Source organism: Macrosteles quadrilineatus, unplaced genomic scaffold (genome assembly GCF_028750875.1).
Source record: "Macrosteles quadrilineatus isolate MER2022 unplaced genomic scaffold, UCM_ALF_1.0 Scaffold_55__1_contigs__length_795759, whole genome shotgun sequence".
In the NCBI taxonomy this organism is placed as follows: domain Eukaryota; kingdom Metazoa; phylum Arthropoda; class Insecta; order Hemiptera; family Cicadellidae; genus Macrosteles; species Macrosteles quadrilineatus.
The window spans coordinates 669,377-795,760 of NW_026542648.1; the positions used below are offsets into that span (position 1 = coordinate 669,377).

A 126,384-nucleotide genomic window follows, 5' to 3' on the forward strand; every position below is an offset into this window, starting at 1 on the left:
CTACGCTCTCCTTTACTCGTATTCAGGGACAAGAACATGATGAGAAGTATACGTACTTTGGTGTCCACGTCTCGACATGGCGATAATGATAAACTACTATACATGTGATTTTCCTATGAGTAAAAGATGGAAATATATTTTAACTGGCAATGAGTAAAAGTAAGTACCTTCAGAACTTGGCACTCGATGACAAATATTTTGAAACAACAAACCTCAGTTTAAATGTGTTTTCCAATTAAACGCATAATTAAATAACTGCCGGGAAGTATACTGACTTATTAATTAGTCAAATTAAATATGATGAATTATTTTGATTAGTTACAGTATCATTATAAAGGAAAGAAAAAATCGTTGTTGATAATATCCTTAATTGAACGACTGTAAATCCTCATTAACTTATTAATGCCTACTTGGTGCTGGTTAATTGGTCGATGGAATATTATTTTTTAGGTTTTCCTGGAGCCTGGAGGATTGACTGGTCTGTGTATTCAAGTTGACCAATGTGAGGTAGGTATTTAATTACTCAATGATTGAACGTATTAAGAGTCAGAAGGACCGCGGCCATCTTGGAATTTCTGCCCATAACGGCAATTTTAATGGTTTAAGCATATTACGGCATTATGTATTAAGATAAAAAGTTGCAAAATATCCCATTTAAAATTTATTGAAACCATGGATGTAATTTGCTATCTACTTTTTTATTTTAATTGTTATTATTTTTCCTAACTACATAAATATATTGACTTAAAACTGTGTTTTATTTTACCTTTAAAACAAAAGTTTTAAAAATCCCAAAAGTAATTCACACGGAAAATATATTTAAGAAGCACAAAGCATTTTCTGCTCGGTAATTAAGCTTACGGTGCATGGTTAAATGCTTCAACGTGATGTTGTTGCTGATCGGCGCGACTCTCGGACAAAATAATAATGTAGTTTGACAAAAAAATAATAAAAATTAGATACCGGTAACGAATCACATTCACGGTTACAATATCTTAAAATGAGATATTTTGCAACTTTATATCATAATAAACAATGCCGTAATATGCTTCAACTATTTTATATTGCCGTTATGTGCAGACAATCCAGCCAGTGGTCCTGCCGACTCTTAAAATTTTGTATTGAGTTAAGAGTTGTGTTTAAGTTTTTGTTTAACTGACGAGATTATCTGTGTGAGTCTAACTTCCGTAGAAGAGGTTTCTTTTCACGCCAATGGCATTTTTTGCTAGAAGTCACCGTGATCATAAACGCTTTTAAGAGGAAGCGGTCTAAACCCATGTTGAAGTTTTGTGAATTTGCTGGTAATTGGACCTGTCCCTCACGCGCCCAAGTCCGAGACGCTAACCACTAGGCTGGCAATAAACCAAAACTGGTTTTTTTGTGATTTTATAGTATGTTAAAAATCTATCCCCGTGACGTACATTGTACGTGGTCCGGGATCCACCCGAATCACTATACTACTCCCGCCGTCGCACCGCGCCGTCTCGCCTCCCGCGACCGCCCGCGACACACTCAATGTGTACAGCTTTTGTGACCGTGCTTTGCAACGGGAAGAGGACACGAAATAGAAAATTTTGTATCTTTACATCTGTTGTAAAACACTTACACATACCCCAACGCTTTTAGAAACAAAATTCAACCTAAATGACCTTTACAAAAACGCCTGTGGCTTATAGATCTGGCAAGTAGTTGAAACCATGGTGGAAGTAAATATATAATATAGTAAATATATATAATATATATATTATATAAATATATAATAATATGGCAGTTTTAGTGATACGTGACCGCCGGATATTAGTTGCAGCGCATGCTGAAAGCGGTCACGTATCACTAAAACTGCCATATCTCAGTTAATACTCGTCCGATCTTAAAGATTAAGGTGTCGATCGATTTGTAATAAAATTGCCTTTAAAGTTATTCTTGTAAAATTTTTGTAACATCAACGGTTTTCGAGTAATTTAAGAAACAAAATTTTAAACAGCCGCCATTTTGTTTTATGAATTTGAAAAATCATCAATTTTTTTTTAGCTTTGTCTAGTTGTCATAAATGTTTGTGCAAAGTTTGAACTTCGTATGTTTAATCAATTTTCAGAAAAAAATTAATAAGTGAAAAAAACAAAATGGCGGCTATCTGAGTAACTAAGGACTTCCGGACAATTTAAATATGATATTTAGATATGTTTCTTACCCAGGAACAATGCCCTAAAATATTGGTAGAGAGTTCCGGGACACCCTGTATAAATAAAATTAGGTTCAACAGGTACCTAACTAGGTTTGCTGCTACAGGTAGGTTATTATAGTGTGTTTTTTTAGTAAAATGTCAATGACTTAGTATCAAATAACTAATTTTCCAAGTTTGATCATAATAAAGCTATAAACAAGCAAACTACAACAGTTAACGTATTCATAAGAATATCATGGGAGTTTTGGAGTTTTAAATTTACGATTTACAGATTTGAATATACAAATTTTGGTTGTGTTTACTAAAAAGATGGCGATTATTTGTCACGATTCGAATATTAACCGAAGGGATTTTCAAAAGGAGTTGGAGCAAGTTATTTAAGTAATATTAATTCGTACCAAGGATCGGAAATATTAAATGCAGTGAGGTAATGAACCATATTTTGTAAAGTACCGTACGTAATATTCATATTAATATTTTATCCTAATTTTTTACCTATTTAATAATTAACATTTTAATACTTTGATGTCACCACCACACTAACTAACTAGACTTGACATCCCATTGTAAATTTGGAAGATTGTTTTTCGTGTCTAGTTCATGTTGGTGACTAATTAAGTCCTATAGTTTGAAAACTAAGTATAGTTAGTTTTATTTATCAAAAATCGGTGAAACCGATTGCAATCGACGGTTGCTTTCAAGGTTTACGACAATTATTCATCCCACTTAGTTGATATCAGAGTGATACTAGCTGGTAGTGCCATCAAAATATTAAAATGTTAATTATTAAATGGGTAAAAATGAGTATAAAATATTAATATGACTATTGCGTACTTTACAAAATATGGTTGATTACCTCACTGCATTCAATATTTCCGATACTTGGTCGAATTAATATTACTTAAATAACTTGCTCCATCTCCTTTTGAAAACCCCTTTGGTTAATATTCGAATCGTGACAAATAATCGTTATCTTTTTAGTTAACACAACCAAAATTTGTATATTCAAATTTGTAAATCGTAAATTTAAAACTGCCATGCTATTATTATGAATAAGTTAACTGTTGTAGTTTGCTCGTTTATAGCTTTATTATGATCAAACTTGGAAAATTAGTTATTTGATACTAAGTCATTGATATTTTAGTAAAAAAAACACTATAATAACCTACCTGTAGCAGCAAACCTAGTTACCTGTTGAACCTAATTTTATTTATATACATTTAATAAAACATCCAATCAAATGGAAAATTGCTGAGTCTGCAGGTTTGCTGTGGCGGAGTTGTTTTACTCAATTACTCATAAGATAAAGTTAAATATTAAGATTTTATAGTATCCACTATTTAACTAAATGGGATAAATTATCCTAAATCTTGAAAGTAGCCGTCAATTTCAATGTGTTTAACCTATTTTTGATAAGTAGTAAAACTAAATATACTTAATCACAAATAACTCAAAAACCGTTGGGTTTAGAGAAAGATGATAAATACAAAAAATGTGTATTTCTAGATGGACTACATTTTGTATATTTAGCTTTTTCCTGTATCTCTAATAATAAAGTCACTATAGCGAAAAATACAGAAATTTGCCGCCATTTTCCAATATGGCGGCCGTAGCACAGCTTCAATTTTAGGGGACTTAAAGTATGTTTAAAAGGAAGGTACACCCAACATCTGTACCAAATTCCCCGGTTGTGCTAATTTTTTTTTAGGTTTATGGAATTTTTCTCTTATTTTTACTGCACTAAATATAAAGCATTACAACATCATATGGAGACCTGAATAAATGTAGTAAAAGAAAATTCACACACTGATAAATGTAAAAAAAATATAAAATGTAAAAGTTACTTAGCCAAAACAAAGTATAGTATATAAAGGCCAATTTATATTTAAGTAATATAAACATAAATTTAAAGGCGGGTTTCAATAAAAAAATGTTCCAATATGCCAAAACTTTATCCTAAATTGTAATGACATAAGAAAAAAAAACTATCAATATCGAACCAAAAATATGACAAAACCTATTTATAATGTCATATTATTTATAAAAATGCATAAACGCAATTAAAGTTAAGTTTCTGGAGGATTTTATTGTTAATTTATTATTTATGGATAGATATATTTGGAACGCTGAGCTGCATGGTGTTACATTTGAGTAACGCACTTTGAAAAATCAAAATACATTCTAGTTTACTGATTTTATGACTCTAAATTCTAAACTATTACAACGGACGCTATTATAACAGTACATTACCTAACAGCATAGGAATCATATAATCAATAACAACATATCTTTCATTTGCATAAAAATAAAGACGGGATCTTGGGCACGAGTCTTTCACCAGGAACAGCTGTTTTCTAGGAGTTATTTTGTAAGAGTGTTAACAATAAACAAATGGATGGTGCTGCCACCTAGCAAAGGTCAATAGTACTAACATTTAAAGTTTCCAGATGCATAGCGCTAGTAGTATTGTTTACAAAAAATAAAATGTCTCGCGTTACAAAGATGTAACCAGTGTTGCCGTTTTGCGCGTAATTACGCTTTTTGCGCGGATTTTGGGGGGCTGCGCGGATTTTTGTGCGGATTAGGCTCGTGAGCGGATTTTGCGCGGATTTCACCCAATTGTAAAGTATTTTAAAATATATGGGAATTTCAACGGCAAATCGGGACACTTTGTACTAGTGACTCAAGAGGAGCACTTACTGTATATGAACTAAGGATTATATTATAGTGCATTCAAGAATGATCGATGATGTTTTTTTTGTGTACATTTATTGTTCTCTTCACTCCCTTTACTTCTACGTCTACGTCTCTAGGTTGTCGTTGTCACTTCTAGAGATTCAGTCGTTTTCTAGGGAATAGGGATATTTTACTACTCGTTCTAGTGATATTCCTCTAAACGTTGGTTTGTGGAAACACTGCTAAAGCCCCCCACACACTACCAGACCAGACCTCCAGACCAGACCGTCTGGCTGCAGCCAGACCGTCTTGGACGGCTCTACACACTCCCAGACCAGACGGTCTAACATTCGTAATTGAGAGACCGTGGTGAGAACTCCAACAAATGGATGAAGACTGTCACGATGGTCGGCCGTCTGACAGACAGCGCTACACACTCACAGACCAGACAAAAATAGTGGTGGGGGAACCTCAGACCGTCTGTGGTCTGAGGGTTCGACCATCAGACACGCAGACCGTCTGGTCCGAGAAAATCGGTCTGCAGACAGCCCCACACACGATAAGACAAGTGCCAGACGCCAGACCAGACGGTCTGGTCTGTAGGTCTGGTCTGGTAGTGTGTGGGGGGCTTAACTTTACCAAACAGGCAAACAAAACAAAGTACCAACCAAACCAACAGAAACAAAACAAACTATCCAACTTTATAATATTTGATGCTATTACAATTAATGTATTAGGTTAGTTTTGAAAAGAATTGACATACAATTAATGCACTTTCTTTCTCAAAGGTATCATCGTCCATCAGGCTAAGGCTAGTTTGAAAACAAAAAAGTAATAGGTCTATTTTTTATTTGTGGTTTAGGTTTTGTGTGCATTTTGTTTTCCAATTTCGTTTGTTTGTATGGTTCACAGATAAGAGAAAACCAACAACTCCTGTCTTAATTTATTGATACCTCTAACCCCATATTTTAGGAGATATAATATTGCATGTTATTGATTTCTAAAATTGTTAACTGCTATAGGTAAAGTTTGTTCAGAACAATAAGTATAGTTTAATTGAACATATAATTTTTAAATTTTCGTATTAATGCAATAGCATTTTATTTTTTCACTGAATATTTTTTTTGTATCTGTTATTGAAAGCAAATACATAGTACGGTAAGTGTAAACATCCTGTAACATATTTTGAGTGTAACATTTCGTTATAGGTGAAAAAATTAATGGAAAATTTGTTTTGTAGCACTATATTATTAGACTCAGGTTAATTTACAGAGTGCGCGGATTGTGCACGTATTTTTAACGTATTGTGCGCGGATTAGAGAGGAAAAAGCGGGATTTTTATGCTTGTGAGGACGGATTTCTTCCGGAGCTGTGTGGCAACACTGGATGTAACACCGTGCAGCAAAAAAGTCAAAAAGTCCGTTACATAAATGTAACACTGTGCTTGAAAGAGTTAAATTTGTATTCAGCCTTTTTATCAAAATTGTTGTAGTTGATGTGAGCCACCTACAAATTGTGCTGATCTTACTAAATTCTGTCACTGTCGCATACACAAACTTTTTTACAAAGACCAAGTCAACCCAACCTTAGGAAATGACGGTACTTTCCTGTTAAAGGGAACATTCATTATTATCGATGATTTATTTTCGATATATTGATATTTTTGTTTTCCATCCGATATATTGATACTGTAGTAACAAATTGAATCATATCAGCTGACAAGTACGATATAGGATAGAGTAAATAAACATTGTTCAGTATCAACAAACAATTAAAAAAATATTACATTGAAATGAAACTGTTCTAAACTAACCTAACCAACCAAACTTGCTGTAATATTTCCAAATTCCGTTTGATAGCCTATTCCCCATATGCATTTTCTATTATCAAATGGAATTTTGAAACGGTAACTTAGCCTATACCGCAAGTTTGGTTAGTTATATTCGGTTAGTTTAGAATAGTTTCATGATGGTGAGCTATAACAACTGTTATGACCCATCAACCTTGTCAGCATCCAAAAATAAGGTATAAAATAGAAATTCATACACTTGCGCATTCTGTGACTGGCTCACACAACAGCGTTCTTTTTAAAGAATACATAAAGCATACATAGATGGGATGTTTAAAAGACTACAAGATCGCGCCTACACTCATCTCCATTCATTATACTTGGCTTAAAATACGTACCCTTGTACAGTCGCCATTTCAGTTTAAGATTAAAGTACCGGCATAGACTAACCAACACAAGTAGACTTCTCATCCCATTGTAAATTTTGAAGCTCGTATTTCATGTCTAGTTCATGTACGCCACACTGGGCGCTAGTGTCGACGAAATTTTGTTTCTATTATTTTAGGGTTAATTTCTTGATTTGTGCTTTACTGTTTGGTTATATAACTAGGGGACAAGTTATTGTTTATGATTAGATCGTATTATTTGGTTAAACGAGGTTTTAAATGGCTGTAATAACGGGAAACAAATTGTAAACAAAACACGACATCTGCAGAAAACCGTACAGAACTAACAATAAAATTGGCTTCAGCTGTTCCATAAGGATGATAAATCTACTAAGGGAGTATGTTTTGTATGTTTTATCTATGGTACCGGTATATATTTTTGTAAAATTTAAGCCCAGTCGGTTCAGTGACTTCAGTCAGTAGTTTTTGCGCCTATTAGTAATACACGTGCAAACAGACATCATGGTGGAAGAAAACCATTAGATTTTTATATACTAGTGTAGAGTAGATGAACGTTGTAGCTGAATAGCAGAGAATAGAGTTGGCTGAAAAATTGCAGGAGGCGGGAACTTTAAAACTTCTGGTAAATAATCAAACAAACCCAAGTCAAACCATCATCAAACATAACCTCAATCTTCGAATACCAATACGTAAGTTTACTATTCACTATTCAGGCCTAGCAGTGATTTAACTTAGTATAAACAATACAAAAAATTGCTAAATAATTTATTGGCTTTTTAATAGTCAGCTACTATAAACTATGTTTTGAGTTTCTGATTGAGTGAAAACTACATAATCGTCATAGCCTTATCAAGAGTTTGATTTAGCCCTATCTTCATTCAGCCAAAACACAAGTCAAAAGAAGGTAACTTAAGGTTACTATATTAGACACTTATGGGTAAACTAGTTCCTAGCCCAACAATGGTGAACGTTTTATTTTCATAGCTTTACGAATACAATACTCCTAAATTTAAATTTGGACCTAGGTACCAATATGTAAGTGAATCGGAGATGGCAATTCGTTACAAGAGGCCTAGTTTACACAAATCCAGTCGAAGAAGGTGAATCATACATTTTCCAAGTTGATCCCGGAAACTCTGGTAACTTACTGGTGGAAGAAAATTAGGAGAGTTAATTTGATATGCTTGCAATATTACTACATACTAAACTTACAGTAGGCTGTAATTACCCTTAACACACAACACCCACCCTAATACACAAACTTAGGCTAATTCAAAATTGGAGGCCGAGCAAAAATAAATTTCAATTATCAAGAGTTTTGGATCACCATGAGGTTTGATTCATCGGGTTAACCATATTACTGTTCGATACAAAGAGTTCATTTTTTAAATATGTTACTTTACAGAATTATTCTTAAATACAGTAGGTATGCTATTATTTATCATTTATAAATAATACTAAAACAGTTTAACGGAATTACATAACGGTAGGGCCTACAACTAAACAGCTTATAAATATTTTAGTTATGTAGTTACAAACAAATTGTTATTTTTGTTTATTTTTTCCTATACCCTAAGTTAGATTCTTGTGTCATCAAATTACTAAAAGACAAACTACTGGTGCTAACATTATGTAGGTTAACATTATATAGTTTCCTGTTTTGACAGGAAGAAATCCCATCCTTCAAATTATAGAATATTTTGCTGACGAAACTTTGAATTACTGCGAGCTACTAATCCCTCTGATTGGACTTCAAGATACCAAGTGTAACAAAATGAATGGTAAACTTTGAAATATTAACAAACTCTATGGACTGAGCTTTTATTTTGAATTAGGTTTATAGAATGAGTTTTGATTTATCGAGTGTGAATTACCAAGTGAATAATGTAGTACCGGTACTATCGTTTCCACTGGGACTCGCCCTTCATTCCATTATTTGTCGGTGCATTTAGGCTGTGAAACTTAAAGTATCATTTCTAGCTTGCTCTTGACATATTTAAAGCAAACTCTTTGCTAGCATACTCAGGTGAGATTGACTTTGTTCTGTCTAGGGCAATGTAGTCCAAAGGGATTTTATAAAATATCTTTAATTAAGTTTGAACCACATTTAATGCTTTAGGTAAGCTAAAAAAATATGTTCTGCACTTTAACTACTTACCCTCAACAAAATGTTTTTGTATTAGCTGGACTAAATTTAACATGCTGACCAAACTCTCAAATTAATAAGATTTTGAGATCACTTTTCATAGTCTCTATCAAAGTATTTAATTCCCATCTTACCAACAAGTAATTATTTTTGTTGGATTCTAGGAAACTATGAATGCATCATCGAGAAACATTGAAATTAAAGCAAAAGTGAGAAATGTTGAGGATCTGATCGCCAAGGCAAAGCAGTTGAGTGCCAGTGAAGGCACTATCCTTAACCAACATGACATCTTCTTCCACACCACAAACCCTCTTAACCGTCTTAAACTCAGAGAAGAGGTAAGTCTGTTTTAAACCTAATTATGGCTGTTCGTCCAGTAGTGATGTGTCTAAGGCTATTTGCACACACACCGATTTTGGACGGTCGGTAATAAGTCGGTCGATATTTTATCGGTTCATGTTACTTGTACACATACCGGATTTTTAACAGGAAAACGATTAGTCTTTGTTGTTGTGTCGAGGACTGGACGAGATTATTGAATAGGTACATAATCCTAAAAGTGTTGTTGCTATGTGGTTTTTGTATCAACGTTTTAAGCTCCGTAGGATTAAACGTATATTCTAGATTTATCCAATTAATCAAAGCAGAGAAAAAAACGGGAACATTCCACACACTTTTTGAAGAACCAACTAAGGCTTGATAGCAGTAAAATTTTAAACTGTATCAGAATGTCAATAGCATCCTTATCTATAAAGTCACCCATTTAAAATGTTATAAACATGCACTACCAAAACAAATTCAAAATGTCAGAAGAGCAGTCACCTAAAATGGATAATGGTGTAGTGAGAACTGCCGATACGATCGGTAAAAAATCGCTGAGTGTGCAAGCTTTTATTTAGTTACATACACCACTGCGTCGCCGGCACATCCCCGCCATCGGCGGTATGCAGTGGCAGTGGCCGGCTGCTCATTGGCATTTTACCGGCGCCGATCAGCGGTCGGCAAGTGTGCAAGGTCCCGTTCCCGGCTGTGGTTCACCATTGGAATTTGGACGGTCGGTAAAAAATCGGTCATCCAAAATCGGTGTGAGTGCAACGATCCTTATTTGTGGCTTAAAAATAGGTTGGTCAGGCCTATTTACAAACTTGCAGTCTAATTTCAGTATTTTGTGACTTAAATGTGTTTAAATATGATTGCAATATTTATAAATTGGAAGCAGGTACTGGCATTGTCAAGTATGGGTAGGATGTTTTCCTTTAAACATTTTCCCTCCTAACAAGAATAAAAGTTAGATAGGTAGTCTTTACTTTGATCATCCATAGGCTTTTAATAAATGATCTCGGACAAAGAAACAGCTGATATTTTTAGTAACACAGTCACTTTACATAAGGAATTAATATCATTTCTGCCGTACTCGTAATCTAATTATATTTTACTTGAAATACACCTCAAGCCTGGTTTACATCCTTTCATTTTGTTTGCGCTCACCTTTTGATGTGGGCAGATAAATGTGTGAATGTGGACCACTGATTGGAACAAATCTGAGAACTGTGCACATGCGCAGTGGGTGTGCTATGACATATGAGGTATGAGCAAAAGCATCAAATGTCTGCAACAACCGCACACAAGTTGAAACGTGTGGATGCTCTTTTGAAATGTGCACAAATCTGTGTTCACATTGTCAGCTATTTTACTTGCAAAGAAGTCCGTCTGACGTTTCTTCAGTGCATGTAAGAGCTGTTGATTATATGGTGGATACTCGTCACACAGACTTTCTCACAGAATCAACTGAACTTAAGAGAAATTTTCTGTGTTTGTATCTGGTGAAGTCAAAAGAATATGGTGAGCGTGATCATAAAAATTTGGCCTATGACATAATATATAGGACCTAAAAGTACAAAGAGAAATCAAGTGGCTACAAGAGACACGGTAGGCTAAATACAGTACACTCCCTCTTATCTGGATACCTTTTAACCAGAAATCAGTTTAACTGGACAGGATTGGCTGGAAGTGTAAGGTACTGAAACAAATTTTCTCATGGGAAAGATTTAAGACCAGTGATCACATGACTAGTTTTACTATTTTTATGTAATAATCATGTTTGACTTATATAGTCACATTAGACGTTCCTATTTTAACAAGTTTTAGGAGACGTTGGTTTATCCGGAAAACCTGCTAACCAGACTGGCCTCGGTCCCAAGGAGTCCGGATAAGAGGATTTTTTTTGTTTAGGAAAATTAACTCAATCAGGACTGTTAAAACTCTTAAATTCAAGAAGTCGCGTAGGTGCCGGAGGACAATAAATACAAACTAGTGCACCTGTTGCTCGAATTCGAGCAATTGCAAAGTATTACAGGCGTATTTTCAAAACGAATAACAGTCATAATTTCCGATGACTTAAAAAGAGTCAACTCAAAGATAATGTAATCAATTACTCCACTCCAGTTATCGAAACTGAAAACGAATGTATCATGTATTTACTATGAACAGCTGTATTAGTAAGCAACTAATACAAATGATTCATCCACAAAATCTTTTCTTCATAAGAAATACATTGGGATTTTGATGACCTGTGGGGCAAAGTCCGAGGACTTATTAGGAATTGGTGAAAGGGTGCGTGTTGTAAAAACTGGTCCATTATTAACGGAGGAGTAGTGTTTCATAGAAATTGCCTTCACGTATTATATATAAGGATACTCCTCTTGGAGACATTGGACAAATGAATGACTTTTTTCCAATTTGGCTTATCAGATGTGAGGCTAGAAATTGTGCATGTGGACAGTCTCGGGATGCACACATCAGGTGTCATACGCATTTGAATTCAAACAAACGAGCGCATGTATACTGGCTTTAATTGCATCCCAATATTATAAAAGTATCTTTATATTATTATCTGTCATATGGCCGGTGTTGCTGATGCTTGTAGTGCTGCATGTAGCATAGACTTGTACCTTTAACTATTAATAGAACTAGACATTTCATCCCCATGTTAACACTGTGAAAGTCGTCACCAGTTTTTTTATAAAAATGGACTTAAGTGATAGAAATGGAGTTAATAGAAATGGAGTTAAGTGAGCCACCGACAGATTTCGCTGGTGTTAACTTCTGATTTCTGTTGAACGTGCGGAGTTTACTTATAAACTTAAAGTTTACTTACTTAAAGTTAAACTGATAGGAGGTCTCTTTAGGAGATCTTATTAGCTATAGCATCTTTAATGTTACGTCAACTATCTCTGTAAGAAAAAATAAGGTGAGAAATAGAATTGTAGGCAGGAGACACTTAAGACACAACAAACAATCTGTGACTGATTCACTGAACTACCTACGTTCTTTTAAAATAAAAAAATGGGCGACAGCTGGTCCATATAGTTGGGATGTCTACTTCAGTCAATACTTGTTCCCAGTAGGCCTATAAAAAAGGCGACATACTGACATAAGTAATATATGATAAGTAATATTTACAATAATTTTTTCAAACTGTGTTTTAGTATGCTAACTACGGTACTGGGAAATTTGTTACAGAACGGAACTGGAACATTAATATCCTATAGTCGCCCAGACGTGGAAGGGCCAAAGTTGAGCGAGTACGTCAAGTGCAACGTTAGTGATGTTCCAGGGCTAACTTCAGTGCTGGCAGATGCTCTTGGGAAAAAAGGATCAGTAAAAAAACAACGGTTTTTATACCTTGTTGGTCAAACACGAATTCACATAGACAGAGTTGAAGAATTGGGTGATTTTATGGAACTAGAGGTAGGTAAGATATAAGTAGTACATACTTGTCTGGGTAGCTGAGTGGTTATAGTGCTCGCCTCCAAATCTGAAGGTCGCTGGTTAAAATCCAAGCAAGATCGTTTCCAGACCCAGATACCATTCATTGGGCTATAAATTAATGATGCTCTCTAACAAATAGGTCGACGTTAGATAGTAAGAAGACTAGGGTTTGGACTGTTCCCTTTCAAAACGTAAAAAATGCCACTGGCGTAAAACATACAAAAATAAAGTTTTGTGCTTTTGGCTATGATATCTTCCTATAGTTGTCTTCAATTTATATTGTATCCTTGATTCATAGGAAAAAGATACAAACAGGTTGAATAAAACTTGACTAAAAGTTTTTTTTATAACTAGTGGTCATTGCAATATAACTTTCTAAAATAAAATCTCAAGTATAGCTGAGATACGTTGCATATGCATTAAAAGTTGGATTTTTTTCCAACAGTTACCAAATAAAGGTTTTGGTAGTCATATAACCTTCTTCAGGCCTACTGTTGTAGGTAGGCCTACCTAGAAGACAGTTGACACATAGACATGGCTAGAGATAGCATTGTTAGTCAGCTTGCAAGTTCATCTGTTGCTAATATAGATATGGTGTCTCTAGCCAGAGATAACTTTGTTAGTCTGCTAGCAAGTTCATGTTGTTGTACAGGTGATGTTGAAGGAAGGTCAGAGTGCAAAGGAGGGAGAGGCCATTGCTGCTAATCTGATGACACAACTTGGAGTCTCTGAGTGTGACTTGTTGTCTGGTGTTAATATACATATGGTGTCTCTAGCTAGAGATAACTTTGTTAGTCAGCTTGCAAGTTCATGTTGTTGTACAGGTGATGTTGAAGGAAGGTCAGAGTGCAAAGGAGGGAGAGGCCATTGCTGCTAATCTGATGACACAACTTGGAGTCTCTGAGTGTGACTTGTTGTCTGGTGTTAATATACATATGGTGTCTCTAGCTAGAGATAACTTTGTTAGTCAGCTTGCAAGTTCATGTTGTTGTACAGGTGATGTTGAAGGAAGGTCAGAGTGCAAAGGAGGGAGAGGCCATTGCTGCTAATCTGATGACACAACTTGGAGTCTCTGAGTGTGACTTGTTGTCTGGTGTTAATATACATATGGTGTCTCTAGCTAGAGATAACTTTGTTAGTCAGCTTGCAAGTTCATGTTGTTGTACAGGTGATGTTGAAGGAAGGTCAGAGTGCAAAGGAGGGAGAGGCCATTGCTGCTAATCTGATGACACAACTTGGAGTCTCTGAGTGTGACTTGTTGTCTGGTGTTAATATACATATGGTGTCTCTAGCTAGAGATAACTTTGTTAGTCAGCTTGCAAGTTCATGTTGTTGTACAGGTGATGTTAAAAGAAGGTCAGAGTGCAGAGGAGGGAGAGGCCATTGCTGCTAATCTGATGACACAACTTGGAGTCTCTGAGAGTGACTTGCTGTCTGGAGCTTACATGGATATTTTGCCTAAATCCTCATAGCAAAAGGTAAACACATATACTTATCCTATCTATCTATATATTAATAGGCAAGCATGTTTCTTTAAAACCTTTTTTCTCAGCTCGTGTGAATCGTAGGGAAAATCTACGCATACCGTTGGAAAGCTATTTTCCTGTAGGTGTGCAGAATCCCTTTATAAATTTAAATAGGCTCAAAGATAAGCACAAAAAATGAGTTTAAAAATTTGAAAAAATTAACATGGATCTTATGCGTTGCTATGCTGGTTACGAAATAACAACGAAATATAAACAGAAAATCAAAACAAATGGAGGAAACTCCAATCACATGTTTTATTTACAGTGTGGGGTGAAAATAGATAAGTGAGTACATTACATATTTTTGGTCGAGTTTCGACCACTGGACGACCTCTCGTAATTAATAATTTGGCAAACATGTATAATTGACTCTTTGAACACCTTCCTTCAGTGATATAATTATGCCTATTAAGATTATGTTTTTCCTCATCCCATGAACTGAAAATCCCATAAGAATTGTCAGTGGTGTGGACACACACAGGAAGGAAATGCAAAAGTTGTAAAATACATGATTTGTGGTGCAGATTTTTAAACTCCTCTTGAATTGCTCACCAAAGGTGCTCATCAAAGGAAACAGGGTTCAATCTCCCGGCCACGGAGACAACTCATTTTAGATCTTAAATGGTCCTCTCATTGTACAGACCTGTCTCCCGTTGAACTACACAGATAAAAAAAAAAAACCCAACCATAGAAGTTCTAAACTTGACCCTGATGCAGCTTAAGGCTTGCAGCTATTGTTTTAAAGATTCACTTACAAAAGAGAGCTGTGAGTGAAAGTGTGGTTATACTTTTCTACCCGAAGAACAAAAAAATGTGGTCTTTAGCAAAAAATCAACAAAATATTTTCACTTTTTGGAAGCACTTTTGGCCTTAATGCAAAGAGGCCGTCTTAAAAGTAACTTGATTTCCGTACAGTATATGTAACAAGTCTTCAGAAAATGTCAAGAAACACTTAAAGTGGTTCATTTAAAACAACTGTTTAAAGACCTGCACACACCGAGCGATACTTTATCGCTGAAACGACACTAGAATTTTATCTGCGATAAGTGGGTGATAATATTGCAGCGAAAAGAGATGCTTCCACACCAGAGAGGGAAAAGAAACGTGCGGGAAAGTTAGTACACCTCAAGGGAACGTAGAGTGCGAGGGTTTGATCACTCTATAGACGTAAAAGTGTTGTGTTATAGCATAAACAATAGAATTAAATTAGACCGACAGCAGTGCTGCGGTTAGCATATATTCTGGCGTCCACCGCTAGGAGTGCAGTGTAGTATCGGTGCACACTGCTGCAGCGTCAAGCTCTAGCGAGCGTTGCCATGACAAGTTGGTAGTTGGAGCCAGGGTTGCCAACATCTGGAGAATTTTCCGGAATCCGGGAAGTAAGAGTTTTTCCTTTATTTTCCCATGTTTGAACATTTTTTGGGGATTTAAAAAAAAGACTTTACTGATAAAATTACGGGATCTCAGTATTTTTTACCCATATTAAAAAGTGGGTCTGATACGTTGGTAGCATTGGTTTGCAAGGGTGGTAGTGCTGGTAGCAGACGGTGAGTCGACGACGGCAGCAAGTCGACAAACACTGAGCATGCTCTAGCGGCACATCGTGGAACCTTCCTTTGACAGTCAAATTTATTCTATTTGTTTATGGTTATAGTTTTGTGTTTGTATACCGTACTGTGGCCTACTGTGTGTTTTACCATGACATCGTCTGATGAAGAAGAAGCGTTGCTGTAAGTGTTGAGTGCACAAATAGCCTGTTTAAATCCAGCTGGACAATGGTTTGTTTAAAATAGTATAAATTTGTTTTTTGTTTATTCTAATAAGTTTCAATAGTTACCTAAGAGTTCACTCCTAGTTTTTGTACATTATAAACTTATGTTTTTTTTTTCATTCCAATTCAATTATATTTTCTGTCAGTTTCCATTTTATCCAAAAAGTAACAAACATAATTAAAGATAAACATACTTCTTCAGTGGTGACCCCGACGTAAAAATTTCTTACCAAAATTTAGCAAAATTACAATACAATGTCTACTACTCAAGAAGGTAACTCCCTAGAACAAATTACTGTCAAGATTCCACAATTTTGGCCAGCAGATCCTGAGCTGTGGTTTGAGCAGGTTGAGACCCAATTCTGCTTGGCTCGGATCACATCTGATTAGTGATGTAAAATTCCCGGGAATTAATTATCGAGGAAATATTCCCAGGGAATATTGCCGGCAATATTCCCAAAATTCATAAATTCCCGGGAATTTATTTTTAATTACTAAGGTAGGTTTAAAAACTGTTACCTAATAGTTAAAAGCCATACTTATAAGGTTAAATCAACCACAAAAACTGAAATATATTATAATACAAAGTTTTAATTGAAATAAATAACTGGGAATTTATAATTTTATAAGCTAAATTGCTCAAATCGGTCACTGTGGTAGTTATCTGTTCAAAAAATGTTGATTTGATACAAGTAGTATAACTTACCTGTCGCTCGAATTCGAGGAATTGCTAAGTATTACAGGCGTTATTTTAAAACAAATAACAGTCATAATTTCTGATGACTAGATTCGACTCAAAGATTATGGAAATACTCAAGATCTACATAACAGATCGATATAATAAACATTTCTTGTAAATATCTTATAATTTTTCTGCTGATCTTGTTTTTTAGTTTTTTCTACAACTAGCCTTACTCATAGCCACATTAGGTTGTCCATAATAACGGTTATAAATTCTTCACAAAAGGATTATTTCTATAGTTCTTATCCTTGGTGGTGTTTTATGACTTTCCTATGTTTCCATAGTTTGCAATTTGGCTCTTTCAATTATTACTAAGAAATGCAGAACAGTGTTAATTCAGTTTTCTTTTAGCGAATTTCCCTATAGGGAAGTAGCTATTACCGTAGGTGGCACGGTGAAACCTGGAGCCGGGACCGATATACTTTTTCATTTTGATGTCCCTAGAGGCCAAAAACACTATTCGTTCAATTTTATATATATATATATATATATATATAGGCCTATATATATATGTCCGTAAATGGCATATATCCATGGCGTATATATGGCAGACATATATATATATATATATACACACAGACATATATATAGGTCCGTGAACGCGATAACTTTGAGTAATTTTTTCCCGATTTAAATGAAATTTGGTTTGAAGATGTATGGCGGGATAAACTTGAATGAGTTCGCGAACCAACATGATCGGACCACGGGAACAGGGTTTTACGGGGGTAAAATGGTTTTTCTCATTTTTGACCCTCAAAACACAACATTTCCCAATTTACCTCTAGACCATTTTAAAGAGCTTAAAAAAAAAAAATTATTTAGTATACCAAAGTATTTTTGCACGGTTATTGGTTACGGAGAAAATTTAAAAAATTGTAAATTTTAAATCCATGTTATTCTTATGGAGAATATTGTAAAATGTTGTAACTTGATTTTATAATATACTACCTACTAATCTTTTACTAAAACCCACACTTTATTAGCCTCCCTGTAGCAGCAAACCTAGGTACTCGTTAAACCTAATGTTATTTAAATTACTAGTAAATATCCAGGAAATAAAAATATTATTTGAAATTTTTTTTTTTTATTTAACATATTAAACCAAGACTACATATTAAAAACAAAAAGGTTTGATAGGAAATACTTAAATGGCATATTTTCTTTCCGTATTATTTTTTTTTTAGTTTCCTAGTCACTGTCACTTTCTATGTCCATTAATTTCCTTCGTCCATCTCGTCATCTACATCTCCAAATCCACAAAAATTGTCTTCATTGTTACTTGACAAGTCAATCTCATCTTCTTCCCCTTCTTCGATCTCAAGGAAGTCTTCATTTCCTTCCTGTCCTCCTATTTCCTCTGGGTTGCCTTCTGCTTGCTTACTCTCTCTTGGAGGTTGAGCATTCATGAGTTTTTAGATGTAAGAAAGAAATGTCAGTTTTGCTACTCGCTCAGATGAAAGTCTGTTTCTTTTCTTTGGATACAATAATCCATTCAGTTTCGTAAATTCCAACTTGTTTTTACAAGAAATTCATGCATGGAATGACAACTCTTAAATTTAAATGTATGAATTTACTAAATGTAACATAGTTTTAAGGTTCTTTAACCGTAAATTAGTGTTAAAACGTTCAGAATTATAAAATTTATGATAAATTCCCAATTTTTGGGAATATTCCCAGTTCTGGGCCAAAGAAATATTCCCGGCAATATTCCCATTTTATAAGTTCCCTCCCACTGGGAATATTCCCTCCCCACATCACTACATCTGATGGAACAAAATTGTTTATGTTTGTGGAAACCTGGTGCTAAATACGCTGCTGAAGTGAGAGACATCCTCACAAGACCACCAACCGAGGGAAAATACGAAAAACTAAAAGCAGAATTGATACAACGCCTAAGCTCTTCACAGGAACAGAAGACCAGACGTCTCCTAGAACATGAAGAGATGGGAGATCGAAAGCCCTCACAGTTCCTCAGACATCTTCACGCTTTGGCTGGTACCATTGTGCTTGACACTGTGCTGAAGAAACCTCTGTGGTTGAGTCGGCTCCCCTCATCCACTCAAGCCATTTTAGCAACACAAAAGTCATCTGAGCTTGATGCACTTGCCGAGTTGGCTGACACCGTGCTTGAAATTAGCCCGCGTCATCAAGTTATAGAAGCAGCTGTCCCTTCTAACACTTCCAACTCTATGGAAGCAATGATGGTTTGACTGACGATCCTGATTACATCTAAAAAGATCACACTCCAAGAGGACGATGGATGTGCATCAAATAAGACAGGAAGCAAAAAATCTAGCACATAACACGTAACACTGTGGTGAGTGCACAAATAGTCTGTTTTTGTTTTTGTAAGGCACTTGATACACTGTGTTATTAGCCATGGTAGAAGACGAATGAGCAAGTAAAATGTGGGTACAAATGGGGTATGCAATTTGGTGAGTGCCACACGCTAAGAAAAGATGACCCAGTTGCCCCAATTTAGAAAACATAAAAAACTATTCTACATATATTTTTGAATAAATCAGGAATGTTTTTACGAGTTGCTGAGTTCGTTTGCTGACTGTTGACGTTGCTCCTAGCACAGGACAGACAAAACTGAGTAGTTCATGGTTTGGCCGCATGGTATTGCCGCGATAAAGCGCTGCGAACAGTGCATGCATCATTACAGCGATAATATCGCTACAGCATCGCATTAGTCTTAAGCTCGGGTCACACTAGCCTGCTTGTCAGCCGCTGATGATCAGCGTCCGTGGGACCTCGTAACGAGTTCTTAAGCGATTATTGAGGTTGTGTAAGAAAGATCACCTTTAGTTTTGCAACAACTCACTGTAAACTGCTTCTTTGGCATTCCTAAATACTTCTTTGAAGAAACGTCCCACAAGCACGCATAGTTCGGAATAAATTCAAAAAAATCAATAACCTGCTTCAGCAACCACATAAAGGTCAGTCAGTTCTGTGCTATAAAATATTACTTTTACTCACTTAGTTTAAAGCTCAGTTCTAGTCGCCATGTCGTCCTTGGGTCCTCATAAACCTGTACTCAATCATTATTGAATGTGTGTGAAAGAGAAAGAACTTTATTTTAAGATGCTTAATGGCAATAAGAGGCCTCGCTTAGTGGACCAGGCCTTGGATATAAAAAAGGAACATTTAGGAGCTTCTTCAAGCTGGTTGCAAAAATCAAAAGGAGAAAACTCAGAAACACACAGGAATTTTTTATGAATGTCCACATAAATTCCAAGAATTGCTAGAATTAGTTGAACCTCTCATTGAAAAAATGAGACACGCTTTTGTTTAAAACCAAGTTGAAAATTACCTTTGGTAGCCTAGCCGCTGGCACGCTTCTAGAGGTGGTAAGGGCTGCTAATTTTTTGGTCACATTAACACGTTCACTGCAAGGGGCGGGAATTCCTCACCCCGCTGTACCGGCGCCGCTGGCGCGGGGCGGGAAATGTCATCCTTAAGCAATGCAAACAACCTTGTTGCAATGTGAGCTCAGCCATTGCCGGGGAACGTTGTAATCGTTACCAGCCTGTAGCTTAGAATGTGAGCTTTATTCTGATGTAGATTGGTACTAAAATTGCCTGTAAAATCCCGTCTGGCAATGCTTTTGTCCCGTTTTCGGAGACTTTCTCCATTCGAGCCATATTACAAAGACTCTGGTTATTGATCCAGGCAGTGCTGCTACCTTTGGGTGTTTCAGTGAACTACGTCCACTATCGGGGTAACGCAGAACAATCACCACTGCTCTTTTGTGATTCGTCTTACTGAGATATTTCAATACCAATAGCGATCGCAGATTCAGTTAGCGCGTCAGGGCTCCGCCCGGGCCTCGCCGCCATTGGCGAGCACTTGTTTAAAGGTTTTCAGCAGCGAACGTGTTAAGCTTACAGTAGCGGCTTCCTTTAATTTGCAGTTGATGCCAGCCGCTAGTGACCAGCGGCTGATACCAGCACCATCAAGCAGCATCTAAAGTATCGCGTATCGCAGTTTGCTCTGGAGTGCACGGCTCCATAAGCCACTGTGGTGTCGCACGGACCACTAGTATCGCAAGAGATTTTCCAAGAAAAAGTATCGCGTCCACTCTGTATCACACAGAGTATCGCTTCGGTGTGTGCATTTAACAAATGGATATGAGCATTTTTCTAATATGTGCTAATATTGTTATTAAATTGATCTTGTTAGATTTTTTTATGAAATCTAAGTTCCACTGTACTAAATTTAATCTACTGGACCAAATTGTACAACAAATTTAAATAAACATTCTCTTCTTAACTCGCTTCCTTAGCTGTGTGTAAAAATATTTTCAAGATAAACAACCTATATTTCATGAGCTATGAAATTGAGAGAATTAAATGAATACCTAGTTAGTAAGTCAAAGTCAGTAAGCAAGCAGGTTGTGGTGATATTGTGACAGTTATGGCAACATTTTAAGATATTTAAATTATCTACGATTTATTTTTTCCGGTAATTACAGATTTTTTGTAGAATATATCTATTTTTTTTTTATGTAATACTAAGTTTTAATGTTCAAAAGGCCAATACATAATAATTTTTATTTTATTAATATTGGTATTTTAACATTAAAACTTTTGTTTACATTACATTATTTGCCAACAATCCCAATAGATATAAGCTTTTTAATCATACAATACGTAGCAACAAAAACTACTATGTAGCAACTGTACATGCTACCATAGTACCCAATAACATTGGTAAAACCACCTACTAATTTATTATTATTTAAGTACACCTAAGTTACTGATATGATGTCTTAAGTTAGGGACTTGAAAGAATTGTTAAATTTTAAGGGTTAAATAGTTCATCTCAGTAAAAAATCAACAGGATATTACACATCTGTTTATTTCTGGCCTGATTGTAAACACAACATAACCTTAAGTTTAGTTTATGAAAGAGATAAAAAATACTGTTATTTTTTTTGTGGTAATAGCCAGGAACATTCCTTTCCTTTTCGGTAATAGGTGAAATACTACTATTATTTTTGTAACCTATTACTTCCCCATACAGTATGTTTTAGACTGGTCGTTCTCTGCTATCACAAGGTTATCTGTTGTTATTTTACTTCCTTTTACAAGCTTATTTATTACACCTTGATTATTGTCACATTATCTGTGCATCATGGGAACGATAATAGAATACAATTAATAACTGTGACACTGTTAGGAAAGTTTTTCAGCAATAAGTTATCTTTTTCTGTAACGTATTACTATTTATTCTAAACCGATCCTTAATAAATTAGGAATATAAATTTAATAAAACCTTAGGTGGTTTAGAACGTATCTACAATAATTTGTTATAACTAAATAGCTTTTTATAAAATTAAATGATTAAATAAAAACAGTTTTTGTCATACTGCAGCAAAAACAGCCATTTTAAATACACGCATTGCGGATCTAAAATAGCTCTTTTACTCTCTCGGAAGTAAAAATCTTTTTAGTCCCTAGGTAGTAAAAGTAAGTTGTTGTAAACAGTTGTAAGCTTTTGATTGTTAGCAATCGCATGTATCAAAATTATTTATCGATTGATCTAGTCGATTGTAGCTTAATGTTGCATTCTTGTCCATAGTTTGACATATCGATATTGTAATGTACACTTATAGAATTGGAATAGACAAAGATTGAATCACTTACTAAAGAGCTGTTTTTTTGCATTACAAGAATCAGAAACAAGTTCAACGTTGTTATTAGTGGTTATCTTTACATGATAAGTATTTTTATTATCTAACCTTCTTTGTTAATTAATCTTGAAATACGACAAAAAATATAGTTCAACACTCAGCCTAAAAGTGTCCTTTCAACCCTTGCTCATTTTCCTGAGATCGTGAAACTTGATTGGTTCGTAAAGAGTCACTTTACGCCCTAGTAATGAAATATACTATTTTCACATTTTAGAATTTTTTATAAGGGGGAAAATAGCATAGTAAATATTTTGAAACAAATTAAGTGTTAGCATTCAAGAATAACAGCTCTGTACTGTTTTTTTAGGCTCTAGTCTTGAAGGACATTAGCAAACATTATCTAGGAGGCCAGTAATACACTGTTTACTTTCAATTAATGCAATCAGGAGCGTATCGGTCTAAATTTGTTACTTGTTTATACCAAATGGCAGATTGATTGATTGGTTTACTGAATCAGGGCGAACCTAGTCCCAGTTTGCGGCAGTTACAAATGGGCTTTTTGCACTCCCCACTTGGTGCATCAGAGGCCGTCAAACCTGAGTTGCTTAGTGAACTGCAGCATCCTATCTATGAGCTCTTCTAGATGAAAGTGTCTGCCCCTTGTCATGGTTCCATTACCTGTGCAGTCATAGAGTAGATGATCTGCAGTCTCCTCGGACTGCCCACATTTCCTACATGCAGTGTCCCCAATGTAGATCCTCAAGCGATGTAGGTGCAATCTCAGGAAGCTGTGATCTGTCTGAGGCTGACGCCACATTTTCCAACTTATCGGCCACCTAGTTATCTTTTATCCCTGAGTGTCCAAGGTCCCAGCAGAGCGTCACTGTAGTGCTTCTGCCCAGGACAGATACTGTTGTGAGGTAGTCCCAGACCACCCTGGACTTGAACTCGCAGGAGTCGCGTGCCTTGAGCTCTGCCTGGCTGTCTGAGAAAAATGGATTCAATACAAACTTGGCACCATCCCTAACTAAAGACTTTTATTCAGTTGGTTTATTTGTAGTGGTCTATTTTATGGTATCAAATATTACTAATTTACTCAATTTTACAAAACTACTCCTCGACACCTTAAAACACGTTACCATCCAGCCGTCAAAGCTCCTCGGTATAAGTTGCCTTGTATCACCTGGTAGTGAATGTGGTTATGTCTCTCATTTCCTGATTTTTGTTTTTAATTTAAGTTGTTGTATAATTTAATTCATCTTTTCTTGGCCCCTTTTAGATTTCATTGTGCGGTACAGGATTGAAAACTACACAAAAGTCTACTTCTGTTGTGTACAAGAATAAATTAGTGATAAAGACCAACTCAGCAATAGTTAACATTCATCAAGATAAAGAGTTTCATGTGCTACAAAAAGTGGAGGAAATGTGTGTATTGTGATACTGGTTATAGACCTAATTACTTCTCATAGACATTTTGCCATCATATTTTCATGAATAAACCAAATATGGCTGGCCCTTAAATGCTTCTTAGTAATCACTCAGAAACAAAAGTTTAAACATGTTGCTTTTGCAAACGATAGGTTGATTGCCAAATAAAGTTACATATTTCATTTCCAGAAACTTAACCTGCCATCTCCTACAAAGTGTTATTAAACTCAAAAAAGAAATCAAATAAAATTGTATCCTAAGAAAGATTAATTTATTTTAATCCTTTCTGAATCCATTTCAAGCAAAGATATAATTTTAACAGTTATTATGTATCTGGGCTTTTGGCTTTATTCATAACACATTCAGGGGGTGGCGGCTTGGTGGTAGTCCTGTAAATAACTGACTCATTAGCTGTTCAAAGGTTATTCAGTGACGAACAACGTTGCATATAAACGTTACTACCTATGTAACATTTAGAACTAAAACACGTTGTATCGTTTGTTGCCAACGAAGCTGCACGACTGTTTAAACGTAGCACCCACCATTTCAACATTCATTTTCAGGTTCAGGTACACTACAAGTATAGTCCATTCCTCCCATATATACCAAATAGAGATTATATGCACATTACACAACCTTATGTAATCCATATACATTAGTCCAACCCACGTCAAGGAATTAAGGAATTAAGGAACTTTAACAGCAACTTAACGGCCAAACGTCGCAAAGTTATGCTAGAGGTTAATCCATTAGCACAGAAGTACACAATGATGACAGAAGTGGAGAGGAAAGGAATCGAACTAGCACAGTTTGAGGGGACACCTCTCTTTGAAGTAAGAACGTTCCTACTTTCTGAATGGACAGAAAATTTTGATCAAATAAAAAAAGGATTTACTCAGCCTACCGCTGATAAAATTGAAATTGTGTTTACCATCAAAAAAGGCTATCCCCACGATGATTTGAATACTATCTGAAGGGTTTTCAAAAAGGAGAAGGGCACAGTTGTGTTATAGTCTGATTTTTACCGGAGTGCGGCTGGAGCTCAGCCCTACCTGCGAGGGACCCGACTCACGCACGCACACTCACCACCGTCCTAATTGCCTGAAAGCCCCGATCCCCTATTCATTAAAGAAATATAACATCTGTTGTATGATACCTCAAAATTGCAATTCATTTGATGTTAGATATACAGTAAAATGGTTAGTGTTAATGAATTTGTTGTTTAATTCAATGAAAAATGAGTCCAAACACGAAATGATTGTGACAAGTAGCTAGCTAATAAAAACGTGTTAAAATATTCGTAGCTTTTACACTTTGTAAGCAAAATATATATTGTTTGGTATCATTTTACTAAGCATTTTGAGCTGAAGTCAAAAGCGTTACCAGATTTTATAACAAACGTAAAATTAAAAAAAATTGATAGTTTAATTTCCGTGAGCCACCGATGACTCGAGTGGCAGGACAATGGTCCGTCCCACGTCCGTCCTAATCCCTTGCGTCTGTGTGTGTGAGGCCTGCGTGTGTGTGAGTAGGGTCGACCCTTCAGCCAGCCGCTTTCCGTCAACAATCACACTATAGTATAGTATTAATGCTGATGAAGAACTGGAAATATTCTATGCAATGAGGTAATCAACCAATTTTGTAACGTATGCAATAGTCATTATTGTTTTCCCTCACTTAAGATTTTTATAATTTTTATAATTTACTATTTATCTGAGTTATATATATGAATTGTAAACCATGAAACTAACTCGATTTTTACGGGTTTTAAATACTCTAACAAGTCAAACCCTATATTATTTTTAAATCTTTTGTATTCTCACGTAGATGAGAAAAGATAGAAAAGTACCACAACAAATCTGTACCATCCATGTACCAACATTGATGTTTAAGACTTTTTCTCCGATTGGGCCTGAATGGTGAATGTTTGAAATGAATTGCGAATGTAACATATTTTAATACATATTTAACACTTTGTAAATTACAACGAGTGAAAGAGCAGTTCAAACAGTGTGATGGCACTAGTCCCAAATATTATGAGAGATTGTTTGAACTATACCATTACATGTTGAATTACAAACAAAGGATTTATAAGATATTGTATTTGCAGTATTGGAGCACCTGTCTCAATATTTATTTAAGAGACACTATAATTTACAAATATTTCACTTAACATTTTTATTTGTTCCTTCTGGAAAGGATTACTATTTGTAGTAATCATCAGGCTATAAGTTTAATGTACCGATAAAGTCCTACAAAACCAATTTTTACTTTGAAACACTGAAAATGGTTTATAAAACAATCATTATTCATTACTTAGGAAGGAATGTGAAACACTTATCATTCCACAAAATGAATGTAAACTGATCATATTAATTCGAATCAGTTAGTGTTATGGTTGTCATGGAGACCAATCAATAAAATCTCTTGAATCCTTACCTTACATAATTATGTACTTTGTAGGCCTCTAACAAATATACCTCGTAAAAATATTGAAAATGAGTTCACATATTACACTAGTTATAGTCCATCCTTGTGCTAAGTTTAAGATCAATATTGGTTCAGTATATGTATTTAAAATACCCCCACCGCAGCAAACCTGCTGACTAAGCAAATATCCATTTGTCTGAATTGAGTTTCAATTAAATCTATTTAAATAACATTAGGTTTAATGATTACCTATGTTTGCTGCTACACTATTGCCTGAAGATGGAAACCTAGTTTCTGAAAGCGCTAGTAAATAAAATAAAATTATTATATACAGTATTGGCCTTGTTGAACTTGTATATTTTATTATAGATTTCATTATTAATTTCCAATATCTCCAATATAAGTTAAATCACAAAATATTTTAATCCTCGAAGGTTCTTGCCATACAGCATATGTAGGTCCCAGCTGATCGCAAAGAACTGGAAAGGTTTCTTGGCGTGACTTTCTAAATTCATCCCTAACTATTCAACAATAACAACACCTTTAAGAGAGTTATTTCGAAAGGATGTTCTTTTATGTTGGGATCAGCTACAAGATATCGTGTTCCGGAAATTAAAAGAGATTTAGATCAGCCCCCCAGTCTTGTGTTATTTTTATCCTACAAAAGAGGTGACATTGTCTGTTGATAGTAGCTCTATAGGTCTAGGAGCTGTGTTATTGTGTGGATATGCATCAAGGTCATTGACTCGGAATCAGGTAAATTATAGCCAAATAGAGAAAGAAATGCTAGCTATAGCATTTGGTTGTCTCATCAGTACATATTTTCTAAGAAAATAACTGTAGAGACAGACCATAAGCCCCGAGTAAGCTTATTCAAGAAGCCTTTGTCACAAGCCCCTTTGAGATTACAAACTATGTTGTTAAAAGTGCAAAGATTTGATCTTGACGTGATCTATAAGCCTGGTAAACTTCTGTATATTGCAGACACCTTATCAAGGTCATCCTTACCCTTTCAAACTAAAGAGAAAATAAATTGATCATACAGATGAATTTGTTCAATAATAGTTAACCTATTTCTTAAGACAAATTTAGCTTGTTTGTTTCTAAGACAGATGAGGACAGTACTTTAGTTCAAGTAAGAGAATTTGTTAAATCTGGGTGGCCTGAAAACAAAAATAATCTTGACAATTCTGTAAAACCGTTTTGGAACTTAAGAGATAGTCTCCATCTCCATGTAATTGAGTAACTTGTGTTTAAAAATGATAGATTAATAGTTCCTCACAGTTTGCATAAAGATATGTTAACAAGCTGCACGAAGGTCATGTTGGTGTAAGTAGTAAGTACATATGAAATGAGAGCAAAAAATGTTTTGTATTGGCTTAGTATAAAGTCAGACATACAGGAGTTTGTAAATAGTTGTATGACATGTGCTTTACATTCCTCCGATAACTGTAAAGAACAAATCCTGTTTCATGAAATACCATCCCTGCCATGGTCTAAAGTTTCAGCAGACCTCTTCGAATTAAAATCTGTGCACTAATTAGTTATAATGTATTATTATTCTTAATACCTTGAATTAGTGTCTCTAAATAATATTAGCTCTAAAAGTTATATTAACAAAATAAAGTCCATGTTTGCAAGACATGGAATCCCCCAAATAGGCTACTAGTAACTAATCCAGGTACTCAGTTCACTAGTCATGAGTTTCAAAACTGTGTAACTTAAATAGCTATGAACTCCGTGTCTTATCTTCGCCAAAGCGTTCCCAGTCCAATGGACAGATTGAGTCAGGAGTAAAAATAGCCAAAGGTATACTGAAAAAATGTGAACATTCAAACACCCCCACCCCTACATCCCCCTACACCCTACATCCCCCCCTACATCCCCCCTACATCCCTCTACACCCTACATCACCCCCACATCACCCCTACATCGGTTTACTAACTTACAGGAACACTCCTAAAGGTAAATTACATTCACCTGCACAATTATTGTTTTCAAGAAACTTAAATTCATTATTACCATATTAAGCAGTTCCTGGAGCTAAAGGTCACATAACCAAACCCCACACCTGACATCATGTTTATGGGTCAATTAATTAATAATAAGTGTAATTAGTAGCACAAAATTAATAATAAAGCCACATTGAATTTACAACAGACGAGCTGGTGGCCCGTCCTACGTACGGGAATCAAGTTGTCAACTAAAACGGAATAATTCAGAACATCTAGTTTACACGCATAGACACAAATTCTGGCAGTTTTAATGGGGATGATCACCTTATAAACAAATGTAACGTGACCACCTATTTATTCCATTCGAATATAGACCTAAAATATGGCGATATGCATTTTAAATCCGATAATTTTACCGGAGTAGAGTAGCTGCATCCCACCTCTAATTGCATACTGTACTACTTATGTACTTACCGTACCTTATCTTACCTCCGTGACCACTGAAACTTTTATGAGGATTCTCTTCTATCACCTACCTCTTCAAACTTTAGATCCCAGTCTGAGGACGCATTTCATAACTTGATATTTCCCGTCTATCGTGTGGTACTCCTTGGAATATACTTTTTAAAAGTTTATGCAGAGCCTGTCCATCCAAGCTTTACCTACTTCTGGAAAGCATCCCTATATTTGGGTGTTAACACATTTCTCTTAGCTCTCTGTTCTTTTTTATTTCGACCTCCGGGCCGTAATCTTGAACTGGTCTGTATGTTTTCTCTGCACTTTATAATCTAACCCAGCATTAAGGTTTTTCGGTTCTTTGGTCAGTGCTGAGTCGACTTTGGTTTCTGCTGCAGTTTATTTGACAGTTTTATAGAGACCTACTACACCGATTGACGCTTTCAAAATTTTAGTATGCCGACATACTCACATTCAAACCTAAAGAAAAAGAAGTATCGACACTTAAACCACTTATATCTTAAACAATTAAGCGATAAACTGCTGAAAAAATACTTCCCAAACATGAGTTGAAATTTGCAATGCATAAACTAAATACTTACACTACGACAAAACTTGATTAAACGCAAGTGTTTGAGATGTTTAGTTAAAAATAACACATTTCCTGATAACGCAGATCCTTCACGGTTGGGGAAAACTACCTACATTTTAAAGTGAAATAGTATGTAGGCAAACACCAACGAACAATATTTTTGTATCTCGTAACATAAACATTTCAATGACAGTTATAAACCAGCTGTTAGTTAAACCAGCATTGAAAATACTTTAAATTGCTAGCGGCTGCTAGACTTTTTTAAATTAAAACTTAAAAAAACTGAAACCCTAAACTAAAATTATGGCTTCGATATTCCCTAGTTCTCAAAATTATCTTTCTTTCAACAGAAAAATCATGAAAATCCGTCAAGTGGTTGATTCAGAATCGTGAAATAAAAAAACCCTGTTTCGTTTTAATATTACAGATAGAAGATAGATATACACCGGGTCACATGTTGAGGTTGTGGATTCGGATATGCCAATTGGAGTGGGACTTGGGATTGAAACCGAAGGGAGAATCGAGAGGCATAGAGGAATAAAAAACATACACATAACAATACTGTATCAACACTTAGTGTAAGGAAGAGATATTATTCGATTTTGACATCTTGAAGTAATTTTTCCAGGTTATTTCTTCACAACTTTAACCCCTATTTGCAGTTATTAGAGCTAAGTGACACATACCAGTATAAAGAACAACTCTTTCTAAAACTTTTAGACTAGTTCGCTTACATACTTGTACAAAGTTCTGAAGTGGAATTAGGGTTAGTTTTTCTGATCAAACAGACATGGGCCACAATGAAACACTTGATATTGGGCCACAGTGGAACACCTACATAGGTTTTGTAAAACAGATCAGAAAAATCTGTTTTCATTTCATTATCAATTTTAAAATATATGGTACATAATTTGATGTATGCGTGAAAGGTTGTTCTATAAGTACATTTATCTTCTGAAGCTGTTAAGCAAACAAATAAAAAAACAAAAAATTGTTTTGTAATTTTTTTTCCATTTTGGCCCACCCTCCCTATAAATTGATGCCATAACTCTTAACTCATACTGTAATAACTTGCCTGGCAGCAGATTCCCAAATTAGGTACCTGTAAATATCCCTATTCAACTTATGTATATTGGTATGCATTTATCATTTACTAGTTTGGAATAATATGAAAATATCCATAGGCACAACAAATGCAATAATTTATTACTTTTGTAAAAATATATCAGAAACTGATAACTGAAAATCATATTTTTATTTCATATTCCTTAACAACATTACCGGTATATCAAATCGTCATTTTGTTAAAGTTAGTTGCAAAAGTGGTGATCTATTTTAAGCCCGGTTAATTACACATACAAATGTACACTGTCGCCAATTGCTTGATTGGAATAAACAGTCGGCATTTAGCATGAGCACAGTCGAATCTATGTTAGGCCTACTAGCAGTACAAATGGTAAGTTGTCGTCTGCTAAACAAGTGCCGGTGTGTTAAGTGTCATCTAGTGTCTGTGTTAAAATGTATAATCTTTTAGTACCGTTAAATGTTTTAAATTCTTTCAATGGTTAAAGCAAAAATCAAATCTCACCTCGAAGTTATAGCCTAGGTTTTCGAAGCTAAACACTGTTTTATATAGCAAGTTTTTAAAGTTTCTTTGATGAAAACTGAAAATACTTAGGCCTATGTTTTGCAATAGCAAGATTGTCAGTGGAGTCTCCTCAATCCCTTTTGTTTAACACCAAAATTAATCAAGGTTCAGAGAAATCGTAAATCCCTGTGATGTTGCTTGCGTTTGCTTTGTTATTATAACCAACCCTGTAATGATGTGGTTACGGGTCGAGCTTTGAACTGTGCGTGACGTTTTTCATGGCCAGTGGAATATCACTTCACCAGTTCACCGTACTGTGCGTGTGCGTGTGCGTGCGCCACGCAGGCGCAACATTGTAGCCTGTAGCGCCGCAGGTAAGTGAGCTGTTTACAGCTAGTTCAATCCACGTCTCTGCTGCTAACAATGGTCGACTGTCAAGTAGGAAAGTAATCAGTAACGTTTGTTGGAAATTAGATAACGTCTTGAATTGCTTGTAATTTATTCGTGTTCCCGGATCCATCGGCCAACCTGAGCATGACAAAGTGTAGGCCTATTTTAGTATAAATTTGAAATAAAAACTTCACCAATATTTTCATAATTTTTAATTTCATGAGGTCTTTCGTCAGCTATGCTGGCATCATCAGACAGCATAGGCCTCATGAAATTAAAAATTCTGAAAATATTGGTGATTTTTTTTTATTTCAAATTTATATTCATTCCAATATTACCAGTTTTTCTTGAAGACTATTTTAGTATGGGTACTATTTGCATGTGGTCATAACAGACGAGTACGGTAGTTTGGTTTTGTGTATTACGGCGAAAAGATTTCCAATGGGATCCTGATAGCATTAAGTTATTTTTGTGTAAGTGGGCAAAGGCAGTTTGCACTCGTGTTACACATTATATGTTTCCTACGGTTACTATATATAATAATCAATATATAAATAATTAGTCTTTCAAACACTGTACAACACGTTTTTAGGTTAGGTTAAAATCGGACCTTGATACAACCCGATAGATGGTTTACAAAAATTCCTGAACTATTATCATTGTTTAGTACAGGATTGTTTACGCAAGCCAAATTAGAAGTATATAAGTTAGAGCCACTGTTTACAGACTAAAGAAGTTCATAAGTTGGCAGTCCTTCTTCCTCTACCGGTACTTACTACAGTAGTTAGATTATACAGTTTAGGGTCTACGCGGTTTAGTGTAAAATTGTGAATTACATTCAATGTGTTTTTCTCTCAAACGCAAACGCAACCCATGCATGCCATGCTTTTGTTGAGATTGCAAAAGTCATTATGGAAAATATGTATTATTGTAATATCGATCTTTCAGTTTTATACAACCTGTAGTTGTTCGGTATTATTTATTAGGCATGGTACTGGAAGCAAACCTAAAAACTTAATAGCAAACATTTCCGGCATAAAATCGATGATTTACCGTTTATGTATTCGTATTCTTCCACAATACATTATCTTTAAGCCAGTGAAAACACCATGTTGAGTTTAATTCGCAATAAATTCCCAGTTTATAACACTAAACTGTGTCTATGCCAATGGTAAAATGCATACCAGTTGATCGACAATGAAGTGAAGGAAGGCCTGCCAAAATATGAGCTTCTATTGTCCCTAAACAGTGAATATCTGTACTTCTAATTTGGGTTGAGTTGAGTTGCGTTTAGAAACACCTTTAGATTAATTTGGAAAAGCCGGGGATATTAATTTTCATAGAAAATATTTTCATATAAGCATCGTCACAACGAATCAGGACAAATTGGACCTTTTACCGTTTCCTATTCACGCTTTGAGAGCGTGAATAACAAGGTACCATGTAAATATGTAGGTGTGTGCACCGAGCGAAAACGCAGCGTCAACATAGTAATATGACGAGGTAGACAGAAGTTGCTCAAATACTTACTAAGAACACAGACGGATCAATAGTTCAATAGTTGTGCAGGCGGACAATGGATATATGTTGTCAATTTACCAAGAATTTAGTCCGCAATGGATCAAATCGCTTTGATTTCAATTTGTTAAACTTGCGTTGTAACTCAAATACTCAATTGTTGTTTCGAAGTTACGTTATATTTTAAATTATTTACTTATGTAAATGTCACACGGAAGGTGCGATTTACATCTAAATCTGGTTCGAAATGATACATATTTTATACCAGCTGTCCTTGAGGATCGCCGGTTCGATCCCGATAGAATTCAGTAACTTTTCGGTGGTTTAAAACTGGGCCCTAGCTGTACTTGGCCGCGGAACTTTTAAATTGCCCTGGCTAAAGAATACAGGGGATCTTAATCAGTAAAAACTACTCACATGGCACATGCAACGATATAAAGAACTACGGCACATGTCATCTCACTTTAGGACTACACTACACGACTCGCCTTTGGCTCGCTGGAGGCTCCGCCCCCCAGGCCCCTTAGCTGTTAGTCGTCATTTGGAAATTTAGGAAGGGGTGAGAGGCCATCACCAAGAAGCCGGGGAAATTTCAAGTCCGTAGCACACCTAGAAGTGGTCTAGATAGCACTCTCAGCATTTCTCAAGTCTCTGTCATATTTTAAGTGAACGGTCCTGATACCAAAGTCAGAAACTTTCAATGTTATTTCCCATGGGAATAACATAATGGGGGGGGGGAGATATTGTTAAATCGACCCATCCTCCTCCTTTTGATTAACAATACACTCAGTTGCATCCCAATGTCAGTGTCGGGATGATATCAGCTCGTGTTCACCCTTAGATAACAAAATTAGAAGAGACAAGTATTTGTTCGTTGTACAGTATGATTAAATTATTGGAGCTTCGTATTTATTTACCTCTACTCTTGTAAAATATTGATACCCTAGGCTGAAGATGGTATATTTTGACCCTGTTTAAAAAGACTTCCGATCATAGTAAGAAAACCACACGTATAATCTCACTCCATTCCAAACTCACCCTGTTTTTACAAATTTTTATTAGTCATGCAATTTTCTTTATGTCTAAAATTAAAAATAAAATAACGGCAGGCCAGAACTAAATTACTCTATCCAAACTCAATTAACAACAAACCTTCAAACTAACTAACTAGACCAAGACCCTCCAGCGGTACAATGACCGAATCAGGTCGCTGTGTCAGTGGTGTGACAGCCACGTGCTCTACATACCCACTTGGGAGATGAGATCGATGTTGGAAGTGGGCGTGAGCACGGGCAGGGGGTGGGTTTACGGTTATTGATGTTTGGCCGGAGATGATGATACATAACGTCTAGACTTACGAGAAACTGAAAATTAAAAATGTATTCATAATGTTTGTATTTAGAAAATTTAATTTTACGTTACTCTACAGATTAAATTAAATTGTGTAAAATTATTTTCACCTACTTGAAATCGTCCGTTGTAAATGATTTACCTCCGCCTCGAGTTTATTAGCTATTTTGTTATTGGCGTTTCCTATATCAGTGACCTTGGCCCCGCGGCGACATGCGCGTGGAGATTTATTTATTTTAGGCACTCGAGTGCCAGAGAGATGGGCAGTAATTATTGGGACCGGGGGGCGAATACGCATGTACATTTTGTATCGAGCGGTGAACGGCTCTATCACCTGTTGACCCGGGCCGTAACCACGTGAACGCGCCAGGATAGTTATTTCGGGAATGGCCTACCAGCGCCAGCCACCACCACTACCGCGCTACAGCTGTGCTGTACAGCCGACAGCGGTAGCGGAGGCGGCAGTCTCTACTCTCTAGATTGTTATTGTGCGGTTAGAGAGTTAAGACGGAGGAGTGTATACTGTATTTCGCGGTTATAGCGACGGTTGACGGGTGGTTAACCTGGCTGCTGGCTGAATCTTAGCTCAGCTGACTCTATAACCTTGATGATCAGCTGTGAGTTTTGTCGCTGTCGCTGTGTCTGTGTGTTAGTGTGCTGTGCGGTGCGATTGCGAGATACTACCGAGCTTCCGTCACGAACGTGTTACGTGTAAACTCTAACATCTGCCATTTTGATTTATATAGCTATCAAGTGCGCGTTCCGTTTTCAGGGTATTTTGTTCTCGCCTTGTCGATAAAATCCACCAACGGATGGCAACACAAACGTGAGTTGGTGACCTGTCTTGAAATTTATGTTTTATTACGCTGTCATTAAATTAGTGTAATTTGAGTGTGGTAATTGATAAGAAATATTAATTATACTAGAGTTGGAGGTAAACTAATCAATAGTGCCATTGATTGTTATGTATTTATTATGAACGAAGAAAATAGGTCCACAAAATACAACAATGATGTGTTAGTGTGTGTAATGAGTTATCCACTTGACCTATTCAAATTCAAGGCCTCGATATCAAAGGTTTCTCTCTAAACACTGTGACGTCACTCAGGTTTAATTTGGCCGACCATTTAAGATATGCGTTTTCCCTGTTGAATAACACAATGTTGTGGTTATATCTGGCTATTGAAAAAAAATATTTGGTACTAATTGATGGTTGATCGGCAAACCTGTTAGTGGATAATGGATAGGTGAAATCGGCTTGTGGCGATTGCTAGTTCCAGTTTGGCCGGTTTAGTTGAGGGTTCCAATATCTTGGAAAGCTTGTCCTTGATAAAATGATACATTGCCCAACACTAAGATTACGAGTATTTTTAAAGTAGTTTATTCTTTATTAACAAAATTGTTAATTTGAGAACCACACCGTATATTCCACACAATTAGTAATGGTTGGTAAAGTACTATTCAAAAGTCAATGGTGAAATGATAAATAATCTGGCATTGTCATACATTCCTGTTTACATGCACTAATTATGACAAATGTCATTTGATTTTATAAAAATATTGAAAATATTGATATATTATTATTATTATAAACCAAAATATAATACTGTTCTCTAACAGTGATGTCAAAACGACTGCTCACAAGATTTATAGTTTATAATTATTTAAATATACCTACTACTATTCCTGCCTCAAAAAATTTTTTTTGTATTATACAGAGGCCACATATTTTACAGCTTGCTGCGGCGGTTATGTTAGGTTGGGTTATCTATCATAAATATGTTTGTAGGACTTTCCTTGTTTTGTTATGAATCAAACGATACCTTAATCCTTCTTTTTTTACCAAAGTACCTATTTTTTTTGAGTTCGTAGGTACCGTAGTTAATTAATGTACAAAGTATGTAACTATTGTGTGTATAATAATTTCCTAACTTAATACCTTAAACGAACATATATATAGCCTGATATTTTAAGTTATATTATATACATTTTTGAAACATGTAATATCGATCTGAATGAACTCTCATTGTAGCCAAAATTTGTAAATAATGACCTCATGCCTCGCCTAAAGAGGCCCTAATTATTTTCTCTAACTTAAAAATATACGGGACACCTTTATTATACATACACAGGACGGTTGTCTTTCTTCTTCAGTTTATTTTATGTCAATTGATAAAATGTATCTTGTTATTGTCAGCCTGGTGAGAAAAACAGATTTATGTTTAATTTCAACTTTATTTTGTTAGCGAATTTCCCTATAGGGAAGTAGCTATTACCGTAGGTCTCATGGTAAGACTTAGGCCCGGGACCGATTTACTTTTTCATTTTTATGTCCCCAGAGGCCAAAAACACCACTCGTTCAAATTTTTATATATGTATATATATATATATATATATGTGTCCGTGAACACGATAACTTGAGTAATTTTTATCCGATTTTGATGAAATTTGGTTTGAAGGTGTAAGGCGGGATAAACTTGAATGAGTTCGCGATCCAGCATGATCGGACCATAGGAACAGGGTTTTATGGGGGGTTTTATGGGGTAAAAATTGGTTTTTCTCACTTTTGACCCTCAAAACACAAAATTTCCCAATTTTTCTCTAAACCTTCTTAAAGAGCTTAAAAAAACAAACAATTCAGTATATCAAAGTGTTTTTGTACGGTTATTGGTTACGGAGAAAACTAAAAAAATGGTAAATTTAAAATTCCCATGTTATTCTTATGGAGAATATTGTAAAATGTTGTAGTTTGCTTCTTTATGGATATCTTTTGATCAAACTTGGCAAATATATTCATTTTATACTAAGCAATAATTATTTTACTTAAAACACACACTTTATTAGTTTCCTTGTAGCAGCAAACCTAGGTACTCGTTAAACCTAATGTTATTTAAATAGATCAATTGAAAATCAATTCAGCCAAATGGAAATTCGCTTAGGCGTCAGGTTTGCTGCGGCGGGGGTATTTTGGGTTTTCTTTATTGCCAGTTTTTAATGTAGGTCTACAATAATTGTGAACCATGTACAATGTATTGTAAGTCATTTGAATTGAGAAAATGAACATAATATTTTATTCTATTCTAAATGAAAACATTGGATTGTTTGTTCATTGACACTGGTTTTGAATAAAAACAAAAGTATAACAGTAGTATCTATTATTATAGCTCTACGTTTATGGTTTAAGTAATAAGATACTGTAATAGATTGATTGATTGTAACAGGGGAGGACTCATGGTCCAAGCACGTCAACCGAAGCTTATTGTGCATTCTACTGTAATAAGTGGACCAATCTCTTTTAAAATCTTTAAACAGATTTTTATGCACCTATGGAGCCTGTACTCTGTAAAACCACTGACAAGTATTCTTTGGCTTCTCTCCCTCACATTTGTAAGGCAGCCCATTTATATAATTTATTTGAGTGGTTAAAGTGCTAACACAATCCAACATCAAGTGATCAAGTGCCTAACAATCAAAACGTCACTGGTTCGATCCTCAGAAAATCCAGTAGCTTATGATAGTTTTCAAGACCCAGCTGTTCCTGATCAATGGGCTTTAAACAAATCATCCTGGCTAATGGCACAGCTGATCTTAGTATAGTCAACAACAAAGCTCTAAAAGTCATCTCATGCCATTCTAAACTCATCCTTCACTCATATATTTTGGTTAAAATACACACCTAGGTCTCGTCCCCAACTCAATTGATAATTGATAGTTAATTAACTAAAAATAATTAATAATCAATTAATGATTATGTATCACAAGAATTATAGAAGATAAATATTTTTATCCTAATGTTAAATTAAATATGGGAAGCAGGATCAATAACAACTCTTGGTGCCATGATAGAAAAATAACACTCCTTTTGACAACTAATGATACATAAAGAGTTAAGTACAATATTGAATACCCATTGTTGCATAACATAGATGATAAAAATGAAATATATAAAATTATATACATCGGTAAAACAGTATGTTTTGCTGTCTTACAAGAATCACCTCTGTAAGTAAATATTTATCAATAATTTATTTAGAATTTTCAAATAGGAATTTTAGATTGGCCTAAATGAAATTCAATTGGTTTTGGTTTTGTTTGTTTGTTGTTTTTTCCTGCTAAATGTTGCATCAATTTAAATGGAGACAGTGAAAGGAACTGGAGAATCTAATTTATGTTTTTACATGGACGTTGGCTCACCATTTTCATGTCCCAAAAAATTGTTCCACAATCAAAAGTACCCTAATGTAATTAAATAATTACAATCGTCTCTAAATCTGAAGGTCCCTGGTTCAGTTCCATCGAGATTTATTCTGGACCCAGATTTGTGATTGGGCTAGTAATTAATGTTGCTATCAAACTAAAGGTCCACAGATGGTAATAAGACCAGGGGTTCTCTTAGAAATAAAAAAACGTAAACTGCCAGTGGTGTAGATAAATACAAAGTAGTAAATAAACTAACAACTGATTAGCCATTATTTACACAAAAAGCGAAAATACACAGTTTTTACTTGGTTAGCTGACTCAGATGTAAAAAATATAATCAACGATCCTGAGACTTACCATAACTCTTAATAAGCGACAGAAAATACCCTCTGACAGGTAGGGTTTACCAATATTGTCAGTGCAGTATTCTCTTAGGTCTGATTCTGTCAGGCATTGTCTCTCCAGACAGGAGATACCTTTGTGGATCAATGGTTTTAATCCCATCTTTGTTGGGACTGGCATGCGACTTGTGCAAATTACTGAGGTAAAATTGGGTATTGGGTTCATCAATATTGTTAGTGCAGTAGACTGTTAGGTCTGATCAATGTATTCTAAGGTGTTGTCCAATTGGCCAGGAGATACCTATGTATGATGAAACTCAAATCCCATCTTGGTTAGGACTGGTGTGCAACCCATGAGAAGGTTACTGGGGTACACTTGGGTTTAAAGTATACCAGTATTGTCTTTGGATCATCTTCAAATGGTCCAAAGTCGTTTGGTCCACAGTTTATATTGCCGTTCGTTTGGTCCAAAATCGTTTGGTCCAACAGTTAAAAACTCGTTCGTTTGGTCCAAAATCGTTTGGTCCAACAGTTAAAAACACGTTCGTTTGGTCCAAAATCGTTTGGTCCAAAAGTACAGGCCAAACTAGAAGTAAAATGTTGCATTGTAGAGTAAACTTATGAAATATACTGTACGTTTATATTGCCGTTCATTTGGTCCAAAATCGTTTGGTCCAACACATTAATACGAGTTCGTTTGGTCCAAAGTATAAACTATTGCGTCCCTCACATTGAAGGCGTTCAAATATCCGCCGTCGTATACAATCTATATAATTAATACGCTACATGAAACTTTGTCGGTTGAACTCCTTCGCCATTTCTTAACCGATTTTATCCATTGACGTCTCATTGGAAAGAGCGTGTCGCGTAGATTTGCAAACTGGCCTTACATTTTCGAAAAAGCCCCTTGCGCTCTGCCCCAGTGGCTTTGAAAGTGCCCATGTTATCCTTATGAAGAACATAATTGTTTACATTTTGATCAGCTGTATAATTTAATTGCTGTTATTTATTTTCCAATTCAACGAAACGCATAGGTTACATTTACTGATTTGGTTGAAATTAAATATTTGCTACTTTAATTTACATTCGTACTTTATTCCAATGTAAAAAATCGAGAAAGCCTGGGCAATTTGATATATTTTACCAAAAAAGAAAAATGAATTGACAGGGTACTGTCAGAATAAACTGAAAAGAACAGAAAAAACTGTATTTCTTGAGCAATAATTGAAAGAACCGATTTTTTACCATGGAAACATAGGACACCACATAGTCATAGAACACCACCAAGTAGAAAAAATAGAGATTAAAAAAAACTATTTACTATCGTTATCATCTATATAAACTAGGGTTGCTTTCAGAGAGGTGAAAGCCAGTTGAGCGGAACAAACGTGATTTTATATTTGTATAAGTAACTAAATGTAAAAAAAGTCAATAGATGCTGGTTTTATTGATTAAAATTATAATAATTCATATTTCTTTTTACTACATCTTGTTATTCAGATACCTCTTCCAAAAGTGCATTATGGTAGTTTTGACCAGGAAAATATTATCAGTTTATTTGGTGCAACACAAATAAACAACCCGATCACCTACCTATAATCTACACTTTACCTTCCTAATCTAACCTTACTTCAAAACACTTAAGTCACGAATACTCATAAACCCCGACCTACCTTCCCCACATACCTAAATTAGATCAGTGTTCAATCTGCGTTTTATTAATAAGTGTAATAACTTACTGAACCGTCGATGTAATTCAACATAATATAACCTGTGATGTATTATCGGATTAAATATCGATTTCGATTCGGTTCAACATATCGCTTATTAAATCCTGATTTCTAACATTGGCTGTTTCTAATCAGCTGGCAACACAAATAGGTTCCCAAGAAAGTAGTCACTGGTCCTCCACTTATGGTTCTCTTGTTTACATTTTTCTTGTAAACATAAAACTGTCATATGGCTACTTTAGTCCCATAAGCCTAATGTTAAAATTTGGAAATTATAAGTTCGTTTTAAATTTCATTAGCATTATCTAATTGAAATTTGTTTGTTTATTAACCATCTCACTATTAGTCTAAGTAATCTTGTTAAGTTTAGCTGAAATGTGTTCTGCCGTTATTGAGTGATGTTGCTTTATTTGTTGCATTGAAGTTGATCCCAAAGAGCTACGCTCGCTTCGCTCGCTCCGCTCAATAATCCTAAATAATGAAGAGCACTTACAATATGAAGATTCCCACAAACAATGAACAGGGATGTTAGCCAAAGTGTTACTATTTTTTAAGTTTACTACAATAGTGAATCGAGTAGTCAATATAAATCACAACAGGTAGCCTAGTAAACACAAAGACACAAAAATTTCGTAGTAAATATAATTTACTGACATCTTCAATAATTGAACAATGTTTTACAGAAATGAAATGTTCTAACATGACTTAACATTTGATGGCAAAACATAAACTTAAAATGATTGTATGTACTGTGAAACTCAACTATACGCAAGTGTTTTCTATGTATAGTAGTAAATTGCAAATTTAGTGATAACGCACATCCTTTATGGTAAGGGAAAACTACATTTTAAAGTTAAATATTATGTCTGCGAACAACGACAAACACAACATTTGTGTAAACAAAACATTATTAACATAAACATTTACATGTAATTTAATTTGAAACCACCTTTTCACTTTTTAGAAAAAACAACATGGAACTACTTTGAACTGTTTAGTACGCAATTTACACTCATTTTTATAACACAGTGAAGTTAGCCTTAAGTACGGTTATGACCTCGACATCCCCTTCATTTCTTAATTATCTATCATTCTATTTAAATTCGTTAATATCCGTAAAGTGGTTCAAAATATCAAAATAAAAAACGCGTTTATATATATATATATATATATATATATATATATATATATATATATATATATATATACAGTATCAGACTAGTATTTATCCGGCACGCGTTGCAGTACTAAAAACTAACTATTAAATGTATACAAACAAATATAATAAAATTTAAAAATATAAAATATAAAAATATATAAAAACTAGCAGAGTACCCGTCCTTCGTACGGGGTTGGAATATAAGTATAAAATGCTTATTGCAGTTATACTCAAGCTTTGCGATTGCAATGGGTGGAGGACACAGTTTAAATTTTTTAAATTTACAGTATTCTATAGTATTACACATCTACCATAGCCATAATGTTCTACCATTTTACCTAAACAATAGAGAAAAATAAATTATCAATTCGCAAAATATCACAAATTATTCATGAAATGAAAAACATATACATAACTGTAAACAATCCTACTTTGACAGTTCTCATTGCGAATCACAGTTTTTTGTTGCTGCTTAGTTCAAATTAGCTGTTTTCATAAATGGAAAAAAATATAGTGCTGCACCCTGTTGGTAAATCTTATAACTTTTTAATGCTTTTCTATATCATAGAACCAACTTTTTTAGTTGAAACAGCTGACTAAATTCTTTAATTCCCTTTAAATATGAATACTCATAAGGTTAACATGGGGAATTACAGAGCCACTGGGGCGGAGCCCGAAAAGATTTTTGAGATAAGAATATGCCTATATGTTAATCGGGAATGTAAGCTATCATCATGCCAAATTTCAGCCCAATCCGTCCAGTGGTTTATGCGTGATTGAACTTCAAACAAACAAACAAACACACAAACTTTCACATTTATAATATTATATATATAGTAAGATAAGTCAAGATAAGATATAAATATTTAAAAATATAATATAATTTTTATAAAGGTACAACAATTACAAACCCTTTTCTTTTCAATAATTTATTCACGGTTCTCATGGGGAGTAAACATAACATTTTGGGAAGTTTTACAAATAGGATATATCTTCGAAGAGAAATTAACTTTATATATTTGTATTATTAACTACATAATTGTTACAAATACCACGACAAACAAACAACAAACACAGATTGACTTTTAATATATAGATAAATTAAATAAACCATCTGTTTAACATTAAATGCAAACTCAAAGCAAAGTTAATATTTATCCACAGTTGTTTTAAGATTGACTGGGGATAAAAAGTAAACATTACACAAACACATTATATATAAATAAATATATGTATATGTACGTGTATATAAATGCAAACATATCAATTATTTAGAAACGTAACACAAAACAACAAATAGGCCTCGGAAGGCAGGCGGTTCGGCTGACGACGTGACGGCGATTATTTGAACGCCTTCTATGTGAGGGACGCAATAGTTCATACTTTTGGACCAAACGAACTCGTATTAGAGTTTTGGATAAAACGACCCGATCGAATGGTCCACAGTGAAACGTACAGTCTATTTCATAAGTTTACTCCACAATGCACAATTGTAATTCTGGTTTTGCCTGTACTTTTGGACCAAACGATTTTGGACCAAACGAACTGTTTTACAACTTGTGGACCAAACGATTTTGGACCAAACGAACTGTTTTACAACTTGTGGACCAAACGATTTTGGACCAAACGAACTGTTTTACAACTTGTGGACCAAACGATTTTGGACCAAATGAAATACTCCCTTGTCTTTGCAGTGTTTGTTATCACTGATCAATGCCTGAGCTGTCTGAGATGTCGTTGTTCTGGCTAGGACACCTTTGCAGATCCATGGTTTAAATCCCGTCTTGATTAGGACTGGTGTGCAACCCATGAGAAGGTTACTGGGGTACACTTGGGTATAAAGTATACCAGTATTGTCTTTGCAGTGTTTGTTATCACTGATCAATGCCTGAGCTGTCTTATGATGTCGTTGTTCTGGCTAGGACACCTTTGCAGATCCATGGTTTGAATCCCGTCTTGATTAGGACTGGTGTTCAACCCATGAGAAGGTTACTGGGGTACACTTGGGTATAGAGTATACCAGTATTGCCTTTGCAGTGTTTGTTATCACTGATCAGTGCCTGAGCAGTCTTATGATGTTGTTCTGGCTAGGAGACACATTTCCATGGTTTAAATCCCGTCTTGATTAGGTCTGGTGTTCACCCATGAGAAGGTTACTGCAGTACACTTGGGTACAGTATTGTCTTTGAAGTGTTTGTTATCACTGATCAATGCCTGAGCTGTCTAAGATGTTGTTGTTCTGGCTAGGACACCTTTGCAGATCCATGGTTTGAATCCCGTCTTGATTAGGACTGGTGTTCAACCCATGAGAAGGTTACTGGGGTACACTTGGGTATAGAGTATACCAGTATTGCCTTTGCAGTGTTTGTTATCACTGATCAATGCCTGAGCTGTCTAAGATGTTGTTGTTCTGGCTAGGAGACACCTTTGCAGATCCATGGTTTAAATCCCGTCTTGATTAGGACTGGTGTGCAACCCATGAGAAGGTTACTGGGGTACACTTGGGTATAGAGTATACCAGTATTGCCTTTGCAGTGTTTGTTATCACTGATCAATGCCTGAGCTGTCTAAGATGTTGTTGTTCTGGCTAGGAGACACCTTTTTAGATCCATGGTTTGAATCCCGTCTTGATTAGGACTGGTGTTCAACCCATGAGAAGGTTACTGGGGTACACTTGGGTATAGAGTATACCAGTATTGCCTTTGCAGTGTTTGTTATCACTGATCAGTGCCTGAGCAGTCTTATGATGTTGTTCTGGCTAGGAGACACATTTCCATGGTTTAAATCCCGTCTTGATTAGGTCTGGTGTTCAACCCATGAGAAGGTTACTGCAGTACACTTGGGTACAGTATTGTCTTTGAAGTGTTTGTTATCACTGATCAATGCCTGAGCTGTCTAAGATGTTGTTGTTCTGGCTAGGATACCTTTGCAGATCCATGGTTTGAATCCTGTCTTGGTTACGACTGGTGTGCAAACCATGAGAAGGTTACTGGGGTACACTTGGGTATAGAGTATACCAGTATTGTCTTTGCAGTGTTTGTTATCACTGATCAATGCCTGAGCTGTCTAAGATGTTGTTGTTCTGGCTAGGAGAGACCTTTGCATGGTTCGGTTCAAATCCTGTCTTGGTTAGGACTGGTGTGCAACCCATGAGAAGGTTACTGGGGTACACTTGGGTATAGAGTATACCAGTATTGTCTTTGCAGTGTTTGTTATCACTGATCAATGCCTGAGCTGTCTAAGATGTTGTTGTTCTGGCTAGGAGAGACCTTTGCATGGTTCGGTTCAAATCCTGTCTTGGTTAGGACTGGTGTGCAACCCATGAGAAGGTTACTGGGGTACACTTGGGTATAGAGTATACCAGTATTGTCTTTGCAGTGTTTGTTATCACTGATCAATGCCTGAGCTGTCTAAGATGTTGTTGTTCTGGCTAGGACACCTTTGCAGATCCATGGTTCAAATCCCTTCTTGGTTAGGACTGGTGTGCAACCCATGAGAAGGTTACTGGGGTACACTTGGGTATAGAGTATACCAAAGTATTGTCTTTGCAGTGTTTTTTATTTCTGATCAATTCCTGAGCTGAATTCAAAAAATATAGGTAATATTACTTTTGCATAGTAAACAATGTAATGATGAATTTTCACTGGTGATAAACATGTAACGAAAACAGATCATTTCACAGTAGTGTAGCGAAAAATAGCGTTTATGACTCACATATTAATTGAATATGTTTTCCTTACTTTAGTGAGTAATGGCTTCATGTAGAGTTTGCCACGGTAGAATTTCAGCTGTTCAAACACTGACTATATTTGGACTGCTGTACTAATATCTTTCAGACAAATATTTTTAAGATGGAATAGGTTTTAAGGATAGTCTACAAGGTATAATCTATTTATTTATATAAAAAATAAATAAATATCTATTTATATTAAATAAAATATATAACAGTTCCAACAAAAAAAATAAATACATGTTATGTACGTACACAAAGTCAAAATAATTAAAATTTCGGTGATTATTAATTCATGACATCAACAAATTACACTTCACATTTTTCTGAGAAAATTACTGTCACTTATAGATAAGACTAATGTATAAAACTCTTAAACGTATCTCATTCATTTAAATTCTCAGAAAACCAATTGAACATTGTATCTAGTCTTTATTTAGATAATTCGGAGTAGGCTGTCTAAATATTAGCGAATTTCCCTATATGGAAGAAAGAGGCACAGAAAGACCTAGATTGTCCTTTTTCATTTTGATATCCCCAGAGGCCAAAAACTATTTGCTCAAATTTGTAATTATGTATGTGTGTTTGTGTATGAACAAAATAACTATTTTGGCTAAATTTTGATGAAATTTGGCATGAATGGCGTGGATGGATAAACTTGATTGAGTTTGCGAACCATTAAGATTCCAGGTCAGAAGATCAATGTGTGGTTATAGGGTTATGAAATTGTTTAAAAAATAGTTTTTCTTTTATTCAACCCTTAAACAATGGAATTGCCCAATTTCAATTGCAGCTATCGTGTAGAGCTTAAAAAAGAAACAGTTTAGTCATTGAGTATAATACTCAATGGTTTAGTATATTGAAGCATTGTTATACAATTAAAGGTCGCAACTTAGTATATTAAAGGATTGCTGTATATTTAAAGGTCGCAGAGAAAATAAAAGAAACTGTACTTTTCAAATTCTTATGTTATTCTTATGGAAAAAAAGAAAACTGTTGGTGTTTGCTTGTTTATGGATAAATTTTGATCATTTGTCATATTTATTTATTTTATCACTATTTACATTTGATCAAAACACACTTTTTACCTTCCCTATATCAGCAAACCCTAAGAACTTGTTGAATCCAATGATTTTTGAAAGAGGGAATAAGTACGACTTGTTTATGGGAATAATTTAGTCAAAATCTAATCAGGCTGAAAGGTTTGCGGAGGCGGGGGTATTTTTTGTAAGAGCAAACCAGAGTTACTCTGCATAACTCCGTTAAAAATATAAAATGTATAATAAAATTTTACTTAAAAATTATTCAACACATAGTTATAAACATTTTGTTGCTAAACCAGCTCTAAAATTTAGTTAAGCAAAAGATTGTCACCAATAATTTTCTGTTTTGGGTATAGAAAATATCATTTTATTAGTGGCTTGAGTCGTAGAAAAAGGCAATTTGCTGATAATCCGCTTAGCCCCCAATATACCACTTCCTTCACATGCAAACAGATCTGTAGTAAATCCGGTACGACCTGCTGATATAGCAAGCAACTACAGCATAGATTTACCTAGTAACTAGACCAGGGATTCGGCCTTTATCTTATAAGTTGAATTGTCTTTTGTGTAGAAACGCAAATAACACTTTTGTGATAATGAGTATACTAAGTACATTCTTAACATTTAGAGTACATTTTCTGAAAGACTTAGTTCGCGTTAGTTGCTTCTACGTCATCTATTACCGGATACGGCATATTTACTATCTCATTTGATAGTAAGTGGAGTACTTGTGAAAGTGCTCAGAAGTTTTCCTCATGCTATCTGTTCAATTGTATTCATTCTATCATATCTATATGTCATGCAAAGCTTCTATCACCTACTGAGAATTTTGCTCAAGTAATAATAGTAGTAGTGAAATGTTATTGCTCAAGTTGTGTTATCCCATTAATTTTGGACACTGAAGACCTCTCATCCATATATGTCTGCTATACTCGAGGTTCCGAATGAAAACATAGTTGAATATACTTCTCATATTGTGTTATTGTTGAATATCTATTTTCTCATTCAATTTTTTACAATGTGATAGTTTGTAGAAACATAAATAATCCTATAGTATGCAATAAGCTGCTTTTGCAGTTTTCCATGATTAAAACATTGGTGCATAGGCCTAAGACGAATAGGTTTAGCACTTTAACATTAATATATTGAGAGCAGCGTTTGATTTGAGCAACAAGCAAAAGACAGCGTTTTCTACCAAAAATTAATCTACGAAGTTGAATAGATATTTATCACAAACCAAATATGAAGTAAAAGTTTGACATGTTGTACATTGACACACCACACAACACTAGTAGCAGTTCAAGGTTTTAATTGAAGAAGGAGTGTAGAATAAATTACTTGAAACCTTGTGTACGGACTAAGATGAGCTGAATAACATAATGATGCATAATCCCAGTTTTAAATCTCCAACAAATCACTTCCTGGTGAGGAATTCACCAACAACATATCTAGCGTTGTTTGTTTTTAGTAAATATTTGAAACTTAATCTCTCAAAAACATTACTCATCTATGGTTTTGTTTGCAGCACTCAGATTGGAGGTTTACAATAGAGGAGTTGATAACGCTCTGGTGGCCCTCCATGGCGTATCACTTCTCTAACCATAGCTTTTCCCCACCTAATCCCCGAGAAGGTAATTACCTTGTAATATTACACTACATTTTATTTTGTTTTAAATGTTATATTTATCAAATTTTGTGACTAGGCTTACTTTTGATCAGTTAGCTGTTGTTTTGATGTTTTTGCTAGTCTAGTGACACATCTGGACTTCAGTCCAAGAGGGACGAGTTCGGTCCCTGACAAATACACTATAATTAGAAAGGTTTGGGCTGCTTTCCTTAAAAGAGTTTTTGTTCTTAATTACAAAATGCCACTGTAAAGTAACTGAGTGTAATATAGCTGCTATTAACTTTTCAACTTATGTGGCCCTAGCCTGAATATTCTTGGAGGAAAGGCTATACCAGCATAATAGCTATCCCAATTTCTCATTTTACTGACAATTTTAACTGTTATCTCGTAAAATAAACATTTTCTTACATCATCTTAATTTTTCAATAAAAAAAACTGGTCATAATTTTGTGAGTGTATGAAAACTGTTTATGCCAAACCAATCTTGAGCCTCCTTTGGCCGCATGTGTTTTCCAGTCATTTTTGACAGCAGTATGTATCCACAGCTGCATAACTAGCTTATAATGTGTCCCCAATTATATTCACATCAAACTAGGCTTTACTAGAGGTAAAAAAATAATAATAAAAAACCAAATACCTAATGATATTTCTAAAAGAGTAGTAAAAGTGGGTTCATCCACCTTCCAAATACCAAATTTGATTACCGATCAATAGGATAGAAAGTTAACCTATGTTTTTTTTATTTGCTTTGATGCCAGTGACATTTTTACTTGAAGAGTTGCACGGTAGAAGCAATTAAAAGCTTTTAAGGAATGTGGTCCAAACCCACATATGTGTTGTGGATGTGCTGGGAATTGAACCAATTAAAAATATGTTTGCCAACTAATTATCCATCAGCCAAATAACTTTAGCTAACATTTTAATGGTTTATAGTAAGAACTTTATCATGCTACTTTACGCATTAACAGGTCAATGTTAGGTCCAACGTATAAAACTTAAGCTTGCACAAATAACTATCCGACCATTATTAGAATAGCCAATATTATAAAAATTATCAAAAGACTTATGAATGTTTATTATCTGGTTTGGTTATACATTATCATAAAGTAGAAACGCTATCTCATCAAGTAAAAATATCCAATAATGTAATATCATTGATATGCAAGGCTTAGCTGTATAAAACAGGACAGCAATAGCACAGAATATTGACCAATTTGGTTCTTAAACTTTTATAGTAACTAGTGATTTAAGTTTACTCCTATTACGTTCTATGAAAAAGGTAATATCTACAGTGTAACAGAAAACGCAATTATTAAGGTAATTTTATCAATTCTATTAGTTTAAACGAAGGCTCAATGAGTTGCACAGTAAGGAATACAATATTGAGGAAAACTTGCTGTTGAATTCAAGTTAATTGAAGTAAGATTATCTGAGTTCTCTGAATTCAAGTTAATTGCAATACGATTATTAGAGTTGTCTGAAAACTTGATAGAAATTGAGTTTAAATATCTATAATTGCGTTGTGAAGGTTCACGTTCATTTCTGTTCTCAGTGTTGCTTCTAATGAATGCTAAACGTTCTCCTTAATTCAACACATGTCTGTGATATGTTGCAACAAAGCTTTTACATTATGAAGAACTGAAGACAATTTGTTGCCTTTCCGATAATCTGTGTGAAGCAAGTTGAAGTTGGTCACTTTACTTCTTTAAACAGGAGCACTTTCTTCGATTTGACACATCCCCCTAAACAAACTCTTTTCCCCACACAGGAAAAGTAAATAATAGGCCATCGGATCCAATCGTGAACAAGGGGGTGCTATCAACCATTTCAGGAGCTATTTTTTTTAGGCATACCACAAACTCTGGGTTACCAACTGAGCAGCTAACATCTGTTTTATCATTTGAAGCAATATCATTGGAAGTTGGTCAATTGTAACGTCTTTTTTCTTGTTGTCTGTCAGAGTATATGCCCAGCATCCAGCATCCGTATATTCTCACTTGTTCATGTGGATTTTTGCTTAATACCTGTCCCAATGTTTTGAAAGTATGGATCTCTATTTGTTTCATAGGTTAAATAACTCTTGCATTAGATTTGGATAACAATTTTCATTTTCTCTTATTGAACAGAGTATATTATTATTTGCCTCTTCTCAGGGGTGCCCATCCCCCCCAAAGCTCACGTCGCAGAATCCCCCCCAAATTCGTTGTTAACCCATGCCGGAAGGTCTGGGGGCTTACCCATAGTTATGTTTATAATGCGGGGAGGGAAGGGGTGCCCCCGACACTTCTTTAAATTTATGGGAATTTAAGCGTTTGAATCAAACTTTTAACCCAATTTAAATGGACAATTTTCCTTTAAAACTCTAGTAGCAAACTATTTGTTAGTTTAGTTTTCATTTAAATGAGTTAGATTTTTAACATGCACACAATTTGAATCAAAATTGGCCATGTAGTTTTTTTTAATCCGATTTTTCATGAGTTAATAGGTTTTAAAAGGGAAAATCACAAAAGTTGCAATAACTTTTGAACCATAATTTTTACGGCATAGAGGGTTTATACAATTTTTGTCATAGTCAAAAAGTATAACATGTTAATTTTAAATCAAAATCGTTCAGGCCAATTCTGAGAAAATTTTATTCATCCATTATTTTATAAGGTTTTATGGAATATCACTACTAAAAATCCAAAATGAAAAAAAAATCTGGAGAGACCATGGATTGGTACCTAAAATACCAAATTTCATCAAAATCGGACTCGGACCACAGGCGTGGTCTGTAGCTCTGTACCATACATACATACACACATACAGACAGACACACACATCACTTCGAAAACCACTTTTTTGGGATCAGGGTTTTTACATAAACAATTCTTTTACCATATTAAATTGTAGGGGAGAAAGTACTTGAAGTTATGTAAAAAAGTTTGAGATATTTTCTAAATTGCCCTTTAATCCACTTCTGAGTTTGGTCCTTTTTAAATAAGTGTAAAATATTCAGTCTCAAAAATATTACTAGCCCTAAACTTAATAGCATATTTCGTGCCTAGGGCCAAAATGAGGTTTTGCTGGTTCGAGGTAGTTTTTAAGTTCGATACGAGGTCGAGGATTGAAAACGATCGAGAACTGCAAAACCATTTCAGTCCGTGGTACGAACGCTATTATTCACCGCCCCACACTATACCCTATTACCACTAATTCACCTCCCAATGATAATGCACTGCACACTGATATAGTCAACACAACTACACAACTTTAAGGTCATGTGGATAAATAATTTGGGGAATCAGCAAAAATAATAATAAATAGTTGCTAGGCAGCGGTGACAATAAAACAACTCTATTGCAATGCTATGGATACTGATTGTGTATTTAAAACGGGCAGCTGATTTTGCGGCCCTAGGGATGTAAAAACCTGCTTGATCCCCAAATGACGATGACAGCTGGATTGGCCTGCAAAACGTAACTTTCAGCCACCAATTAATGTACCTATATGTAAAACAGTTAAAAACATCATAGTGTGGTAAAATAGTATATTACGTTACTAGTACTGAATCCCGTGCGAGACGAAGTCGAGTAGTGGTTTTTTTATACGAGTCCGGCCAACACATTTTGGACGAGTGACGTACGATAGTTTACGCCATACTACTAAATCCGTTCAAATCCCTATATTAACACCAACTAAAGGACTAAAAATCACTAGTCAGAGGTTATGTTTTTGTTATAACCACTCATTGCCACCCAAATACAGTATAATCAGCTGATTGGTAAACTCATTACAGTACAGTAGTACTGTATGAAACCCCATTTGATTAAGGACAAACAGCTGTTTTCTGGACTAAATCCTTGCATGGGAAGTTCGTCAAAATAGTGTAGTGTGGCGTAAAAAATTATTATATATCTATTCTAAGACTAGTAAAATTTGTTTGAAGCTCTTTCTAGATTCAAGAAAAGACAATAACAAATACAATTTAATTAATCCAGAATCATGTGTTTCAGCTCTTGAAGTTAACGTAAACACATAGCCTATCAAAAACCTTAATTAAATTGTCACAGTACTGTATGTCAATTTCTTCCAATGAATAAATGACCCAGGCATAATATATATTTGGGAGAGCCAAAATATTATCACAAGCTTTAATGTTGTTGTTCATGTTGTAAAAATAGCAAAATGATTATCATTATCATAATACTGTTTTTTATGAATCAAGAATATATTATAATAAACAAACCTAAAAAACCATCAATAGGTCCTCAAGGCAATGAGACTATTTGAGAATGAGTTCATAATGAAAGGTAAAAACAAACTCAAATTGCAGATACAATTTAATAAGCAACCATAATCCTTTGACAGCAGTTGGCTTGGAGTTGTTCTCACTGTCAAACATGATACGAGTCAGAAAGTGGAAATCCACATAAAAGTATCTATATATTTTATAGCAATTATAAAATGATTTATTAATCAAGATAAAAAATGTCAAACGGGATTTTGATTGCATAATTACCCCAGTAATAAATTAAGGAGGTCGTAAAAATTATCTGATTAATCTTTTATGTGCTTTTAACCAACCACTGGCTTGAATCCCCCCCAAAATCATAAAATCCCCCCCAAATAAAATTCTGATGTCGCATTTTGCGACATCAAACCCCCCTGTGGGCACCCCTGCTCTTCTGAATTATAAAAATTAACTTCCCTTCTCTTGTGTTTGGTCTAATATTGCCACTAACACTAACATAGCAAATGAGTTGTTGCAGATTCTTGTTTTGACTTGAAATGTCTTGGCTGATGGTGAATTCCAGTCAATAAAGTTTTTATAAGTTTGATTGTTTGTGGAACTGGCAACGTAACCTTGCCATTATGATAGCAAGAAGTATACAATCCATTTGCTTTTTTCTCAATTGATTTAGAGTGAGTAACAAAAACTACATAGGGCCTATATTGTTCAATTGGCCTGGTGCTATAATTTTCTGAGTTTATATTAGTTTGACCTGTTACATTATTTTTCATTATTTTCAGAAATGTGGTTCTTCCATTTCTTCCAATAAAACTGATTAAATGTTTATATTGGTCTATAACCTCCTGAATATGTGTATAAATGAATGTGGCCGGCTAATGTTTTTAAATGTAGCTGTATCTGTGTGTAAATATATGGACTGTATATGTTGACTTGATATATGTTTTGATGAAGAATTCCGTCGGTTTATAGACTAAGTTCAATTTGATGTGGATTTGGGTCTTTGACCCGAAACTAGTCACCCCCAGACTATTTTTTAAGACCAAAGACGGACAGATTTATGTAACATTTATATTATTAAGAAAAGAACTGTTCTAAACTAACCAAACTTGCAGTACCATTTCAAGATTCCGTTTGATATTCCCCACATGCCTTTTCTGTTATCAAACGGAATTTTGAAATGGTACTGCAAGTTTGGTTAGTTTAGAACAGTTTCATTTCTTAATCCATGTATCATTTTTGCCTAAACAAGATCAGTTGTCAATTTGTAATTTAAATGTGTTTGAACATATTAAAACAGAAGGAAAATGGATCGCAAAGGAAACAAAAATATCTCTACGGTATACAAAAAAAATCATCGATAATAATGAATGTTCCTATTAACAGGAAATTACCTTTACTCCCAAAAAAGCTGACGAGTTTAATCTTATAAACAGCTGTTTTTTTTTGTTTTTGAATTGGTTCTATGTAATGCTTACGGAGGAAATTTAACCATTGAGGGTGTCTCACACACTTAAGGATAAGAACTTTTTAAATTTTAAAACGTTGCAAAACTATAAATCGAGACAGTTTTTTTGACACCTCAAACGTTGAAATTGTTTCTAAAAGGGAGTACTAGTGTTTACAAAAACATATTCACGTGGTGTCATTGACAATGTCAACTTTTTATTCAGCTGTCAGGTTTCGTTGTGAAATGTATTTTGTGACTGTAACGTTTTGACTTAAAATGTGTCGAAAACGTAAATAAATAATGAAGTTAACAGGAAGTTGTGCATAGGGGCTATGACCCACTGGAAAGGTAAATGTACTGTAAAGTAGCATCTGGTGCCCTCATATCATGTACCCTAGACAGAAATGCTAATTTGACGTTCTACGACTTGTTTCTAAAAAAACAAATATTTATTCATAGTACTTAACCCTCTAGGTGTCGCATTGACAACCTCCAAATGTCTTGAGTGTTCAGGCACTTTTCCTGCGTTTTATGTACTGTAAACATCCATAAAAACATTCACCGAAGAAAAGAAATATAAACATGTATATTTTCTTAAACTACATTAAATAGGCTATCTTGAAATATATAGTATAATACCCTTACCTTACAAGACTGAATTCCTATATGAGTTCAAATCCAGAAGATGCACAAATTTTGTTTCTATATCTGAGTAACTAGACATGTGGTAAAACACTAACAGTCACTAAATAAGAAACTGATATATACATTTTATTCTAAATTAAATGAGGAGGGGGAGCGAGCTGGTCTAGTGGTTAGAGCGTGGGGCTTCGGTCCAAGAGGTCCCGGGTGCAAATCCCGCCAAATCACCAATGGATTTCATTTAAGTGATAATGCCGCAACGCCCGCAACCCTTATTTCTAGCCTGAAATAATCTGAAAAACAGTCCTAGGTTCGTGCCTAGCGTCCTAGGAAAAAAAAGAAAAAAATTAAATGAGGAAAAAGTATTTGAAAAATGATTACTAAACATAAAAACAAAGATATGAACACCGAAACGATGTTGCTATGACAACCATAGACAAAAACAAACAAGCAGAAAAACTAACATAGGCCAAAAAACAGTTCACAAAACTGCCATCTTCATTGGTTGTCATGAAGCCCAGAATCTGCTGGATACATAGTTAATGGGATCGTTCGTTAGTACGCTATTATATCGCATGAAACAGAAAGCCTGCAACGTCGCCGTAATTACAGTGATTGACCCTCCGAGATTTAGGTAGTACTTTAATAATACTTTTAAAAGTGATGTAACATGAGGGTCCACTTATAAGGATTTTTGTTGGACAGTATACTTACCTAAGTGTGAAACAGTTTACGCTAAAACACCATACACTATCCGCATAAATCAAACCATTTCACTGTCACCGACACCATTTTCAACCAGGGGCGGTTTGAGTTGGAAAGAGAAATATCTTCCAGTGAAATATCCTAACTTGTGTGTTTCAGTTTAGGTAAGCCTGCTATCCAAAAAAATCCTTAATATTTAAAAAAAGTTAGAATAGCCCTATAACTGTTTTACTCGTATACGATAACAATTTCAAATGCATTGCTATCAGTTTCAGAAGCAGGCTTCAGTGCCGATGACCACTATGAAGGGTGGAAGTTCAAACTTATTGACTATTGGTCCTCCTACGATACACTCTTCTGGCTGCTGAGTGAACTATACAAACTGCAAGTGCAGAACCCGGCGACTCTCAAACTAGAGCACTTTGTCAACACAAGAGGATGCGATCTAAAGAATTTCTCCGTGGAGGACTTCCGCAAGATCATCCCCCAGTATGGGGACATCTTGTATCATCAGCTGCAGACCAAGTTGAAGAGTGTGATGAACGAGGTGTGGGGCAGAGAAGGGATGCCTCAGCCGACCCCAGGTCCGAGTCATCCGCTACACATGGCCTACTTCGACCAACCTCAGATGCCCCCCCACATGCCTGGTAATCTTGCTAAATCATTTCCTGACCAAGAAACACTTTTAAGTTATTTGATTTTTTTTTTTAATTTATTTCCTGTCGCTCCTTAGCGGGAGCATAGGGCATCGAGAAGAGCTCGCCATCCATCCCTGTCTTGCGCCAGATCCCTCAGTTGACCCCAGGTCTTCCCGACACTCAAGGCTTCCTTCATTATTGTTCTCCTCCAGGTGTCACAGGGTCTTCCTCTCTTTCTGGTCCCTTGGGGATTCCATTCCAGGGCCTTCTTTTCAATTGCACCATCCGTCTTCCGAAGAGTGTGACCCAGCCACCTCCACTTCCGTCTTCTGATTTCTAGGTTGATCTTTTATTGCCCTGTTGCCTCCCAAAGCTGTTCATTTGATATAGTGTTTGGCCAGAACACTCTCATTATACATCTGAGACACCTGGAGCTGATAAGTACTACACTGATCCATTTTCCAAGTTTCACTGGCATATAGAAGGACAGACTTGACGTTTGTGTTGAAGATGCGGATTTTGGTTTTTATTGAAATATTTCTATTTCACCATATTGGGTAAAGCTGAATAAATGCTGCATAAGCTTTTCCAATGCGGCTCCTAACATTTTCCTTTGCTCCTCCGTCTGCTGTGACTTTACTTCCGAGGTATTGGACTTTTAAGTTTAAGTTTAAATAAATGGTATCAGCAATCTGACACATGCTTTCTCCCATTAGCTTGAAAACAACCTTTATCATGGGTAAGCAGTGGGAGTTACTATGATATCTTATAAGGAAAATCACAAAAGTTTCAGTAACTTTCAAACCGTTTACAGCAATGGGGGATTGCACCATTTTGTTAAGAATTAAAGGACCACAAACAGAATGCCCGTCCTTCATACAGGGTTGGCATATAAGTAAATAGTATAAGTATTAAAATGCTTATTGCAGTTATACTCGTGCTTTGCGTTTGCGATGGGAGAGGACACGGTTTGAGAAATTTTTTTTTAATTTATGGTATGCCAGAGTATAACACATCTACCATAGCCATAATGTTATACCACTACACCTAAACAAACAAAAATTAAATTATCAAATATTTGCAGAATATCAAAAGATTATTTATAAATTAAAAACATAAACTTGTAAACGATCCTAATTTGACAGTTCTCATCGTGTATCACAGCTTTTTCTCGCTGCTTGGTTCAAATTAACTGTTGTCATGAATGCAAAAACATTTAAAAAATTAATCGTCCTGCACCCTGTTGATATACCTTATACCTTTTTAATTATATTGAATATCATAGAACCAACTTTTGTAGTTGAAACAGCCAACAAAGTTTTTTAATTTCTTTTAAATATAAATACTCATAATGCAAACATGGGACACTCCAGGGCCATTGGGGTGGAGCCCAAAAGGATTTTTGAGATAAGAATCCTACTAATATTATAAATGAGAAAGTTTGGATGTATGGATGTATGGATGTATGTTTGTGACAAGTGAACGCGAAAAATACTGGTCGGATTGGGCTGAAATTTGGCATGATGATAGCTCACATTCCCGATTAACATATAGGCATATTCTTATTTCAAAAATCCTTTCGGGCTCCGCCCCAGTGGCTCTGGAGTTTCCCATGTTAACCTTATGAGAAATGGAATTATTGAATCTTAACAGCTGTTTCAATTAAACAAGTTGGTTCTGTTCTATGATGTTCAATAGCATTAAAGTTACAAGGATTACCAACAGGGTGCAGCACTATTATTTCTTTTACATTTATGACAACAGCTAATTTGCAACCAAAAGGTGAGTGAGCATAGCGAACAAACTTCAACCTGGAGGCGAGTTAGCGTAGCGAACGAGCTAACCTGAAGGCAAGTGAGCGCAGCGAACGAGCTCCAACTTAAAGGTGAGTGAGCGTAGCGAACGAGCTCCAACCTACAGGTGAGTGAGCGTAGCGAACAAACTTCAACCAGGACGTGATTGAGCTATGCGAACGAGATAATCTTGAAAATTAAGAAGTTAAACGGGGCAAAGCCCGCGGGTTACAGCTAGTATGTCTATATGTTATTCAGGAATGTGGACTATCATCATACCAAATTACTGCCCAATCCGACCAGTAGTTGATGCGTGATTGAACTTCAAACAAACAAACACACAAACTTTCACATTAATATTATATTATTAGTATGATAACATAATTTTAATCAAAACCAGCTTTTTTTTGTAATCCTTGTTATTTTCTAGGTTTTTTATGGGAACACAGTTAATAACATAAGTTACATTAACTTTTGAACTGCAATTTTTCACAACTATGGGAGTTCTACCATTTTTTTTTCAGGATTTAAATGGCATAACAAACTAAATTTTTATCAAAATCGTTCCAGCCATTTACTAGAAAATTAGATTTTACCACTATTTTATGGGAAAATCACCATTAAAAATCAAAATTCCAAAAAAAAGGGAAACATGCCTAGAGATGCCATGGATTAGTACCCAACCGATATAAATGTACCAAACTTTATGTAAACCGGACTACAGGTGTGTTCAGTAGCTCTGTATACTGTGTTGTTATTCATATCTGAAAGTACTCATTGCGACTGCGATACAAATTACACTGGTAGTACTCATTGCGATGGGATTGAAATTACACTGGAACTACTCATTGCGACTGTGATACAAATTACACTGGTAGTACTCATTGCGATGGGATTGAAATTACACTGGAACTACTCATTAAGACTGGGATACAAATTGCACTGGTAGTACTCATTGCAGGACCGTTCTTGACCATGTCAGAGCCCTATGCACAACTAAAATAGTAGCGCCCCTTTGCAATATATAACAGGGTGACCACCAACCGGGAAATCCGGGAATCAAGCGTGATTTTTTTTTAACCAGGAATTGTCAATTTACCGCGATGGCGCATGACAACAGTGACGTTTCTGTGACCACGGAAGACGGGAGACGATAATATGTCTCCACAAGGCCGCGAGGGATGATCAGAACTATTCCGCGATCGCATGAGACGATGATAATGTCTAAACGACCGCGGGATATGATCATGATTTTACCGAGATCGCGCAATAAGATAATGAGATCTACAGAGCCGTGAAGGATGATCAGAATATTGTCGCGATCGCATGAGACGATGATAATGTCTAAACGACCATGGGATATGATAATGATTTTACTGCGATCGAACAATACGACAATAAGATCTACAGAGCCGCGAGGGATGATCAGAAAATTGCCGCAATCACAGAAGACGAGGATAATGTCCACGCAACCGCGGAAAACAGTCAGAAATTTGCAACGAATGCTGAAGACGATAATGATCTCCACATGACTGCGGTATATTATTAAAATTTTGCCGTAATCGCGGGAGACGATTACGATGTCTTCACGACATCGGGAGACGATTACGATGTCTTCACGACATCGGGAGACGATTACGATGTCTTCGCGACATCGGGAGACGATTACGATGTCTTCACGACAGCGGGAGACGATTACGATGTATCCACGACCACGGGAGACGATTACGATGTCTTCACGACCGCGGGAGACGATTACGATGTGTTCCCAACAGCAAGATACGATTGCGATGTCTTCGCGACATCGGGAGACGATTACGATGTCTTCACGACAGCGGGAGACGATTACGATGTATCCACGACCACGGGAGACGATTACGATGTCTTCACGACCGCGGGAGACGATTACGATGTGTTCCCAACAGCAAGATACGATTGCGATGTCTTCACGACCGAGGGAGACGATTATATGATGTCTACACGACAGCGGGAGACGATTACGATGACTTCATGACCATGGGAGACTATTACGATGTCTACAGGATCGTGGGAGTTACAATAATGATGTCTACTTCACGGCTGCGAGGGATGATCAGAATTTTACCGCAATAGCGTTAGACGATGATCATTTCCACTCAACCACGGGAAAGATCAGAATTTTGCCTCATTCGCGAAAGACGATGATGTCTTCACAGCTGTGAGGGATTATCAGAATTTTATCGTGATCACGCAAGAAGATGATAATGTCCACACGACCCAGGGAAAATTACAATTTTGCCTCATTCGCGGTAGACGGTGATAATCTCATCACGACCGCGGGATGTGTTCATATATTGCCGCAATCAAGGAAGACGATAATTATGTCCACACGTCCGCTGGAAATAGTCCGAATTTTGCCGCGATCACGGGAGACGGACGATGATGATGTATATACAACCGCAGGAAATAATTAACATCTTGCCGCAATTGTGGGAGACTGTTAAGATGTCTACACGGCTGCAAGGGATTATCAGTTTACCGCAATCACATGCAAAAACGGCCACAATTTTTTTTTCTTTTTCCAATTTTTTGGCGCCCCCCAAAAAAGCCAATTGCCTCGCGCCCTAGGCCATGACTCATTGTGACTGTGATACAAATTACACTGGTAGTACTCATTGTGACTGGGATACAAATTACACTGGAAGTACTCATTGCAACTGGGATACAAATTACACTGGTAGTACTCATTAAGACTGGGATACAAATTACACTGGTAGTACTCATTGCGACTGGGATACAAATTACACTGGAAGTACTCATTGCGACTGGGATACAAATTACACTGGTAGTACTCATTTTGACTGGGAAACAAATTACACTGGAAGTACTCATTGCGACTGGGATACAAATTACACTGGTAGTACTCATTAAGACTGGGATACAAATTACACTGGTAGTACTCATTAAGACTGGGATACAAATTACACTGGTAGTACTCATTAAGACTGGGATACAAATTACACTGGAAGTACTCATTGCGACTGGGATACAAATTACATTGGAAATAGACATTGTGACAGGAATATAAATTCCTCTGATGCAATCCTTAAAGTTAATCCTATAACTACTGTATGTGAGCAATATTTTTCGTATGTTTCAGATACATCAACCAATCATTGGCCGATTGACGGGCCATCCACAAAACATTGGCCTATGGATAGGCCTCCCACCAAACAATGGCCTACGGATAGGCCTCCCACCAAACACTGGCCTACGGATAGGCCTCCCACCAAACACTGGCCTACGGATAGGCCTCCCACAAAACACTGGCCTACTGAAAGGCCTCCCTCAAAACACTGGCCTACTGAAAGTCCTTCCACAAAACACTGGCCTATAGAAAGGCGGATCTACGACTGTTGGGCTTACAAGAGTATTTCAGAGTGGTCACCGAGTGACACTTTGGACTGTTTCATTCATGAATTATTCCAACTGAACATCAACCCAGCAAGCGTCAGTCTCAACAACTTCCGAGATGTCAGCGGCCGAGACCTGGTAAGGATGACATTAGATGACTTCAAGTTGAGGTTGCCTGAGTGCGGTGAACTACTTTACCATCATCTTCAGCTAAAAATAAGGTCAAACTCACAATCTGAACTGGTTTGGAGCAGGACTCATGAAAATCGAGTAATTTCTAATCAAAGTATTAATCAAGAATTTTCTTATGCTCATAGACAAGAAATACCGTACGCCCATCCAAGTAAGTGGTTGTCCATTTCAATATTTTATTTTTACGTGTAGCACGTTTTGATAAGGATTAGGTTATGCATGGGTAGTTGTAATTATTTCTTGTAAAACTAGGTTTATTTTACATAAAAATCCAGTGCTGCAAATTCCGTTTGTAGTGCTAGTATTTTAACCACAGACCTGCAAATCCAACACTGTTTCTTTTTTTTAAAGTTACAGTCATTTCCTATGTATTTTTTTGTAATGAGTCTCCTGATTTGTTATTGAAAATGGTATTTTCTTTAATATATTACCTAAATCAAAGTAATTTTGTTCCGTTTTTTTAACCAGCTCATATTGAGCGATTGAAACGGTAATCTAGAGTGTTGATATGCTATCACGAAACTTGCAAAAAAGTCATGTCTGATTCAAAAATTAAATTAATATTTTGTTGCAAGTTTGAGATCTGTTCTCTATCAACATAAACAACTGGACCAGATTTCCATGGGTTCAATTATCTATGACAACCTTTAGTTCTAAACTAATCTGTCTATTTAACTTTGTACTCATGGAGTTTATATGAATATGGCTTACTCAATAGACCTCGTGATTGATTGATTTATTTATTGACCTCGTGATTTTGTATGTTAGTTTAAAACTGTTTGTGGATTATAGTTCAAATAATATTAATTCTAAACAAGCTCGTGCGGTGACTTACTAATATTGTGATTATATTTTCAAAATCACAATAAGTTGTTTAAGAATTACTGTGCTTATTCACAACAGATATACAGCTTTTGTTATATTTGCACTGTAAAATCAAGAACAAAAGTAATTTTCACATTCTCGTGAGATAGTGGCTAATATCACAGTACTAACACAAACTAAAACAAACCATTAATGTTGTGAGTTTTTTAGACACATAAATTTGGGTAGCACAATATCATTGATTGTTATTAATTGATAAAAATATCACTTAATTGTTGCAGTCATTCTTTAAACCGCTACATTGTGTGCAATAGTTCAGCACAGGCAATTGCCTACAAGATCGGTTTTTGTGTGATGCTTTGTATGTAAATCTGTGAGGTTTTTATGTCATTGTACTCAACAGTCATTGTGTAGTCCTAATGTTCTTTTTGCACACTTGTTAAAGGTATCTAAACACTAAATCTTTGTTGAAACTAATTGTATGAATAGTAAAATGGAAAAAAATTCAAACAAGTCCAAGACAAAAATTTGAAAATATAATGAAGGTTATGTTTTGAAAGTCAGTTCATCAGCTGATTGGATACTAAATTAAATTTGTAACCAATACAGTGTATAGTTATTGTTGAATTATACGAATATTTTTTACTATTCAACTATGAAAAAAATTATTGAATTTGATTGGTATTCAGTTGAATGATAACAAGTTTTCATTAGAACTGCATTTTTATTTTAGTATAAAATCAACATAGTAGATAAAACGGCTTATTTCACTTTGAAGTGGGAACAAATCGATGTGTTGCCGACAGTGAAAGATTATAAACAACACTTTCCGAACGTATTTACCTTTTATAGCGGGAAGTATCTAGGTCAAATTTATAAAACCAATACTTATGGTGTGGGCAGTTTCTTTACAACAAAATTTCAAAAATGCCACTGGCAGTAGATAAATACTAAAACATAAAATACTGGAACTAGGTAATAATGTTTACATTCAAACCAATGCCATATTGCATCATTTTTATGGATAACACAATAGTGTATTTTGTACGCAGGGGCAAAAATTAGGTTTTGCCGACTCAAGATCATTTTTTAAGTTCTAGACAAAGTCGATAACTTAAAACGATCGAGAGCTGCAAAACCCTTTCGGCTGGTGGTATGAACGCTATTTTTCGACACATTATACAAAATTGAAAAAATACTATATATGCACACAACTTCAACTTAAAGGTTATGTGAAGAAATATTTAGAGGAATTAGCAAAAATAATAGTAAATAGTTGCTAGGCAGCGGTGAATATAAAACAAGTCTATTACAATGCATAATAAGGATACTGCTTGTGTATTTTGTACATTAATGTTTTGAGTAATTAAGCGAACAGCTGATTTTCGGCCGTAGGACTGTAAAAACCTGCTCGGCCCCCAAATGACGAGGACGGCTGGCATTTTGGCTCTGTACAGCAATGCGTAGCTTTCAGCCTCCAATTAACATCTGTAAAACGGCTAAAAACAGCATAGTGTGGTGAACAAATATTATACTAACTTACTGTTTGAAGCTTAACTTAATATTTGAACTTACAAGAAAAAAGAATATTATATTTTGTTTGCTATGACTTTTATCATATTTTTTTTTCTTATCATTACGGGCACCAACTTAGGCTCTGAGTTGAAATTTAACAAATCTATAAAGCATTACACATTTTCAACTCATGTGATTTAAATTTTGTTCTTTAACATTCGAAAGTATTGATTTTGTAGGTTTTTAAGTAAGCCAATGTTTGTAATGTAACAGTTAAAAATAATTCAATTCCAAACTATTAGTTGTCTTCCAAAATCAAAAAGGAATATATTCTTTAGAAATTAGGAACATTCTTGGTCTTTACTACTTTGACAAAACTGTATTTAACTTTGTCATGCCAATATATCGTTTTAGCCACTTTTAAATAATTAATTAATTGAGATGTTGCAGTTAAAAGACACAGAAAATGACTGCAAAAAGAAAAGAAACATAAAATGCAGGTCTGTTTGAATGTTTTTTTTTTAATGTGGCAACACAACCGAATAAGCATCTAAGCAGCCAGTGCAACTCCGAGGATCGTGTATCAGATCGGAAACCCCCCCCACCACCGCTCCATGCCGATGGCGTGGCGTCAACCATTACCGCGACGATACGAATTGTAGTCATGAGCCTTGGTGGTGTACTGGATAGCGTGTCGGGCTGATAACCTGAAGATGCCGGGTTCGAATCCCGCTGGTGTCACTAACTTTTTGTCAACATTTTTTTCATATCAGCAGGTTTGGTTGGTTTGGTTAGGTTATGATAGTTATAAAATTGAATTTAAGATATTTATAATTTTATTTTTAGAACAGAACTATTTTTTTCAATTAGTAAACCTTTATTCAAGGTTTTCATTACCAGCAAGATTGGTTAGGTTACGACAGTTTAATTATATTTTATTTAAATTTAACCTGCAAACGATACGTTTTGACAGAAACAGTGATAGAGATAACAATTTTCCGCGAACAGTTAGGCTTTGCTGATGCGCCGGTATGATTCGGAAGCATACGACATGGTGCGGTGGTGGGGGGTGTTCTGATCCACGATCCTCGGAGTTGCACTGGCTGCCTAGACGCTTGTTGTTGCCGAGGTTCTTGGCTACTTTCACAATTCCAAGTAACGAAACAATATTGAGAAAATATTAGAAAAACTTTCTGTAAATATTGTTGATGCAATATTGTTAGATGTTTTACTAGTAATTTCTCAATATTGATAAATATTGTCCTTTATTAAATACAATAATGTTGTTACAATATTATTTACTATTGACAGCAATATTGTGGTAATATTTACTATTATTGTAGCATTTAATTAATGATAAGTGATAACAATTATATGCTGTGAAAATAAAGCAATTATGTGTAACATCTTGGTACAATTTTGTGATTATATTAAAAATGTTATTTTTATTTTGAGAAACTGATGAACATTTTTAAATTTATAAATGATTAATAAACATTTTATATGGAACTTGATACTTTTATAATATGTTTAACTATAAATCATCTTGGGTCGCAGGTTTACTGTAATCGAGGTATAATCACATTCGAAAGTTGTTTATGCACATAAAGACATTTTATAACAAAATGTGTTCGGATTGCTTTAACAATATTTAGTATTTACTATTCAGATGTATTAGTTTTAAAATCACAAAGTTAATTATTAGTTGTCTAATTTTATTAGTAGTAATATTGTTTGGAATGAGTGCACATCTGACTAACATTTGTTTTGAATTAGAGTCATATTTTATTGTTGTGAAAGTTTGCATAAAAACACCAACAATTATTCATTTTTCTCTATATTTTACATCTATATAGTTAATACTAACTAATAAGAGTAACTAAACTATAACAACAGAGATGTTAGCAAAAAAAGTTTTTTTCTGATTTCACTGAGTTTTTTTTAATTTATCTTACGCTTGGTATGTTACGTTTATTAACAAAGTTTGATTATAGTTCGGCCGCTTAGAAAACGACCTGAACGCTAATGCTAAACCAATGCTGGAGGAGGTCACTTTCTAAGCGGCCGAACTATAGTATTGTTTTCTAGGAATTTTTTACTTAGTTATACATTATACTATATTCGATAAAAGCTTACTTTAAATTAGACATGAAATCAGTAATTTCATGATAAGTCTATAATTTATACAATTTTGTAACTCAATAATTTCTTATGAATTTTATTACAGTTCTTATGAGTGTCTACAAAGAAATTGGAGGTTCCATCTACAACAATGCATTGTTAAAAGATTCATTACCTGATGATCGTTCTATGTGGCTTTTTTGGTTGTGTCAAGTCCTATTTTTATAACCATCCCTGTAAGATTGACTTACGTGTTAAGGCAATAAGCTTAGTTAAATATTTGTCTTTGATAAATTTATTGTAAAATGGCTCACGAGTATAAAAATCATGCTTTATTCGTCAACATTCAATGTGATTTTATATGGTCACTTGCTGGATTTGAGGGGAGGCAATGTGTTTGTGTAAAGGCCCGTTTTGCCAGAAGCGTCTGGTGCGTCCGACGCTCAGCGATGATCGCTCTCAGCGTCTATCGCTCGGGCCTATTTTGCCAGAAGCGTCTGTTCCTTGCGATTATTTGATCAATAAGTGGTTTACTTTGGTGGCAAAAGGAGTGTTTCTGAAAATGACCTGTAAAAAGCAAATAGTAAAGTATTGGTTAGCTGAGGAATTACACGATGATGAGATATTAGAAATGTTGTGCAAACCTTGGGAAGAAGTGCGTACTATGTTTTAAAAGAGGCCTGAAGAGGGATATTTTAAATTGTTAATTGAAAATCACATAACAATTGACTTAACAGTCGTGTGCTGAAATGGCTTCAATCGGTTTTTCATCTTCTTCACTATTGAATCCCCACTTTGTTTGTGACATGTCACTAAACTTAAAAACACAACTTATTTAAGGAAACAAAAGTTAAGTCAACAACTAAACACGTGCTTATTCCAGTAATAATCGCTAGCGACTGCGTCTCCGTCTGCTCCAGGAGCAGTGGTTCGCGTCAGACGCTGGCGGTTGTAGCGATAGACGCTTCTGGCAAAATAGACTAACCTAAAACAATGCAAAGCAGTGGGCAGCGATTGACGCGGAGCGATAGACGTTGAGCGTCAGACGCACGAGACGCTTCTGGCAAAACGGGCCTTAATATTGCACCGTCACAGATTTGGTGAGCATTGTGATTTTGTTGTGATGAAGCTTAATAATTCTACTTTGGCTTTTGTGTTTAACAAGTATTTCTTATTTGGTGGATAGGATTTTAACCTTAGCCGGAAAAATCAGGGATCAATTTCAGAGGACACAGTGGAATGGGGTTCCAATACCTCTCTTTCATAGACAAAATTTCATGAAATTTAGATGACTTGCAAATGCAGGGTTTTATTCCAGGGAAACGTAGTGTAACTGTAAACCAATACAGTAGACTCCCTCTTATCCGGAAACCTTTTAACCGGACTACACTCAGAAGTGACATCTCTTTATCCGGATAATTTTTATCAGCACAACGGTTTAACTGGACTAGATCGGCAGGAAGTGAGCGGTACTGAAAGAACTATTCTTGTGGAAAAGATTTGAAACTAGTTATCACGTGTCTAAATACAATGCTCTCATAAATTTAAGTCAAATACTGTATACAGTATGCACTTAAACGGTCCGATTTAACAAATTTTTGGAGACGTTGGTTTAACCGGAAAAACTGTTATCCGGACTGGCCTTGGTCCCGAGGAGTCTGGATAAGAGGGAGTCTACTGTATTTCTCTTTTGTAGATAAAATTTCATAAGTTAAAATATTATTTTGATGGATACTGAGGCTGCAAGCTACTGTCTTTTTGTTGTAATATAGCAGAATTGTTTATGGGATGAGGGAATCAGAGCTATAAATGATGGTGAGGAGGATAGCTGGCGTTACGATTCAGTTCTGGGATATTAAATTTTAGACGTCAAGCAATGGGATGCGTATGCGTCTTGTATTCAACTTCAAATTTACTGGTTCTTTCAGTGTTAGTTCCTTCATCATTGACTGTGGTTCATAATGTCAGAAAATGTGTTATTTAGTCATCACAACAATCCAACAAACTCACAAAGCTCACATCTTTCTTGTTCTATTTATATTCAGAGTTTTTGCAGTTGGCAACTTCTCGTTTAACGTGTTAATTTTAAATGCCAACCCCACCTCAACTTGAACTACTCCCTATCCTAAATGTAGGTTTCTTTGTCCGACTCTGTACAATGAGCTGTCTTATCTGAAATTACTACTAGTTTTCTGTTAGTCTGTTTATCGAGTGTATTGTATAAGGTGTAATGTTGATTTTGTTTGTTTACTTATATGACAACCAGTTACAGGGTGATTTGTAGTGGGGGGAGCCAGTGAGCTTAACTCCAAAAGTTTATCGCTTGATGCTCGGTAAGTATCTTATTTGGCCAAGGTTAACATTTGCTAGTCAGTAACTGAGAAATACTCACAAGTCATCGTAGTACATGAGATTGTGGTAGTGAATGTTTCTCAGAGTGTTAGACACGGTGTCTGATTGTTTTAAACGTTGGATTTCAGTTTAAAAATCTTTACAGATTCATTGCATGTTTGAAAAGTCCTCGGCTTGATGCTTATTATTCATTTATTTTCTGACCTGATAATTTTTTTAAATCATGGGATGGCTCTGCATAGATTTGGTAATACTACTTCCACCTACTGTATCTTTCAGTGAACCGTTTTCATCACGAAATTGTAATGACGTGTTACAAAAAAATCCTTTTGGCAAATGCCGATTTGTATCAGCCGAGATTTATTTCTTCCGACCATTTTATTGCCTTCAAAGTTCGTTAAACAAAAAGTCTGCTTATTATCCAAGGTCGATTACTACGGACTCGGATTCAAGGGAGGCTTCTATATAGAAAGGAATGAAAAATGGAAGGGAGGAATTCATCTTCCATATAACTGGATAAAAAGGTGTAGCTGCTGCCATTTCGGTAAGTTAGTGACTTTTCAAAGCTTAGAAACGAAACTTGCATGCCCAGTTTTGCATGGTCAATTAAATATCAGAAATATTTGAGCTAAAAAAAAATCAATTTTGTTTGCAGAAAATGAATGAAAGTATAAAACCTTTTAGGTGTTGGTTTTGCAGGTTTGCTTGGTTTTTGATAGCTTATATAACACAGTATGCTAACAATAACGTGTGTGTTTGAACAGGCTGCTTTAGATGGAAACCAGAAGTTTTCCCAGGAGGGTCAGCTGATAATGATACGGTACTCAACTTATCCAGAGAACACACATCGACTTCTGCCTGTGATTTGTCTATTACAAGTGTCAGTTTACCAGCATCATCGTCTGTCAGCAGTTCACAGTCTACTTCATTTGAGCCGGCTCCTACGGTTTCAAAGAGTCAGTGTTCAGTTTCCAAAAGCAATTTCTCAATACTGAATTTAACAAAAGATTGTGTGAAACACACCAGCTCGGTTATCAAACAAGAGAATGAGTCTGATCCCCTTCCCCCTGATACAGCGGAGACCATCGCACAAGAAGTGGAGTGCTCTCCTCAGCGTCCGGCGTCTAGAGACAGTTGTTGTGTGGAAAACACTCAAGACTCTGTCGCGTCAGCTGCTGACTCTGAACACACCAAAGGAGTTGAGGGTTCTGGTTAGTCATTTCAACATTACCACTAGTAGTCTATAATGTACTATTGCTACTTTCAACATTGGAGTGTATACATAGTGCTTGAAAGTGTGCTATAGTACAACAAAAAGAAGTAAAATAATATGCAGCTTTGTTTTAATAGTATAAACTTTAAAAATGCAAAAGCAAAAATGTATCCTTCATGTAAGGAAGTAATGTCTAAATCTTAACTGGTAAATTTCCAAACTATTCTACTATTGTCAATTAATTTCAAATGTATCTAAAACTCAGTTCCGTTCCATGGTTTCAGTATTTTTTATATTCTGTATTGAATGTAACTAACATAGTGCTAATACAAGTGTATTTATGGTTTCTGTTTTTGTTTTCAAACCTTACACCCTGGAAATCACAATGCAAATGCACTGTTATGTTATGTAGCTTTGAGAGATAATGGATCACTTGTGTACATTGTTGACCTTAGCTTTAGCTAATGCAAGCTGCTACCAAAGTCTGTAATTGAGTGTGTAGTTAAAGTTTATTCCTGGCATTCTGCCAAAGGTCTATATTTTTAACTTTATTTTGTACTTCAAAGGGGAACTTGAACACATCTAATTCAGATTACTTAGGGTATTTGTTAAAGAAATAACGATACGTGTCAAAATAGTAGTCAAAGTTCCAGTTATCAACTAACTTGGTCAATATTGATGATGTATTATCATCAAAAGAGCCAAACTCAATCTTTCAGTTTATTTTTAAAACTAATTTGAGTACATAAAACAAAGTATACCTTGAAAACAAAATATCAACTACTTATAAGGAATTGATGAATGAAATGGTTTCATGAAAAGTAAAATTTATTACTGGTGTAAATATTGTACAATAATATGTATAATCCTGCATTACAGCGATGGACCATGGTTACAATTCAGAGACCAATGATGAAATTCAGAGTGACCAAGAAGAGAGTTACAAAAAAGTGAAAAGGAAACCTGGAAGACCACGAAGTTTACACAAAAAGGACAAAGTAAAAGGTATTGTTTCTACCCAAAATATAAATTAAATTATTCCTTTTTATCATGAAGATTGTTTGATTTTTATCATGATGAGGATTGTGCAGAAGTGAATTTAAGGATTTGAACCCATGGTCTGAAAGTAAGTTGCAGGAATTTTAAAATGGGTTGCATCCCAGTTCCTGATGTTCACGATTTTCTAATGCCTGTTGAAAAACAGTGGATAAGTGTGTGAATGTGTGCCTGATAGTTTACCCTGATGCTGTTCGACAGAATTTCTTATGTTCTGTTAAAAAATATTATATATTATATTTTACCAAGAATTTGACTTCCTAATGTGGTCAAACCCCTAAACTTAAAATATAAGAGACCTCCGTTTTATCCGAGAGTGTCAGTAATCGAGGTAGTCTTGGTCTCAACAACCTCGGTTAATCGAGAGTTTATCGTAGTGCTTGTTCAGTTTATGGCTTGAAAAAACGTTCAACAAAATTCATTTTTAATTCAAATGTGTTTTAATTACGTGTAAATTTGCTGTGGTGACGTCAACATTGTGATCATCTTCCGAGGTCATAATAAAATGAGGGAACATCATCCGTGGTTACGGCAAAATCAATTACAGCTCAACAGTTTTTGGCTCGAACTGATCTCTCAGGCCATCTGATGACCCATCCCATTCTAAACATTTGGGGACCTACAGACACCTAGTAAAAAGGTACGCTTGGAAAACCAGGTTTTGCTGCCGGAGAATTTGTGTTGATTTTCCCCAGGAGTTAAGTGGCCACTCTGTTACGTGTTGTCTGTAGTGCCACAATATACTCATGATAAACAATGTATCTGTCCTCAGGTAAGGTGGGTAGAGTTTGGGAATTTATACGTGATCTAATCATGGACCCAAAATACAACCCCAAAGTGATCTCATGGGAAGATCGAGAGAAAGGGTTGTTTCGCTTTCGAAGCGGAGACCAAGTTGCCAAGCTGTGGGGCTGCAAGCGGGGAAACCCTCGCATGAACTTTGAAAACTTCAGTAGATCCATCAGGTTTGTGAGAAATAAAACAGTCGAATAGTCAAACTGGCATTGATTGGAAACTGAACTAGGCAAGATTGAAATGCCGAAGTTTTTTTTTTTGTCCTAAGACGCTAGGCACGAGCCCGGGATTGTTTTTCACATTACTTTAGGCTAGACCTAGGGGTTGCGGCATTATCACTTAAATAAAATCATTGGTGATTTGGCGGGATTTGAACCCAGGACCCCAGGGACAGAAGTCTTGTGCTCTAACCACTACACCATCTCGCTCCCCAATGCCATGAAATGCCATAGTAAAACTATTAATAAAACAACTAAGATAGTTGTGCTTTTACTGAGAGTAGACAAAGGGATATTACTACGCTGCCATCTGATTGCGGATTTCTTTATTTTGTAATTTAGGTAAAATTTTATAAATGAGTTTATTTTTCAATAACGTTTTTGGATAGTGATTTTTCTAGATGTTTTAGTACAGTATTTACAATTCAAGAAAAGTATTTATGCTAACCTTGAAAATGTGTATTTTCTTTTAATCGTTGCCGAGTACGCACGCACCAAAATGTACGAGATCGGCGCGCGCCTAGCGGCGTCATAACGAAACGTTCTTTACTTTCTGGATAGCCTGAGTAGTACACGTCACATAGTACAGTATAAAAAAGTATTGATTATTTCTTTTTGTAAATGTTGAAAAGCCTCTACCACTTTATGATATTCTCGTTTCTTTGCAGGCAAAACTACAAGAAAGGTTACTTGTTGCCGGTGGAGAAGATTCGTCTGGTGTACCAGTTCGGGCCTCGCTCCACGGGTTGGCGTCCGGGTGATCCCCCCACTAAACCCGTCACTCTCCCCTCCAACACCCCCTCCCCCTCCGCCGCGGCTGCTACCACTACTGTTGCTCAATAGATTGTACCCCCCCCCTTTGTAGTGGCTGCAAAGGCTTATTTATGGTGTTACTTAGTGTTTAATGTATTTTTTATAAATTTGTTATTCTATATGTTAAATGTCTTAATTTATTTGAATCTTATAACAAATTGACTTGATAGACAAGTATAAAAATGTAATGGTTTCAGTTAAATTCTGGAACGTATAAAAAGCGGAATGAAAATATTCAATAATTAGAATATTTTAAAAGCTTGGTTAAAAAATGAAAGCAACAACTTTATCACTGAAACTCGTTATTTATTTCTTATTACGTTTATGTTGATAATTTACTGTTTTGCTTGAATGTTAAATGCTAGAAAGTTGTAAATAAACGGTTTACTATTACGGTTTAAATATTTCTAAAATTTTATTATATATGTAAATTGTTGTTGATATGGAGATGTAGGTATTTTATTATATAGCCTACCTAGTTTATATTTTTGTATGAAGATACTTTGTAAGAGTAATTTTATAGTTAGTAAGTATAAATTAAATAGGCCCAATTATTCCCTTGAAAATATAATTTTGTGAAGTTTGTTTACAGATAGTGTAGTTATTTGAGGAACAAGGCCCATTTACTACAGGGTTTGTTAGATTTAACGTTTGAGGTCCACTACCACCTGAGTGACTTGAGTCTTGTGTGCTGATGTGTTTTGAGCACAAATTGAAATTAACCTTAAATACTCACTGGAGCATAGTTTGTTTTTCATGGCTTATCTTGTATAATGAGTTTTTCACTTTAACACGTTTGCTGTACTATTCTCTGTCACTTGCATGAGTGTTTGTATGCTTGAACATCATACAATACGTCAAATACACTTATAATTATTGTTGAGCAAATCAAAAAACGAAGTAAAGTTAAGTTGATTTTAACAACTGCTGTCCAAAGTTATGTAAAACCAGTAAAGAAAGAGATTACGTTACGATAGTGAACATCTATCCTCAACAGATTAAACGTTGGTTAAAAATTAAGAGCTTTATCTGTAGAAATTATGGTCAATGATAAAAATAAAAACGTGTGTATATTAAGTTTGATAAGCCTCGCGCTTTGTAGGAGGAGCCTTAACACTTTTTCCAGGATCAACTTGCTTGTTGTGAATCAGTAGAAAGGCACCTAGTGCCTTTTTATTAAACAAACTGAAACATAGGAACAGCATTCAGGGCGTCTTAAATAAGTATTGCTTTATAAACTGTGGATTTGTCCTTCAAAAGTGTATTCTTTTGTGGCATGGTAAAAAGGTTGGGACCACAATAATGCATATGTTGAGTTTGTGTATATGTGTTAATTTCTCAGGGTAAAAAAGTCAAACCTTAAAAATGTTTGTCACTAAGATAAATTAAAATCCCTCAGGTAAAGGTGAAAACTATTAATATATTTAGACACTTTTAAAAACTTATACTGTAATAACTTTATATAATATTTTTCTTGTTATTTTATTTTCTGATCTTTATCTTAGAAACAAAATTAACAGTCTGCTTTACCTATCAGCTACAACCCATTTATAGGACTACATAAATGGATTATCAATATGACATCATAATTCATAACACGATGCACATTAGCTTTTCCCATTCTTCAGTAGAATTTATTTTGTCTTTCTTCAACTTTTCTTAATAAGTGTAAGATTCATTTTCATTAGATAAAAACAATGTGTATAACCGCTTTAACACATTTGTGATAGCTTCAAAAGTGAAACTGTTTTAAAAGCATGTGCAGCATTTAATTGTTTTTGTAGTTTAGTTTGGTTTCAACAATAATAATTATTCTCTTTAATTAACACTGCTATTTTTTAAAGGATGATTAGATTTTAGTTCACTTTTTTGACACTGGGGCACTAGTCTTCACAGGATGTATCTCTTTAACTTGATAATGTAAAACTCTTCAAAGTTAACATTGTTTTTTTAAAAACACAGTACACCAAGTCAATGTTACTTAAATTTTCATGGGCTTCTTTAAACCTTTAAAGTGCCTAAAAACCATATTTTCACATGTATTTGTCTCCTTTTACTGTTTTAACAGTAGTTTGTAAATTAGGTTTTCCACCCATAACAATGGCACTAATATCAGGGGCGGTGCCTTATAGCTTTCCTTTTGAAAATTATTATCTTCATTAATTAGTTTTGGAATAAAGTAGGAAATGTATGTTTCAAGCACTTGCATGTCAATTATTATTGGGTTTTAACAGTTTAACTTGGGTTGATATGTATAAATGTTTGAAAATACATTTACGCATGGTATTTAAATACTAAATTAGATAATGTTAATGTTATTGCAAGATTTTATAAATAAAGTAAAGTGCTGTTTAGTCTCTTACAGTATATTTACAAATTGAGCTTTTAAACAGCACAAGGCCTATTTAAGAATCACTGGATTTCGATAAAGTGTAATTTAATTTTGCTTCCTATTAAACCTTAATTTTTTGTATATGAGTAAAAACTCCTTCAGTCTTATAGTTAAATGATTGTTTGAAATTTTAAATATTTTATAGCAAAGATGTTTGCTAGTAGGAAAACGGTCATAAAAAATTGCAAAAGTAAACATAGATAGGCTACTAGATAGATATTATATTCTTTCAATATATGTACAATTCCATTTTTTTTTATCATTGCTAATACGTAGCCCTATGTCTTAAACTCAAACTTTAAAAATCTGGTCCTAAATGTAAAACTTTATTACATCAAAAATTATAGAAAAGGCAATTAGTATATTTAGGCTATGTTTTGCGTTTGTTATTAGCTTTGAAAATCTAAAAAGGCAAACGATTTATATTATCTTAGCCTATATTGCCATGTAAACTGAAGGGTTTTATTTTTTTAAATTGTATTGTAACTCCAATTAAATTCTATATTCTTCGATCTTTTTCTGTAAATGTTGCTACATAATGTCATTAATGTCTGTGATCGTCTTAGCATTGGTCATTGTCATAGGTTCTCCGGAATACCAGAACGTGATTTTTAATATTTTTCAAATGAATTTTAGCTTTTGTTGTGAACATGTTTTCCTTAGTCGATGGTTCTTTAATGTATCTGTTCCACAGCTATTGTATTTTCTGTGTGCAATTTCACCCATAACATGTTATAGACTAGTAAGCCTAAACTGGCGAGCACATAAGCAGACAGTGAAGCCAAATTAATGTACCAATATTATTGTGTTAGGCCTATCGCAAATGTTTAATTGTGAAATGCTCAAAGAAGTACCATGACTGTTAAATGTAGTTTTGGGAATCGGCACACTCATCAAGCACTGGTGACTGTTACACACTTACTTATGCTAAATGTTGTGTTATAACGCCCTCACTAGAGTAGGAACCCTCACTAGAGTAGGAAACACCCCTTACCTCACTGTTGGTTATCTTCATCTGCTCAAGAATATTTAATATAGTCCTTAAACTTTAAACACATTGAAGGTAAATATTGCTATTTGGCACTTTACTTCTGTTCTCCATTTATTTTGATTTTTATTCAACAGTATTGGGGTGAAATATAAATTCAATGGTCACTTTTTCGGCACAATATAGAAAATACATGTTCTTTTTATCTAATAGAAAATAAAATATTTTCAGTAATTGATTTAAAATAATACAATTTGTTTAAGCTGGAATTACTGAAATTCACACCACTCACAATTTTAGGAATAATATGAGTTACAATTTGAGATACAATTTTTCTAACCCTAACATTTTGTGCTAATTTTAAAGTAGGCTGTAGGAAAGTTACTCTCAGAGTTTGCAAGACAGTGAGATATTTTACCTGCAATGTGTTTTTACAGAGAAGTGAGGTAAAGAGGAAACTTGCTTATAGGACAACCGTGCTCTTTCAGCTCTTGTGTGTTGTGCCAAAAATATACTTGTGACAAGCAAGGAAGAGCCCTGCTAGCACTGTGCGGATATTCCTTTTACACAGGGCACAGGGTCTTCCTCCAACGTCAGCGTTGTAGAACATGAGGACATTGACATTGCCCTAGACACCACTTAAGTTAACCATTGAATTTTTCCTTACCTTACTTCTCTGTGGTTTAATATAGTAAAGTATGTACTTCTTGATTTCTGCTTTATAGTGAATAAAGAGTGCTCAAGTCTCTACCAATCTGTACCAAATGAGTGGTTTTTGTAGATGTGATATTCTATTTCAAGAGATAAATCAAATATTTTTGTAAATTTATAAAGTAAACATTGTTTTTATTATTATTTCTATACTTTGAGAAATGTTAAAATACTGGTAAAATGGATATTGTGTTGATATCTTGTAAAGTAAATTGTTAACCTTCATAAACATCGAATGTGTATTTTACAAGTTAAAAATTTATAAATTTACTCCAGCCATCAAAAAAATCCATTTTGCTAGTTATTGAATATACTTAAAATAAAAATATAATTGGTAACTTTTGATGAACTATATATCTGCTTCTAGTTCAACAGCACATGTTAACTAGTTTCACAAAATAAATACTTGGAATACATAAAAATTTTATTTCTACCTGTAAATCTCAGTAAGCGTGTGTTGTTTGTATTTTTCATAGTAATGCATAGTCCGGATGTGACCATAGGTCTAGTTAATGCCAACATAAATTCTTGTGTTTATAATTGTTGTATCTCTATGAAAGTTTGTACCAGTTTTTGCAAGGTTGTATCCTATATGTTAGTAGCTATGTGTTCTTCAATTGAAACTGTTGATGGCATCTATATGGATTTAATGTTTCATCTGATTCTTTTATCGATAGAATCATATCAGTGTTTGGGCCTATCGCCTACTTCCTCCCCTAAATAAACAATTAATTGTTTGCCATAACAGCATTCCAAGTCATTGAAATAAATATACTTTGAAAGAAAATCATATTGTTAAAAAGTGTTGTCATACAAGGTGATCTTCTGAGTCCATCCTGTTTCTTTATTTAATTTTAAAGCAATAAAATGAAAACTTCATAAAGCAAGGAAGACTGACAAACCAACAGTTTTAGAAATGATTGCTTAGTTGTTCACCGTGAAATACTTTACTTTGCCTGTTTAAGACTGAAAATAATAAGAGATCTTGGAAGTGCCATGTTGTGGGGTACTGCTTAAAGTCTTCATCTAATTGTTGTTATAAACAAGGTGTCTATTCTGATTTGCGTTATTGAGAATTTGATTTTTCTATCAGTGTTTTTATTCTTAGTAATTTTAGAATAAATGTTTTTACCAGTTTTCATATAAAGAACATTACCGATATTTTGTACTTGCAGTATTGTATTGCAATTTAAAAAAATATATTTATTTCTAGTTTTTTCATAGTTTTCTACATTCTAATTAGAGACATCAGGAATAGATGCCTTGCGTGGTTTGTGTGCACATTAAATGATTTCATAATTCTGTAGGCAGTGCTAATGTAGTTAATTATTAATATATTTACAATTAAGTGTTTTCTTTTATAATGTGTAATATCTGGACCGATACAGGGTATTTAGTGGAAACTAGTAAAAATACTGTAATCAATTATCAATGTTTTTAATCACACTTCCCCTATAAGTAGTTTCAGAAACCTAAAGAAATAACAAATTGCATTAGTAAGTTATTTAATTTAATTTTACAAACCATAATATTACATTTAATGACTATACAGTTTAAAAAAATATATATACTGTTTCTCTGGATGTTTTTTTTTTATTGTTTTCTGTTAAGGACATTGATCGTCAAAATGTTTCCAAAGTTCTCAATACTTTGTTGGATGAACAGAGGTCAATAAATTAAAGTAAGCTAAAACATCGTACCTAATCTTCTCAGATATATATTTTTATTTCTTTGTGATTTTCAAAATATTGAATGTACTTTAAGAAGAAGCTATACCAATATGTTACAATTTCTGTTATGATATGAAAAGACCAAATAAAGTCTCGTGACCTGAAGCTCGAAGTAAGTAATATTTTCTGTAGACTAAACATAAGTAAATTTTCATTTTAATGACGGGAGAAAGTATGTGCCAGTTCTTTGGTGGTATCTGTTCTCAATGTTGTTGTATTGTTGAATGTATATATGTATTTATTTCATTTCAAGTAAGTCTACTTTGAATGACTGTACTTGAGAATGACCAATAAAATTTTCTATTGTCTGAATGGGTCTATTTTGTTTTTAATTGGCCCATTTATTTCTAAGGAGTCATTTTAGGGAAAACTCGAAAATATAGGTTTTCTAAATAGGCTAGGTGTGAACATATGCAGTCAATTTTACTATTCTTAATGCCAAAGTCTAGTTCAGCATATGCTATGAGTGATAGTGAAAAAAACTCAATATTCAGGATTTTTTTCAGATGAAGTGTTTAGATTGCTTTACCAGAAAAATTATAGCCTAGTTCAGATGTTTTTAAATACATTGTAAAAGGCTACATAATATACTAATACTTTGTCTCAGTAGAATACTTAAACACTTAGACACTGCTTCCCAACCAACCCGCCTAACAACTAGAGCTAAGTATGAGCTTGGTTGGGAAGTGACTGTGTTTTCAAGCACTTTCTCATGTGCTGAGCAAGTATGTCCCCGAAGCACTGCCGTCCTACTCTCTCACTCAAGGGCAAAAATTGTGCGTCCCAACTCTGCACTCTCTGATCCGCTTCTTCCATCATCTTTCCCCCAAAGGATCACGGTGCTAAACTGGCAGGCTTCTTTACTGAACCAATTTTTTGTCCACTATTTTAATACTAATTTCTCTCTATCCCCTGACTCAAAAATGTACCTGCAACTATCCTTTTCTCAGTTTTACTTTCATTTCCCTATCTAATCAACCCTAAGTCAAGGTGGAACAGCATACGCCGAGGACTGCATCCAAGCTAGTATGTGGACTGCTGGATACTAGGCGACCTCCAGTTTCAAGCAGCCTTCCTTGGGCAAGCAGGGCTCTGCCCGGGGCGACTCTTCATTCCCTTGTTACTCGTGGGATCATTCATCTGAGGTGGCTACAAGGCCCCAAGATGTTATCCCTCGAGAGCATAACGTTCCCTCACAAGAGGTGCCCCCGTCTCAGGGAGGGGATGCCATGACACTATCAGAGGAGGAAGGCCTCCTCAACGACGAGGACTACAGCCTTGTTTAGGGGCAGCTTAGCCCTAGGATATATCCCAATTGTTGGAGGGAAGCAAGGGAGGTATTTCTCTTGAAAAAAGAGGGAGAGACCCAGCCCAGCCAAAGTCCCACAGGTCTATATACCTTTCGTCTTTCATGTTAAAGACAATGGAAAAAGTAACTAACCGTCACACTAGAGACGATTACTTAGAAGAAGTATCCTCAGTGGATGTCATCATGCGTTTGTGAAGGGCAAATCAACTTCAACGGCCCTAAGTATCCTAGTGGCAAAGATTGAAGACACCCTAAAACAATAGGAATTCCTAGCAGGGATCTTCATGGAACGGTGCACTGATTTCGAGCACTCACTGAAGCGGCAGTAATAGGATCGCTAATCCTGTGGTGATTTCGAGCATGGGACCTCCAGGTCTGGAAGGACAATGCATCTAACTGTTCATTGATGAAATAGAACATCTATCATTGGTTTTGGATCCTAGGTAGCCTAAATAGGTGTTCACAGTCTGAGTTAACAAAAACGTACTACTGTATTATAAATTTAAGTAATATGGTTCAATTTTAGTTTTTAATTAAATTGTGCGCGTGAAACCATTTTAAGGTATTTTCAAAGAACCAACATTATATCTTTTGCATACTGACCCCGTTGCAAGTCATGGGTATAGTGCCTACTTGTGAGTATAAATGTCTAAATCAAAATTTATTCAAACGAGTTCGTGAACAAGCATGATCTGACGATGGGGACGGAGAACTATGGTGGTTTTAAAGGGTAAATTTGGGTTCCGTTTCCCTATTACTCTTTACACAATTTTCAAAAGTATTTTTTTATGGTTAAAATTTCAAATTATTCAAATTGAAAATTGATTCAAATAATTTAATTTATACGACAAAAATTCAAAACATCGTAAATCTAAAACTCTCAAGTTATTCTTTTGCATAATAGGTTAACTGTTGTAGTTTGCTTGTTTTTGGAAATATTCGATCACATTTGAAAAATTGGTTTATTTCATCCTAAGCTTTTATTATTTTACTAAAAACCCCTCAAAATTACGTTTCCCGTGTCAGAAAAGTACTAAGTACACGTTAAACGTAATGGTATCTAAATAGAGAATAAATCTGACATGTTTAAGGAGATATTTAAGTGTGAATGGAATAAATATTTGTTTATTTAACTAGGAAAAATGAAATCCAATGTGGATGAAATTTGCTTAGTACATACAGCTTAGCTGCGCCGCGGATTAAAAAACCCCTTCTAAATAAAAAAAATTGTGGAATAGCCTACATAATAAATAAAAATAAAAATAATAATAAATAATCATAAGGTCGCCGGTTCGATCCTGAGAAAAGTCCGTAGCTTTTTGATGTTTTGAAACTGGACCCAGCTGTTCCTGATCATTGGGCTTTAAATAAATGATACTGACTAATGAAACCGCTGATCTTAGTCGGTAACAAAGCTACACAGGTCATCACACACCATTCTACACTCATCCTTCACTCATATTTGGGTTAAAATACGCACCTAGGTGGCGTCCGCATCTCAATGATTGATAATTGATAATTGATAATATTTACACACATATTGCATTTTTAGTAATGATTCACACAAAGAAGGGTTTCAAAGGTACAGCACGTACTTTGTAAGGGACACACTCGGAACGGCAGCGGTATGCAGCGTATGACTTTATTACAAGAATGCTTAAGACGAGGCTTTCTGCGACTTCATTTCCATCCAGCCAGCATGCGAGAAACTCGCCATCTTCGCAGATTACTTGGTGGAGACATATATCGACAAGGATGATGCGTTTTACCCACCACAGATCTGGGCAGCTGCTTTTGCTGAGCTTTGTAGGACGACCAACTCGTGCGAGAGTTTCCACTAACGTTTCAACATGGGTTGTGCGTCGTCTCATCCAAACATTTTTGTTTTCATGAAATATTTATAAAGTGCCAAAACCGAAACGTACATACGACTGAACAGTGCGTTGCGCAGAGAAGAAGCAAAGCAAAGGGAGGTCGCCCTAGTACGGCAAAAGTTTATCGAATTGAAACTAAAACAACTGAGGGACTCGCACATTAATTTGTTAACTTTTGTCAAGTGTGTAGGCCACAAGGTCAGGAAATAAATGTGGTAGTTTGATTTGAATGTGTTTCTCATCTTCCCCTATTAAATCATCCTTAAAGTTCTAGGAAGGCCAAATGCTCGAAATCACCATAGGATTATGGAACCCATTATTGCCGCTTCAGTGCAATGCTCGATTTCACAGCGTTTTGGGTTTTCGTGCTCGAAATCAGTGCGCCCTCATGGAAATACTGGGTGCCTTTTGATAGTGTGAGCTATAACTCCAAAGATAGATGCAGCAGTCATAAGCTAGGGCATCACCCCCCCCCCCCCCCCCGACATAGCATCTTGGATTAAGGCTCTACTGAACAGCAGGGAGATGACAGCAGATATAGGCGGCTATTAAGCAGCAATCGCAGCACGCCAAGGTTGCCCCTAAGGAGGAGTCATCTCGCCCTTGTTGCGGGCTTTAGAGGTGAATGACCTTTTGAGAGAGGCAGATCGGAGAGACATGGACCTCCAAGCCTTTGCAGACGACCTAGTGTTAACACTCAGAGGAAAACACGCAGCCACTGTGGAGAACCTCATCCATTCAATGTGTCTTTACACTAGTACGGCGCCGTATGACACTCCTGACTGAGTATTTATTATTTTCTGTTCAGTTGATTTGTGATGTAACACGACGGCAAAAGATGGTTTTAGCCATGTAGCTGGGGTTGTTATTATGGAGGTGATGAAAAAGAAGAAGGAAAATAATAGGCGATTTTGGGTTCACCCGATAATTAATAATCGGCACGAGTTTGGGGCATTCAGGATGTTATTTGATTCCTTACGCAACGATGAAGAAAGATTATTTTCTTATTTTCGTATGTCTATTACGACATACGAACCCAACTTACCAACCCTCTGAGTAAATCTCATTAACCACACCTCAGTGAATACTCCACTTAAAAGATCAAATCAAATTAATAGGCTAATTTAAAATATAATAAATTTGTCATTTGAAAATATTGTATTCTAGAAGTCTCAAAAAAATTGTTTCATCTATCTTAATAAATATATAAAAGGCAAAGCCCTCACTGACACACTCACTCACTCACTCATCACTAATTTTCCCACTTCCCATTTACCTAGGAGGCTGAAATTTGGGACACTTATTCTTTAGGTATTAAATAGGAAAACTAAGCTATTTTTATTCTGATCGGACTCTCGGGCTCCGCCCCAGTGGCTCTGGAGTTTCCCATGTTAACCTTATGAGTACTCATATTTAAATGGAATTAATGAATATTAACAGCTGTTTCAATTAAACAAGTTGGTTCAGTTCTATGATGTGCAATAGCATTTAAGTTACAAGGATTACCAACAGGGTGCAGCACTATTTTTTTTTATTTATGACTACAGCTAATTTGCAACCAAAAGGTGAGTGAGCGTAGCGAACAAACTTCAACCTGGAGGCGAGTTAGCGTAGCAAACGAGCTAACCTGAAGGCAAGTGAGCGCAGCGAACGAGCTCCAACCTAAAGGTGAGTGAGCGTAGCGAACGAACTTCAACCAGGACTTGATTGAGCCATGCGAACGAGCTCACTTATGAAGTAAAACGGGGCAAAGCCCGTGGGTACAGCTAGTTACGTATAAACTAGTAATTTAATACTAAATATTCTCCTCTAGTTATTAAGGAAATTTTTTTTATACTTTAAGTTGGCCGATTTGCAATCAATCAATCAATCAATCATTGAGATGGGGACGCCACCTAGGTGCGTATTTTAACCCAAATGTGAGTGAAGGATGAGTGTAGAATGGTGTGTGATGACCTGTGTAGCTTTGTTACTGACTAAGATCAGCGGTTTCATTAGTCAGGATCATTTATTTAAAGCCCATATGATCATGGGAGGAACTTGGGATGTGGGGGTTTTGTGATCACTTAAATACGGGGTGTCCCACGAAGGGGTTTAAACGTTTGATTTTATATTACGTGCCCATTCATGCATTGAACTTTTTTAAACTTTACACAGTTTAAGTAGTAGGATATAAAAATATTCTGGAAAAATTTCAACTCCCTAACCTTAGTAGAAACAAAATGGCGGCATATTGAAAAACGATGCTTTAAAAAGATTAAAGAAGGTGTTTTTGGTATTATCAAATATTTTTATTGTTACTTTCCAGGGCAATATGACTTAAATAAAAAAAAAAACTAGAACATAGCCTTAATGGAAAACCCTAATGTCCAAAATTATTAAAACTGTAACCCATCCACATCAACACACTGATAACAGCGCGTACCTAACAAATTATTCTTAAGCTCTCACAAAGAAACTCCGCGGTATCCGGAGATGTTCCTCTTCTATTGATCGTTTTAGTTCCTCATCATTATTAAAGCTATGGGTATAAACTTGTTCCTTCAAGAAATCCCATAAAAAGATGTCGCAAACAGTTAAATCAGGTAATCGGGGTGGCCAATCTAAAAAATCATTTCCACGACCAATCCAACGGCCATGGAGGTTGCCATTTAGTAATTGCTTGACAGGATTTTCGAAATGAGGTGGTGCACCATCTTGTTGAAAGATTGCTTGATTCATCTCTGATACCGTCAAATGGGGCAAGACCTGTTCATTTAAAACTCATTTTACAATCAAACAGCTGTTCTTCAACAATGAGCGTTAGAACCGCAACGTAGTAAACAAATCAGATAATTAATCATGAAAGTAGTTTTTTAGGAAGCAAATTGGTAAATTTTTCAAAATGCCGCCATTTTGTTTCTACTAAGGTTAGGGAGTTGAAATTTTTCCAGAATATTTTTAGAACCTACTTTGTAAACTGTGTAAAGTTTAAAAAGTTCGGTGCATGAATGGGCACGTAATATAAAATCAAACGTTTAAACCCCTTCGTGGGACACCCTATATATTATTTTCTGATACAACAATATACAGGGTGAGTTTTAATTGTCCCCCCCCCCAACTTTTTTCTACATTTTTTCAAATATCAATCCCAGACCACTTCCAAACATTGTTGGGTAGGAAGTACTTAATTTTGACCAGGTGGTCATTTCCGGCCGCCATCTTGGATCCGCCATATTGGATGCAAAATATTTTTTTCAAATGTAAAGATGGGGTTGTGACCCATTATTTCGAACTACATTTCTACCCTGATTACAATGCCGCAAACCGTTTTTAAAAATCTTGATTCATTCCAAAGTTATGAGGGTTTTTTAAAACTTTATTTTTAGCCCATTTTAACATTGCGCATTTACAAACTAAGACCATTATCTCAAATTAGTGCTAAATAAAGATAAGTATACACTACCAGTCATTGTTAACCTATTTTCACTTGGTTATGACAGATGTACTTTATTCGGCCACCATCTTGGATCCGCCATTTTGAAATGTGATAAATTATTTTAAATATGAAGGGAGTGTTGTGACCCATCATTTCAGATTACATTTTTAAGCTGAATTCAATTCCATGATCCGTTTTTTCATTTTTATATTTTGATTTTGAAATATTGACATTTTTAACAAAACAATTGCAATATATCATAACAAATAAAACTTGATAACAAAAAATGGATTGCGGCATTGAATTTAGCTTAATAAAGTAGTTCAAAATAATGGGTCACAACACACCCTTCATATTTAAAATAATTTATCACATTTCAAAATTGCGGATCCAAGATGGCGGCAAAAAAAATACATCTGTCATAACCAAGTGAAAATAGGTCGACAATGACTGGTAGTGTATACTTGTCTTTATCTAGCACTATTTTGAGATTATGGTCTTAGTTTGTAAATGCACAATGTTAAAATGGGCTAAAAATAAAGTTTTAAAAAACCCTCATAACTTTGAAATGAATCAAGATTTTTAAAAACGGTTTGCGGCATTGTAATCAGGGTAGAAATGTAGTTCGAAATAATGGGTCACGACCTCACCTTAACATTTGAAAAAAATATTTTTCATCCAATATGGCGGATCCAAGATGGCGGCCGGAAATGACCACCTGGTCAAAATTAAGTACTTACTACCCAACAATGTTTGGAAGTGGTCTGGGATTGATATTTGAAAAAATGTAGAAAAAAGTTGGGGGGGGGACAATAAAAACTCACCCTGTATAATCCTACTTAATATTATAAATGAGAAAGTTTGGATGTATGGATGTATGTTTGTGACAAGTGAACGCGAAAAATACTGGTCGGATTGTGCTGAAATTTGGCATGATGATAGCTCACATTCCCGATTAACATATAGGCATATTCTTATTTCAAAAATCCTTTCGGGCTCCGCCCCAGTGGCTCTGGAGTTTCCCATGTTAACCTTATGAGAAATGGAATTATTGAATCTTAACAGCTGTTTCAATTAAACAAGTTGGTTCTGTTCTATGATGTTCAATAGTATTAAAGTTACAAGGATTACCAACAGGGTGCAGCACTATTATTTATTTTACATTTATGACAACAGCTAATTTGCAACCAAAAGGTGAGTGAGCGTAGCGAACGAACTTCAACCTGGAGGCGAGTTAGCGTAGCGAACGAGCTAACCTGAAGGCAAGTGAGCGCAGCGAACGAGCTCTAACCTAAAGGTGAGTGAGCGTAGCGAACGAGCTCCAACCTAAAGGTGAGTGAGCGTAGTGACCAAACTTCAACCAGGACGTGATTGAGCCATGCGAACGAGATAATCTTGAAAATTAAGAAGTTAAACGGGGCAAAGCCCGCGGGTTACAGCTAGTTTCTTATATAGGCCTAACTGTTGCACCCTCTTGGTCAAGTAGTTTGCCTAAATTGAGACAGCGTAGGGGTTGGGACGTGCGGCGCGCGCCGCACCGTGTGAAAGCTCTAGCTAGATGGCTATGCTGATCGTTTTGCCGTGCAGCACAGGGGGTGGGGGCACATTGAGTAGTTGTAATCAGTGTAAATAAAACTTTGATTTTTTTTCTTTCTAACGGTGAAAATTTATTTTTTCCCAATTTATACTTTTCGATATACAAAGACCCGAAACTGGGTCCATATTGAATAGCCCTGAACAAGTACAGTAAGTGATGTTAGTTGTTTCGTACTAGGTTAGTTTCGAAGCCTGCGTTTTACATTTCACTTTGAGGTGCTGTACACGTTTGTATGTTTAACGTTTGTCGTTTGGAGATTGAAGGAGTTAACGTTATATTCAACATCTACATTGGGACAGCAAAAGGATGTAAAAAATACTATGTTTATAATAACCCTGCAAAAAAGTATAAAATAAATACAGGGTGACACAAAGGAACCGGACGTTTTTTAAACAGCTGTTCCATTGTGGTTGCACGTGATAGGAAGATTGAAGTTATGTCATTACCTTCAGTAAGGCTTGCCATTTTTGTTGAAGTGGCTCAGTGGACCATAGACCATCGCGTTTTCGCATACGACACTTTGGTCCAAAATGGTGAATCCGTCGTCAAATCCAGCGGGAATTTAGTCGACATTTTAATATTGAACGCCATGGAACGGTTCCAAGTTGAAATACGCTATTAAGATGGGTTTCAGGGTTCCGAACAACTGGGAATATAACAAGAAAGAAACCACCAGGCCTTGTCAGAACTTCGAGAACACCCGAAAACATTGCCAGAAAGAGAGCAGTATTGAATGAATGTTTCCTAAGGTGATTTCTCGCTTTGGTGACATGCCGTGGCCGCCAAGATCACCCGGCTTGTCCACTAGTGATTATATCCTTTGGGGGTTTCTTAAGGAGCGTGTTCATGCTCACAAACTACTCTAGGGGATTTGAAGTTTGCAATCATAGAAGATATCAAATGGCATTGAACCTCCTGACCCGAGTTTCAGATGATTTTCAGACCAGAATGAACATTTGTAGATAAGTACATGGCCGCCATTTGCATGACGTCATTTTTAAATAATGACGGTTTTATAACAAATGGCAAATGTTTACCTCACTATGTACAGTATTAAATCCAGTTTATTCCTTTTAACTACTGTGTACTACTTATTTAAAAAACGTCCGGTTCCTTTGTGTCACCCTGTATTAACTATTTTTAAAGAAACTACCTATGTTTAGTTGATATTAGTTCGTGATAAATATAAAATGCAGAGGTAAATTTCAGCACTTACTATGAGTAAAAATATGCTTGAGCATAATCAATATTCCAATCACCAAAACGCCTTCAAAACAAGCTTTTAAAACTGTTTCTAGCGTTTGCCGTTTTTTAGAACAAATTAATTTACATCACAATTACAACAATCACTTGTTGGGTTTAATAAAAATTCTGCAAACTTATACATTAATTCATTATATATGTGTCTTATAGTGTATTGAAGTTTGATGAAGTTCAACCTTTAATTTACATTGTGCGAATAAAAAAAAAAATATATATATATATATATATATATAAACAATCTACAAAATATTTGTTTTCACAGGAATACGTACAATAAAACAAAGAAATGTTGATATATTCCGTGTTTTTTTTCTAAATGGTTTGTTAATTAAATTTTTTTTTTTTTTAGAGCTCCAAACTCAAGTGACAATTTTTTTTAACTTTTCCCCATACAGTAGTTTGAAAACTGCCCTGCAACAAAATATTTCTCATTCCCATTTACTCTAATCGGTAGGAAATTGTTATTTTAGAGGCACTTCTAACCCTTCCTCTAATCTTCCTTAGTTTAAAATTTATTTACTTTAAAAATTAATAATATGTGTTTGGCATTAGTTCCATATATTACTTTGTGTTTTATATTGTAATCAAGGAAACACGCCTATTTTACACCCTATCATTTTATGTAAGCTTGACAAAATATACTAAAAAATATAAGTAAATATTTGAGTTTCGCTAGCATAATTCTTTAAAAATATAAATTCTACTCAAATAATGGCTGTCATATCCCCCTATGGCGGCTAACTTTAAAATTCGAATACCGTATTTTATAGTTTTTTTTATGCAGATGTTATTTTAAGACTTATCTATTCGTTGCATTTCCTCTCTAACTCGTTTATGAGCTACAGGATGCATAATGTACACACTTTATAGAAAAAAAATCGAGAGTAAAAATGTTTTTTAAAATCACGTTTACATTTTTATACGACCATAAAATATAGGTCGTTCCGTAGTTATACATCGATGGACGTTCCTTAATTCATCTTGGCAGCTTTTTCTTTACTATAAATTTTGAACTGCTTAAACTATGCTTGAATTAGTAATAGACAGTTTTAATATACTACTCGATTCCCGTACGTAGGACGGGCCAACAGCTCGTTTATTATAAAAGTGGAATTAATATTTGTAATTGATAAAAATGGGTTTAGTTGTCCATTTAATGTTTTCTCTAAATAGTTTGTGAGATTCCAATGGTGGCACAGTCAAGTAGTTCACCCTGTATGTCACTGTTGAGGCTCAAAGACATTAATTAATTAATTAATGTTTAATTAAGCAATGACAACTGTTATTACAGCTTTGTTTAATACATTCTCTACAGTTTCGGGCAAAATCCAGAGCCCACTATCACTTCATCTACCGTACTCTACTCGTCGAAAACTATAATGACAAGAGAAGATTGGATTTCGACGCTACGTACCCAATATAGCCCGTGATCATTTGTGGTGTCATAACCGTAACAATTTTTGGTCGTTTTAATTCCGTATGTACCAGGGCCATTGGCGTACATTGGTAGTTCTGTTTGATGAATCCTAGATTTGAGATTACGTAGCTAATACGGAAATTGCATCACCAATCTGATGTAAAAGAACGCCCAAAATGACACATTACCGTTCAATGTGCATTCTCGAAATTTCTAACATTTCTAATAAACTGCTTGGGTAGGCTTGAATTTCGTAATGTGGTATTGAGCTACAAAGATTTACTGAGTAGAGATTTTCTCGTGAATTCACGAGCCTTTCTGCTTTTTTGCTATACTGTATAAAGTAATAGCCCTACCTAGCGCTATATTTAGAATACTATAAACTTCTCGGCTTGAATACAATTCGATAAAAATGGAATTGTTGACAATAGGTTTCTCAAAGATTTAGAAACATTTTAGATCACGAAAAAGTATTTTCTTTTTAAATTTATTCCGTTGGATCACCGTGTATTTATTTCTTGGTGGGGATTATTTATTTGTGTATGTTACACTTGGAGGATCCACAAGTTTACACTCTCCTTGATTCGCAAATCACAAAACTGTGGAGCTTGTCCAAATATCTTGTGTTTAATGTAGTAGCAAATTACTCTTAATTCGATCCCCAAAATAGCACTTGCACTTAACAGTTCGTAACAGTTTACAGTTTGTACAAGATGAGTAGGCCTAATACAGTTTAGTAAACGTATACATGTATACTTAATGGCAATACAAGCAAAATTAGTTTCACAAGCTTTGACATCCTTCCATTTTCAGGCATTAACTTTTCACCGGCTATGTGAATTTAGTATGGTTCAATGTCTACGACAAAAACAAGAAACGTTACATTTATTTGAGTGCGAAAAGCAAACAATCTTTTTCGTGGTAAATTATAATTTTAACAACGCCTTTTGCATGGTGCATATGCGTAGCCTACGGGAGTTTTCATTTACACAGTAAATGAAGGAGTTTTTTTTTTCATCGTGATGAAATGTATCGTTCAATACTTGTCACGAAAGTCCCATTTCGGGGCGAGATAGTGTTTTATACGCGAGTGGAAGACGACTTACGTGAAATATACTATGGCAGCGGCATTTAAAATGGTCGAGCCGTTTGTTGTTTAAGAGTTTAGCAGGGAACCGGAGTTTTGCCAACGGGTGCCAGGTAGATGGGGGGATGCCTTCGGCCACCTCTTGGTGCGGAGATTTGCCAACGGTGGTGGTGGAAGAAAGAGTGTGACGGAGGGAGGGAGAGCGATTGTCAGGGTTGTCTATGCTTGGCAGTTATGCGCTTGTCGCAGTGGGTTAGGTTAGGTTAGGTTAAAAATTAAATACATTTCCTTTCACAGTCAGAGGTGCATAACTCCATTACTTTGAATACAGTCAGCATCCTGCCTGGTTTGTCCACCCCTAGCGGAAGCCACTCTCACGGTCACGTGTAATCGCTCTCGCTCAACCCACAACCGTTGGCAAAACTCCGCAGTATGTGGAATTCATGGATGGGGACCCTTACTACCTGATACCCGTTGGCAAAACTCCTACACTCGTTTAGCATGCATTTTGTAAACTGAAAACAGTTTTAACACGAAACCGTTTCAATTTGCTCTTTCTAGAATACAACGTGATTTTTGTTAAGGGTTTCAGGGATTCTATAATATATAGCATACGTGTATGTAATAGATGGTGTATAATGTATATAGCATTCCTGATGTTTCCGCATGCAAAATGTGTTTGCAATTTTATGCAGCATTAACATATTTTTTTATGAATTTGTTTTTAAATTCGTTAATTTCACTTGTGCCACCTACCATAATTTTAAAAACTCACCTTAGTGTTTTTCGGTTAAGTCACTATGCATGTTAATTTGTTGGTTTCAAAATAATCGTTATCTATACTTCCATATTAACAGTTAATGATACAATAGTCCACGAGAAGAACATGAGATCTTTTGAAGGCCGCGTAGAGCGGTAAATAAATGTCTCAAATCGTTTCTTAGAACGCATCAACCTGAAAGAAAGCCGCGTCAAATACCACCGCGATTGATACAATAGTTACTGAGAAATCGTGTTTACAACATCTCGCATCTCTTATAAAGTGAGTCCCGCACTGCTATCATTTCTAGGATATATTTAAAGGTTATACCGCTTGCTACCGCATCCCCATTAATAAATTACTACCGTTTAATGAATTAGTACCCAAATAGAACTCATATTCGTATTCAAGCGCTTTCTAATTTCCAGGGCACAACATTTGACAAATTTTTTAATCCCAGAAGTTTTAAATATGCTACTACCAAAATAACGATCACTCCGAGACGATATAATTTGTAGCACGTTCAAATTAGAACGCTAATCGTAGTACCAATTACACGTATCAAGCCGTATTTCAACTCCTGTTTTCCTTGATTCCCTCTTTGATAGTCACAAGGAAAACTTGTTCAATCGTTGCTTACCGAAACCTGTTTCGCATATTTGGAACTCGTTTTCCTCATCCAGGCTTACAACATTGATTTTTAATGCACAATTAACAAAAAAGTTGTGGAGGGGTAGCGAAAGTCTCTAAAGCCTGTCTCATGTTAAGTTGAGGCAGACTACCTGACCAGAGGGTAGAGCAGGACAATGGCTAGGCCGGTCCTTCGACGGACCCTCCCGACCCTTGGATTAAATCCCATCAACTACGCTTCACTGAATACTTCACTTAAAAGCGTAAATATATTGATTGATAGAAAATATAATCAATTCGTCATATCTGAAAATAATGTATTCTAGGTTATAAAAAAACAATAATTTTCATGTTTGTCCCATGCAAATCGGCCGACTTGAAGTATTAAAACCAACTGCTAATTTGTCTCTTGTAGTAAAAAATTAACTTTTAAGTTTGTAGTAATAGTGCATCTATCAATATAAATAAAATTAGAGTTGTAAATAAAAATTGAGTTGAGAAATGTCTGTAGATTGGTCAGAATTATATATTTTTTTTGTTGTTTTTACATTTTACACATTAAAGAAGTGAGGTTAATAACCGTGTGGCTTAAATAACGGGTTTGATTAATCGCAAGGGCAATATGAAATTGTAAATTAAATGAAATAACTAGCCACCATCCAGGTCGGGAACCGGAGAATCAGTGTGTATCAAGTTGTACCCTACTCGAGTTTTGATAACGGCGCCAAAAGCCAACAATCGAGGTTCCCACTCATTAACGGCGTTTCGAATGCTGTTGTGTCAAGTAAAAAATCACAACTACACTGGGTGATGTTGCTGCTATCTTGGAAGATCTTCACGATTTCGCTTTAAACGTAACAATCCAATGTGTCACACGTTCGTAGGCACACAGCTAGTTATGTAATAAAAATAAAAAGGTATGAGATAAGCAAGTTACAGTGTTACAGTAAAACTTTCTCTCTGCGTTTCGGAAACTATTTAATCATTAAATAGTTCGTTTTGCAGGCTTGAGACTGCCAGAGGCCGCATTAAAAGTTTTGATCTATCAGACTTTTGTATTTTTTTATATTTTTTTTTGTATTTTTGTATTTTTTTGTATTTTTTGTTTTTTTTGTATTTTTTTTACTTTTGTATTTTTTAAATCTATTTACACATATTTACAGATTTATGTACATGAGAGTCTACTTGGTGTTACTCAGCAGGAAGTTCTTCGGCCAGGATGTCATCTTCTTCAAGTTCGCTATTGCTGTCTGTGTCCGAATCACTTGAGTTGCCGATGTTCACAACAATGCGGTTTTCATCCGTAATCTCGTCCACAACATTGTCAAGTTCCCACAATGAATCCTCTACTTTCTTAATGTGCTCCACAAAGCTCCTCCATGTTTCGGGCAATAAATTTGATATGTTATTGTTTAACATTTCTTCGACGTCTTGTAACTTATACGAAACATTGTGCAACGCTACGTTGTTCTTAACATTTGCCCATGCCAATTCAATTGGATTTAAATCACAGTGGTAAGGAGGCAACCTTAAAACTGTGTGTCCAGCTTCCGCGGCCATCTCGTCAACTACATATTTTTTTGATGCTGATCGAAATGGTTCTGCCAGCTGTAAAAGTTCAGCTTTTACTAACGTGGTCGTCCATTCCACTTCTTTAGTCGTCAAATACTGTTGGATGTCGTCTTTTCTCCAGCTCATATTTGGAAATTTCTCTAGTGTTCTTGAATGGTAGGAGGCATTGTCCATTACAATGACGCTGCTAGGTGGTAAGTTTGGAAGGACCTTGTTCTCGAACCAATTTTCGAAACAAGCAGAATTCATTTCTTCGTGATAGTCTACCCCTCCAAGCCGCCTTTTGTTTTTCTTCCCTTGGAAAATCAGCCTCACGTCGTTTTGCACTAGCTCTTCACTTGCTTCCTTCAGGAACCCATTTTCATTTCCAATGTGAACAACGATCAATCGCCCACCACGTCCTGGGATGTTTTTCAGTCCTGTTGTTTCGCCCTCCAACGCAGCGTGCCGTGCGGATTTGATGTACGATGGTCTCCATGCATGCTTCACAGTGTGTCCCGCGTTCAAAAATGTCTCGTCCAGGTAATAAATAGGTTTATTTTCACGTCTGTATTTTCGTATGTCCCTTAAATACTTCCTCCTCCAAATAATAAGATCGTCCCTTTCAATAAACATTGATCGTCGAGACCGGCGTTCATATACAAATCCAAGATCAGTTATATGACGATGAACTGTTGCTTTGCTCATTGCTGGCAAACTATCATCTTCATTCACCTTCTCTGTTATCGCTGCCAACGTGGGAGGTCTGTTCCGTCTAAACATGTCGTGCACTATGCGTCGGATTCCAATTTTTGTGAAGTCTGATGTTTTTTTCATCCTCGTCTTGGTGCCTTTCGCTCTCGGTCGCTTTTTACCAGGTGTTACAATTTTCCCTTCATCTGCTTCCTTCCGTATACGCTCCACCGTCGCCCTGCTTGTCCCCGTTAAAACGGCTGTCCGCTCTGCTACTTCTCGGAGTGAAGATGTTGACTCGGATAGTAAATTACCAAACACTGTTAATACCATCTTCCTCTCGCCACTACTAAGTACACTCCCTCGCCCATGTATGGTGATGTACTTCTGCGCAAGTATGATCCTTTCGCGTGTCTTCTCAGCTGCCATGGCTAACAATGATGCAGAAACAGTTTGTCGTGGTACTTAAAGCCTATGCACATTGTCATTTGGTAATGACCACTTCCTGCTAACGACTCATTCATTTCAGGCGGAAATCCGAAAATTTGGTTCTGAGAATTAGATTCACGAACGCTATGCGTAGCTTCTTAATAGTTCGGACGTCCGGTTGCAACTATGTTACAACTATGTACCCAACTAAATTACAGCTGTTTCCGCAGGAAGAAGGGTCCTCATGATCATACTAGTTCGATGATCAATAATACTACTTACGTAGTATATACTGAATATAATAATTATATTAATATAATCAATTCGTTTCAGAATATTATAGAGCATTCTTTTATTATTCATAACGCAGAGAAAGTTGAACTGTATGGTCTAACTCATTAACTTTAAATCTCATACCTTTTTGTAATAACTACACAATTTACTTCTTCACAATATTTAGGAGGTTTGAGGAGAAGTTCCCCTAACATCTTTTTTATTTAATGTATGTTGATTAATCGGTACTTTCCTGTTAAAGGGAACATTCATTATTATCGATGATTTTTTCCTCGATGTATCGATATTAACAAATTGAAACATATCAGCTGACAACTACGATAAATATTGTTCATTATCAACAAAAAATAATGAAATGAAACTGTTCTACAAAAAATTACCTAACATAACTAACCAAACTCGCTGTAACATTTAAAAATTCCGTGTTTAACTTGCCTTTTCTGTTATCATACAGAGTTTTCAAATGGTACAGCAAGTTTGGTTGGTTATTATCACCTGTTGAGCTATTATTTTAAAGGTAAGGGTCAAGTGGAGGTGATAGATTTCTTCCCTAAAACCGCCTAAATATTATGAACAAAGTATAATACGCAATATCAATTATTAGTAATTTAAAATTAAATATTTTACTTAGTTATAAGGGGAAAAGTTTGTTTTAATACTTAAAGTCGGCCGATTTGCATGGGACGAAAATGAAAAATTTTGTTTTTTTTACCTAGAACACATTATTTTCAGATATGACGAATTGATTATACTTTCAATTAATCAATATATTTACGTTTTTTAAGTGAAGTATTCAGTGAAGCGTGGTTAATGGGATTTACTCGAAGGGTCGGGAGGGATGCCTAGCCATTGTCCTGTTCCACCCTCTTGGTCAGGTAGTCTGCCTCAACTTAACATGAGACAGGCTTTAGGTCCCTTCTCTGTCCCTACTACCTCTTCTGTCACTCCCTACCCGTGAGTGTGAGCTCTCCCTCGTGGTGAAATATACAATTAATGTGTCATTAGGCATAAAAATAAACGACTTCATCCCTGCATCTCAGTAATGACGACATCAGCCGGTTTCATAAGGAAAAACTGCAATATCTCATTGCGCAGTGTTCCTGTCTGCGGTCGCTCTGGCGCAGGAAATTTGCACATCTCGAGAATGGTTTGCAGATTGGACGGTCGTGTTTGTAGATTATAGTAGCTACATAATTGTTTAATTTGTAAAGTGCAACAAAATACAAAAAAACATTTTTAGAATCAACTTGTGGAACTTCAGTGATTTATTAAATGTCGTGTTAACCATTGTCCAAAAAAGTAAACTGGACTTTAAAATCTTTGTTTCTAATGACTGTACAGGAAATCGTTTTGATTTTGTACATACACGTAGTAGAAACACCAATTTTATAACCATGCAGCTCGCCACTTAAAATTTTGAAAGCTTCTTTTCTTTATCCTTTGGGAGACGAAAATAAAACCATAACAGATTACGTACCTCGACGTCCACAATTCCTCAGTCGAACTTCTATTGACTATTTTGACTACTAAGTAGTCATTTTCGAAACAGAACGTTAAAATATTTAATACTAGCTGTTGTACCCGTGCTTTGCAACGGGAAGAGGACACAAAATAGAAACATTTTAATCTTTACATCTGTTGCATATAATAATTACACATCCGCCAAAGCATTTAGGAACAAAATTAAACTTTTATGGCCTTAATAGAAAGGTTTAAGTTATGATTTTTAAATCTCGTAAGTAGTGGATACCACCATTATGGTTTTGATTAATTTTAAATCTTGTGTAGGCTGATATGAGAAAAACTGACCAAATAATAACAAATCCTTAAATCTTCGGTTTCTTCACTCACAATAAATCATCAGCCAAACTAAGTCAGCTGTTATAAAACTTTAGAAATATTCTTGTGCCTTATCAATACAGTCTTTTGAAATATTAAAGAAACTATATCTATACTATAAAAAATGTTAAACAAATAATTTAGCACTAAAGACAGCAGACAAAACTAATATGATTATCAAAGCGACTAAAAATGTAATCGCAAATACAGTATATGTTTCATTGCATCTCTGATTCTACTCTACAAAAATATCAACAAACAACTTACAAACCAGTTCTTTTAATCAGTTTCCATCATCCATTGCCTTTAAATTTTCACACTTACCATTAAGTAAACGTAGTAACAGATATTTTATTGATTTTATAAACAAAAGAACACTGTGTACTGCTTAGTTTTATGATATTTTCCTTGGTTTAATTTAATCAGTGGTGTGGCAAATAACACAAATAATAAATTTATCAAATAAAGAAAATGTGAACTGAAAGCTATGTTAAGATAAATAAGAGTATTTTGTATTACCATTTGATAATTTAATATAGTTACACATGTACAACAGATTTTAGAACACAAAATCAATGACGTACAATTTTGTTATTGATGATATTCTTTAGTTTAATTTAAGCATAGTTTTAGCAAAACACAATAACTAAATTTACCTAAATATACATATAAAAAACAATGTGATGTGCAAGTTGTGTTAAGTTAATCTAACACATGTTAAGCAGTTCAAATTTATTTAAAATAGCCTCCAAATTCATACAAAACATCTATAGGGATTGTAATTTTCATACTGTTTCCATGAAAACATATCAATAACATTATTTTCATAACTGAGACGAAAAATCCAAAGCAGAGCCGGAGTTGATACAGCAACGGTTATAGAATTTTTTTTCTATAATCATTGACAGTTTTAGAATAAATAATCCATGATAAAAGGTTAGATTAAAATAAACCTACCTCATAGTTATGGAAAATATTAAACATTTACATTCTTTGTATCAGCTGTCTGAAATTGTGAAATATGCAATTTAGCAGTTCTTCTTGTTTACATTGAATTGAAGCAAATGTAAACAAACATTGTTAGTGTTCTGATCACAGTCATGGAGACCAATCAATATTTACTTTTAAAATCCTCACCTCAGAACTGTAAAAGCCAAAGGGGCAAAGCCTACGGTCAGTATCGAAATGTGAATAGTCCTATAATGGTCCTTGGTATGGTAGCTATATTTTTGTAAAATTTAAGCTTAGTTGGTTCAGTAGTTTTTGCACCTATTAGTATTACACATACAGACACCATTACATTTTTATATAATAGTATAGATTAATAAAATATTATCTCGAACTTAAAATCTATCTCGAACCGGCAAAACCTCATTTTCGGCCCTAGGTACGAAATACCATACTATTCTAGCAGATTTTCCCTACGATACATACGAGCTAGGAAAAAAGAAACATGCTAGCCTATTAATATATTTACTTCAGCTGGTCCATATAATATGGGGTATCTACTTCGTATCCAAAGTCAATGGTATGATACAGTATTTGTTTTCCTCAGTCTGACCGCACTATATACAGTTCTTTGGCAAACAGACAAACAAAAACAAGTAAACACAGTGTCGCAATATCATTCAGAGGAATGCTATTTTGATATCTGGCTTACGCTGTATCTTATACACTTAAACTTTACATGAAACCAAGTATAGACTTTAAAAGTATTTTTTGAATCCCTATGATTACGGATTTCAAAATTGGACGGAAGCCTTGCCACATAAGTCATGGACAAAAATTGAAAATCAATCTCATATTATCTCGTAGAAACGTGTTATTGTTTATAATTGATAACTATTGTTCTTATCCTTAATAGAGATCATATAACAATAGGGGCGTTTTGATATTTTTCCAGCAATTAAGGGACATACATTTAAATGGTAAATTGTTTGTTGATGCTATATTAGTTGTACACCGATAAACAAGTTCTTGTATTTAAACTGAGGTTGTCAATAAGGAATTTTTTCCTATTTTTTGGTAAAAATTCCTTTTAAAAATTTATGTTTGATGACTGTTTCATGTCATACACTTCAAATTTAAAGTTGGTTCAGTTTAAATAATTTATTTCAATTATGCGAAGAATGATCTTGTTTTAATAATAATTTAAATTATTTTTATATAAAGACATGTGATAAATAGAATCAGCTGTTCATTGTAAACACCTTAGAAATTGAGTAACAGCTGGACTACACATTGCTTAATAAGTTATGCATTTTTCAACGTAGAATCCGATTCTGTAATCAAAATTGGTAGTTTACAATTAAAAAAGTCAACTTCCGGTCTGAAAAAGCCACTTCCGGTGTGATTTTAGATTTGAAATTATCACCATTTGGTAGACCGTGCCCAATTTAGCTAGTTCTGTATTATTTTTTGTTTGTAAGAAAAGGTTTCCATCGTTTTGAAAGGGGTGTACGGGTGGTTTTGGACACCCGGTATATTAGTACGGTGCAATTAGACCTAAACCGGGACATCCAAAAAAAAAGTTTCAAACCAGTGCCAAATTGTTGAGTACACTTCCCTCAATATGTAAAAAAAGTTACACTGATTTGAGTGTCGGGTTTGGGGGGGAGGGGGTGAAAATGGGGTGGAAATATGACTTTTTTTACTTTTTCGCAAATACCTCAAAAACGGTGCGTTTTTCTTAAAACATAATCAATTACAAAAATAATCTACATTAAATTTCGAACAAAATGATACTATACAATACCTATCTAATATGAACGGTTCAGGTAATATTGAGGGGTAAATGTGATTTTTTTCTTAAAATTCTAAAAAAGTTGTTTTTTAAATGGAGGAAACCCATGGACACCCATAAAAAAAGTTTCTAATGAGTGCCAAATTGTCCAATAAACCTCCCTTAATATCTATAAAAAAGTTACACGGATTTGAGTGTCGGATTTGGGAAGGAGGGTTAAAATAAAAGGGGGGAATGGGATTTTTTTTGCTATTTTACAAATATCTCAAAAACGGTGCGTTTTTCTTAAAATATAATGAATTACAAAATTAATCTACATTAAATCTCGAACAAAATGATACCATACAATACCTAATTACTATGAACGGTTCAGGTAATATTGAGGGGTAAATGTGATTTTTCTTAAAATTCAAAAAAAAAGTTTCTTACAAGTACCAAATTGTTCAATAAACCTCCCTTAATATGTGTAAAAAAGTTACACTGATTTGCGTGCCCGGTCTTGGGTAGGAGGGTGTGAAAACGGGGTTGGTAATTTTATTCATAAGTAATTTTGTAAATTTTGTTAAGTAACACTTTTTATTTTCCATTTTAACACAAATATAACTACAATATAACTAAATATGACTTACCTACCTAAAATAGACAAATCTACCTAGATACGGGAACACGGTGAACTTTCTACAGTTTGAATTCTCAAGAAGATCGAATAAAAAACAACTGAAGTTACAACGATTTTTAGTTGTAAATTTATTGTGATCATGGCTACGCTATTCAGGGTTGCCTCATTTTACAAATAAAAATCGAGATATTTATTTATTTTTTATTATTTTAAAAGCTAAATAAAGTGTTACAGACATTTTTTCATAAAATTAGCCATTTCTAGCAATTTCAATTTTAAAAAATTAAATGGCCGCCATTTTAAAATTTTTATTGGATTAAGATAATTTTTTTCTAACGTGGGTCTATTTTATCTCAACATACATACCAAGTTTGTTAATGATCAGTTAAAAAAATTCAGAGTTGGAATAATGTTTTTGTGAAAAAAAAACAAAATGGCAAATATCTGGTTAACGAAGCGATTTTGGAAAAAATATTCTTGGTTTTCTTTTTATTTTCACCCATAGAACCATTTCCTGGGGTTTGGCTGTTTACTTACAGGACTCCCTGTATACAGGATGTCTCACCTAAAGTGAACCAATAGCTAACTTTTTTATCATGAGTTATACAGTTGACTTCTTATGGGACCCCCCTTTTTTTAGATGATTTGGAATGGTTCCCAATTTTAAAAATATGTTCGCCATTTTCCAATATGGCCGACAACTTTGTTGTTTCTTAAGGAACACCCTGTAGTTTATGATTGTTTTAGAATATAAATCCAATTTAAAAACATTTTTTATTTTGACATTTTCTCTTAAAAGCTACTCGTTTAGGAGTTACAGCATGTTACACTTATGGAAAAAAGGCTTGTTGTGTACATTCCGCATCCTGTAGCTCATAAACGAGTAAGTTAATAGAGAAAACGCAAAGAACAAAAACTTTTTTATGGGTATCCATGGTTTTCCTGCATTTAAAAAACAATTTTTTAGAATTAAAAAGAAAAATCACATTTACCCCTCAATATCTCCTTACACGTTCATGGTAGATAGGTATTGTATGGCATCATCTTGTTTGAAATTTAATATAGATTATTTTTGTAATTTATTATATTTTAAGAAAAACACACCGTTTTCAAGATATTTGTAAAATAGCAAAAAAAGTCCCATTCCCCCCCCCCCTTTTCTTTTAACCCTCCTTTCCAAATCAGACACTCAAATCCGTGTAACTTTTTTATACATATTAAGGGAGGTTTATTGAACAATTTGGCACTCATTAGAAACTTTTTTTATGGGTGTCCATGGGTTTCCTCCATTTAAAAAACAACTTTTTTAGAATTTTAAGAAAAAAATCACATTTACCCCTCAATATTACCTGAACCGTTCATAGTAGATAGGTATTGTATGGTATCATTTTGTTCGAAATTTAATGTAGATTATTTTTGTAATTTGTTATATTTAGAGAAAAACGCACCGTTTTTGAGGTATTTGCAAAAAAGTAAAAAAGTACCATCCACCCCCTCCCCTTTACTTTTAACCCTCCTTCCCAAATCCGACACTCAAATCCGTGTAACTTTTTTATACATATTAAGGAAAGTTTATTGAACAATTTGGCACTTATTAGAAACTTTTTTTATGGGTATCCATGGGTTTCCTCCATTTAAAAAACAACTTTTTTAGAATTTTAAGAAAAAAATCACATTTACCCCTCAATATTACCTGAACTGTTCATAGTAGATAGGTATTGTATGGTATAATTTTGTTCGAAATTTAACGTAGATTATTTTTGTAATCGGTTATATTTTAAGAAAAACGCACTGTTTTGAGGTATTTGCGAAAAAGTAAAAAAAGTCATATTTTCATCCCATTTTCACCCCCTCCCCCCCCCCAAACCCGACACTCAAATCAGTGTAACTTTTTTTTACATATTGAGGGAAGTGTATTCAACAATTTGGCACTGGTTTGAAACTTTTTTTTTTGGATGTCCCGGTTTGCTCTTTTTTTAAGCTAATTGCACTGTACTATATATGATGATGATGATGATTAGTCTAAGTTTGCCCAGATGTTACAGCAGGTGGATAAAATATTTGTCATCTGATGCTAGGCTGAACAACAATTTTATTATTTATTATATACTAGCTGTAACCCGCGGGCTTTGCCCCGTTTAACTTCTTAATTTTCAAGATTATCTCGTTCGCATGGCTCAATCACGTCCTGGTTGAAGTTTGTTCGCTACGCTCACTCACCTTTAGGTTGGAGCTCGTTCGCTACGCTCACTCACCTTTAGGTTGGAGCTCGTTCGCTACGCTCACTCACCTTTAGGTTGGAGCTCGTTCGCTACGCTCACTCACCTTTAGGTTGGAGCTCGTTCGCTGCGCTCACTTGCCTTCAGGATAGCTCGTTCGCTACGCTAACTCGCCTCCAGGTTGAAGTTCGTTCACTACGCTCACTCACCTTTTGGTTGCAAATTAGCTGTTGTCATAAATGTAAAAGAAATAATAGTGCTGCACCCTGTTGGTAATTTTTGTGACTTTAATGCTATTGAACATCACAGAACAGAACCAACTTGTTTAATTGAAACAGCTGTTAAGATTCAATAATTTCATTTCTCATAAGGTTAACATGGGAAACTCCAGAGCCACTGGGGCGGAGCCCGAAAGGATTTTTGAAATAAGAATATGCCTATATGTTAATCGGGAATGTGAGCTATCATCATGCCAAATTTCAGCCCAATCCGACCAGTATTTTTCGCGTTCACTTGTCACAAACATACATCCATACATCCATCCATCCAAACTTTCTCATTTATAATATTAGTAGGATGACCAGTTAAAATTCTCAACAATTGTCGTGATTATAAAATGTCCATGTGAAATGGGGAATAAATTAATTTATTCATTCAACTTATTCATTTTTGTAAATAGGCAATGCATTAGCTGAAAGTTACAAATTGATTGCAGAATAAACTATAACCATGTTATTGCACACATTAGTTTGCACATTGATTTATTTCATTGCTTTTGACATGAAAGGTAACACACGAAGTTCTCAGTGAGATATTATATTGATTTTCCCGTCAAGCTTTTCTTGGAAATTCAGGAGGAAAACCCACCATAAATGATTTCATTGTTTGAAACTCACCGTGAAATCATTATTAGCTTAGCATCAAATCAAATCTCATGATTTTTAATTGAGTTTGTTTCGTGCGTTTAGTTTTTAAAATTTCCATATGCATAAAGTATGTAGGCCTAAGGTCTATGTAGGTTTAATTAGTGTTGTAGCCTAAGTTGTCAACTGTGTTATAGATTATTTGATTATCAAAATGAGTGCGTTAGTTGTTACGTAAAAAGTAATCTTGTGTTTTATATATATTTTATCATTCTATACGATATATACTAATCATATTTGTGATACGTGAGAATTTGCTAGTGATAATTTTTACGTCGATTATTTCAGAGATTTTATTACAGACATTACATTAAGCCGTGTTTTAAAACGTTCACTATATAATTATAGTCAAATAAAAATAGTAAAAAGTCATTTTGCAGTATTTTGTGAAAAATTGTATTTAACTGTCTACTGTAGAGAACATAGCCATTATTAAGAAACAATTTTAAGGAAAAATGTAAATCAATTGACTTTTAGATTAGTGAGTATAACGTTGTATACGTAGTTAATTGTTGACAATGCTATTTTTCGGGTTTCCTAAAATTCTCAACTGATTCGAACAACTTGAAAATTTTGTTATAGGTCAAAATGTTACGTATAAAAAGTGTAATCGTTATGGAGAAAAAAAACTTTAATTACAATTCGTGTGTTATTGTTATGGAAAATGAATACAATTTTGTAGTTTGTTTATTCATGTATGTATTTTGATCGCATTTATCAAACCTTATTCCATACTAAGCTATTAACATTTCAATAAGAAACGCACTTTATTGTCTTATCGGTATCAACGAAACTCATTAAACTTGATATTCATGAAATACTGAATAAATCCGACAATTGTCACATTGTCTAGCCGAGTGGTTACAGTATGGCTCTCGCCTTCAAATATGGAGGTTGCTGGTTCGGTTCCAAACGAGATCGTTACAAACCCAGATGTCATTAATTTGTCGTTGGGATACCATCTAATCATGCTTTCTAACAATAGATCGACGTTGGACGTTAGATGGTAACAAGACCATAGTTTAGACCATTTACTTATGAAAAAACTGCTTAGTAAATGCCACACTGGCTTGGATATACAAAATAAACTGTAAGGAAATGGTTTTGTAAAAATTCAACCAGGGAAATTGTATTTTGCTTAAGTCTCCAGGTTTGCTGCGGTGGAGGTATTTTAATATACGAGACGTCCATTTTATTTCAGTCTTTTGCAAACGATAAAAAATAAGTGAATCTGTTGTTCAAAGGTTTATTGCGGACATTTTCCATCACGAATGTAAAAAACAATACACAACGTTTCGGGATCTGGAATCTGATCCCGTCCTCAGGTGAAAAAAACTTAGCTAACACATTACAACTAACAATTACACAAACGCCCAACCTAAGTTGGAATACACTACAGAGGCAGAAGGTCCAACTTAGGTTGGGCGTTTGTGTATTGTTAGTTGTAATGTGTTAGTAAAATTTTTTTTCACCTGAGGACGGGATCAGATTCCAGATCCCGAAACGTTGTGTATTGTTTTTTACATTCGTGATGGAAAATGTCCTCAATAAACCTTTGAACAACATTAACTCACCATCACCAACAATGAACTTCAAACAAAGAAGTGAATCTATTGTTGAAACCATGCGTATGGAGCAATTTATCAAAAGTGTTGCCATAATTTAACTTAGTACCTGGTTATATAAAACAACTTTCTAATTTAACAAAAAACAAGAAAATTAAGTGATAAAAAACAAGATATGGAGAGTCACAACTCCAACTCATAATTAATTTGTCACGAACAGATAAAACTACACTGTAACTCCCAAATCTGACAGATTTCGCCGAGGCTATAGTCTGTAAGACGTAAGATGTCCCGACCTCGAACGCCAATGCTCAGCTCAGCTGAAGGTATTAATTTTCTTAATTATTCACGCACAGATGATGCATTTCATGCTAAGCTAAAATAGTGACTTGCTATAGTGCTATAGTGCTATAGTACATAAGTGTAGTGCAGACGGTGTGCCAGCAAGCAGACGACGACGATATCGATGTAGCCAAAAATAAGAATCGGAAGAACATTTATTTGACTGATTTAGTAAGTAGTTGAATTGTGTTGAAATGTGGGGTTAGGGAAATTATGAGCACAAAATTTATTTTTTATTTTTTTATTATTATTAAAATATCTTCATATAAAGCTGAACATTGGATAATTAAACACTTAAAACATTTAAATCTATATATATAATACGCTAAGCCGATTTTTGTAAACAGAACTCCTCCCTCATTTTTGTAGCGATTTTGATGATTAAAGTGTCAAACAAATGGCCCTGATCTGTAGTTTTGCAAAGTGTTTTTGTTTTTAGTTTTTTGATATCTTTATTAGTTTGGGCAGGATCTTCCATCAAAGTTGGGTTTCCTCCCATAAGATTAACATGGGGGAATCTAAATATTTAATTGGGAACTTTGTCCCCACTAATTTGAGAGAACGGCTGGGCGTAGAAACTTGGTAGAGGTGTCCAAAGAAAGGTCTTGGTCTGTAGATGAGTTATCAAAAGAAAAACGAAGTAAATTCGCTTAGGGCTCTACCCCAGAAGCCTTTAAAGCTCCCTCCACAGATTTGTTTACGTTTTGGCCATGTGGATAATACTTTTTAATGAAACAGCTGTTAATTTTAAAATTGTATTTTAAACAACACACATTTATTGGGACTTAGAATTGTCCAAAAGAAGTATTTTCAATGTTATTTTCTGATTTTAAAATTGATTTTCTTCTGTATCATGTCATTTGCATTATTTGTTGCCAATGAAGCCGCACGACCATAATATTATAAATGAGGAGGCCCCTAACAATTCAAGAATAAAATCCAACTTCACTTCAAGTATATTCCACTACACCTAACATTCTGTAGAGAGATTATATTGACAACTTTATGTAATTGATAAGTCTGACACAACTAACTGACATCCCCAATGTCAAGGAATTCCAGCTTTAACAGTAACACCACAACCAATTTCTCAAAACTGTGCTAGAGGGTTATTAATCGGCACAGAAGTACGATATGAACTGAAGTGACGTGACGAAGGACAACTCAAACTTACACTGTAAGGGATATACCTCCGTTTGAAGTTATAACGTGTCTTCTCAACAAACAGATATTTTTTTCAAATAAAATCTTAGATTAATCTGCATTACACTAAAGGAATCACGGAAGGTTTAGCTACAAAAGATCCACCAATACGATTTTTTGAATACTGTATAATGGTTCTTCCAAAGGAAGAGATACCAGATAACATACTAATATAATAACTCCGATGACGTACAGTATGGGGAATATTTTATTCGTTGAATGATCAACCATATTTTGGTTCCGTAACTTAGGCAATTTATATCGTTATTGTTTTTACACTTATTAATCTTTAAACAATGCTAAATGCTCAAAATATGTATAATTTCACTCAATTTATCGCAGCAGATGAATTAGCGTACGCCTTGAAAGTAACCGTCGATTTCGACGGGTTTCACCTAGTTTTTAATAATAGGTTACCAGATTGCCTGCTCGAAATAAAATCGGGTATTTCTTCTACCCGCCCGACCCTTCGGGTAGTGCAAAATTACCCGATTTTCGAGTCCGGGTCATGTGCCCGCAGACCCTTAATTGTGACGCATAAGATTCTTACGCACTTTAACGGAGGTCATTTAGGATTCGTAGAAAATACGCAAGAAAACTGAGAAAATATTCTCAAAAATTATAATTTTGCAGAAAATGTCCATTACATTATACTCTAATAGCTAACACGATTTTTGCTAGACCAATGAGAATTTAGTTGTCAAGGGTTCAACTAACTATGGTACAGTATTATTATTATCTTAATACAGCAGTGTAACATACGAGAAATCAACGCTTCATATAAAACTGTTATTAGAACACTCATCTTCGGATTGAGGAAATAATTCTCCATCCGTTAGATGCTACAACGTTTCGCTCGTGGTAGACTACTGGATACGCAATCAAAGATAAAATAGACATTCCAGAAATAGACTTACGAACTATCACCTGGCGTTGGTATATTTTGATCGTGTGTTTTAGCGAATTTCCCATACCGTAGGTCTCATGGACCTAAATTTCATTAAAATCACATCACTTCTAAAACACCCTATTATTGTTCAGGGAAAACGCATTTTTCCACTCAATCTCGAAAATGATTAAGGAAAACAATACCTTCTCCATATACTATGTTAAGGGGGGGGGGGAATTAAAAAGGATCCAATCCGTACAGTATCCAGTAGGGGTCTACGTATTTGTACATAACCTGCGTCATCCCTCATGTGTAACCCTCTGACGTCGGAGCTGAATGCTTGCAATACCTAAGATCTATTTTGGGACCATCTCACGCCTTATGACATCAATTATTGCATACGTGCGTGGCCCTCGAATGTTTTGGGTCGAAAGTACGTCAGTTCGGCATTGACGCCATCATGGAACAGGTTTGGAGAAATCGGGGCTACCGAATACACCTGACCCTCTAGAGTCTACTAGGCTACACGACCACACGGCTATCTACTATGATAAGCACACGACTCATACGCCGTAGTTAACTGTTGATAACACATAACCCCCGCCGCAGAAAACCTGCAGACCGAGTGAATTTCAATTTTTATAATTTGATTTTTTAACTCTAATTTGTCCATAAACAAGTCATAATTATTCCCTATTTAAATAGTACTTAGGCTTGCTGCTACGGAGAAGGGGGGGGGGTTCTTTGATAAAAGCAAGCAAACTACAACAGTTTTAGTTTTCTCCATAAGAATGAGATTGTAATTAAAAATGTACAGTTTTTAGAAATTGTCTTTATTTAACAGACTTGTTAAATTCAAAGAAAGCATTTTCTCATATTTTGGCCCACGGTTGGAAAATGGCCTCCTCACGACGTATATCTCTTTCGGGGCAGCCCGTGCAGCTAAAATAAAATATAACTATGTAACGCAGTGTTACAATTGTTTATATGTTTTCACTTATCTTTTATAGATTTACCCAGTTTGGATATGAGATTTGAGCTGTGCCATTTTGTAAACCATCGTAAAAAGCTAAACTTGCTCTTAAATGATTCGATTCCTGCAATGAGAGTTACGTTCGTTGTTAAACGATTTCACTAGTGCCAAGCTGCAAAGTTTCGTCATTAAATAGATAGTTGTATGTTATTATTTCAAGTAGACTTACGGTGGTGCATTGTTGTTATAAAATAGGTAAAATATTTCCTATTTATTTAAGATTATAGGTTTTTAGTTCAAGTATGTATTTAGAAACTCCCGCCAGAGACATTAAAAAAATAAAAAAAAAATTAGAAGTTGCATCCAATTTACTCTGACATACTTTGTACTTAGTATCCATTCAGTCATTGACATTACATATTGTTAACTTTAGCCTGAATGTTCGACAAAATGTAGACCCACTGTTTCTATTGGGAAGCCCGGTAACAACATCGTAACATTACCTCTTTCAATTATTAAAGCTTGGTAATTCGTTTGACAATACACCAAACTGACCGTACATATTGATGATGCAGAATGAAGGTCGGGGTTTCCCAGTATCATGTATTGTACCAGTGTACTTCCCAGCCACATCACTGTACACTGTACAGTGCCCACCCATACCACGAACACAATATCTGAAACATAGTTGATATACAAATCTTATGTGTGTTATGCTTTGTTAAAATCCTTCTTTTATTGAATTCATTCTAATTATAAAGAATTAGGAAATTGAAGAACTTGTCTTCGGCTTAAACACTTAATTTTCAAGTTTTATTATTGAAATAAATAAGTAGTTTATGGTTAAAAATTACCATATAATTATTACATCAAACCTTAAAACCCTCTTAACTGGTTTGTTTGATAAAAACTGTATCCGAAAACTCAGTCTTTCCTTGTCTGTTTTTTTTTTTTTTTTTTTAAATAAATAACTTCATTTACATTTAAATTTATTTTGTATCCACTAGCAATACCTTTGGATAACCATGTTTGGATGGAACAGTATCCAGTATACACACCATTGATTTTAGACACTTTCCCTTGCGCAATTTGCTCTTTTCAATATGGTTGAACTTATTTGTAACTTGTATAAGACAAATCGAAAAATACAATATCCTTGTCAATCATATATAACTGGTTTTTCTTCTCTTTCTGCTTGTGTCTACACCAGTACACCATTTTCCAATTAAGTAAACTCAAACACTTTAAGGAAAAGCAGTCCAGCCAGTTTTGTGGATGTATCCGAAGTCTGAAACGTTAACATCTAGACTACTAGTAGGAACAGCAACACACTCAAATCTAACTGATTAACTACTAACTGCTGAATTTAACTGCTTTGCTGCAGTTAAGGAAAAGAAAGGAAATACAACAGAAACTATTTGTATTAAGTTGACTATCTAACTTTAACATACAATTGCCATTTTTCACGTCCTACCACTCTCTCCACAACCATAATCACTGCGGTAGCAGTGTTATCACGATTTGTGTAATGTCATCTTTTACAAAGACAATTACAACAATGTACCTTATGTACCTACACTGTGATGTAGCATCATTGTAGAGTTGATACTACACAGTATAACTTAATACTACAATATACTATGAAGATTATTTTATAAAGTACAAAAAGTGTTTTCTCAGCGAAAATTTACTTGTTGGGCTGTTGTTTACTTGTTGGGCGTTTATCTTGATGTTAGTTTTCTGTAAATAAAAAAAACTTTGTAAACACTCTTAAGCATCCGTTGTATAACAACTCTGTCACTCAGACGATAGACAAAAACACGATAAGATATTTTGTGAAACTATACGGTGAATTTTAAACTTCTATTACGACACCATTAGTTCTAGACTATTTGTCAAATTTGATAATCTCGGAGCTATGTTTGTAAAAGCTGGGCTTATTTTTAGACTCAAACCCTGGATGAAATATACAGATTGGTTAGAATGTAGAAGAGGAATGTTCGTACGTACATTTTTTCACTAAACACATTTCTTTCTATTTTCAGCAATACTCTGATGGAGCATATGTCGTCTTACAAATCGTGTTAAATAATTCGTCACTGAAACAGTTCATATAGTAAAAATTCTTAAAAGCACCCCTCATTCCCTAGGCTAAGATTATACAGAATGCCCCTAAAAGAGACAAAATTTAGGAACAGGTTTAATGGGTAAAATAAAACAAAATCAAGAATAACATTTTTTCCGATAATATTCGCTTTTTAAAATTCATATCTAAAAAACCAATCAAGTTATCTTTATGAAATTGTGTGTACAGTTTTATTAAGTCATAAACCTATTTCAGGAAATAATTATTTAAACAAAAAATGTGTTGTGTTTTAAAATGGCGGTTATTTTTTTATTTTACTTAAATTACCAAACGATTATGGCTGATTTTATTAAATAATACCAGGAATACTGGCTTTTTTTATCTGGCTTTAAACAACACCAAGTTCAAAAAAGATAAAATAATAAATAGCTGACAAATGAATATTTTTAGCTGTGCAGCCCAAGCAAAATTAATAAGGCTTAAGCAGTCGAGGCTCGATTATTTCGTGCCTGAAAATCTTAATACCAAATTTCATTAAGACATCTTCGACAGTTTTTAATATATAAATTTAAAGCACAAAACAAAATGCCGGCTGAAGAAATCTTTTGGAAAAAATTACTCTTCACTTAAGTTTTTTTTTCGACCAATGAGACCTGTTTGTAGTTTTTATTTTTTATTGTTTACTTACGGGACACCCTGTATATAGCATGTTTAGCAATCTATCTAGTTTGCTGAAGTGTTATAATTAGCCACAACCGCCTGGTTATCACTGAGGTCACAGCGACGCTAGGGGAACCCCAGTATTGTAGCTGTGACTGTTATCACTTATCAATACTGTAGTAGTTACTGTGGTTATCACGCGCGTGTGTCACCTCTACTTCTAACAAAGCCATTACGTAACTAAACACTAATAATCATCACCAATCACGTGCCGAGAATAGCCTTGATTGGACTAATTGCACTGAGAATGGGTCAATTTCAACTGATTACCTATAGTAATCGGTGAAAATCTGTTGCTCGAATGTACGCTCAAACACAACACTTGAATATACAGTTTGAACTGAAGGTTGTCATGTATTGTTTCCTTGTAGTATTCTTTTCTAAGAAAGAAAATGAAGAAAATGGACGTTTCGTTATTTTTAACCGACTTCCCCACTACCAACAAAAGGAGGAGGTCCTCAATTTGTCTGTGGCGATTTTTTTTTCTATATATGTTCACCAATTTCTCTGTGATTCTTTTACCGATCAGCGTGGTTCCACCACCAAATAACCAGGAGAGTTTCTATATGGTACCATATATAGCATTATGTTTAAGAAAAATATTTGTTTTGTGAAAAATGCTGAAAACCTCAAATATTCAACATTTATTTGTTTACATTTTTGCAGAGAAGGCAATAAATAATAATAACATTCCGACAGCTGTTAGTTAAAACCATTTAAATGAAGCTACAGACAGTTTCTTCATTAATCAGTTGCTTCAAATTGATTAATAAACTATTTCTTGACATGGAGCCTAAATAAGTTACATTGAAATAGTAGTTTACGCAACGATTGCGTTAAGTGAGTCTTTACGACACGAGTAGAAAATTTAAGGCACGAGCCTTGGCGAGTGCCTTAAAAACTTCTACGAGTGTCGTAAAGAATATTAACGCGAGTTGCGTACACTACTTTACCTACGACCGTTTTTTAATTACTATCAATCTGGATTTAATTACTAACAATCACTACTGATAACTTTTTAGAGATGTTATGTTTTCGTGTATTGTCATTGCCACTGAAAGTGATGCAACGACTTGTTGTATAATCAGCCGATTTCCCGTAATTACGTGTTTGTTAAACTTCGTTAAATATTACATTGCTAGCAGCATTCTTACCATAAATAATATTGTATCAGGTACAATTCGGCAAATATTTAATTTATTTTTGGACTTCCTAACTTAAGAATACGCAAATATCAACATGAACAAGTCGGATCAACAATTAAATTGGTCAACTGATCAGCTGATCAGCTGATTAGTTGACGTTCGAAGCATTACAATTTTAATTCTTTTCTCTCAATAGTTGAACCTCATTGGTCCGTTACCTGTGTTGATATGAGAAAAACTATGCTGATATGAAATGAAACTATGCTGATATGAAAGTAAACAGCTGTAAAGTGAAACTTTTCAATTCTAAGAACTGGACTGAAATGGCTACTTTAAAAAACGGTCGTAGGTAAAAATGCATTTTGTTTTGGTGACTATAAAAAAGGTATTTCAACGTTTGACCTGATTTGTGTATGATTCTGTTTTGAGTATTGAATGTTCTGACTTATAGCATTCGTAAAAGAGGTCTGAAAGTAAATTAGATGCAATTATTCCTTAAACGACATAAGAGGTGTGAGATTGCATAATCGTCAATCGCCTTAAAAGTGTTAAATATTTTAATTACTAAACATGCATTTGAAGATGTGGAATGTTTATTAATATTCTTCACTGTCAATAATATTATGCCTGCTTCGGAAATGGGAAGCTGATTTGCAATTTCGACTACATCTTGAGCAAACAAAACCACCTACCCCTTACACCACTTTTAGCTGAACCAATCTTTCATATACGTATTTTTCAAAGGTAATATACGTGATAAAAACCAATTTTCTACTTTTAAGGGATTTTTTAGTGCTGGTGGCTGAGGAATAACTTTCTTATTGTTCCAAAAGGCTTGAGACCTTACTGTATTTCGTTTTATAATGTAGAAGTACACCAATTGCAGGAAACAATTATGTCTGGCATTTCAATGTCTCTAGGAAAGACATTCTTCTTTCATTAGGCCTAATATAATTGACAACTCTTTGTTTTTTTAAAAGGAAAATCCAAAAATTTTAATTTTTAATACCCATTGATTATGTAAACTGAACAGGTGACTCAAGCAGTTTAAAAATAATGATTGTTCTGTGGCACTTTTGATTGTTTCAAACAGTTTTGCTTATCAAAAAACTTCAAGTAATTAATATATAACAAATTATACAGTCACTAAAAATCATGAAATAATTTATTTTTGTATAAAAATACAACCGACTTCAAAATGCTCTAAAAAAAAAGAAATAATTTCAATAAAGTAAACTTTTGTACTAGTCAAGCTCACTTATTTCAAGTCGGCACTAACTGCAAATATGAATAAAATAAAAAATATTGAGATTGTATTTTGAAAATCAATAAATTGTAGCTGGATAACATAAATATATTAAAAAACATACTGAACTGTTTTGTTTATATATATCAAAGGAAGTATTTTCTTGTATTTTATGTTTACTTCAGAATGATTGCATAATGAAAATAACACTCACAAATATTCTATATGAATAGGAAAATAATTTATTTTGATATTATGATAGGGAAAAGAAGCTAGTTTAAAATTAAAACGTTACTTTTCCCAAGTTAGAAATATGTAAATACATTATAATCTTTTTAAAGATACTCGTTAATATCACTATAAGATTATAATCACCTTTAGTTATAGATAGTCACCTGCAATGTGGACATCCTCTTTAAATTTTGTATCAAAAATCATCATAGACTTAAAATACGTGAGCTTGACTAATACAAAAGTTTACTTTATTGAAGTTATTTCATTCTTTTTTAGAGCATTTTGAAGTCGGTTGTATTTTTTTACAAAAATAAATTATTCTAGAAAGCTAACATGAATAAAAAATAATACCTTTGGTGAAGCAGGATATGTTTAACATAATTTAATTCCATGATTTAAAAATACAGGCTATGTCTAAAACTTAATTGAGTATGCTATTGACCAATAGTTAACAATAGCTAAAAGTTACCCAGATCGATCCTGAGTGAAGTCAGTAATCTTTTAAAAGATGGAAACTGTACCTAGCTGTAGGCCTACTTTATCGTTGAGATTTGTATAAACGTGCCCATAAAAACAAGAATATCTTATTCATAACAAAGCTGTAATCTCATTCATTTAAACCCCATGTCCTTCATGCATACTGTATTTAGGTTAATGTGCGGCTTTTGGTTGGACAAAATTACTTCCATAAACTAATTATTGTTCTTTGTAATTTTTGTGTGGGTAAGTATTTGTAACGGTCTGTTAGAAAAATTATTTCAAATTTTAAATTATCATTAGGATTCCCTTGAATCGTTAAAGTTTTCTCGGGCAAATATTTGATTGACTTCAAAAGGCGGAGATTTGTTAGCTGCCAACAAACAAGGATGTGAATTTAAGGTGAATAGGCGTTATATGAATGAGAGCTTTGTTACTGACTAAGATCAGCTGTCTCATTAGTCAGAACCATAGACAAATAGAATATTTGTTTATGATAATATCGTCTATCATAATATTAAGTGGGTTCTGGTTCTACCCGGCAGCCAGAAGTCAATTTAATATGGCGGATTGAATGGATTGAAATATAGTTCGGGATTGAACAAGTCTCTATTGTACAACCTCTCAAAATTCGGAAACTAGATGTTTTTTCAATGATTGTGTGCTTTGTGTGCTCTTAACATAACAAAGCTTGTACTGGATGAAGAAAAATTAATTTTTAACTATTATTTAGAAGTTAAAAAGACTAATTTAAAGATATTTCAAAATGGTTTTGTAAACACTTAATAGAAGATTTTGAAGTTTTAGTTCATCCAGGGCATAGTTTGGATCTTTGTGAATATTTTACAGTTTATTTCAACTCGATAAACACTTAAAGAGTGCCACGAGATTTGTAGGACCATGTTTTCACGGTAACTAGCCGGTGGGTGGGAAACCCTGATACTGATAGCTGATTGAGCATGAACAGTAACAGTAATTTTTCTCAAGATTCTACCCGCGAGCTGCACAACCACTCAGCTAAACGATGGAAACAGAAATTTGAGTCAAATTAGAGTTGTGAAATAAAATTACAACAGATGAATAAGGTTGTTTACCAACCGTAATCTGGAAACAGACAGGCGACATAATTATGAGGTGATAGAATGTTGTTATCTCCACCGCCACGTGGTGCTGAGTCAAGGTCACGTAGCACGTGAGTAGGAGGTCACGTGCAATGCTATACAAGGTCACATAGTACAAGGTCGACACTGTATCTCAAGTCACTACTGACCGGTGTACACGAACATATGTGACGTCAGCGATACCCTAGATAACGGAAGTGATCGATATGCTTCAACATGTCAAGACTTTTTGGTGTTTAGTGGTCTAGTACCTTTCGACATGAGGCATAATCTGCAGAGTATCTTGCAAATGATTATTCTATTGCTCACAATATAAATATACAGTACTAGCTGCTGTACCCGAGCTTCGCAACTGGAAGAAAAACATGTTTCCAGAATGGGTGTCCCATATCATAATATAGCTTGATAAATCTATCTCATCGATGTTAGCCTACACTGGATTTATACAGCAACGGTTATATATATATATCTTTTAATTTATATAATAATTAACACAGTTTTAGGATAAATGATCTACGATAAAGTTTTGGATTAAAGTTACCAAATAGGCTAATTGTGTAAAATATTATATTGCATTTTTTTGAATCAGCTGTCTGAAGTTTTATGAAATAAGCATTTAGCAGTTCTTTTTGTTTAAAACTGAAATGTCAAAGCAAAGATAATCATAGCAAGTTGAACATAGTGAGTTTCTCATCCTGCCATGAGATCAATATTTACTTTTGAAAACCTCACCTCAAAACTTTGGAGAACCTCGGAGTGATCTCAGGACCTCAGGGATGTGAATATGCTTAGGACATTCCTAGGTATTTGGACTATATTTATGCTTAATTTTGCCTATATCGGTTTAGTATTTTAGTCGCGGCAGCCACACAGAAAAACAGACAGACATACACCACCTCAATTTTATAATAATAGTAATAGATTATGGCCTAACTACGTCTAGGCAAATTATAATAACTTGTGAAGAAGCTGTTACTTATCCCCTTGGAATATTTCTCACTCAAGTTTGTTGTCTTGTGTGTTGTGTCTCGTACTCGATATAAATATCTCTGCGTTCTGCCCCGGGCTTTAAGTTACCACTATGTGTGTTGATCTTGTGTTAAGATTATCCATCAGTTCTCATGGAAAAGTTACAAAAAAATGCAATATCGAGAGGCTTTATTTGGAATATCTTTGCCATCTCATTTGTTTACATTTACTGATTTTATTCTCACATATGGCTGATTCGGGTGGCAGAGTGATAGCTGGTAAATTTTATTTCAACTTTACTTTAAATAACTAGGTCATATTCACTTAATTTTGTGTCCTCACCCAATTGCGAAGCACCTACTAACATTACTTAGATATAAACGAAGAAAAATTACTAAAGGTCAAGTATTGCCATGGTTATTGCATTGTTACACAACACACAACAAAACCTCACTTGCATGAGTGTATGTAGAGGTTCAAAACATGTAGACATCCAACAGATGTCATGAGGGTGCGATGTACTTGTTCGATATATGAAAGAGATATGATAACAGTAAATCCTTGTAACAATGACTTCTTGATGCAATGTGACTATTTCAATAATTACTGTACTGCGATCGTACCAGATAACGTTGTGAAGGCAGGGCCTTCAAGTTCACCCGGTAGTGCTCCGCTCAAAGGTCTGGACAAACCCCTCTTCTTTCGTGACGTTTAGTTGTTTTATTTGTCACGCTCATTTTATATCACCCCCCCCCCAAAAAAAACCTACTTGGGCTGTTCTATGACTTTAGCCCTCTTCGGCCTGATATCTACCTCATTCCTGAAACCCAATTTTACTTAAATTACCAAACGATTATGGCTGATTTTATTAAATAATACCAGGAATACTGGCTTTTTTTATCTGGCTTTAAACAACACCAAGTTCAAAAAAGATAAAATAATAAATAGCTGACAAATGAATATTTTTAGCTGTGCAGCCCAAGCAAAATTAATAAGGCTTAAGCAGTCGAGGCTCGATTATTTCGTGCCTGAAAATCTTAATACCAAATTTCATTAAGACATCTTCGACAGTTTTTAATATATAAATTTAAAGCACAAAACAAAATGCCGGCTGAAGAAATCTTTTGGAAAAAATTACTCTTCACTTAAGTTTTTTTTTCGACCAATGAGACCTGTTTGTAGTTTTTATTTTTTATTGTTTACTTACGGGACACCCTGTATATAGCATGTTTAGCAATCTATCTAGTTTGCTGAAGTGTTATAATTAGCCACAACCGCCTGGTTATCACTGAGGTCACAGCGACGCTAGGGGAACCCCAGTATTGTAGCTGTGACTGTTATCACTTATCAATACTGTAGTAGTTACTGTGGTTATCACGCGCGTGTGTCACCTCTACTTCTAACAAAGCCATTACGTAACTAAACACTAATAATCATCACCAATCACGTGCCGAGAATAGCCTTGATTGGACTAATTGCACTGAGAATGGGTCAATTTCAACTGATTACCTATAGTAATCGGTGAAAATCTGTTGCTCGAATGTACGCTCAAACACAACACTTGAATATACAGTTTGAACTGAAGGTTGTCATGTATTGTTTCCTTGTAGTATTCTTTTCTAAGAAAGAAAATGAAGAAAATGGACGTTTCGTTATTTTTAACCGACTTCCCCACTACCAACAAAAGGAGGAGGTCCTCAATTTGTCTGTGGCGATTTTTTTTTCTATATATGTTCACCAATTTCTCTGTGATTCTTTTACCGATCAGCGTGGTTCCACCACCAAATAACCAGGAGAGTTTCTATATGGTACCATATATAGCATTATGTTTAAGAAAAATATTTGTTTTGTGAAAAATGCTGAAAACCTCAAATATTCAACATTTATTTGTTTACATTTTTGCAGAGAAGGCAATAAATAATAATAACATTCCGACAGCTGTTAGTTAAAACCATTTAAATGAAGCTACAGACAGTTTCTTCATTAATCAGTTGCTTCAAATTGATTAATAAACTATTTCTTGACATGGAGCCTAAATAAGTTACATTGAAATAGTAGTTTACGCAACGATTGCGTTAAGTGAGTCTTTACGACACGAGTAGAAAATTTAAGGCACGAGCCTTGGCGAGTGCCTTAAAAACTTCTACGAGTGTCGTAAAGAATATTAACGCGAGTTGCGTACACTACTTTACCTACGACCGTTTTTTAATTACTATCAATCTGGATTTAATTACTAACAATCACTACTGATAACTTTTTAGAGATGTTATGTTTTCGTGTATTGTCATTGCCACTGAAAGTGATGCAACGACTTGTTGTATAATCAGCCGATTTCCCGTAATTAGGTGTTTGTTAAACTTCGTTAAATATTACATTGCTAGCAGCATTCTTACCATAAATAATATTGTATCAGGTACAATTCGGCAAATATTTAATTTATTTTTGGACTTCCTAACTTAAGAATACGCAAATATCAACATGAACAAGTCGGATCAACAATTAAATTGGTCAACTGATCAGCTGATCAGCTGATTAGTTGACGTTCGAAGCATTACAATTTTAATTCTTTTCTCTCAATAGTTGAACCTCATTGGTCCGTTACCTGTGTTGATATGAGAAAAACTATGCTGATATGAAATGAAACTATGCTGATATGAAAGTAAACAGCTGTAAAGTGAAACTTTTCAATTCTAAGAACTGGACTGAAATGGCTACTTTAAAAAACGGTCGTAGGTAAAAATGCATTTTGTTTTGGTGACTATAAAAAAGGTATTTCAACGTTTGACCTGATTTGTGTATGATTCTGTTTTGAGTATTGAATGTTCTGACTTATAGCATTCGTAAAAGAGGTCTGAAAGTAAATTAGATGCAATTATTCCTTAAACGACATAAGAGGTGTGAGATTGCATAATCGTCAATCGCCTTAAAAGTGTTAAATATTTTAATTACTAAACATGCATTTGAAGATGTGGAATGTTTATTAATATTCTTCACTGTCAATAATATTATGCCTGCTTCGGAAATGGGAAGCTGATTTGCAATTTCGACTACATCTTGAGCAAACAAAACCACCTACCCCTTACACCACTTTTAGCTGAACCAATCTTTCATATACGTATTTTTCAAAGGTAATATACGTGATAAAAACCAATTTTCTACTTTTAAGGGATTTTTTAGTGCTGGTGGCTGAGGAATAACTTTCTTATTGTTCCAAAAGGCTTGAGACCTTACTGTATTTCGTTTTATAATGTAGAAGTACACCAATTGCAGGAAACAATTATGTCTGGCATTTCAATGTCTCTAGGAAAGACATTCTTCTTTCATTAGGCCTAATATAATTGACAACTCTTTGTTTTTTTAAAAGGAAAATCCAAAAATTTTAATTTTTAATACCCATTGATTATGTAAACTGAACAGGTGACTCAAGCAGTTTAAAAATAATGATTGTTCTGTGGCACTTTTGATTGTTTCAAACAGTTTTGCTTATCAAAAAACTTCAAGTAATTAATATATAACAAATTATACAGTCACTAAAAATCATGAAATAATTTATTTTTGTATAAAAATACAACCGACTTCAAAATGCTCTAAAAAAAAAGAAATAATTTCAATAAAGTAAACTTTTGTACTAGTCAAGCTCACTTATTTCAAGTCGGCACTAACTGCAAATATGAATAAAATAAAAAATATTGAGATTGTATTTTGAAAATCAATAAATTGTAGCTGGATAACATAAATATATTAAAAAACATACTGAACTGTTTTGTTTATATATATCAAAGGAAGTATTTTCTTGTATTTTATGTTTACTTCAGAATGATTGCATAATGAAAATAACACTCACAAATATTCTATATGAATAGGAAAATAATTTATTTTGATATTATGATAGGGAAAAGAAGCTAGTTTAAAATTAAAACGTTACTTTTCCCAAGTTAGAAATATGTAAATACATTATAATCTTTTTAAAGATACTCGTTAATATCACTATAAGATTATAATCACCTTTAGTTATAGATAGTCACCTGCAATGTGGACATCCTCTTTAAATTTTGTATCAAAAATCATCATAGACTTAAAATACGTGAGCTTGACTAATACAAAAGTTTACTTTATTGAAGTTATTTCATTCTTTTTTAGAGCATTTTGAAGTCGGTTGTATTTTTTTACAAAAATAAATTATTCTAGAAAGCTAACATGAATAAAAAATAATACCTTTGGTGAAGCAGGATATGTTTAACATAATTTAATTCCATGATTTAAAAATACAGGCTATGTCTAAAACTTAATTGAGTATGCTATTGACCAATAGTTAACAATAGCTAAAAGTTACCCAGATCGATCCTGAGTGAAGTCAGTAATCTTTTAAAAGATGGAAACTGTACCTAGCTGTAGGCCTACTTTATCGTTGAGATTTGTATAAACGTGCCCATAAAAACAAGAATATCTTATTCATAACAAAGCTGTAATCTCATTCATTTAAACCCCATGTCCTTCATGCATACTGTATTTAGGTTAATGTGCGGCTTTTGGTTGGACAAAATTACTTCCATAAACTAATTATTGTTCTTTGTAATTTTTGTGTGGGTAAGTATTTGTAACGGTCTGTTAGAAAAATTATTTCAAATTTTAAATTATCATTAGGATTCCCTTGAATCGTTAAAGTTTTCTCGGGCAAATATTTGATTGACTTCAAAAGGCGGAGATTTGTTAGCTGCCAACAAACAAGGATGTGAATTTAAGGTGAATAGGCGTTATATGAATGAGAGCTTTGTTACTGACTAAGATCAGCTGTCTCATTAGTCAGAACCATAGACAAATAGAATATTTGTTTATGATAATATCGTCTATCATAATATTAAGTGGGTTCTGGTTCTACCCGGCAGCCAGAAGTCAATTTAATATGGCGGATTGAATGGATTGAAATATAGTTCGGGATTGAACAAGTCTCTATTGTACAACCTCTCAAAATTCGGAAACTAGATGTTTTTTCAATGATTGTGTGCTTTGTGTGCTCTTAACATAACAAAGCTTGTACTGGATGAAGAAAAATTAATTTTTAACTATTATTTAGAAGTTAAAAAGACTAATTTAAAGATATTTCAAAATGGTTTTGTAAACACTTAATAGAAGATTTTGAAGTTTTAGTTCATCCAGGGCATAGTTTGGATCTTTGTGAATATTTTACAGTTTATTTCAACTCGATAAACACTTAAAGAGTGCCACGAGATTTGTAGGACCATGTTTTCACGGTAACTAGCCGGTGGGTGGGAAACCCTGATACTGATAGCTGATTGAGCATGAACAGTAACAGTAATTTTTCTCAAGATTCTACCCGCGAGCTGCACAACCACTCAGCTAAACGATGGAAACAGAAATTTGAGTCAAATTAGAGTTGTGAAATAAAATTACAACAGATGAATAAGGTTGTTTACCAACCGTAATCTGGAAACAGACAGGCGACATAATTATGAGGTGATAGAATGTTGTTATCTCCACCGCCACGTGGTGCTGAGTCAAGGTCACGTAGCACGTGAGTAGGAGGTCACGTGCAATGCTATACAAGGTCACATAGTACAAGGTCGACACTGTATCTCAAGTCACTACTGACCGGTGTACACGAACATATGTGACGTCAGCGATACCCTAGATAACGGAAGTGATCGATATGCTTCAACATGTCAAGACTTTTTGGTGTTTAGTGGTCTAGTACCTTTCGACATGAGGCATAATCTGCAGAGTATCTTGCAAATGATTATTCTATTGCTCACAATATAAATATACAGTACTAGCTGCTGTACCCGAGCTTCGCAACTGGAAGAAAAACATGTTTCCAGAATGGGTGTCCCATATCATAATATAGCTTGATAAATCTATCTCATCGATGTTAGCCTACACTGGATTTATACAGCAACGGTTATATATATATATCTTTTAATTTATATAATAATTAACACAGTTTTAGGATAAATGATCTACGATAAAGTTTTGGATTAAAGTTACCAAATAGGCTAATTGTGTAAAATATTATATTGCATTTTTTTGAATCAGCTGTCTGAAGTTTTATGAAATAAGCATTTAGCAGTTCTTTTTGTTTAAAACTGAAATGTCAAAGCAAAGATAATCATAGCAAGTTGAACATAGTGAGTTTCTCATCCTGCCATGAGATCAATATTTACTTTTGAAAACCTCACCTCAAAACTTTGGAGAACCTCGGAGTGATCTCAGGACCTCAGGGATGTGAATATGCTTAGGACATTCCTAGGTATTTGGACTATATTTATGCTTAATTTTGCCTATATCGGTTTAGTATTTTAGTCGCGGCAGCCACACAGAAAAACAGACAGACATACACCACCTCAATTTTATAATAATAGTAATAGATTATGGCCTAACTACGTCTAGGCAAATTATAATAACTTGTGAAGAAGCTGTTACTTATCCCCTTGGAATATTTCTCACTCAAGTTTGTTGTCTTGTGTGTTGTGTCTCGTACTCGATATAAATATCTCTGCGTTCTGCCCCGGGCTTTAAGTTACCACTATGTGTGTTGATCTTGTGTTAAGATTATCCATCAGTTCTCATGGAAAAGTTACAAAAAAATGCAATATCGAGAGGCTTTATTTGGAATATCTTTGCCATCTCATTTGTTTACATTTACTGATTTTATTCTCACATATGGCTGATTCGGGTGGCAGAGTGATAGCTGGTAAATTTTATTTCAACTTTACTTTAAATAACTAGGTCATATTCACTTAATTTTGTGTCCTCACCCAATTGCGAAGCACCTACTAACATTACTTAGATATAAACGAAGAAAAATTACTAAAGGTCAAGTATTGCCATGGTTATTGCATTGTTACACAACACACAACAAAACCTCACTTGCATGAGTGTATGTAGAGGTTCAAAACATGTAGACATCCAACAGATGTCATGAGGGTGCGATGTACTTGTTCGATATATGAAAGAGATATGATAACAGTAAATCCTTGTAACAATGACTTCTTGATGCAATGTGACTATTTCAATAATTACTGTACTGCGATCGTACCAGATAACGTTGTGAAGGCAGGGCCTTCAAGTTCACCCGGTAGTGCTCCGCTCAAAGGTCTGGACAAACCCCTCTTCTTTCGTGACGTTTAGTTGTTTTATTTGTCACGCTCATTTTATATCACCCCCCCCCCCAAAAAAAAACCTACTTGGGCTGTTCTATGACTTTAGCCCTCTTCGGCCTGATATCTACCTCATTCCTGAAACCCAATTTTACTTAAATTACCAAACGATTATGGCTGATTTTATTAAATAATACCAGGAATACTGGCTTTTTTTATCTGGCTTTAAACAACACCAAGTTCAAAAAAGATAAAATAATAAATAGCTGACAAATGAATATTTTTAGCTGTGCAGCCCAAGCAAAATTAATAAGGCTTAAGCAGTCGAGGCTCGATTATTTCGTGCCTGAAAATCTTAATACCAAATTTCATTAAGACATCTTCGACAGTTTTTAATATATAAATTTAAAGCACAAAACAAAATGCCGGCTGAAGAAATCTTTTGGAAAAAATTACTCTTCACTTAAGTTTTTTTTTCGACCAATGAGACCTGTTTGTAGTTTTTATTTTTTATTGTTTACTTACGGGACACCCTGTATATAGCATGTTTAGCAATCTATCTAGTTTGCTGAAGTGTTATAATTAGCCACAACCGCCTGGTTATCACTGAGGTCACAGCGACGCTAGGGGAACCCCAGTATTGTAGCTGTGACTGTTATCACTTATCAATACTGTAGTAGTTACTGTGGTTATCACGCGCGTGTGTCACCTCTACTTCTAACAAAGCCATTACGTAACTAAACACTAATAATCATCACCAATCACGTGCCGAGAATAGCCTTGATTGGACTAATTGCACTGAGAATGGGTCAATTTCAACTGATTACCTATAGTAATCGGTGAAAATCTGTTGCTCGAATGTACGCTCAAACACAACACTTGAATATACAGTTTGAACTGAAGGTTGTCATGTATTGTTTCCTTGTAGTATTCTTTTCTAAGAAAGAAAATGAAGAAAATGGACGTTTCGTTATTTTTAACCGACTTCCCCACTACCAACAAAAGGAGGAGGTCCTCAATTTGTCTGTGGCGATTTTTTTTTCTATATATGTTCACCAATTTCTCTGTGATTCTTTTACCGATCAGCGTGGTTCCACCACCAAATAACCAGGAGAGTTTCTATATGGTACCATATATAGCATTATGTTTAAGAAAAATATTTGTTTTGTGAAAAATGCTGAAAACCTCAAATATTCAACATTTATTTGTTTACATTTTTGCAGAGAAGGCAATAAATAATAATAACATTCCGACAGCTGTTAGTTAAAACCATTTAAATGAAGCTACAGACAGTTTCTTCATTAATCAGTTGCTTCAAATTGATTAATAAACTATTTCTTGACATGGAGCCTAAATAAGTTACATTGAAATAGTAGTTTACGCAACGATTGCGTTAAGTGAGTCTTTACGACACGAGTAGAAAATTTAAGGCACGAGCCTTGGCGAGTGCCTTAAAAACTTCTACGAGTGTCGTAAAGAATATTAACGCGAGTTGCGTACACTACTTTACCTACGACCGTTTTTTAATTACTATCAATCTGGATTTAATTACTAACAATCACTACTGATAACTTTTTAGAGATGTTATGTTTTCGTGTATTGTCATTGCCACTGAAAGTGATGCAACGACTTGTTGTATAATCAGCCGATTTCCCGTAATTACGTGTTTGTTAAACTTCGTTAAATATTACATTGCTAGCAGCATTCTTACCATAAATAATATTGTATCAGGTACAATTCGGCAAATATTTAATTTATTTTTGGACTTCCTAACTTAAGAATACGCAAATATCAACATGAACAAGTCGGATCAACAATTAAATTGGTCAACTGATCAGCTGATCAGCTGATTAGTTGACGTTCGAAGCATTACAATTTTAATTCTTTTCTCTCAATAGTTGAACCTCATTGGTCCGTTACCTGTGTTGATATGAGAAAAACTATGCTGATATGAAATGAAACTATGCTGATATGAAAGTAAACAGCTGTAAAGTGAAACTTTTCAATTCTAAGAACTGGACTGAAATGGCTACTTTAAAAAACGGTCGTAGGTAAAAATGCATTTTGTTTTGGTGACTATAAAAAAGGTATTTCAACGTTTGACCTGATTTGTGTATGATTCTGTTTTGAGTATTGAATGTTCTGACTTATAGCATTCGTAAAAGAGGTCTGAAAGTAAATTAGATGCAATTATTCCTTAAACGACATAAGAGGTGTGAGATTGCATAATCGTCAATCGCCTTAAAAGTGTTAAATATTTTAATTACTAAACATGCATTTGAAGATGTGGAATGTTTATTAATATTCTTCACTGTCAATAATATTATGCCTGCTTCGGAAATGGGAAGCTGATTTGCAATTTCGACTACATCTTGAGCAAACAAAACCACCTACCCCTTACACCACTTTTAGCTGAACCAATCTTTCATATACGTATTTTTCAAAGGTAATATACGTGATAAAAACCAATTTTCTACTTTTAAGGGATTTTTTAGTGCTGGTGGCTGAGGAATAACTTTCTTATTGTTCCAAAAGGCTTGAGACCTTACTGTATTTCGTTTTATAATGTAGAAGTACACCAATTGCAGGAAACAATTATGTCTGGCATTTCAATGTCTCTAGGAAAGACATTCTTCTTTCATTAGGCCTAATATAATTGACAACTCTTTGTTTTTTTAAAAGGAAAATCCAAAAATTTTAATTTTTAATACCCATTGATTATGTAAACTGAACAGGTGACTCAAGCAGTTTAAAAATAATGATTGTTCTGTGGCACTTTTGATTGTTTCAAACAGTTTTGCTTATCAAAAAACTTCAAGTAATTAATATATAACAAATTATACAGTCACTAAAAATCATGAAATAATTTATTTTTGTATAAAAATACAACCGACTTCAAAATGCTCTAAAAAAAAAGAAATAATTTCAATAAAGTAAACTTTTGTACTAGTCAAGCTCACTTATTTCAAGTCGGCACTAACTGCAAATATGAATAAAATAAAAAATATTGAGATTGTATTTTGAAAATCAATAAATTGTAGCTGGATAACATAAATATATTAAAAAACATACTGAACTGTTTTGTTTATATATATCAAAGGAAGTATTTTCTTGTATTTTATGTTTACTTCAGAATGATTGCATAATGAAAATAACACTCACAAATATTCTATATGAATAGGAAAATAATTTATTTTGATATTATGATAGGGAAAAGAAGCTAGTTTAAAATTAAAACGTTACTTTTCCCAAGTTAGAAATATGTAAATACATTATAATCTTTTTAAAGATACTCGTTAATATCACTATAAGATTATAATCCCCTTTAGTTATAGATAGTCACCTGCAATGTGGACATCCTCTTTAAATTTTGTATCAAAAATCATCATAGACTTAAAATACGTGAGCTTGACTAATACAAAAGTTTACTTTATTGAAGTTATTTCATTCTTTTTTAGAGCATTTTGAAGTCGGTTGTATTTTTTTACAAAAATAAATTATTCTAGAAAGCTAACATGAATAAAAAATAATACCTTTGGTGAAGCAGGATATGTTTAACATAATTTAATTCCATGATTTAAAAATACAGGCTATGTCTAAAACTTAATTGAGTATGCTATTGACCAATAGTTAACAATAGCTAAAAGTTACCCAGATCGATCCTGAGTGAAGT

The 126,384-nt window shown here is 34.8% G+C and overlaps 2 protein-coding genes across 3 annotated transcripts; one reads left to right on the plus strand and one right to left on the minus strand.

Moving 5' to 3' along the window:
- Positions 1-9,370: 9,370 nt before the first annotated feature.
- LOC128981898 (protein C-ets-2-like) lies at positions 9,371-78,273 on the plus strand. Of its 2 annotated transcripts, XM_054400887.1 has the most exons (10): positions 9,371-9,541; positions 12,726-12,953; positions 14,315-14,452; positions 48,087-48,192; positions 55,486-55,863; positions 60,787-61,383; positions 68,810-69,256; positions 70,138-70,263; positions 71,087-71,279; positions 71,996-78,273. In XM_054400887.1, the coding sequence occupies exons 4-10, from the start codon at positions 48,141-48,143 to the stop codon at positions 72,168-72,170; spliced, it is 1,968 nt and encodes a 655-aa protein (XP_054256862.1). In that variant the 5' UTR covers positions 9,371-9,541; positions 12,726-12,953; positions 14,315-14,452; positions 48,087-48,140; the 3' UTR covers positions 72,171-78,273. The 2 variants fall into 2 exon arrangements, with proteins under 2 accessions (XP_054256862.1, XP_054256861.1); XM_054400886.1 differs by lacking the exons at positions 9,371-9,541; positions 12,726-12,953; positions 14,315-14,452 and adding an exon at positions 35,076-35,184.
- A 14,234-nt stretch (positions 78,274-92,507) lies between these two features.
- Positions 92,508-93,989, minus strand: LOC128981880 (uncharacterized). Its single transcript, XM_054400853.1, has one exon. The coding sequence runs from the start codon at positions 93,987-93,989 to the stop codon at positions 92,508-92,510; it is 1,482 nt and encodes a 493-aa protein (XP_054256828.1).
- Between the last annotated feature and the right edge of the window lie 32,395 nt (positions 93,990-126,384).

Coding starts and splice junctions, on each gene's coding strand:
- LOC128981880 (XM_054400853.1), bottom strand. CDS start 93,989: ATGGCAGCTGAGAAGACACGCGAAAGGATCATACTTGCGCAGAAGTAC.
- LOC128981898 (XM_054400887.1), top strand. CDS start 48,141: ATGGCGTATCACTTCTCTAACCATAGCTTTTCCCCACCTAATCCCCGA. Junction 48,193..55,485: donor CCCACCTAATCCCCGAGAAG/GTAATTACCTTG, acceptor CATTGCTATCAG/TTTCAGAAGCAGGCTTCAGT. Junction 61,384..68,809: donor AATACCGTACGCCCATCCAA/GTAAGTGGTTGT, acceptor GTGTTTGAACAG/GCTGCTTTAGATGGAAACCA.